Source organism: Salmo salar, chromosome ssa02 (genome assembly GCF_905237065.1).
Source record: "Salmo salar chromosome ssa02, Ssal_v3.1, whole genome shotgun sequence".
NCBI classification, from domain to species: domain Eukaryota; kingdom Metazoa; phylum Chordata; class Actinopteri; order Salmoniformes; family Salmonidae; genus Salmo; species Salmo salar.
In genome coordinates this window covers 45,355,274-45,499,452 of record NC_059443.1, presented here as the reverse complement: position 1 = coordinate 45,499,452, position 144,179 = coordinate 45,355,274, and the positions used below count along the sequence as shown (strand labels likewise).

At 42.9% G+C, this 144,179-nt stretch overlaps 6 protein-coding genes across 14 annotated transcripts; 2 read left to right on the top strand and 4 right to left on the bottom strand.

The window, feature by feature from the left end:
* Nucleotides 1-7,973: 7,973 nt before the first annotated feature.
* On the bottom strand, nucleotides 7,974-24,425 carry LOC106584034 (failed axon connections homolog). Its single transcript, XM_014168837.2, has 6 exons — nucleotides 23,926-24,425; nucleotides 20,321-20,456; nucleotides 19,893-20,089; nucleotides 14,679-14,896; nucleotides 9,841-9,957; nucleotides 7,974-9,373 (listed from the first exon to the last, which is right to left on the bottom strand). Exons 1-6 carry the CDS (start codon nucleotides 24,180-24,182, stop codon nucleotides 9,015-9,017), a joined length of 1,284 nt encoding a protein of 427 aa, XP_014024312.2. The 5' UTR covers nucleotides 24,183-24,425; the 3' UTR covers nucleotides 7,974-9,014.
* Nucleotides 24,426-25,107: 682 nt separating this feature from the next.
* coq3 (coenzyme Q3 methyltransferase) lies at nucleotides 25,108-45,183 on the bottom strand. 2 transcript variants are annotated; one of them, XM_014168814.2, is made up of 6 exons: nucleotides 44,914-45,183; nucleotides 32,894-33,031; nucleotides 30,618-30,717; nucleotides 27,824-28,075; nucleotides 26,918-27,074; nucleotides 25,108-26,596 (listed from the first exon to the last, which is right to left on the bottom strand). In XM_014168814.2, exons 1-6 carry the CDS (start codon nucleotides 45,081-45,083, stop codon nucleotides 26,400-26,402), a joined length of 1,014 nt encoding a protein of 337 aa, XP_014024289.2. In that variant the 5' UTR covers nucleotides 45,084-45,183; the 3' UTR covers nucleotides 25,108-26,399. The 2 variants fall into 2 exon arrangements, with proteins under 2 accessions (XP_014024289.2, XP_014024297.2); XM_014168822.2 differs by lacking the exon at nucleotides 44,914-45,183 and adding an exon at nucleotides 33,609-34,026.
* A 6,284-nt stretch (nucleotides 45,184-51,467) lies between these two features.
* Nucleotides 51,468-59,691, bottom strand: LOC106584003 (arginine/serine-rich protein PNISR-like). 5 transcript variants are annotated; one of them, XM_045704832.1, is made up of 12 exons: nucleotides 59,588-59,691; nucleotides 58,630-58,751; nucleotides 58,279-58,461; nucleotides 57,717-57,964; nucleotides 57,422-57,608; nucleotides 56,986-57,245; nucleotides 56,666-56,806; nucleotides 55,072-55,171; nucleotides 54,366-54,419; nucleotides 53,666-53,851; nucleotides 52,292-53,579; nucleotides 51,468-51,809 (listed from the first exon to the last, which is right to left on the bottom strand). In XM_045704832.1, the coding sequence occupies exons 2-12, from the start codon at nucleotides 58,715-58,717 to the stop codon at nucleotides 51,779-51,781; spliced, it is 2,766 nt and encodes a 921-aa protein (XP_045560788.1). In that variant the 5' UTR covers nucleotides 58,718-58,751; nucleotides 59,588-59,691; the 3' UTR covers nucleotides 51,468-51,778. The 5 variants fall into 5 exon arrangements, with proteins under 5 accessions (XP_045560788.1, XP_045560793.1, XP_045560786.1 ...); XM_045704837.1 differs by having other exon boundaries at nucleotides 59,593-59,684; XM_045704830.1 differs by having other exon boundaries at nucleotides 59,333-59,640.
* A 6,514-nt stretch (nucleotides 59,692-66,205) lies between these two features.
* On the bottom strand, nucleotides 66,206-117,488 carry LOC106583983 (ubiquitin carboxyl-terminal hydrolase 45-like). 3 transcript variants are annotated; one of them, XM_014168723.2, is made up of 18 exons: nucleotides 117,227-117,488; nucleotides 115,552-115,660; nucleotides 115,093-115,262; nucleotides 114,794-114,894; nucleotides 114,289-114,389; nucleotides 91,209-91,360; nucleotides 89,698-89,793; nucleotides 89,262-89,392; nucleotides 79,042-79,129; nucleotides 76,150-76,231; nucleotides 75,821-75,912; nucleotides 75,348-75,404; nucleotides 75,086-75,211; nucleotides 74,369-75,002; nucleotides 68,917-69,014; nucleotides 68,643-68,729; nucleotides 68,273-68,420; nucleotides 66,206-67,066 (listed from the first exon to the last, which is right to left on the bottom strand). In XM_014168723.2, the coding sequence occupies exons 2-18, from the start codon at nucleotides 115,652-115,654 to the stop codon at nucleotides 66,936-66,938; spliced, it is 2,397 nt and encodes a 798-aa protein (XP_014024198.1). In that variant the 5' UTR covers nucleotides 115,655-115,660; nucleotides 117,227-117,488; the 3' UTR covers nucleotides 66,206-66,935. The 3 variants fall into 3 exon arrangements, 2 of the variants coding, with proteins under 2 accessions (XP_014024198.1, XP_014024201.1); XM_014168726.2 differs by lacking the exon at nucleotides 117,227-117,488 and adding an exon at nucleotides 116,207-116,259; XR_006761222.1 differs by lacking the exons at nucleotides 66,206-67,066; nucleotides 68,273-68,420; nucleotides 68,643-68,729; ... (3 more) ...; nucleotides 75,348-75,404; nucleotides 75,821-75,912 and adding an exon at nucleotides 77,518-78,863 and having other exon boundaries at nucleotides 76,190-76,231.
* Nucleotides 117,489-119,088: 1,600 nt separating this feature from the next.
* tstd3 (thiosulfate sulfurtransferase like domain containing 3) lies at nucleotides 119,089-122,395 on the top strand. The gene is given in 4 exon segments (NM_001141111.1): nucleotides 119,089-119,325; nucleotides 119,520-119,705; nucleotides 121,147-121,306; nucleotides 121,914-122,395. Coding segments are annotated over 4 exon segments (531 nt in total). The 5' UTR covers nucleotides 119,089-119,198; the 3' UTR covers nucleotides 121,972-122,395.
* A 6,994-nt stretch (nucleotides 122,396-129,389) lies between these two features.
* On the top strand, nucleotides 129,390-137,492 carry LOC106583978 (glial fibrillary acidic protein). Of its 2 annotated transcripts, none has more exons than XM_014168712.1 (11): nucleotides 129,390-129,706; nucleotides 132,828-132,987; nucleotides 133,444-133,593; nucleotides 133,823-133,942; nucleotides 134,041-134,136; nucleotides 135,262-135,396; nucleotides 135,492-135,602; nucleotides 135,778-135,888; nucleotides 136,096-136,220; nucleotides 136,374-136,994; nucleotides 137,163-137,492. In XM_014168712.1, the coding sequence occupies exons 1-11, from the start codon at nucleotides 129,486-129,488 to the stop codon at nucleotides 137,164-137,166; spliced, it is 1,854 nt and encodes a 617-aa protein (XP_014024187.1). In that variant the 5' UTR covers nucleotides 129,390-129,485; the 3' UTR covers nucleotides 137,167-137,492. The 2 variants fall into 2 exon arrangements, with proteins under 2 accessions (XP_014024187.1, XP_014024183.1); XM_014168708.1 differs by having other exon boundaries at nucleotides 137,158-137,492.
* The last annotated feature ends 6,687 nt before the right edge of the window (nucleotides 137,493-144,179 follow it).

Genomic DNA, 144,179 nt, shown 5'->3' with positions numbered 1-144,179 from the left:
GGAGGAGAGAAAGAGAGAGTGAGACAGATGGCCTAGCGTAGATAGTGCTAGAGACTGGGAACTGGGAGAGTACTCTGAAGGACGGGCATCGGCATTGTTCTGGCCGTGAGGGCCACTCTGTCAGGACACGTACCATTGGTCCCCAAAGAGCCCAGGTCTTATGGTGTCAGTGTCCCCATCCCCGACCCATTGTCATTCCCTCATTTTTTAATTTCTAAAACGCAATCGAGTGTGACACAAACTGTTTACCTAGCGTGTCTGCCACCACAAACAGGAAGGAAAAAACAAAAACACCCGCCAGGATCTCGGCACAAAAATAATCCCCCACAAAGCCAGAAGGTTTAAAGAGGCTTTGCCAATATCCCTCTGCTCTTCAGAAAAAAAGAGAGAAAAAACATGAGAAAAAAGCTGTTAAATTTGCCCCGCAGTCTCGTTTGGGATTGCTAATTATTGTTGTTAGAGCCCAACAATTGGGGTATTAGGGCATAAGCAGCAGAAGATAACATCATGGGGAAGGGAAGGATGGATGGAGGGAAGAAGAGAAGGGGAGTGCAGCGTGGGGAGAGAGATAATGGGCCAACAGAAGGGAAGCCATGATAGGGCCTGGTCCATAGTGGTGTCTCTGCCTGTGCTCTGCGCTGGGGTATAAAGGCCTGAACTCTCTTTCTTTCTTTTTCTTTCTCTCTCTCCTTTCCTCTTTCTCTCGCTCGCTCACTTTCTCTCTGCCCTCTTTTTCTTTCTCCCAGAGGAGAAGTTAACATTAGAGTCACTAACCTCAAAGTATATTAGTGGTTGTAACATCCCCACAGACCAAGTGACATAGAGAAACAACGAGATCCGCTGATAGATAGAGCCACGTATGAAAGACTCATAGAGCGGCAAAATGCTCTTAAGGTTTACCATGACAGTCTGTAAATAAAAACCTGTGGGCTTACTCAAAACATTACATACACTATGCTGTATGAAGACCCTCTATGGTACTCCATATAGCTCATAGAATATGTACAAATGTCACATTTAGTCATGAGCACAAATGGCAAAAGCGAAACCAGACACATAGTAATCTGAAATACAACCAAAACAAACAGCAAATATGCATCCAACACATTTGTGTAGTCATTGTGTGCTATGATGTAGTCATTGTGTGCTATGAAAATGGGACCAAATACTTTAATATACATACGTGAATTTGTCCCATTACTTTTGGTCCCCTAAAAGTGGGAGACTATGTACAAAAAGTGCTGTAATTTCTAAATGGGTTCACCTAATATGGATGAAAATACCCTAAAATTTAAGCTGACTGTCGGAACTTTAAATTCATAGTCATTGTTTGATTTCAAATCCAAACTTTTTGAGTATAGAATAATTACGGAGGGTACTGTTTATTAACACACACACATGCAGTACCAGTCAGAAGTTTGGACACACCTACTCATTGAACGGTTTTTCTTTATTTTTTACTATTTTCTACACTGTAGAATTATAGTGAAAACATTAAAACTTTGAAATAACACATATGGAATCATGTAGTAACCAAAAAAGTGTTAAACAAATAAAAATATATTTCATATTTGAGATTCTTCAAAATAGCCACCCTTTGCCTTGATGACAGCTTTCCTTCTTAATGTGTTTGAGCCGATCGGTTGTGTTGTGACAAGGCAGGGTTGGTATACAGAAGATAGCCCTATTTGGTAAAATACCAAGTCCATATTATGGAAAGAACAGCTCAAATAAGCAAAGATGAACGACAGTCCATCATTACTTTAAGACATGAAGGTCAGTCAAAAGGGAAAATTTCAAGAACTTTGAAAGTTTCTTCAAGTGCAGTTGCAAAAACCATCAAGCGCTATGATAAAACTGGCTCTCATGAGGACCGCCACAGGAAAGGAAGACCCAAAGTTTTCTCTGCTGCAGAGGATAAGTGCATTACAGTTACAAGCCTCAGAAATTGCAGCCCAAATACATGCTTCACAGAGTTCAATTAAAAGACACATCAACTGTTCAGAGGAGACTATGTGAATCAGGCCTTCATAGTCGAATTGCTGCAAAGAAACCACTACTAAAGGACACCAATAACAAGAAGAGACTTGCTTGGGCCCAGAAACACAAGCAATGGACAGTAGACCGGTGGAAATCTGTCCTTTGGTCTGATGAGTCCAAATAGGAGATTTTTGGTTCCAATTTTTGTTTTGTGAGATTGAAAATAGGTGAATGGATGATCTCTGCATGTGTGATTGCCACCGTGAAGCATGGAGGAGGAGGTGTGATGGTATGGTGGTGGTTTGCTGCTGACACTGTCAGTGATTTATTTAGAATTCAAGGCACACTCTGCTTAGTGGGACTATAATTTGTTTTTCAACAGGTCAATGACCCAACACACCTCCAGACTGTGTAAGGGCTTTTGACCAAGGAGAGTGATGGAGTGCTGCATCAGATGACCTGGCCTCCACAATCACCCGATATCAACCCAATTGAGATGGTTTGGGATGAATTGGACTGTAGAGTGAAGGAAAAGCAGCCAACAACTGCTCAGCGTATGTGGTAACTCCTTCAAGACTGTTGGAAAAGCATTCCAGGTGAAGCTGGTTGATAGAATGCCAAGAGTGTGCAAAGATGTCATCAAAGCAAAGGGTGGCTATTTGAAGAATCTCAAATCTAAAATATATATTTTTTAACACTTTTTAGGTTACTACATGATTCCAAATGTGTTATTTCATATTTTTGATGTCTTCACTATTATTCTACAATGTAGAAAATAGTAAAAAATAAAGATAAACCTTTGAAAGATTAGGTGTGTCTAAACTTCTGACTGGTACTGTACAGTCGTGGCTAAAAGTTTTGAGAATGACACAAATATTAATTTCCACAAAGATTGCTGCTTCAGTATCTTTAGATATTTTTGTCAGATGTTACTATGGAATACTGAAGTAGAATTACAAGCATTTCATAAGTATCAAAGGCTTTTATTGACAATTACATGAAGTTGATGCAAAGAGTCAATATTTGCAGTGTTGACCCTTCTTTTTCAAGACCTCTGCAATCCGCCCTGGCATGCTGTCAATTAACTTCTGGGCCACATCCTGACTGATGGCAGCCCATTCTTGCATAATCAATGCTTGGAGTTTGTCAGAATTTGTGGGGTTTTGTTTGTCCACCCGCCTCTTGAGGATTGACCACAAATTCTCAATGGGATTAAGGTCTGGGGAGTTTCCTGGCCATGGACACAAAATATCAATGTTTTGTTCCCCGAGCCACTTAGTTATCACTTTTGCCTTATGGCAAGGTGCTCCATCATGTTGGAAAAGGCATTGTTCGTCACCAAACTGTTCCTGGATGGTTGGGAGAAGTTACTCTCGGAGGATGTATTGGTACCATTCTTTATTCATGGCTGTGTTCTTAGGCAAAATTGTGAGTGAGCCCACTCCCTTGGCTGAGAAGCAACCCCACACATGAATGGTCTCAGGATGCTTTACTGTTGGCATGACACAGGGCTGATGGTAGCGCTCACCTTGTCTTCTCCGGACAAGCTTTTTTCCGGATGCCCCAAACAATCGGAAAGGGGATTCATCAGAGAAAATGACTTTACCCCAGTCCTCAGCAGTCCAATCCCTGTACCTTTTGCAGAATATCAGTCTGTCCCTGATGTTTTTCCTGGAGAGAAGTGGCTTCTTTGCTGCCCTTCTTGACAGCAGGCCATCCTCCAAAAGTCTTTGCCTCACTGTGCGTGCAGATGCACTCACACCTGCCTGCTGCCATTCCTGAGCAAGCTCTGTACTGGTGGTGCCCCGATCCCGCAGCTGAATGAACTTTAGGAGATGGTCCTGGCCTGACAGAGGGATCTCCAGCCTTGTCCTCGTCAACACTCACACCTGTGTTAATGAGAGAATCACTGACATGATGTCAGCTGGTCCTTTTGTGGCAGGGCTGAAATGCAGTGGACCTTGTGAAAATTAATATTTGTGTCATTCTCAAAACTTTTGGCCATGACTGTACATGCACGCACACACGCACCCACGCACGCATACCTATCACACACACACCTATCCTGTGAACGAGTGGGGCGGCGAAAGTCATCTGGAAGCCTCCACATGCCAATGAATAAATAAAGCTGTAATTAGTAAAGAAAACAGCGCCACCTGTTGGTGTCAAGTCCCCCTGAACCCAGGCATTGTGGGGAACACCTGAGCCTGTGGGGGCTGTGGCGGGCGGCTGGTTGTGGGTATACAGTGTTGGTTGTGGAGGTACTGTGGCGTGTCCCGGGGTCCATCGGGGCCCACTGGGACCCACCTGGCAGAGGAGGGCTGATTCTGGAGGATGACCAGCTGGCCCGGAGGCCACAGTGGCCCTTGTCCCCCAGGGCCCCAGACAGACAGTGGAAGGCAGATGGACGGGTCACTGCCACTGCCAGAGGGCCAAGGGAAGGGCCAGCCAAAACCATCAAAACACACACATTCACACTCACAGTGGAACAGATCAATATGCTTGAATATGTTGATATACAGTGAATTTAGCCATGGTTAATGAAATGTACAGACAGAACTTTAACTTAAAAATTATCATAAAAACTCATAACATATGTATCATATATTAGGACTTGAATTCACCCACTTTACGATTCAAGCACAAATTGTGCAACTCACTCCTACAACCACTTTTTGAAACATACACATTTTTTTCTCTGAAATACTAACATACCACTAACTTCTCATACCTCTTATAAGTCATGTGTATGGGCCTACACTTAAATATACTGAGCTAACAATCCCTGATTCATTCTGTAGTTCTGAACGCACAGTCATGGGACACCCAACTATATAATATATATATATATTGTAAATATGATAGTTGGAGTTAATCTGTTAAAGTTTGTTAGTGTAACTCTATGAGAGTGTAGAGTGTGTGGGTTGGTTTGAGAGAGCGTACAGTACTGTACTGTACGGTGGCTGTAATGATGGTGTCTGGGGTTGAGGACGCCACCAGCTCCCCTCAGTCAGTCCAGAGCCACAGATGCTCCAGTGTTTGTGTGTGTTGACTCAGTGTAATTTGTTTGCTCTAATTTGTTTTGGTGTGCCAAGGGAGTTCCCTTTTTAATTTTCCTCTCTGTGTTTATCCCTCTTTGTGGAGCACTGATCTGTTAAGCGTGAGAGAGAGCGAGGGAGAGGGCTACGGAGAGAGAGAGAGAGAGAGAGAGAGAGAGAGAGAGTGAGAAAAATAAAGAGAGGGGGCACAGAAAGAGAGGCAGTGAGAGAGGTGGGGTGTTTCAGAAAAGGAAAATTAAATAAGGAGCTGTGCAGATTGTTTTAAGCTCTGTGTGCCCCTTCGGGCCCAAAGGCCTCGCTCGCAGCCTACACCTGCTCCATCCCTGGGGATCCTGGTTCCTGATCCGTGGCCCTCTCTCTACCCTCTCCCCCAGCCCAGCACCACCACACAGCCCCCCTCTCTCCGAGCCCCAGCTTTCTCTCCTCCACCTCTCCCCTCCTTGCCTCCAGCGCCTGGCAGAGCCTTAATCAGCCCGCCTCCGCGGCTGGATGCCTGCCACTCGTTAGCCTGATTGAAAACACTGTGGCTCACATGCTAAACACACACAGACCCAAACACACACATTAAATTCAGAGTAATAATAATAATATAGGGTACTAATATGTAGAATGCTAATATATGTACACAAGCAAATCATTTTAGAGGTGAAAATAGTGAAATTAAATCTAAAGACTGAATGCGCAAATTTTGTACATTTACGGTAAAAAATAGCAACGCTCAGACACACAGTAACAACTCATACAAAGATCTTTTTTTAAATTGTCACAGCTATTGTTTAATGAAATCATTGAGAGTAATCATTGTCATACCTACGGGTTATCATAATTGGACATCCATGTCAGTATGTTACAGTGGATTCATGAGTTTATCACACTTACGTACATTTCCACGCAATGTAATGTTTCCACTAGCAGGAAATACATCGTTCTAATATAGCTTGACAAAGCAGTCGCACTGGCATGAGTTATTCATATGTAGAATGGTAAAAACACATCCCAATAATATAACACAGGTTGTCGTTTTTTGGGGGGATGAATCGGGTTCTGGAGACAGCTCTGCCCCATACGATAGCACCGCCTCTGCTGTTCTCTCATTGCGGGTCTGGTCTACCCATGCTTCTAAAACATTTTTTTCTCAACAATAAGACAACGCAATTCAATCAAACTCCCTCAAAAATATTTTCTCAATTAGACACAAAAAAGTCTAATTAAAAGACACTTGAGAAAAGGTTTAAACAGATCCATGTCTTGGTCCACATTGTTTTGCAATTTTATGTTTCAACATTGGGAGGTAGGGTGAGCATAATCCTAGCAGATAGACAAAAGACCAAATAAAACAGTAAAATGTCAATGTGCCTTTGCAAACAACTATTTACTTTGACATTGCAACTATGCAAATAAATATGATCTTCTCTCAGGCTCATCGTGATACACACCTATCAATATTCCAACCTAAATGCCGAGCTACAACACAGACATCCAGTGACCGGTGTCATTGATGTACAGTTGAAGTCGGAAGTTTACATACACCTTAGCCAAATACATTTCAACTCAGTTTTTCGCAATTCCTGACATTTAATCCAAGTAAAAATTCCCTGTCTTAGGATCACCACATTATTTTAAGAATTTGAAATGTCAGAATAATAGTACAGAGAATGATTTATTTCAGCGTTTATTTCTTTCATCATATTCCCAGTGGGTCAGAAGTTTACATACACTCAATTAGTATTTAGTAGCATTGCCTTTAAATTGTTTAACTTGGGTCAAACGTTTCGGGTAGCCTTCCACAAGCTTCCCACAATAAGTTGGGTGAATTTTGGCCCATTCCCCCTGACAGAGCTGGTGTAACTGAGTCAGGTTTGTAGGCCTCCTTGCTCGCACACACTTTTTCAGTTCTGCCCACAAATCTTCTATAGGATTGAGGTCAGGGCTTTTTGATGGCCACTCCAATACCTTGACTTTGTCGTCCTTAAGCCATTTTGCCACAACTTTGGAAGTATGTTTGGGGTCATCGTCCATTTGGAAGACCCATTTGCGACCAAGCTTTAACTTCCTGACTGATGTCTTGAGATGTTGCTTGCAAGCCTCCCCTTTTTTCCTCCAAACATAATGATGGTCATTATGGCCAAATAGTTATATTTTTGTTTCATCAGACCAGAGGACATTTCTCCAAAAAGTACAATCTTTGTCCCCATGTGCAGTGGCAAACCGTAGTCTGGCTTTTTTATGGCGGTTTTGGAGCAGTGGCTTCTTCCTTGCTGAGCGGCATTTCAGGTTATGTCGATATAGGACTCATTTTACTGTGGATATAGATACTTTTGTACCGGTTTCCTCCAGCATCTTCACAAGGTCCTTTGCTGTTGTTCCAGGATTGATTTGCACTTTTCGCACCAAAGTACGTTAATCTCTAGGAGACAGAACACGTCTCCTTCCTGAGTGCCATGACAGCTGCGTGGTCCCATGGTGTTTATACTCGCATACTATTGTTTGTACAGATGAACGTGGTACCTTCAGGCATTTGGAAATTGCTCCCAAGGATGAACCAGACTTGTGGAGGAGTAAAAGAAAATGTCAGAGGGTTTGACTGATTTCTTTTGATTTTCCCATGATGTCAAACAAAGAGGCAGTGAGTTTGAAGGTAGGCCTTGAAATACATCCACAAGTACAACTCCAATTGACTCAAATGATGTCAATTAGCCTATCAGAAGCTTCTAAAGCCATGACATCATTTTCTGGAATTTTCCAAGCTGTTTAAAGGCACAGTCAACTTAGTGTATGTAAACTTCTGACCCACTGGAATTGTGATACAGTGAATTATAAGTGAAATAATCTGTCTGTAAACAATTGTTGGAAAAATTACTTGTGTTATGCACAAAGTAGAAGTCCCAACGGACTTGCCAAAACTATAGTTTGTTAACAAGACATTTGAGGAGTGGTTGAAAAACGAGTTTTAATGACTCCAACCCAAGTGCATGTAAACTTATGACTTCAACTGTATAAAACAAAAGGAGTATCACATTTTGACTGCACTGGCCCTTTAACATTCCAAGTGGCAAAAACTGCAGGACTCAAGACCATAGAGCTAAATAGACAGCAGGATGAATGTATAGATAGAGCACCCTCTAGTGGTGAGATACAAGCGTCGGCTCTACAACCAGCCTGTACTGGTAAGTGTACTTGGACAAGAGTGTTACATCTCCAGTTCATTTTGCGTATCCCAATCTCCTTTACTAGAGTGAAGTTAGACACAGAGTTGATGGAAAGGCCAGTGATTATGGCTGATGCTCAGCAGCAAGCCACAAACCATAGAACTACTAGTAGGATAGCCCACCGTTAGTAAGACACAGACTAGAGCAGCCACCATAGAAAGCAGACCCTTATATTATATATCACTCTTCACAATATGTGTCCAAGTCTTAGCAAAGAACTGACCTCAGTTCTCTAAAAATCCAGTGTTTTCATGTTTCTGCTACCATCATTATCATCGTCTCTCTTTCACTAGCTACATTTCTAAGAAACAGCCATGTCTGCATTCCATGGACAGAGACACCACTAACTGGTTCCACCAACAATCTTTCACATTAGTCTGTACCCTGGAGACAACTGACACAAATAAGGCAATGTCTGATTGTGCCATATTGGCAATGTCACAATCACTAGGGTTGAGGAAATCATATTGTAACACGTGTAACATGGGGTTCGATTTATACGCTCTGCATACAAAATACCCAGTTTGTCGGCGTGCACTGATATTACATTGTTAGGATATAGTTTTCAGTCATCATGGAATATAACTGTACCTCCATGTGTGAGCACAGATCTCTGAAAGAGAGGGAGAGGCAGAAGAGAGAACTGTGCCTCTGTGTTCCGCAGCTCTATGATGCCAGTCCAGATAGCAACGCCCTGATTAGTTTGAAGTTCCGGCCGTCTGACCGCCTCAGCCAAAACCACCCCACCTCCCTGGATGAGTGTGGGTCAAGGGTTGGGAGGTTTGGGACTGGGGTTGGAAGGGGCAGGATTAGGAGGGTCAGGACTAGGAGGGACACACTTGAGCTGCGGCTCATTGTCCGAGTCCGTGCCCACGTCCGAGTCGAACAGCGAGTGGTCCGTATCGGGGGAGTGAGTGTGTGAGTGTGTGTGTTTGTCAGAGGCGTCACGCTCCTCCGTGGTGTCTGTCCGGGAGAACAGGCCAAAGTCCATCAGGCCTGTAGGAGAGCCCTCGCTGCTGTCAGTGTCTGCTCCATCATAGTACAGGTCCTCTATGTCCACAAACCACTCAGGCCAGAACTTTCTCCGCATGCGCTCACAGAACATGGCCAAGTTGATGAGCTCGCCTAAAACACAGTGGACAAGGGATAGAGGAAGTACACGTTCCAACATCAGTACTCAAGGAAAATGTACATCAGTGTCAGAGTATCCTTTGATTTCCTATTCAAACTTTGATTGTCAGATTTTGTACAGTTCGAAAATGAAAAGAGACTGGTCTTTGATCTCTGATCAAACATTCTCTAAAGCGTGACTAGCAAACGTGCGACAACACTGCACATTACAGTCTTTCACTGTCACCTAGTGGAAGAAGTAGGCAAGTACACTTGGATAATAAAAAAAGGAGGACATTGCGTCCTATTCTACGCCTGCCTTCAAATCTATAGAATAATACATTAGGTACAGAATGTGTTATACAATCTCGATAACAACATAACAATAACACAATACGCACTTTCAAAATCAATCAATTATGATGCTTTGGTATTGTGAGTATGAATAAAACATTTCACAGAGGCTGAGAGATTGAACTGACCTTTGATGAGCTGTTCAGGTCGTGTGCCGGGTAGTGTCCACATGGCCTGGGCCAGGTGACCAAACACAGCAGCGTCTACTGTCGACATCTTAGGCCCCATGAAGTACTTCTTATCTCCTGCAGGACAGATGAACAGCTGGGGTCAGTAATATATATCAACCAACCATCAGCAAATTATAAGAGAACACAATAAGAAAAGACTGCTGAGTGCCTCAGACTCTTCATGGAGCAGCCTGTAAATTACAAACAAAACAGCGAAAGCAACTTTCTGTTGAAGTGGGATCGCGCATTTTGCAACTCATGATTACGTCTTCTGTCGTCGCGGGAAAAACGCAGCGTTTAAAGCATTTGTAAACAACTGGTTGCAGATCAGAGCCAACCTGGATACTAAGGAGATCCAGAGGGAAATCGACTAGTATCAACAGCTTTATGCTATGGAGGAACAACATACTCCATCGTGGAAAGATCCGGCTGACTCACAAAATATTCTAACCCGACAAAAAAAGAAAGTCAGATGAATCTACAGACACGGACGATTCGCTTACCGTTTAAGTAGAGGATAATGCTCTTGCTGGAATCCATGCAACACTTGAAAAGTTGTGTGAGGAGATAGCAGGGCTGCGTGGGAGTTTGGAGTGAAATTCTCACGCTTCAAGGAGAGAACAAGGCACTCGCAGCCAAAGTAACTATCGATTCCAACATGGATTGTCTACTCAGGGAAAACAGGGTGGTGAGGGAGTCGCTACTAGACATACAAAGCCGCAGCATGAGTGAAAATGTCATCTTTTCTGGGATTCCTGAGGACGCACCCAATAATCCAGAGTGCGCGATCAGAGAATTCAAGCAATCCGCCTTGAAAAACTTCCTCTCTTGAGACTGTAAACAAGGTGGCTTTCCACCGAGTGCACAGACTTGGAGCAACAAGACCAAGAGTCCCCCAACCTATCATCGCAAAATTTGAACACTACCAGCAAAAGGAGCTGATCAAAAGCAGGGAAAGGGAGCTTAAAGGGACCAAATTCTGTCTCAATGACCAATTTCCCCGGGAGATAAACGTCCGAAGAGGCTGTATCATGTACAGAGCAGAGGCGGGAGATGGGTAAGCGTGCCTTTCTCATTGGGGACAGACACTTTATAGATGGACAGCTCTTCCCGAGATGGCTCCATAACAACCATGGCTGTACTAAATTCCATGGGGACGTCAGGTTACGAAAAAAAAAGTATGAGAACTGTAAAAATATCTGAAAACTATGAAGTTAATATGAACACACACACTCAATTACACATACGGATTTATACATACACACGCACACACACTTGATCTCTCTTTCTACCTCACTCTCTCCCTCTCTATTGTCGAGAACTTTTCCATAATTGAATGTGTTTTTTGGTTTATCTATCTTTTATACGTCTTTGTCTACATGTTTATCTATGTTTACAACAAGCAAGGGGAAGGTATCAGAACAGGGACATTGGGGAATAATAACAACATATTGTATGGGATACATTTGTACTGTAGTGAAGCCGTCTCTAGAGTAATGCAAGGTGCCTTTCATGATCATGTGAAACGTCAAGTGCTATGGAAATGCTGGGATCTTTTTCTATGAAAAATCTGTTAAAGGTAATTACGACGCAACTATGATGGTGATACGATATGGATTACAGTTATCATCCTGAATATTAAGGCTATACTCACTTCATATTACACACAGACACTCAACCATGCAAATTGGCTGGGTTATTATTTATTTAGACATCACACTTGATAGTCGTACTCTTATCCAGACATCATACACACTCTCACTAAATCACATCCAATATCATACACATCAACCTACTCAGATTTACTACACACAATATTTTTACAAAATAATAAAACAAATATTGCTAGAACCTGTTTCTTGAATTGTAAATATCAGACATTTGAAAGCTCTAGTTTTGACCGTCATAATACCTCTTACAGCAGTAACTTTACAAGCACTAATTATGGTTCATTTAGACTGAGAATAGTATCTAGTTATGATAAGGGATGAAATAAGTATAGCCAGTTAGAATTGTAATGGTTCAGCAAATTATTTAAAAAAAGATCAGTCTTTACGTGGCTAAAATAAAATAAATATAACATATACTGTTTACAGGAAACTCATTCTACATCCAAGTTTTATATTAACCTCTACAGGATTGGTTTTGCCCCCACGGGACGGTTGAGCTAACGTGGGCTAATGTGATTAGCATGAGGTTGTAAGTAACAAGAACATTTCCCAGGACGTAAACATATCAGAACAGAAACAGAAAGCATAAATTCTTGTTAATCTAACTGCACTGTCCAATTTACAGTAGCTATTACAGTGAAATGATACCATGCTATTGTTTGAGGAGAGTGCACAGTTATGAACTTAAATGTATTAATAAACCAATTAGGCACATTTGGGCAGTCTTGATACAACATTTTGGACAGAAATGCAATGGTTCATTGAGTCTGTCTAACTTTGCACATACACTGGTGCCAATCTAGTGGCCATAATCTAAATTGCACCTAGATTCCTTAGTCATATATTGGCCTTTCTCTTACATTTCAAAAGTGATGGAACAAAAAACAAAACAAAAAAAACGTAATTTTTTCTTTGTATTATCTTTTACCAGATCTAATGTGTCATATTCTCCTATATGAATTTCACATTTCCACAAACTTAACTGTTCCTTTCAAATGGTATCAAGAATATGCATATCCTTGCTTCAGTTCCTGAGCTACAGGCAGTTAGATTTGGATATGTCATTTTAGGCAAAATTGGGGGAAAAAGGGTCCGGTCTTTGCAATATCTCATTGAAGATCTAGATAACTTTTCTGGACTCTCTGGACTAAAACCTAATTATGAGTGTACAATATTACATATTAGATCTTTAAAAAAAATACAATTTTTACATTACCCTGCAGTTTACCTATAAAATGGGCTGACGGTGAAGAAGACATACTTGGTATTCATTTCACAAAATATATCAAATGAGCTCTCTATAATGAATTTCAATAGAAAACTTGTAAAAATAGACAAGATCCTGCAACTATTTATGTGAAAATTAACTCCTTAGTCATATCTCAGTTTACTCACTTACTTATGGCGCTGCCTACTCCTGATGATTCATTTTTCAAACCATATGAGCAAAAAATATTTCACTTTATCTGAGACGTTAAACCAGACAAGATAAAGCGTGCCTCTCTCTATAATGAATAGGGTGGGTTGAGATTATGAAATATAAAAGCACTAAACCTCTCTAAAAGCTTCACTTATTCAAATGCTTTACTTGACCCCTAAATAGTTCTCCAGTAGATTACGAAGAAAAGCTCATCCATTGTTTAAAAATGGCCTTTGTTTTTTGCATTGTTGTTTTCTTTTCTCTTTTGATCATTTTGTTGGTTGTTGGTGCATGGGGGGGGGTCTTATATTCAAAGCATTATAAAGTAAATTCAGATTGCACATATTACACTATAGTTTACGACCTTGCAAAGATTTTATGCTAAAATCAAGACATTCTCTGCTCTTTTCCCGACTAAAATACATTTGAAACACATATTGTAGTTGGCAGCACAGTGCATATACAGTGTCTCACCACTAGAGAGTGGAAGAGGGTAAAATGGAGCTCTGCATAAAGGACATACCCCACAACAAAGTCAATCTTACAGTGAACTTCAACTGACCCCATGTTATAATTGATAATGGATGATTAGGAAGCCTTCCTTTCCCATTGTTCCTCATATCTCCATCAGTAGCCAATTCCTCAACACTGACAATACTGGGAGAGCGTTGAGAAATTGGCTACGTCATCAGTTCTTCAAACCAAACCAAATTTTATTTGTCACGTGCGCCGAATACAACAGGTGTAGACCTTAGTGAAATGCTTACTTACAGGCTCTAAAATAGTGCGAAAAAAAGGTGTGTGTGTGTGTGTGTGTGTGTGTAGGTAAGTAAAGAAATAAAACAACAGTAAAAAGACATTTGAAAATAAGAGTAGCAAGGCTATATACAGACACCGGTTAGTCAGGCTTATTGGGGTAGTATGTACATGTAGATATGGTTAAAGTGACTATGCATATATGATGAACAGAGAGTAGCAGTAGCGTAAAAGGAGGGGTTGGCGGGAGGTGGGATACAATGCAGATAGCCCAGTTAGCCAATGTGCGGGAGCACTGGTTGGTCGGGCCAATTGAGGTAGTATGTACATGGATGTATGGTTAAAGTGACTATGCATATATGATAAACAGAGAGTAGCAGCGTAAAAGAGGGGTGGGGTGGGTCACACAATGTAAATAGTCCGGTTAACCATTGGTTACCTGTTCAGAAGTCTTACGGCTTGTGGGTAAAAACTGTTGAGAAGCCTTTTTGTCCTAGACTTGGTACTCCGGTACCGCTTGCCATGCGGTAGTAGAGAGAACAGTCTATGACTGGGGTGGCTGGGGTCTTTGACAATATTTAGGGCCTTCCTCTGACACCGCCTGGTGTAGAGGTCCTGGATGGCAGGCAGCTTTGCCCCAGTGATGTATTGGGCCGTACACACTACCCTCTGAAGTGCCCCTAGTCTCTCCCTGAATCCCAAATCAACCCCTAGTCCCTACCACCTGGGTTTTTGTGTAGATCTGAGAGGATCGCTGTAAGCAATATGGTTGTTGCTCCATTTTGCCCTCTGATGGGCCAGGTAGAATTTTCGCTAGATTGCTTACACCTGTCTGATCCTCTCATATCTACACAAGTGCCTAGGCCTAAGGGTAGTGCCTATAGGTTGATTTGGGATTAACCCTCTGTCTACTCCTATCCTCCCATCCACCTGTACCCCTCCATACATACCGAGCAGTTCGGCCAGTGTGTGCATGTCCTTCTCCATCAGCTTGTAAACCTCCTCCTTGGAGAAGCGTCCGATGCCATGGCCGTACATCTCCCTTTGCACCATGCTGCTGTTCAGGTGGCCGAGGATCCACTTTAGCATGTCACTGAGAGGACCAGTGACGGACAGCATCTTCTGGGTCTCCTCCAGGTTGTCTACCCACTGGCAATAGGCTATTGTCCTGTTTAGAAACACATATATACATACAGTCTTATATAGAAACACACAGACAGGTTGTCGACTGGCAGTAAGCTATCGTCTTGTATAGTTACACAAGCATAATACAGGTTATTAACCCAGTGGTAGTATAGTATAATCATATGGAAACACATACACTGTGTGTACAAAACATTAGGATCACCTGCTCTTTCCATGACGGACTGACCAGGTGAATCCAGGCTGCCTAATATACACTGTGTTGTAGGCCTCTAGCAGCCCAGTAGGCAGTAAAACAGGGTGGCAGGGAGACAGGCAGCCGAGAGAAAGTACAGAATAACGGTCTCAATAACTGCTTTAATATGCAGATAGATTGTAGCTTCCATCAATGTAATTGTCTGCATCATTTCCAATCTATCTATATCTATACACATATACATACATGGCCAAAGGTTTTGAGAATGACACATATTCATTTTCACAGTCTGCTGCTTCAGTGTCTTTAGATATTTTTGTCAGATGTTACTATGGAATACTGAGGTATAATTACAAGCATTTCATAAGTATCAAAAGGCTTTTATTGACAATTACATGAAGTTGATGCAAAGAGTCAATATTTGCAGTGTTGACCCTTCTTTTTCAAGACCTCTGCAATCCGCCCTGGCATGCTGTCAATTAACTTCTGGGCCACATCCTGACTGATGGCAGCCCATTCTTGCATAATCAATGCTTGGGGTTTGTCAGAATTTGTGGGTTTTTGTTTGTCCACCCGCCTCTTGAGGATTGACCACAACTTCTCAATGGAATTAAGGTCTGGGGAGTTTCCTGGCCATGGACACAAAATATCAATGTTTTGTTCCCCGAGACACTTAGTTATCACTTTTGCCTTATGGCAAGGTGCTCCATCATGCTGGAAAAGGCATTGTTCGTCACCAAACTGTTCCTGGATGGTTGGGAGAAGTTGCTCTCGGAGGATGTGTTGGTACCATTCTTCATTCATGGCTGTGTTCTTAGGCAAAATTGTGAGTGAGCCCACTCCCTTGGCTGAGAAGCAACTCCACACATGAATGGTCTCAGGATGCTTTACTGTTGGCATGACACAGGACTGATGGTAGCGCTCACCATGTCTTCTCCGGATAAGCTTATTTCCCGGATGCCCCAAACAATCGGAAAGGGGATTCATCAGAGAAATTGACTTTACCCCAGTCCTCAGCAGTCCAATCCCTGTACCTTTTGCAGAATATCTGTCCCTGATAGTCTGTCCCTGATGTTTTTCCTGGAGAGAAGTGGCTTCTTTGCTGCCCTTCTTGACACCAGGCCATCCTCCAAAAGTCTTCGCCTCACTGTGCGTGCAGATGCACTCACACCTGCCGGCTGCCATTCCTGAGCAAGCTCTGTACTGGTGGTGCCCCGAACCCGCAGCTGAATCAACTTTAGGAGACGGTCCTGGCGCTTGCTGGACTTTCTTGGGCGCCCTGAAGCCTTCTTCACAACAATTGAACCGCTCTCCTTGAAGTTCTTGATGATCCGATAAATGGCTGATTCAGGTGCAATCTTACTGGCAGCAATATCCTTGCCTGTGAAGCCCTTTTTGTGCAAAGCAATGATGACAGCACGTGTTTCCTTGCAGGTAACCATGGATGACAGAGGAAGAACAATGATTCCAAGCACCACTCTCCTTTTGAAGCCTCCAGTCTGTTATTCGAACTCAATCAGCATGACAGAGGGATCTCCAGCCTTGTCCTCGTCAACACTCACACCTGTGTTAACGAGAGAATCACTGACATGATGTCAGCTGGTCCTTTTGTGGCAGGGCTGAAATGCAGTGGAAATGTTTTTGGGGGATTCAGTTCATTTGCATGGCAAAGCGGGACTTTGCAATTAATCTTTCACCTTCAATTATCAGGACAAAAGTAATTCATGTATTGTGATAATTAACAGTCAGCTCTCTAGACAAAAAAAAGATTGAGCTGTCTAGCAAAGGATCTCAGGGAAAATTTGCTTCAGGGGCTAAACCAGACAAACCTGAGATCAAATCATAAATATTTCAATGATTTCAGTATCATTAAACAGTGCTCTTACTTGTAACAACTCGAGCTCTACACAATAGGAATGGAAGACAAATGACAATCTTTACTAAACCAGACACTGAACTTAATATACAGTGCACGTACATTGTGAACAAATAGCACAATCTCACAGACCAGGGCCCAGATTCACAAAACAATTTTTACGCAAAAGCTTCTTAAGAAAAATAAGAAGTTCATAAGATAATTCGTAAGTGAAATTCCTCAACAATATCTTTAGATTTCATGATTTTCTTACGAACTTCTGAAATATCTTCTGAGAATCTTCTTAAGATGTCTGTTGCTAAGCAACCGATTTAGCTAGCTATCTAGCTAGTAATGGCAATCATATTAACATATTTCCTACAGAGATTGCTGTTCTAAGATGTTCTTGGGTTTAAAATATGTGAGTGAATTAAACATGTTCAGTTGCTTTCATGAGCTTATTCTCTCACTGCCCTGAATTTAAGACAAGGGTCTAGCTATCTTGGAATTAAGAACAAATCCCAAAATCCTATTTTCAATAATCTCATTTCATCTTAACTTTTTGCTAAAGGAGAAACATAAGAAATAGCGCAATACATTTCCAATAACCTTTGAGGAATATCAACTTTGCTTAACTTTCTTCATAAGTCTATAGTTAAGAAGGTTTTGTGAATCTGGACCCTGAGGCATATCTCTGTCACAGAGCAGCCTTCCCCTTCGTGTTGTCATAGCAACATCAATCATGCTAATTTACAGGCCTGAAGGCTGTATATGATCTCATCATGCTGCTAACCATGCTGCTAACCTCAGCTGGCCAAACAGAGCAACAAGCAGCCCCATAGTCCTGCACAGCCATTAATAATGTAATCAATAGTCAACACAGCCTGCGAGAGGGAGGGGGAAAGAGGAGAGAGACTAGAGAAGGAGGTGATAAGGGAAAAAGAAGACAGGAGAAAAACAAAACAGAGAAAAGGGAGTGGAAATGAGAGTTATATGAATGACAATTACTCTACAGCTGCAGGGCAATATTATAGAACCCCAGCCCCCCTCCAATTCATGGCTCTGGTTCTGAATGAGATTCACAAGATCTGATGCACAGAAACATGTTACTGACTGATTTCTCACCCTGTAAATATTGTTGAAAAGAGCTTGATGAGCAAGTATGCACTCCCTCCTCTATTCTTTGACAGACATGCTCAGAAACAAATGCTTTTAGATGTCTCATTCATCAGACTACCTCTCCCTGGGCCCCAACCAGGAAAGGCTCAGCTTGCGTCCAAAATGGCACCCTATTCCTTACAAAGTAGTGCACTATATCAGGAATAGGGTGCCATTTGGAATGCAGTATCAGTGACTTCCCAGCAGAAGCCTCACCAGTACAGATGCCCAGCAGTGACTCACCAATAATGTAGAGTCCCACCCTTCTATTTACTGTAAGTAAATCAGTAATGTAGCTGTGTGGATGACCACTTGGGAATACTATAGTGAGTGCGCTTAGCCAGTCCCAATTCATTCCCAACCCTCCCCTTGGCCCTAACCCTTCAATCTTTGCAGATCTGTAAGGTGGAAGCAATATGGTGAAAACTTTAACACTACACTGCTTATACACTTCATGCCTAAAGGAAGGGGGACACCTGCTCGTCGAACATCTCATTCCAAAATCATTGGCATTAATGTGGAGTTGTTCTCCCCTTTGCTGCTATAAAAGCCTTCACTCTTCTAGAAAGGTTTTCCACTAATGTTGGAACATTGCCGCGGGGACTTGCTTCCATTCAGTCACAAGAGCATTAGTGAGGTTGGCGATTATGCCTGGGTCGCAGTCAGCTTTCCAATTCATCCCAAAGTTGTTCAATGCGGTTGAGGTCAGGGCTCTGTGCAGGCTAGTCAAGTTCTTCCACACCGATCTCAGCAAACCATTTTTGTATGGACCTCGCTTTGTGCACAGGGGTATTGTCATGCTGAAACAGGAAAGGGCCTTCCCCAAACTATTGCCACAAAGTTGGAAGCACAAAATCGTCTAAATTGTCATTGTATGCTGCAGCGTTAACATTTTGCGTCACGAACTAAGGGGCATAGCCCGAACTATGAAAAACAGCTCCAGACCATTATTCCTCCTCCACCAAACTTTATAGTTAGCACTATGCATTGGGGCAGGTAGTGTTCTTCTGGTATCTGCCAAACCCAGATTCGTCCGTCGGACTGCCAGATGGTGAAGGGTGATTCATCACTCCAGAGAACGCTTTTCCACTGCTCCAGAGTCCAATGGCGGCAAGCTTTACACCACACCAGCCGACGCTTGGCATTGCGCATGGTGTTCTTAGGCTTGTGTGCGTGCGGCTGCTCGGCCATGGAATACCTTTTCATGAAGCATCTGACGAACGGTTCTTGTGCTGACGTTGCTTTCAGAGGCAGTTTGGAACTCGGTAGTGAGTGTTGCAACTGAGGAAAGATGATTTTTACGCGCTACTCGCTTCAGGACTTGGCGGCCCCGTTCTGTGAGCTTGTGTGGCCTACCGCATCACGGCTGAGCCGTTGTTGTTTCTAGTCGTTTCCACTTCACAATAACAGCACTTACAGTTGACTGGGGCAGCTCTAGCAGGGCAGAAATTTGACGAACTGACTTGTTGGAAAGGTGGCATCCTAAGACGGTGCCATGTTGAAATTCACTGAGCTCTTCAGTGAGGCCATTCTATTGACAATATTTGACTATGGAGATTGCATGGCAGTGTACTCGATTTTATACACCTGTCAGCAACGGGTGTGGCTGAAATAGCTGAATCCACTAATTTGAAGGGGTGTCCACATACATTTGTATATATTGTGTACCTATCTAAACTCTTCAGACATGCTAAAATCAAGGGTTAAGGGCCAAGGGGGAGGGTAGGGAGCAATTTGGGAATGGCTGTGACATATACGGAGTCACCAATGTAGCTGTGGAGGACCCGTGTGTATATTAATTGACTGAGTCACCAGTAGAGGTGCTCCTCCACCATCTTGGTGACAGCCCGGGACACGGCTCTTTCCTGGGGACTGAGGTTCTTGTTGAGGTTGACGCCCAGCTTCTCTTCCAGGAAGTCAATGATGAACTCTGACCCCGACACCTGCTGCCGGTTATACTCAATCCATGGCATCTTGCCCTGCGGAGAGAGCTTCCCATCAAAGTAGTTCTGCAAGGGGGAGAACAGAATGGGGTTAAGCACTGGGAAATTGACACACTCTAGTTGTATCCGAATATGTAGGACTGGTTTACCAGACTCAGATTAATCCCTGGACATAAAAAACATGCATAAGGAGAATTTCCATTTAAAGTGATTTTAAATCCAGGAATGTAGGCTTAATCTGTGTGCAGGAAACCAGTACTTTTCAAGTTGTACTTTATCATACACAGACTATTATACCTGGTAGGGCAAGTCCACCATGCGTAGGTAGGTCTCCATCTTGAGGCAGAATGGTGAGAGGCTGGGGACCTCCGTGTTTGGCCTGGAGAATTGGTGGAGGATGATGGCATCTTTAGAGTCCAACTCCTGCTCCTTCCTGGAAAACACCCGGGGAGAAAAAAGGCCAGCTGAAAAGGTGTACTATACTGAGGCAACAGCAAACTACACAGGTGGGAGCCCCATGAGATAAAATACATGAAAACAATTGTTACCTCTGTGGCAGCCACTTTAAAAGTGATCAACGTTTCTGTGACAACAGTACAGCTATTCCCAGGTCAGTTTGTGGTTGTGAGAACAATATCATAACTCGACTCTAATTGGGGAGGAGAGAGTAAGATTGGTTGCAGCGCTGTTTCTGGCTCTTAGTAATCTGACTGGGAGGATAGGGTCTCACCTGGTGCATATTATAGCATGGTGACATAGCAGCGAGAGGAACTATTCTTCAATTCCCTGAGCTCTGTGTTACAGAGGGCATTTCCATACAAGGGCCGATGAGCACCAACGTGAAGTTCATAGAAGCATATCAAATTGTGTGTCAAACGAAAGCGAAGAGTCTATATATTTTTTTTAATTAAGGCATCTATACATTCAGTTACCAAAAACCCACATATCTTTAAGATGTTTCCTAATTTCTCTTCATCACGAGGGAAGATAATGACATTTCACAGAAGTAACAAGTAAAGGTAGACCTACCAAGTAGTTAGTGTTTTTGAAGTTGGTCTATGAATTAAGTAATTAAAACACGTCATTCTGTTACCAAATCGGTAACGGAATTACTGCAATTGAATTGGCTAAAATGGGAAATCATACTAGTCACATCACACTTGGGTCACCTGCTACTGTCCTCCCTTCCACTTGCATACTGTTATGTTCAGCTCATAACTGTGTTTTTCCCTTTCCATCCACTGTTGGTCAAATCAGAGAGGAAGAGGCAAAGCGAGAGGGTTTACTCCTGTCAAAATCTGTCCATGACAAGCAGACCGATAAGCAGACTGCCTGCCTTCCCGCCTTTGGGACAACAACTCCCATAGTTAGGGCGGAGACAAGACCATCTTGCCATTATATGCAGTATCTCAGGTCAAAGCAAGACTGTGAAAACAGTCTGGACAACCCCTCCCTTTCTATCTGCTGCTCTCTCTCTCCAGTTAATGTCACGTCGCCCGGCTCTTACTGAAACCTACCCTCTTTCCATTTACTGTAATAAGCATCCTCACCCACTGAGCACCGACCGACACCGGACATCCATGGACATTGAAAAGTAGTTGGAATTTGGTCAGTCCATCCTGGCCAGACCAAATCTGAACTAATCAAAGATGTTTATGTTTCACAAGTTTGGACAGCACAGTACAGTAGAGCACAGTACAGGTGGTTTACTGTACCATACAGTAGAGTACTGTGCTGAACTCTACTGTAATGTGCTCTACTGTGATGTCCAAACTTGTGAAACATTGACGTCTATGATCGTTTCAGATTTGGTCTGTTCCGGACCAACCAAATGTGGTCTTGTTTGGGGGGGTGGAGCTCAATACAATAATACCCACTGTGTAGAATAATACCCAAATATGCAAAAGAGGGATATTGCATATTTCTACATTTGTTCACCTATTCAGGATACACCACCATGAAAATAATGATATTCATATCCATAATTATCAATTTTTGTATAGTACAGATCATGGACCCATGATGTAATTTAGTTACCGTAATTATATTACCAGTTGTAAATCCACTTCACCTACTGTAGTTAAATAACAAACAAAACACTTCTAACTCAAGATGTCATGTCATAGCTGACACCCCATTCTTTCTGCAGATAAATATCTGCTCGCATTAAAAACCGATGGTGATTTTTCTGTTACAAAACTTTGCATCTGCACAGTTCTTCCAGTAAATGTGAGTTTGTGAAATCTTCTGTGTAAATTGTTCAAAGTAGTCCTTGTGCATAGAGTTGTATGGTTTGTTAAACTTTAAAATCAAATGTTTTTGGTTGGCATAAATTGTGAAAAATGTTGAAAAATCTAAGTCAAAGTGTAATTCTGTTACTGTTGAATTGCCCTAGAACAACCTGTCCCCTCACTATATTTAAGTCACCAGTCTAAAACACTCATGCACACAAGAATACACAGATACAATACACAATTTTAAGATAATGAGAGATATTGAGAGGGTAAACTCATCATCATATTACTGACTGCGTGGTACTCAATGGGCCTACAGCAGAAGAAACTCTACGATTTGTCTGAACTTATTTCAATCCTCTACTACCCTTGAAATCAAGGCCTAGGAGGTTAATCATGCTTGTGAAAATCTGATAAGAGTCCTCACATTTCTACCCCACAGTTTTTAAACGGTGGGTGCGGGTGAATGACACTGACATATCTTTTGGCTTTAATAATTAAACAGCCTACAGTACAGGGGCGTGCTGCCTTGCAATTACTCTAGTTCTTACCTAAATTCATTTGATGAATTATAGCCACATATCATGTCCAAGAGAGCAGGAATGGACTCCATCCAAAGTCAATTACACCACCAGGCATTTTGTAACACCTTGAAATTAAAATGAATTTCTGGAAATAAATGACATGTGTATATAAATGATAGCTTACTTTGGCTAATAAAAATGTATAGGCTAGGTTTTCGATACAATAGTCTTGAGCAGGACAGTCTACGACAGAATAAACAACTCGCATTCCCACAAAATGTCGCTGTCCACACAACCGTGGTGCGAAACCATCGAAACAGTCCATTTTTCAATGGTGCGGAAATTCTGGACTGTGTAAAAGAAACACTAGTGTACTTAGGCCTAGATACAGGGAGTTCCTTTGAGAAGAAGCACTCAAAGGGGTGGCATAGAATAACACACATGCTGCAGATTTACTGTCAAAATGTAGTTTTCTATGGTGGAAGCATGACAGTAGTAGGCGTATGCGACGTGATTCGACAATGTTTCCAAATGAGGAAATGCCAAGCTAGTCCTTTTAGAGTGTGTGACAGATTATATGGAGCCACCGTTACAGAATGTACCATAGGCCTAAATGCTTGACTGACGACTGCGTGGGGACAGTAGCGCCATTCATTCCGTTAACAATAGGCATGGATTAATCTTCCCTCTGAAAGATGAAACCAGACGCATTTCATTCAACAGTAGGCTACAAACGTCCGCTTTCACTAAGCATTCTGACACCACTGCTGCAGCGCTAGAGAAATTCATATTTACGCTCAAGACATGGCACAAGACCTGACGCGTGATTTTCCACTTTCCAATATTTTTTCCCCGTCACCTGTCCTTGATTCCTTGGGAACGATATCATCAAACAGCTGTACCATCTAGCCCACAGTGCAGGAACAGATGAATATATGAACAAACGACAACAATATTCTGTTTTTCAGAGATCTGTCAAGAGCAGCTGTTCAGAGGTGACAGCAAGTGCACACACCCAGCCCATCCCCGAGGGTATGAATGGCTTTATCATTTTAGATTAGGCCTAAGCATCACACAAATGCACACATTTGATCATGTGAACCAATACCGTTGCAGAGTGTGTATTTGCCATTGTATAGCCTACCTGATGGCGAGCAGCTCGTGTAATAGGTAGGCAGCAGCGGCGAGGAGGGCACCACCGGTGATATAGATGGTCTTCTTCCACCAGGAATCCGACCCCAATCCCGACATGATCCCACCGTAGTCCCGTAAAGGGATTGCGACGATATAGCCATAAAGAGAGTGAGGCTCGTCGGAACCACATATCCCCAAGGGCACGCTTTGATTCCGCCCGAGTTCAACCACACACGGTCGGGACGAGGCGAAACCAGAACCCCACATACTCGATCAATCGCCGCGTGGCGCCTGCGTCCTCCCGCAAACCACTATCGGCTTCATTTGTATGTCACAACAGTCCTATGCTGCATGGCGATATGCTATTTAATCTGCCAAACATTAGAAATGGACATCTTCCGACCTGAGCTCGGCATCCTCCGCCAGCCCTCGGAGCCTTTGTCTGTTCCAATGTAAACCAGTGGCAGACGGGGAACGCTCCCCTCACATCTGAGCCTCAGCGACAAACAAAACCACCACACAATATAGGGCAATAGGCCAGGCCTTATATCATGATTATAAAGACATCTGCAAATTACACATTTTATTTAGGTACATTGATTTCTAAATGCCAATTAAATGGATTAAGCAATTGTGTTGTTTTCTTGGAGCAATGTTATATGGGCAATTTCACTATTCATTTTCACTGGTATCCCTCAGTCTTGAGCTAGTGCCAACCAACGATGTATATAAACCCTGGATTGCTAATGCTATGTATTGGCCATTGACAGGCTTTGAAGCAGTCCTCCATAGGAATGAATGGAATTCTACAGTATTGTTAAGAACAAAATTACATGTATTTAAGTATTTTGTTGTTGTAGTGGGGACAGTAACAGTCATCTCTAAAAAAATTATACTTGGAAGATTTATTTTTAAATATTTGTTTTATTTTTATGTTCAGCCCACATAATACAATTTAAAAGTATGCATTAAGGTGTCTGTAATAGAATACATGTGGCAAAAACGAATGTAGTCATTAATAAATGCATTTCTATGGCTTCCAAAATATACATCAGTCAGTGTATATATAAATAATTGGTGCCAACCCAGTGCCGCCTGCATCCGTGCGCTCTGCTTTTCCCGAAAGGTTCGGTTTGAAATCAGCATCGCACTTCATAAATGCTTTTCAAACCGATTCATAGTAGTTCTGAAATCGTATTCAATGATCAGTTTATTATAGCTTCCTGCAGATTCACTTTTTCTTTCAATATATATATATATACACACACACAATAAGGCTTATACATCCAAAATCCTTACTGCACAGCCATTCTGCAAGAAGAGTGCGCACTCCAGCGGCTTCGTGGGCGAGCGCTCATGTCACTGGAGGTAGACTAGAGTGTACTGGACAAATTGTATACATGTTCATCCTGTTCAACCCTGGTCTGCTTAATTTATGGCAGAGCAATCTTATGCTGCTTAAGTATGTGACTGAAAACCATCCCTGGACTGTTCTATAGCCTACATCGACCCATAATCAATAGTTTGGGCATACAATGGACAGCTTTTAAATGCAATTTGTTAGAAGCCAGTGGGGCATGTGACTAGAATAACATGTGTCATGAGGAAAAACATATTTTTTTTTGCATTCCAGCACATAGTCCTGGGGTTGTCTACATATAAGGGCAAATGGAAAAATACAAATGAAAAAATATGACAGAAACACACAACTGTGACTGTACTTCTTGAAACATCCGGCCAATGATTGTGTCTGTTTTGAAGAATAGTTTGAGGCTTGTTTGGGTCTTATGTAATAGTTCAGCAAGAAGCCAATTATAATCTCAAAGTCACCATGGCTACAGAGTAGAGAGAGAAGCAGCCTGATCTCCCTCTCCCATATTTCAGGGATTAGCAGGAAATATGTGGACAGAAAATCTAAAGAACTTTCTAATATAAAAAGCCCTCTGAGATCCTGAATTTCAGCACAGGACTTACAACGAACACCACATCACTGATATGGACTATATTTTCACAATGTTGAAATGACACTAGAGAGGAATAATCATCAGATCAGAGAATCTTAAAAGGAAACTATTTCATTTCCTAATGGAGGATATTAATAAGCATGTAAAGGCAAACAATATCCACACGATGGATTTTGATGAACAGACACATTGTGACTACTTGAAGAACATCTCACTCAATAGTAAATCAGAGACCTGAGATGTCAACCATGGTGATGAACACTTCTACCATAACATATGACATGGCAATGACAAGCCTCGAAAGCTTAAACAGTTCCCACAATTCAGAGGGACTCATTATGCTTGAACTCAGAACAATCATGGCCTGGCTGAAAGAAAACAATGTACTTGTATCAAGCACTGAACTATAACTTTCAATAGCTTTGTTTGTTTTTTTTAGGTCCATTGCCTTTCCTTTCAGAGATCAGAGGATCTGTGCTGCAGCTGACCACTTACGGCCACTCTCTCTTCCATGGTCAAGTCAGTTGTACCAGCGTCTGGCCTTAGCTTGGGCAACTATCACGGTGGGGTCGTCGGGGTCGTCCTCGTCGGGGTCCGGTTCCTCCTCGAGTTTGACCGCGTGCAGGGCGTAGTTGATGCTGGTGCTCTCTGTCCAGCTCCAGGCCCGTGACAAAGGGTTATACAGCATCCCTCGGATAGACTCCACATGGAAACCATCTGGGACGGAGTAGAGAGAGAGGAATAGGTCAGACAGAAAAAGAACGGGTGAGAAAGAGAGGATGATAAATAAGAGAATGGGACAATTGAAAAGACAGAAAGCGAGAGAATGGATTAGAGAACGAGAGCGAGAGACAGGGTCACACACACAACCTCCTATTGGAAAGTGAGAACGAAAGAATGAGCCAAACAAAGACACCAGTATGCCTTAAAAAAGAAGCACCAGCACAATAGTGAAAGACCAACGGGACAGTAGAAAGAGCTAAGAGGAGAGTGAGGAAGAGGAGTAGCAGCATGTGAAGGAAGAGCAGGCAGACTCACTGGACTCTAGCAGGCGCTCCAGCTCCACGGGGCTGACAAACTTATCCCAGTCATGGCTTCCGCTGGGCACGATGCGTAGCGCCTCTGCTGCCACGATGGCCAGGGCGTACGACAGCTTGGTCTTGTTGATGGTGGTGATGAAGAGGGAGCCTCCTGGCTGCACACAGTAGGGAGACCGTTACAACCCAGGGTTGTGTTCATTAGGCACCAAACCAAGAGAGACTACCTGGACTGGTACCTGGTCCAATAAGAAATGCTAATTTTCCTTTTCCATTGCAAAAATGTTTGTTGTTGTTGTTGTACACTAATGAATGTGACCCAACAGATGTGTGTTGCTTCGGATGGCTCTATTAATGTCAATTGAGTGGCAGCGACACAAGTTTGACAGATAAGAATTCAATAGAAGAAAAAAAAAACTACTGAAAGATCAGGTAAAGGGGACAGGCTTTGAATGCTTCATCTAACACAGAGACCGCACACACACACACACACACACACACACACACACACACAACTGTTACAAGGAGAGATGAGAGCTGGTTTACATCTCAACCAATGAAGCTATTTTAAACATGACATTGTATAGAGCAAATTATATTTTTGATGGTCAGTATTAAAATAGTGGGTGAAAGATTTGGGCCAGACAGAGTGAGAATCTGGATGCAATGGTATTAGAGGAGATTAGGAAGATTTGGGCTCGCTCAACTAATTTGTCCTACAACACACTGACCCAGGAGATTGAAGGCATCTGGCCCTCGGACCGATATAGAGGTCAACCTAAAAGATAGTACAAATCACTCACACACCACAGATAACTCAATGAAGTGACTGTTCTCTCAGAGACAACAGTCACACGGCCACATCACACGCGAGTGTGTCAAATGTGAGACGAGTCACATGACCCACCTTGAGCACCTGGTTGCAGCAGAGTGCGAAGGTTTCCAGGTCAGCCAGATGTTCCACCACCTCAGAGGCCACCACCGCATCAAACTGCCCCGCTCCCTTCCCCCCCTTTTCAGAGAGCTCCTCCAGAGTGTTGGCACGGTAACGCACATTGCCACGCAGGTCTGGATCATGCCACGCATGTACCTCCGCTGTCCCAATACTGTCTGCCACCGGGTCAATGCCTAGCACATCTGCCCCCAGTCTACCCAAGGGCTGGGAGGTTAGGAGAGAGAGAGGGAGGGTAGAGGAAGTGAGTTTATACATACAGTGCCTTCAGAAAGTTCACACACCAACTTTTTACACATTTTGTTATGTTACAAAGTGGGATTAAAATGGATTTAATTGTCAAATTGTGTCAAAGATCCCTACACACACACACATTACCCCTTTATGTCAAAGTGGAATAAAAATTATACTTTTCATAAACATTTTTAAATTGTAACACAGTAATATATCTTGATTAAATAAGTATTACACCCCCCTCAGTCAATAAATGTTAGAATCACCTTTGGCAGCGATTAGAGCTGTGAGTGTTTTTGTGTAAGTCTTTAGGAGATTTGCACACCGGGATTGGGCAAATATTTGCCAATTTTTAGAATGATTCAAGCTCTGTCAAGTTGGTTGTTGATTATTGCTAGACAGCGAGTTTCATGTCTTGCCTTTGATTTTCAAGCTGATTTAAGTCAAAACTGTAACTAGGCCACTGAGGAAAATTCAATGTCATCTTGGTAAGCAACTCCAGTGTATATTTTGCCTTGTGTTTTAGCTTATTGTCCTGCTGAAAGGTACATGCGTCTCCCAGTGTCTGGTGGAAAGCAGACTGAACCAGGATTTTTCTCTACGATTTTGCCTGTGCTTAGCTCTATTCCATTTATTTTCATCCTAAATAACTCCCTAGTCTTTACCGATGACAAGCATACCCATAACATGATGCAGCCACCACCATGCTTGAACATATGAAGAGTGGTACTCAGTGATGCGTTTGCCCCAAACATAATACTTTGTATTCTGGACAAAAAGTAAATTTCTTTGCCACTTCTGCTACTCTTCTTCCTCACCCTCTTTTTTTGCAGTATTTTAGTGCCTTATTCCAAACAAGATGCAATATTTTTATTCTGTACAGGCTTCCTTCTTTTCACTCCATCATTGAGGTTAGTAGTGTGGAGTAACTACAATGTTGTTGATCCATCCTCAGTTTTCACCTATCACAGCCATTAAAATCATTGGCCTCATGGTGAAATCCCTGAGCAGTTTTCTTCCTCTCTGGCAACTGAGTCAGGAAGGACACCTGTATCTTTGTAGTGACTGGGTGTATTGATACACCATCCAAAGTGTAATTAATCACTTCACCATGCTCAAAGGGATATTCAGTGTCTGCTTTTTTTATTTTATTTACACCCATCTACCAATGGGTGCCCTTCTTTGCAAGTTATTGATTATCCTCCCTGGTCTCTGTGGTTGAATCTGTGCTTGAAATTCACGTCTCGACTGAGGGACCTTACATATAATTGTGTGTGTGTGGGGTACAGAGGATGGGGTAGTCAATCAAAAATCATGTTAAACACTATTATTGCACACGGAGTCTGAGAATTATTATGTGACTTGTTATGCACATTTTTACTCCTGTACTTATTTAGTTGCCATAAAAGACATTTCAACTTTTAATACATTTGTAAAAAATGAAAACGAAATGTAATGATGGGGTATTGTGTGTAGATCAGTGACAGTCTCAATTGAATCCAATTTTAAATTCATGCTGTAACACAAAACATTTTTGAAAAAGTCAAGGGGTGTGAATACTTTCTGAAAGCACTAATTGGATTCTAATGGACTCCAGAATAAAAGGATGAATACTTGGCCCTTAATGAACACTGTCAGGTCTATAGAGCGACGTGAGAATGAAGCCACGGCAGAGAGAGCGAAAGTGAGTTTATACATATGGATTCTAGAATAGAATTACGAATGCCTGACCCTTGAAAGAACACTAACAGTCTATTTGGTGAGTGAAGTGCTGGAAGGAAGGTAGAGGGGGAGGGAGAGGTGGCCGGTGGGGATTGGGAGGAATTTCGATATAGAGAATTTGAGGAGAGTTGATGAAAGACCCTGAGACGCAGCGCCCCCTTCTGTCTAAATGTGTGTATGGCGTTGGCACGCGTGTTTACAGCGCAGTGATGCCTGCTCACCCGCAGCCAAACTCCATCCTTCCACAGCTGATCTCTTCTGAAGGGAATTTCCCTAACGACACGATTCTCTGAGACAGACTCATACAGTCTAAAGTCTAACAGACTGTGTTTGTGTGTGTGTGTGTCTGTCTCTGTCTGTATGTGTATGTGATAGAGAGCGATATCAGACCTGAAGTTGTCTCCTCAAATCAAACCAAACTGCTGGTATGTGTTCACTTCAAATAAGAGCAAGGAAACAAATGCAATCCTTTGTAGACGTGAAGTTATCAAAAAACTAACAAACAACTGTCCTTTCCACCAAACCCTGACCAGTCAAATTGAAAAGAAATATGAATGTAGTTGACATTTAAACATATTATTAGCAACTGGTAGAGCAAGGAAAAGGCTTGCATCACAAGCAGAATTGTACTGTACAGGCTACATTCAAAGTGAAGCTAAATCTGATTTGATAGCTTGCAATTCAAACAATTGGAATTTCCAAGCAGGCGTATAGGGATAGGAGTCTGTCCATAGCAGGATCAGACTGCATATCTATCTCATTCACACACACACACAAAAGACACACATTTTACCTCTGTGAGCAGCCCCCCGCCACAGCCTACGTCCAGTATTCTGAGCCCTGCCAGGGGTTTCCCCGGCTGCCGCCCGCCATGTACGTTCAACAGATTATCCCTGAAATAGAGGTCAGAGGTCACGCAATGAAAAGACTCTTTCCACCCCATCCCCAGAGCCATACAGTACATTCAGAAAGTATTCAGACCCCTCGACTTTTTCCACATTTTGTTACGTTAGTTTTATTCTGAACTTGATTAAATTGTTACTCATCAATCTACACACAATACCCCATAATGGCAAAGCAAAAACAGGTTCAGACATTTTTGCAAATGTATTAAAAATTTAAAACAGATCACATTTACATAAGTATTCAGACCCTTTACTCAGTACTTTGCTGAAGCACCTTTGGCAGCGATTACAGCCTCAAGTCTTCTTGGGTATGGTGCTACGAGCTTGGCAGATCTGTATTTGGGGAGTTTCTCCAATTCTTCTCTGCAGATCCTCTCAAGCTCTGTCAGGTTGGATAGGTAGCGTCGCTGCATAGTTATTTTCAGGTCTCTCCAGAGATGTTAGATCGGGTTAAAGTCCAAGCTCTTGTGGGCCACTCAAGGACATTCAGAGACTTGTCCCAAAGCCACTCCTGCGTTGTCTTGGCTGTGTGCTTAGGGTCTTTGTCCTGTTGGAAGGTGAACCTTCGTCCCAGTCTGAGGTCCTGAGCAGGGTTTCATCAAGGATCTCTGTACATCTTTCCCTCGATCCTGACTAGGCTCCCAGTCCCTGCCGCTGAAAAACATCCTCACAGCATGATGCTGCCACCATGCTTCACTGTAGGGACAATGCCAGGTTCCCTCCAGACCTGACCCTTGGCATTCAGACCAAAGAGTTCAAATCTTGGTTTTACTGAGTGGCTTCCGTCTGGCCACTCTACCATAAAGGCCTGATTTGGTGGAGTGCTGCAGAGATGGTTGTACTTCCTGAAGGTTCTCCCATCTCCAGAGGAACTTTGGTCACAGAAGGCCAGCATCCCAGAGTCGCCTCTTCGCTGTTGAGACTCGTGTTTTGCGGGTACTATTTAATGAAGCTGCCAGTTGAGGACTTGTTAGACATCTGTTTTTCAAACTAGACACTAATGTACTTGTCCTCTGGCTCAGTTGTGCACCGGGGCCTCCCACTCCTCTTTCTATTCTGGTTTGAGCCAGTTTGCTCTGTTCTGTGAAGGGAGTAGTACACAGCATTGTGCGAGATCTTAAATAAAAAGTTATGATGCTAACTGTGGCTGCATTGCATGGGCTTTCTAATCCTACAGTTACAAATAACATCTTCCATTGATTACCGTAATTTCCGGACTATTAAGCGCACCCGAATATAAGCGGCACCCACTGAATATAAAAAAATATATTATTTTGAACATAAATAAGCCGCACATGTCTATAAGCTGCCTACCGGTACATTAAAACAAATGAACTTTACACAGGCTTTAACGAAACACGGCTTGTAACAAAATAAAAAATTAGCAGTAAGCTTTAGTTGTCTTTTTGCACTGAGTCAATTCCTCACGCTGCTGTTTCCAACGTCTTATCGACTCATTAAGACCAAGCTCCCTTGCAGCAGCTCCATTTCCTTTTCCAACAGCCAGATCAATCGCCTTCAACTTGAAAGCTGCATCATATGCATTTCTCCGTGTCTTTGCCATGATGAGGGTGACAAAATGACTACAGTAACCAGAATGATGGGAAGTTTGAGAGCGCTCGATTTAATCTAAACAGTAAACAAAAAAGTTGTTTGACCTTAACCCGTTTGGCAATTTCATTATCTAATGAAAGCTTCATGCCGACAAAAAACTGAGCACGTCACAGAATGTGTTTTTTTTTATTTATTTTTTTTTAAATGTGAAAGCGGGAAAAATCCATATATTAGCCGCGTCATTGTTTAAGCCGCGAGGTTCAACGCGTGGGAAAAAAGTTGCGGCTTATAGTCCGGAATTTACGGTAGTATCTAACTTTTGCCACACACAGAGCGAGGCTCTATGACTGTAGCTAATTGCCGCTTTGAATGATTTAGAATTGGCCAACAACAAGCTACACGCGCCACTCTCCACTCTCGTGAAAAGAAAGAGCATTAGCATAATGTAACAAATTGCTGTCTCTCGCCCTCTACTACAGCAGTCGTGTTCAGATCTATATGGGCTCTTCCGGACAAGTCAGTTCAAATTACACATACCATAGACCTGTGACAATATCAGCATCTTTAATATGCAATGGGGTGAATAAACTACAGGCATACACACACGCACCGTATGAAAGGCACCCTGAGGTCGTTCATTGAGTGGAGGACTGCGAAGTCTCCCTGCTCGTTCCACCACTTGTCGGCGAGAAGCTGGAACCTCTTCACCTCATTTGGGTCCACAGTGGTCTTGGAGGCGGAGCGAATCCTACAGATGCAAAACAGTTGTCATCAGCTACTCAAATACTGACATGTATTAGACATTGGGGACGTCCCAGGTCGTCTCTATTGCAATCACACAGCGTAGAGCTCACAATGGCTGGGTCATATATTCGTTTGTGCACACACCGGACGCAACGGCAGGATAAATTGACTAAGGGCAAACTATTTTTTTTTGGGGGGGGGGGCTCATGCATTGGAATTATATTGAATTCTGCTTATATTACGCTATACTACATTAAACATCAAGTTAAAATGCTGAGAGACCATTGAGTGCTTTTGAAGTGACAGGTTGTTGCGAAATCTGTAGCCCATCTCCTCTGCACTGTAACAGCACAATAGACAGTGCCATACACACTTAAACAAGGCTATTTTGACCATGAATATAGGCTACAAGATAGAGTAATTCACCCATTACAAACAGCCCGTGTGAATGTCTTACCAAAATAATGCAAATTAAATGCTGAGAGAAGTGACAGGTAGGTGTGAAATCTCCGCTGCGCCCTACACCACTGGCTATACAACCAAGATTCTGATTAAAACCAACCAGCCAGATTGTTTGTTACCTTTTCAGAAGTTGCAGCCTCTGTGATGCTCTGTGGAACTTCTTGAGTAATCGATCATTCCATTCTCCCCAAAATCTTTCCCCTCAAAATGCCAGTTGGATTAGTAGAACTTTCCTAGTGAGCAGCATGCTTCTTCTGCGCTGACTGAACACATTTGTGAAAGTGGAATCAGCTGTGGACACTCCACTCATGAGCCCTATGATCTAATTTGGAATGTTGTGTGACGTGTATGCGGCGTTGTGGGTTTATGGTGCTAAACAACCTTGCCAAGTTCCTTGTCTTTTCGTAGAGTATATTCCATCATAGACATAAAAAGTCCACTGCCTTCTGTGAAGGGAGTAGTACACAGCGTTGTACGAGATCTTCAGTTTCTTGGCAATTTCTCGCATGGAATAGCCTTCCTTTCTCAGAACAAGAATAGACACGAGTTTCAGAAGAAGTTCTTTGTTTCTGGCCATTTTGAGCCTGTAATCGAACCCACAAATACTGATGCTCCAGATACTCTACTAGTCTAAAGGCCAGATTTATTGCTTCTTTAAATCAGCACAACAGTTTTCAGCTGTGCTAACATCATTGCAAAAGGGTTTTCTAATGATCAATTAGCCTTTTAAAATTATAAACTTGGATTAGCTAACACAACGTGCCATTGGAACGCAGGAGTGATGGTTGCTGATAATGGGCCTCTGTACGCAATGTAGATATTCCATAAAAAAATCTGCCGTTTCCAGCTACAATAGTCATTTACAACATTAACATTGTCTACACTGTATTTCTGATCAATTTCCTGTTATTTTAAAATGGACAAAAAAGTGTTTTTCTTTCAAAAACAAGGACATTTCTAAGTGACCCCAAACATTTTAACGTTAGTGTATGTATGGTCATATTTTGTTTATTTTACTTCCCAGGTATTTGCATTTAATGAATGTATATAATTACTGCTGCTAAGGGAGCTGTGACGTCAATGGAGTGACTTAGTGAGAACTTTGACATTTCTTCTTCATTCTTGGAGAATGACTAGTTCTGAAAACTAACGTTTCTCCGTCTCATCATTTTACCCTATTAATTCAGGTATGTAATGTGCAAAAGTGCAATACGACTCAAAATATTGAGGTAACATGGTTAATTACATAGTCTGTGAGTTTGAAGGCAATTGAAGGGAGTTTTAACCGAGTGAAAAACTGGTTGGTATTTTCCCCATTGTAAGTTAATGGAGTTAGGCTAGGTTGCTAATGGTTTACATGAACGAGAAGGGATTAACATGGCGTCCAAACTTTATGTACTTTTCCCCCAAGTTTTAGATCCAATTTGTTTTATTTTCTATGAACAAAGGCTCAGTTTACTTTAGGTAATATATACATATGGGATGTCATGATAAAATGTGTTAATATTTGTACGAAAGTAGTGTTTAACAGTTCACTAGGTTGATGCAAACCAAATTTAGCTTGGCTAAACGCTAGTTAGCTCTAGCCTAGTTGGTTTTAGTCAATGTCAGCTTACATGTTAGTGGTTAATAATGTAATGGTTGTTTGCATTGTTTCCCGTAGACATCCAGTAATTTAGAGTTTTTCGAAATTGACACTGATAGTACAGTGAGTTATATATAATATTAATGTGTAGATGTATGGTGACTCCACGTTTAGATGAACGGACCAACGGGACTGCCATGGGCAAGTCCATTGACGGGTACCAGGAATGGTGGAAGGACAATCTGAAGGTAATTATCTTTGAACACAACACAGCAGTGTCCAGGCCTCCAGAGTATTCACCCTATCGCCTGCTGTATGGAGGGGAGCCACAGCAGTTTGACGTAAACTATGCAATTGTATATAACATTGCATATGCTGTAGTATAAAAAAAGGTGTGATTGACTTAGTGTTTTTCGATTGCTGTTTTTGTATGACGTACTTTGAGGCCTTCGAAGACCACCTTCAGCACGGTCTGGAAGTTTTTGATGTGGAGGTTTTTGGCCAGGTAAAAATGATTGTCCGCTGTTCATTTATTTTCTGGCCTTCCAAGAGATAAGAGATGTATTTGTAATAATATGAAATATAAATTGCATTTATTTATATTATCAATCAAGGTGAGACTGAACATGGACAGGGCGCATGAGAAAAAGGAGAGCCACCGGAGAAAAATCATGGGGACCAAGTGCCTCGACATCCGGGCAAATGACTTGGCTTGGAAGAAGGACAAAAGGAAGGCTAGATCTGGGAAAGCTTGGTGCTCCTAGCTGGGGTCACCGTCCGTTAAGGTGAATTTAAAAATCTCTGATGATAACTATTTGCATTTGCCGCCTCTGGATGCCTCGCCTCGCCATGCTGTCAGCAGTACCAACACTGGCCCAGGGGTTAATCCAAATAGTCAATCTCAAGGCTAACCACTGGGTCACGTTAAATAACGCCCACTTCCAGTGTACGAAAGACTATCGAGAGTAAATATTAGTTCATCATAGGAGAGCTGTAGCGCCGCTCAACGGTGATGTGTAGCCGAGCATGCTGGGCGATCTCTGAGGAGAAAGAAAGAAGTAACTAGAGAAAGTGTGCGTCCTTCAGAAATGTGAGTTCTATTTCTTATCATTCATGTGTTGTGGACGCACTCCTTTGTTATGCTAATTACCGTTTATACCTCGAGCTAGCAACTGTAAGCTTGCTAACCTTGTTGTTTCTGCCATCTCATTTCAGACATTTAACGTTAGCATTTCAGTGTCTAGTCTTATATGCCCTGTGGCTATATGGATGTATACTGAGTGGGTATTTTGTTAGCAATGAGCCTTGTGGATGGATTATACATTCAAGTTCATGCAGTTGTGTGAGGATGATGGTGCTGCTCACTACTGCTGTGTAACTGCACTCCTCTGATCTTTCATTGGTAAAGTCTCAGCCATGTTGTTAGGTTGTATTCCCCTGTGCAGCAGATAAGCTATAAATAATATGGCTACAATTGGTTAATGTGATTGGAGGTTGTATTAAGCCTATACCTGCCATTTACTATTGCATTTAATTTCCCCTCTTTTCAGAACCACACAAACTTGTAGTTAACTTAATTGTCAAGCCATACACTGTGCCATTACTGCTCTGTGAATCAGCGTCATTAAACAACCTGAACTGGAATCCTACCGGTCTGTCATCTGTGCCTTTACAAGCACCTGGGAGATGAACACATCATGCTAAGTAAAACCTAACCCTAAAGAATATACAGTCCACCAAGTCCTCAACTACATCCAGGTAGGTACTGTTAAAGTGTATGACTCCAGTGGTCATGACACCACCCTCTTTCTCTTACAGCTCATCTCTCAATCTTTTCCAGGGACCATCCCTTACCTCCCTCATCAACCCCACCGACATAAAGAATTAGACATGCATCCTTTCTTTTCGGTCTGCCATTAACATTATTGCATGTCTAATCAAACATTTAAATTAAATCATTCAATAACTGTATTTTTTACATACCTGATCATCCTTTAATCTGTGTGTTTGCTTGTTTACGTCTGTCTCCTACCCTGTTCCCTTTACTCTGCTCCTGTTCTCCAGGAGCTAGGGGTTTGATAAGATAATTATCTAATAAAGGTAAATGAATCAATAAACCATGATGAATTATTAGTCATACAGCATGGTTAATGAATAATCAATGTAGGGATGGATTGGTCTGATTAGTTCCGGAAAGTCCAGGAACCACTGGAGAGGGAAAGAAATGTGTGTATGCAATTAGTATAGCTACAGAAGCAGATGGTCAAGGGAGTAAAACTTCAGAGAGTTCCTAACCTTGAAGGAAAGGAACAGGCTGAGCCAGAAGGTGATAAACAGCGTGAGAAGTTTATGGGGGTTGCAGGTCACCAACAGATTGTGTGTAAATGCATGTGCGTAAGTAAGCAAGAACTATATAATGACTTTTGTTATCCTGACGGCAGAACGTTCTCATGAATACAGCTACAGAAACCTTTTGCAGAAAGCTGAGTCCTTGCCTAATTATTATAACCCATTGTCTTACAAACCTTGGGCATTAGTCAAGGTGAATTGATTATTATTATCATCAAGATATTAAATTCCTTTAACAGGGTTCTGCCTAACACCCAGACGTGGATCCACCTGATGTCCTCCATTACCAACCACCCTCCAACTTTTCATTACATCATCTACTGTTATTGTCATGTTGTCATTATCTGCTAAGAAATAGCAAGAAAACTATCATACTGGGCACATCATGTGATTAGCAGATTAGCTAAAAACACTAGCATTGCAAACACTCAGAACAAAGAGGGCAGCAGCGCCTGGACTTTATTGTAAATTGTAACGTATCCCTTGCTGGTATTTGTTAGTTCAACATTGTTGTATTATAAGACATACAATAGATATATTCAACCACAAGGGTGTACTAATGAGCTATGAGTTTTTTTTAAATCATAAGAGGACGAATATTATTTCAGTGTAGATAAGGGGAGGCCTGTTTAAAATGAAAACATGTCAGCCAGACAAGCCAGTGTATGAATCAAATGTATGCATATGAATGGAACGGACATTAGCTGACTTTGTGATCTGTAAGGTAAGTAACATTGATGTGTGGGGAGGGGGTATTGAAATATTTTTTTCCCCTGATGCCTGTTTATTCATAAAAAGCATAAGATGGTAAATAACAATCGCAATTGTTAGCCTTTGCAAATTAATAGGAATACATTTAGCCTAATTGGTAGCAAATATGACGTGGAGGAAAGTAAGGACCCTAATCAGGCTTTTGTTTGTCAAATCCAGGTTAAATAAAGGTCTTCATGTGTATCAAATATGGAGGCGATTGTGGGCTAAATCAATGACAAACAGCTGAAATGTTCAGACTTCATGATCTGTGATCAGAACAGGCTGGGGTGTTTTCGGTTCCGTTTAGTTTAAGGATATGCATAACAAAGCAACTGAAATGAATAGCCTGATTCAATGGGATTCTCCTGAATAATAAAATGGTTTTATCTGTTAACCTGTTATGGCTAGGGGGCAGTATTTTCAAGGCCGGATAAAAAAACGTACCCGATTTAATCTGATTATTACTCCTGCCCAGAAACTAGAATATGCATATAATTATTAGCTTTGGATAGAAAACACTCCAAAGTTTCTAAAACTGTTTGAATGGTGTCTGTGAGTATAACAGAACTCATTTGGCAGGCCAAAACCTGAGAAGATTCTGTACAGGAAGTACCCTGTCTGACCATTTCTTGGCCTTCTTGATTATCTCTATCCAATACAGGGGATCTCTGCTGTTACGTGACACTTCCTACGGCTCCCATGGGCTCTCAGAAGGCGGCAAAAAGCTGAATCGTGGCTTTGCAGGCTCTGGCTGTAAAACAGTAGCACGTTTGGATAGTGGCCGGTCAGAGTACTATGAGACAGGCTCGTGCACGAGTCGACTCCATGTTTTTATTCTTTCGTCTTTGAACGAAAACCACCACTCCCGGTCGGAATATTATCGCTTTTTTACGAGAAAAATGGCATATAAATTGATTTTAAACAGCGGTTGACATGCTTCGAAGTACGGTAATGGAATATTTAGAATTTTTTTGTCACGAAATGCGTCGTGCACGTGACCCTTCGTCACCCTTGGATAGTGTCTTGAACGCACAAACAAAACGCCGCTATTTGGATATAACTATGGATTATTTTGAACCAAACCAACATTTGTTATTGAAGTAGAAGTCCTGGGAGTGCATTCTGACGAAGAACACCAAAGGTAATCAAACTTTTCTAATAGTAAATCGGAGTTTGGTCAGGGCTAAACTTGGTGGGTGTCAAAATAGCTAGCTGTGATGGCTGGGCTATCTACTCAGAATATTGCAAAATGTGCTTTCACCGAAAGGCTATTTTAAAATCGGACACCTCGATTGCACAAAGGAGTTCTGTATCTATAATTCTTAAAATAATTATGTTTTTTGTGAACGTTTATCGTGAGTAATTTAGTAAATTCACCGGAAGTGTTCGGTGGAAATGCTAGTTCTGAACGTCACATGCTAATGTAAAAAGCTGGTTTTTGATATAAATATTAACTTGATTGAACAAAACATGCATGTATTGTATAACATAATGTCCTAGGCGTGTCATCTGATGAAGATCATCAAAGGTTAGTGCTGCATTTAGCTGTGGTTTTGTTTTTTGTGACATTATCCTGTTGGGGATAGGGGGCAGTATTTACACGGCCGGATAAAAAACGTACCCGATTTAATCTGGTTACTACTCCTGCCCAGTAACTAGAATATGCATATAATTATTGGCTTTGGATAGAAAACACCCTAAAGTTTCTAAAACTGTTTGAATGGTGTCTGTGAGTATAACAGAACTCATATGGCAGGCAAAAACCTGAGAAGATTCTGAACAGGAAGTGGCCTGTCAAGTTCTTGTTCATCTTGGCTCTTTTTATTGAAGACTGAGGATCTTTGCTGTAACGTGACACTTCCTACGGCTCCCATAGGCTCTCAGCACCCAGGGAAAAGCTGAATGATATCGAGGCAGCCCCAGGCTGAAACACATTAGCGCATTTGGATAGTGGCCTGTCAGAGGACCATTAGACTGGGGCTCGGGCACGAGATGTTTTAATTTTCCCTCTCTTTGAACGAAAACCACCACTCCCGGTCAGAATATTATCGCTTTTGTACGAGAAAAATGGCATAACAATTTATTTTAAACAGCGGTTGACATGCTTCGAAGTACGGTAATGGAATATTTAGATTTTTTTTGTCACGAAATGCGTCGTGCTCGTCACCCTTCTTTACCATTCGGATAGTGTCTTGAACGCACGAACAAAACAGAGGATATTTGAACATAACTATGGATTATTTGGGACCAAACCAACATTTGTTAAGTCCTGGGAGTGCATTCTGACGAAGAACAGCAAAGGTAATAACATTTTTCTTATAGTAAATCTGACTTTGGTGAGTGCTAAACTTGCTGGGTGTCTAAATAGCTAGCCCTGTGATGCCGGGCTATCTACTGAGAATATTGCAAAATGTGCTTTCACCGAAAAGCTATTTTAAAATCGGACATAGCGAGTGCATAGAGGAGTTCTGTATCTATAATTCTTAAAATAATTGTTATGCTTTTTGTGAACGTTTATCGTGAGTAATTTAGTAAATTCACCGGAAGTGTTCGGTGGGAATGCTAGTCACATGCTAATGTAAAAAGCTGGTTTTTGATATAAATATGAACTTGATTGAACAAAACATGCATGTATTGTATAACATAATGTCCTAGGGGTGTCATCTGATGAAGATCATCAAAGGTTAGTGCTGCATTTAGCTGTGGTTTGGGTTTATGTGACATTATATGCTAGCTTGAAAAATGGGTGTCTGATTATTTCTGGCTGGGTACTCTGCTGACATAATGTAATGTTTTGCTTTCGTTGTAAAGCCTTTTTGAAATCAGACAGTGTGGTTAGATTAACGAGAGTTTTGTCTTTAAAATGGTGTAAAATAGTCATATGTTTGAAAAATTGAAGTTTTTGTATTTTTGAGGAATTTGTCATTCGCGCCACGCTTATCATTGGATATTGGAGCAGGTGTTCCGCTAGTGGAACGTCTAGATGTAAGAGGTTAAGCTGTTTGGTCTATGCATAGACCCATATCGATTCTAACTTTTTTGGTATTTGCGGTAGGCATAGCTCAAAATTGCAGAGCATTTAATAAACCAACATTTTCCTGTGATGTTGAGGCTGAGCAAGACCTATAGGCTAGTGGACTGCGGAAATAATCGTGAAGTTATTGTTATAGCCTAGACCACTTTATATAATCTGGACCGTTGCTTTTCCTATGGCTAAGAAAACATGGGTAGCATATGCTTTTTGCCCGTCTCTATAACAAGGGTTAGGCCTATATCCTCACATACCCCCTCAATTTCAACCCTGCTTTTAACCATAAGACATCTCCACAGAAATGTATAGCCTAAGGCTTGCATGGTGACAGTGATTGTGTCTGTTAATCCGGTCAACTGGGAAGTGGAGGGAAATAACGAGGTCAAATCATGACATCAGTGATTTTCAGGTCAGAGAAAGATGCCAGAGTTTCTGAATGGGAATTCCGAGTTGGATGACCGTTCAAAACCAAAAAAACCCAGTCTGAGCTCGTCAGTCCCCCCCCAGAGTTCCCAGTTGTCTTGAACGCGCTGAAGTCGGAAGTCAGAGATTGCCGACTTCCGAGTTGTTTTGATTGCGCCACTAGAGGTCGACTGATTATGATTATTCAACGCCGATACCGATTATTGGCGGACCAAAAAAAGCCGATACCGATTAATCTGACGATTTATTTTTTATTTTATTTATTTGTAATAATGACAATTACAACAATACTGAATGAACACTTATTTTAACTTAATATAATACATCAATAAAATCAATTTAGCCTCAAATAAATAATGAAACATGTTCAATTTGGTTTAAATAATGCAAAACAATGTGTTGGAGAAGAAAGTAAAAGTGCAATATGTGCCATGTAAAAAAGCTAAGGTTTAAGTTGCTTGCTCAGAACATGAGAACATATGAAAGCTGGTAGTTCCTTTTAACATGAGTCTTCAATATTCCCAGGTAAGTTTTAGGTTGTAGTTATTATAGGAATTATAGGTCTATTTCTCTCTACACGATTTGTATTTCATATACCTTTGACTATTGGATGTTCTTATAGGCACTTTAGTATTGCCAGTGTAACAGTATAGCTTCCGTCCCTCTCCTCGCTCCTACCTGGGCTCGAACCAGGAACACATCGACAACAGCCACCCTAGAAGCAGCGTTACCCATGTAGAGCAAGGGGAACAACTATTCCAAGTCTCAGAGTGAGTGACGTTTGAAACGCTATTAGCGCGCACCCGCTAACTAGCTAGCCATTTCACATCGGTTACACCAGCCTCATCTTGGGAGTTGACAGTCTTGAAGTGGTGGGTATAATTTGTGGAACGTTCCAACAGGAATCTGTTCCAAAAAACGTAAAGTAAATGGTTGCCAACCAACAACGCATACAAAGTAGCAACGCATACAAATCTAGCTAACTAGCTGCCGAATAGGCATCAACTCACCACGTAGCTTATTCTTAATGTTTGTCCATAGGCAACCAGAGTGAGGACAGACATTTTTCGGAATAAACGTGATGAGTGAAAAACGCAATGAAATAGACCACTCACTACCCGGTATCTTATTCTGCAGCTATACAACTTTGTATGCGTTGTTTTTTGGCAACCTTGTTATTTACTAAGTTTTTGGAATAGATTCCTGTTGGAACGTTCCACAAATTATACCCACCCGGCTTGAAGTCATAAACAGCTTGAAACACAGCGAAGAGCTGCTGGCAAAACGCACAAAAGTGCTGTCTGAATGAATGTTTACGAGCCTGCTGGTGCCTACCATCGCTCAGTCAGACTGCTCTTTCAAATCATAGACTTAATTATAACATAATAAACACACAGAAATACGAGCCTTAGGTCATTTATATAGTCGAATCCGGAAACTATCATCACGAAAACAAAACGTTTTTTTCTTTCAGTGAAATACGGATTATCTAACGGGTGGCATCCCTAAATCTAAATATTCCTGTTACATTGCACAACCTTCAATGTTATGTCATAATTACGTAAAATTCTGGCAAATTAGTTCGCAACGAGCCAGGCGGCCCAAACTGTTGCATATACCCTGACTCTGCGTGCAATGAACGCTAGAGATGTGACACAATTTCAAGTTAGCAGGCAATATTAACTAAATATGCAGGTTTAAAAATATATACTTGTTTACTGATTTTAAAGAAAGGCATTGATGTTTATGGTTAGGTACATTGGTGCAACGACAGTGCTTTTTTCGCAAATGCGCTTGTTAAATCAACACCCATTTGTCGAAGAAGGCTGTGATTCAATGATAAATTAACAGGCACCGCATCGATTATATGCAACGCAGGACACGTTAGATAAACTAATAATATCATCAACCATGTGTAGTTAACATATTCACAAGTTAAGATTGATCGTTTTTTATAAGATAAGTTTAATGCTAGCTAGCAACTTACCTTGGCTTCTTGCTGCCCTCGCGTAACAGCTAGTCAGCCTGCCATGCAGGCTCCTGATGGAGTGCAATGTAAGGCAGGTGGTTAGAGCGTTGGACTAGTAACCGGAAGGTTGCAAAAACGAATCCCCCCTGAACAAGGCAGTTAACCCCCGTTCCTAGGCCGTCATTGAAAATAAGAATGTGTTCTTAATCTGACTTGCCTAGTTAAATAAAAGTGTAAAAAAAAAATTGCCCAAAAATACCGATTGTTATGAAAACTTGAAATCGGACCCAATTAAATCAGCCATTCCGATTAATCGGTCGACCTCTACTAGAGACCTAGGCTACCTTTCGTTTCTGAATAGGGATACCTCCAACAAAGAAGCCCTTGTGTCTGTATTGACGTGAGAAATAGGTATATCTACACAGTAATGGTGGCTGGCTGCGATATCAACTAGCCTAATAAGTTTTGGATTGAGGTGATAGCCTTATTTTCGCTAAATCGACAAATGAAATATATTAGATTACTCTGACGATGAAAAATATTTTTTTGCAAAATCATATAGGCGTTTGTAAACCATTCATGGTGAGCTCTTTAATAATAAACTAAATAGACACTTTAAGACACGACACGTAACACATGTAGACCTTTAGGGCTTTCATGGAAAGATCATTCATAATGAAAACGTACATGCAAACTGACACCATTACGTGACGTGAATACTACGTCTACATGACGTGTACATGTCACGTGATGTGAACGCGTCGGCTGTTTAACGCCTTAGAAACAACTTGTCTCCATTGACAGTCCATGTTAATTCATGGCAGTATTTTATGGCACTAGGAAGACGTGCTTAATTCTGGCATGAATCACCCCCCATAGAAACCCTACACACACACACACACACACACACACACACACACACATTAGGGACATAAAACTAGAATGAGGGGGCACATGCATGGCACACACAGAAGCTCAACTAAACAGTCCATACAACACTGGAGAACATTTGGAATAATCAGATTTGCTAATGAGTACAATTATGAATACAACCCTGGGGTGAAATAATTAGTGCACACAATAGCAAAAGGTGTCCTAGTTTCTATTCACGTAGGTCCCTCCCCGTTTGCTTTCTAGTCTAGTGATGAAAATCCATGCAGCGCCCTTCTGAGATGCTCAGCACGGCTGAAGAAAAGACTACCTGGAACGAAACCATTTCCCGTCAGAATGGAGTTAGTTAGAGAAACGGAGTCCATGTGCAATCGCTAAGACCCTCATACCACATCTGCAAACTAAAATGTAATTGTACCATACCTCACAACCGCGAAACCAATTTGAGAGCGACGCTCCAGAAACTGCGTGTGATGTTTACATACTGAAGAAGTCCAGCTGACTGCAGTCCGAGTTGAAGTGCCATTCACTACACTTGTTAAACAGCGGGTACAAAACCCTAAGATGAACCGTCCAAACTTCTTTGAATACATGTTGTCTGTTTTTTTACATGTACATTTCTGTTCGGTATCGACAGGTCAATGTGACCGTGGTGTGCTCATTCTGTTACTGTTCGAGTGGAACCACTGCTGTGCACAGACAGTTCCTACTGGCTACTGGTTCCGGGCACAATCTACTCCAGTCCCAAATGATTATAGTGTATAAAAGGTCAATTAAGCCAACACTATGAGTTCAGTAATATATCAATGATTAAATACAACTGTAACGTAGCCTATTGTAAAGTAAGGTAGGGGGTGATACATTTTGATGATTGGTGTTGTGTTGAACATATACACAATATATACAAAAGTATGTGGACACCCCTTCAAATGAGTGGATTCAGCTATTTCAGGCACAGTGTATAAAATCGAGCACACAGCCATGCAATCTCATTTCCAACAAGTAGGTTCATCAAATGTCTGCCCTGCTAGAGCTGCTCTGGTCAACTGTAAGTGCTGTTATTATCAACTACTGATGGGTCGTTCGCGAAGGTGAACGTTGGGATATCAGAAGAGACGAATCTATTTATAAACATTTTAAAAAATTAAGATCTGAATAATCAAAAGATTTAAATGAATATAAGTAACTAATTCAAAGAACAACAAAAAAAGTATAATATAGGCCTAAATGCTCAAGCGCACACACATTCGTTCTGACTGTCTGCTCAGACGAACAGCCTCACCTGTTGTTCCTGTCAATCAGACACGCACTGTCAACCAATGAACCAAAGATGCGTGGGGGGGGCCGAGCCAACTCACTCACAGTCACACACTTAGCAGCCGAGGAGAGAGAGGAAGGACAGCTGTGAAAACAACAGCTGGAAAATGAGTCGGAAGCACAGTAGCATTTGGATGCATTTTAATAATGTAGAGTACAGTGTAAAATTAGCCAAAACAAAATCTCATATAAAGGTTGTTCTACGCACAACCTACACCAGCATATGTGATCTGTGTACCCAACTGTGAAGCTAGCTGTAGCGAAGTTTCCAGAAACTAGTGGGCCTGCTAGTGATAGTGGTGGAGCCAGCACCGCCACACGTGGAGATGTATCCACTCAGTCAAGTAGGCCTACTCCACGACCCACAGCAACGCAGTCTTCTATAGACCAGTTTATGCCAAAGTCTATGTCTGTAGCAAAACAAGGCCAAAATGATATTGCATTGGCTAAAAGGATTGTCACCGATTTCCAGCCATTTTCGATCGTGGAGGACAGAGGTTTTAGAAATTATAACAATAGTCTAAATTCAATGTACACAATTCCAAGCAGGAAACCATTTCAAAACCATTTATTCCACAACTGTACGAGAGCACACTGGCTTCAGTGCGGGAAAGTGTCCAAAAAGCTACTGCAGTTTGCCTTACCACTGAATGCTGTACATCAAGGGTAACAGCTTCTTACATGTCGGTTATATGTCACTTCATTGAAGATTTTTCAATGTCTAGCTGTCTTCTGGACTGCTTTGAGTTCAGCGACAGACACACCTCAGAGAACTTGGCAGAGGTACTGTTGAGAATGGCCAGAGAATGGCAAGTAGATGGAAAAGTGGTCTGTTGTGTTAGCGACAATGCAGCTAACATGGGGTGTGCAGAGTCCTGGAACCCTTTGAGCAGGTCACTGTGGAGATCAGTGGAGAGAGGTACAGGAGGCAGTTATTACTTCATCATTATTTAATCCAGTATTATATATGTATATGAGCAGTAGATGAGAATGTAGTATCAGTAGACAAAACATGAACCTGAACTAATAAGTTACTGTTCTCTCTTTTCAGCTATGTGACAGCCTCAAAAATGATACTCCTGTGTAAGGGTCTGCAGCGAATCACAGCCAGCCGCCAGAGAGAAGCAAATGTAACCACAGGACATGTGACAGAGTTGATGGACACCCTATGTTCATCAATGGACAGAAAGTTCCACAGAATGGAATATAATCACGTGCTATCAGAAACCGCTGCACTTGACCACACATTTAAGAAGTTAGCCTTCAGTGATGCCAGAGCGATTGAGGAGGCTCTTCAAAGAATAACCTCAGCAGCAGGGAGGGACAGCCCCAGCAGTCAGCTGGCTCAGTCACCAGGGCAACAGGAAGAAGAGGGATCAGATGGAGCAGAAGCACCAGCAGTAGTGCCACAAACGTCTGCTGTTTGGATGCTGTTTGACGAGAGAGCAACTGGGGATGCAGCACGAAGGAATCCCTCAACAGATGCCATAATGGAGGTCTGATTCTATTTGGAGGAGCCCCTCCAAATAGATCTGCAGATCCTCTGAGCTGGTGGAAGAACAAGGCCTCTGTCTACCCACAGCTTACTAAAGTCATGACAGAGAGACTCTGCATAGTGGCCATATGCTGTGTGCTGCTGGTTATAACATGGCAATAAATAAGAGAGAGAAAAGAGGGACCAGTTTAATGTTTTAAGTGGGATGCTGCAGTTGTGCACATTGTTATTTATTTTTATTTGATATGGTGCAATATTCTATTATTATGTTGTTCAGATTGTATTCGTTTTGAATTGTTACATTTATATGCACTTTGTTTATATACATTAAAAAGTTATACTTTAAATGCACATGTGTAATAGCATCCTTCTTTTTTACATTTATTTCAATTTGGCGATGCTGCAGTTTTTCAAATTGTTATTTATTTTTCTTTGATATGGTGCAATATTCTATTATGCTGTTCAGATTGTATTTGTTTTGAACGGTTAGATTTATATGCACTTTGTTTATATACAGTCGTGTCCAAAAGTTTTGAGAATGACACAAATATTAATTTCCACAATGTTTGCTGCTTCAGTGTCTTTAGATATTTTTGTCAGATGTTACTATGGAATACTGAAGTATAATTACAAGTGTCAAAGGCTTTTATTGACAAATACATTAAATTGATGCAAAGAGTCAATATTTGCAGTGTTGACCCTTCTTTTTCAAGACTTCTGCAATCCGCCCTGGCATGCTGTCAATTAACATCCTGACTGATGGCAGCCCATTCTTGCATAATCAATGCTTGGAGTTTGTCAGAATTTGTGGGTTTTTGTTTGTCCACCCGCCTCTTGAGGATTGACCACAAGTTCTCAATGGGATTAAGGTCTGGGGAGTTTCCTGGCCATGGACCCAAAATATCAATGTTTTGTTCCCCGAGCCACTTAGTTATAATTTTTGCCTTATGGCAAGGTGCTCCATCATGTTGGAAAAGGCATTGTTCGTCATCAAACTGTTCCTGGATGGTTGGGAGAAGTTGCTCTCGGAGGATGTGTTGGTACCATTCTTTATTCATGGCTGTGTTCTTAGGCAAAATTGTGAGTGAGCCCACTCCCTTGGCTGAGAAGCAACCCCACACATGAATGGTCTCAGGATGCTTTACTGTTGGCATGACACAGGACTGATGGTAGCGCTCACCATGTCTTCTCTGGACAAGCTTTTTTCCGGATGCCCCAAACAATCGGAAAGGGGATTCATCGGAGAAAATGACTTTGCCCCAGTCCTCAGCAGTCCAAACCCTGTACCTTTTGCAGAATATCAGTCTGTCCCTGATGTTTTTCCTGGAGAGAAGTGGCTTCTTTGCTGCCCTTCTTGACAGCAGGCCATCCTCCAAAAGTATTCGCCTCACTGTGCGTGCAGATGCACTCACCTGCCTGCTGCCATTCCTGAGCAAGCTCTGTACTGGTGGTGCCCCGATCCCACAGCTGAATCAACTTTTTGAGACGGTCCTGGCGCTTGATGGACTTTCTTGGGCGCCCTGAAGCCTTCTTCACAACAATTGAACCGCTCTCCTTTAAGTTCTTGGTGATCCGATAAATGGTTGATTTAGGTGCAATCTTACTGGCAGCAATATCCTTGCCTGTGAAGCCCTTTTTGTGCAAAGCAATGATGACGGCACGTGTTTCCTTAAAAGTAACCATGGTTGACAGAGGAAGAACAATGATTCCAAGCACCACCCTCCTTTTGAAGTTTCCAGTCTGTTATTCGAACTCAATCAGCATGACAGAGTGATCTCCAGCCTTGTCCTCGTCAACACTCACACCTGTGTTAATGAGAGAATCACTGACATGGTGTCAGCTGGTCCTTTTGTGGCAGGGCTGAAATGCAGTTGTAACGGCGGTCGTAGGAGAGAGAGGACCAAGGCACAGCGGGTTGCATGTTCATCATTATATTTTATTAATTAAATGTGAATGCAAAGCACAACAGACCGACAGTTTCACAGGCTAATACTCACAGCAGTGCGAAATACAACTACCCACAATTAACAACCCCAAACACATACCTATATTTGGACTCTCAATCAGAGGAAAATAGAAACACCTGCCTCCAATTGAGAGTCCACACCCAAACCTAAACATAGAAAAACTAAACTAGACAGAATGTAGAAAATACAACCTAGAACATACCCAACACCCAGAACTAACAAATCACACACCCTAAACACAACCAACCACCCCGAACCAACCAAAACAAATATCCTCTGCCACGTCCTGACCAAACTACAATACAAATAATACCTAAACTGGTCAGGACGTGACAGCAGTGGAAATGTTTTTGGGGGATTCAGTTCATTTGCATGGCAAAGAGGGACTTAGCAATTCATCTGATCACTCTTCATAACATTCTGGAGTACATGCAAATTGCCATCATACAAACTGAGGCAGCAGACTTTGTGAAAATTAATATTTGTGCCATTCTCAAAACTTTTGGCCACGACTGTACATTAAAAAGTTATACTTTAAATGCAGATGTTTAATAGAATTACTTTTCATTAAAAAAAACAATACTTTTTTTATACATTGTGGTTAAGGTAGAGTATGATTTCATTTAATAATTTAATTAGAATTGTTTTAACACCAATCATAGTCAAACTATCGCAAACTGTTCGACTTGAAAAAATACAAAACATATTTTTTTTAAAGAGCCGTTTGGGAGCCAAAAGATCCGGCTCTTTTTGGTGAGCTGAGCCGAACGAGCCGGCTCACTGAAAAGAGACGGAATGCCCATCACTATAACAACGGCTCCCCAGCAAAGCGGGTCCGCCGAGTGCAGAAAGCCACCGCTCATCTGCGTGTGAGCAGTGTGGGTGCAATGATTGAATCATTTGTGTACATTTATTTTGCAACCCTCAGGCAGTGTGGTCAGCAGATCACCATGCACAATGCCAAGCTTCGGCTGGATTTTCCAACGTCTAATGGAAAGCCTTTGCATATCGCAGCAAAGGGGGGACCAACTCCATATTAATGCCCATGATTTTGGAATGAGATGTTCAACGAGCAGGTGTAGTGTATAACACTAAATCAAACACCTGCAGATGGCTATAGTTGTTTCATCTTGTTTCAGCTGAATGGATAAAGATTCATGTATGAACTGGTCGGTCCACATGTATAGCCGGCTGCATACGTTCCCTTTGGACGGTAAGATTAAACGACTCAATATCCCCATCTGTCGGCCTTCGGGCTAATATACCAGTCTTGTGTACTGCATTATTCTATCTTTCATACATAACATAAAACTGAAATTGTGCCAGTAATATGTACTTAACAAAAATATAAACGCAACATGCAATAATTTCAACTATTTTATTGAGTTACAGATCATATAAGGAAATCAGTCAATTGAAATAAATTAGGCCCTAATCTAAACTTCACATGACTGGGCAGGGGCGCAGCCATGTGTGGACCTGGGAGGGCATAGGCAAAAGGGCTTTATTACAGACAGAAATACTCCCGTTTCATCAGCTGTCTCACAGGTGAAGAAACCAGATGTGGAGGTTTGTGTGGTTACACGTGGTCTGCAGTTGTGAGGCCGGTTGGTTGTACGGCCGAATTTTCTAAAACGGCTTTGGAGGTGGCTTATGGTAGAAAAAATAACATTACATTCTCTGGCAACAGCTCTGGCGGACATTCCTGCAGTCAGCATGTTAATCGCACACTCCCTCAAAATGTAGACATCTGTGACAGAACTGCACATTTAAGAGTGGCCTTTCACAGTGCCCAGCACAAGGTGCACCTGTGTAATGATCATTTTGTTTAATCAGCTTCTAGATATGACACACCTGTCAGGTGGATGAATTATCTTGGCCAAGGAGAAATGCTCACTAACAAGGATGTAAACAAATTTGTGGACAAGATGAGAGAAATACACTTATTTCAACTCATGAAACATGGGACCAACACTTTATATGTTGCATTTTTATTTTGTTCAGTATATATAAAATATGGTGTGTAGTGTTCATATAGCTAAACTAACAAAATGTTCCTGTTTGCCTTTAGAATTTCTAAAAGACCATTCAAAAGGATCAATATGAATTAAATACAATTAAATGGCATGTTATCAATTGCACTCAATCCAAATTACTGCAGGTTTAATGACCCCCCAAATAAAGAAAATACTCAGAACAAGGGATCATTTCAGTTTTATTCAACAATTTACATTAATACGTTTATCCTGTTAAGCTTTTTAAAATGACACATCTTTCCAAGATTCTACTGACTACAAAGCCTCCGAGCTTTGCATGATAGAAGGCAAAAACCTAGCATTCAAAATGTCCTGTTTGCCGACTTGTCCTTAAAAATAACATATTTACAAAGATAGAAGGTTGGGAGGGGGAGTGGAGAGTTCACCTACACCATTGCCTCTATAATGAGACAAGCCTGTTAAACTCATGGAATTTAAAAGTAAAGTGCACAGATCAGGGAGCCCTGTGCTCCTCAACGCCTACGCCTGGCGGGAGACGTGGACCTGAAACAGATGCAAAGGGGAACATTAATGGTGCTGCACCACTCACACACACACTCATGCAAAATGACACACATGCAAAAGAAACAGTCACACGCTCACTGGGGCCCTGTTAATCATCAGCTCATCATGAGGACAATATATTGCATTGATTTCTGAATGAACTTGGTCACTCTCCTTTGGGAAGAACAGTTACTGCGTTCACACAAGGCACTAAAATAGATAGATATGCTGCACATGCCCAACAGGGGGCACTATGGAGACAGTGAGGAACAGAAACACGGCTACAAATGGTTCCTTTTTTTTTTAAACATATCACAAAAAGATTAATTATTTCTCTTTGTAAGGTAGACTTGAGCCCTGACAGAGAACAAGGAAAGTTGTGCAAAAAAAAAATACTACTGGGCAGTCCGCCTCCAACATGACACGCACACAACAGAAACATGATACAACAGAAAAAGAAATGGTAAAAAATGGAATACTACCTTGATCGTGACTTAGACTTGTTTTTGCGGCTTGCCTTCTTACCAGACTTGTGAGATTTTTCCGTTGATCTTGAGCGACTACGTTTGGATTTCTTAGACTTCTTTTCCTTGCTAAGCTCGGGGGTTTGGGACCTGCTCGACTCCGAGTCGGAGTACCTCTTGCTAGATTTGGCGGAGCCCTTCTTGCTAGCCTTGCTCTCCTGACGGGAGTGCTTGTCACCCTGAGGGTCTGTGTGATCGCTGCTCTCTTTCCTTTTCTTGGATTTTCCGTTGCTCTCCTCCGCCACCGCAGAGCTCACCTCCCTATCCCTCTCTTTCTCCTTGCCCCTCTCCTTTTCCTTCCCCTTCTCCCTTTCCCGCTCTTTCTCTTTGGCTTTCTGCCTCTCCTTCTTCCTATCTGACTCTTTCTCCTTCTCCTTCTTCTTCTCTTTCTCCTTCTTGTCATGGCTGCCGCTACGGTCTTTCTTCCTGTCCCTGTCCTTGCTGGAGGCTTTCTGCTTGTGCTTGCTGCTGCGGCTGTCCCTGCGCTCCCTGCTCCTCTTCCTGTCTCTGTCCCTCTCCTTGTCCCTGCTCTTGCTGCGGCTGTGACTGTCCCTGCGCTCCCTGCTCCTCTTCCTGTCTCTGTCCCTCTCCTTGTCCCTGCTCTTGCTGCGGCTGTGACTGTCCCTGCGCTCCCTGCTCCTCTTCCTGTCTCTGTCCCTCTCCTTGTCCCTGCTCTTGCTGCGGCTGGCCCTGTCCTTGGACCTGCTCTTGCCTCCCCTGCTGACCCTTCGCTCTCGAGAGTGGCTGTGGTTCCGGTGGCGGGCAGAGCGCTCTGCGCTGTGGTTCCGACTGCTTTTCCTCCTCTCCCGGGCCTTGTCGCCGCTGCGCTCCCCGTGACGTCTGTGGGAGCCGCGACTGTGGCTGCGCCGGCCGCCAACGCGGGCCCTGTGCGAGGAGGAGCGGCTGCGCCTCCTCTTCCTCCGGGGAGAGGAAGAGCGCGAAGAGGAGCGTGAGGAGGCTGAGGATGATGAGGAGAAGGAAGACGATTGGCTGCTGGCACTGCTGGAGCTGGAGCTGCTGCTGCGTCCGTTGCTGGGGGAACCGCTGGTGCCCCGCACTATGCCACGCTCCTTACCCCGACCCACCTGCCTGACCTCGTTGCTAACCTCAGGCTCACTGCGGGACTTGCGTCTCTCTGCTGTGGGTTCCGCCTCCCTCTCTCTCACTTCCTGTTTGTGGAGGCTCTCTAACTGACCCTCGTCATAATCCACCCTCTCTCTGCTCACTCTGTCCAATGCCATCTCTTCTGGAAGACAGACAGAAAACAAAACATATGTTAAACTCAAAGACAACGTCACCACTGCTTATTGATATTGCCTTTAGTTCCCTCACCACGTGCGTGTTGCGCCTCCTGCGCTTGTCTCTCCTGCAGCTCCCTCTCCTTACGTCGGAAGGCGTCTATCTTCTCCCGGATACGGTGGTGCAGCTCCTCCTCGTCCGTGTCGGAGGACTCGGATGCCTGGGCGCTGTGCTCCTCCTCGTCCTCACTCAAGTCCGAGCCATAGTCGCCAAGTCCACCTGCCACAACAGAGCCCCCAGCTTTTTGAGCAAGACCGTAGCAACTAGCCATACACCCAACCAAGCTTCCCATCAAAGACGAGTCTACTGTGTCTGTTTTCAACTGAACTCCACACTAGAAACCCACTGACACCCCACTTACTGTGAGATGGCATGCTCTTTAGTGTTCTGATAAGAAAATACTTTGTAAATCTAAGGCTAAGACACTCAAACTGTGCTGTGAAGGATTGCAAAATTTCAGAAACATTCCCCAAATTCCCAGTTTTATCAGAAATCCCGGGAGAATTCCAGGTTGGAGGATTCCCTTCCAACCGGAATAAAAAAATAACTAAATATTTTTGGTAATGTTTGGGGAATTTTGCAACCCTAGCTGTGAGGTGGACCCTTCCCTTCGGCTGCCTCAGTCACTCTTCTTGAGCTACTAAAGCAGTGAGGGGACAGGGGTTAGAGCTCTGATTCTTACCCAGCACCCCCCCCCAACCCTCCCACCTGGAAGAAAAGAAGGGGAACTCACCAATGCCGATCAGAGAAGTCAGTGCACTTGACTGTGCCAGCTGTTTGGCAGGCGCTTTGATTCACATCAACAACAGGAACAACATGTTAAAACACATAGAGCCACCATAGAGACAGCCACCATAGAGAAGTCTCTAGAGAAGGGGGCACAGATAATGCACTATTCACAAGAGCGGTCTTTGGCAAAAATAAATAAAAATAAAAAATAAAAAAATGACAAAACGGAGAGAAGAGAAGGGGTTAACAAACAACGTCTGTCACACACATTCAAAGTCAAGACAGTTGGAATAGGGGAGAAGAACCACTCTGTACTAATGCACTAGTGTCAGATAAACGGGGACTAGTCACTTGAATCTGATTTATAGGTGAGCGTTTGTTATAAAGTTCAGAAACAGTCATTCAGGAGGACCTTCAGGAGCAAGAACCAGGGAAAACAGTTTAGGTTACTGTTGTTTTGTTTTAAATACACCAGCTGCTCGGCTGTCTTTACCAGGGACATTTTCTTTTTCTTCCGTTGCATTAGCAGAGAATGGTTGAAGATGCATATGATCACATTTTGAAAATACTCCAAGTTTGCCACTCAATTACCCTGACTTACGGAGATGAATTGAGTGACGTTTTCAGACTATATAAAACAGGCTTAAACATGATGTCTTTGTGACAGGCACAGATGATGCGTGGGCTCGAGGAGACGGGGGTAAGCAGACCTTTGGTGGCTTTCCGGTGCGTCTCTTTCGCCACAGTTTGGATCTCCTCGTTGGTGACCTCCAGCAGGATCTCCGTCAGCAGAGTTTTAGTCACAATCATCTTTGGAGAAAAATTGAGAAAAGTCTGACATGAGTTAATGATAATCATTTGTTTGTTAAGAGGGCAATTTTTTGCAATCTTGGATAGGATAGAGAGATATATATATATATATATAGAAATTAGTGAACAGAGACCACTAATTTCAGAGCCACCATTTGAGCACCAGGGCTCTATAACATAACACAAAAAAAATGTATAACAAAAGACATCCTAATAGGGCTGGACGATGTGGCCGAAAAATTACATATAGATGTTTTCAAACTTATAGGCGATTCATGATATATACAAATTGTTGTTTTTTGTTCATATTTTCTCCAAATAAGCTTTGTTGTACAATTAAAAGGTCCAATACATTGATCTAATGAATTCAGGGCTTGTGAAATTATACCTAGGCTACATGTAAGCCGTCAACAACCCACTAATAATTTTAATATTTTATCAAGAGTTTAACCTGCTTTTTTGCAATAATAACTGATCTGGAGTTCAAGTCTGACTATTAAAATGTCCTTTTTGTTACAAATTTAACCAGAACCATGCATAATGCACTTCTTGTAGCAGGCATATTAGAAAACTAACGCAGGTCACAAACAATATCTCAAGCACAAGCCCACGTGCTAGTGATTAGCTAGCTAATCTTTATATTTCGAGTTAACTTGGATCTATTTGCTAGCTAACAAGTCAGAACAGTTGAATTGCTATGAACACACTTCTGTCCATCTCCAACTGTTTGAACAGCGTGTTAACATGTCCATTTTGTTCAGAATGGCATACCTTATTTCTCAGAATGAGAACAAATTGCCAATTCCTAATATAACGAGTGTTTTATGCTTATTGCAAATGTATAAAACACAGACTAGACAGCTAGTATAACGGTCTTTGGCTGAAATGCTGCTAGTGGTACCGCAATGCCACGCCTACAAACTGAGCATTCATTTCCCTGAATTTTCCGGTTTTTATTACAGTAAAATGTATAAATGTATTTCGGTGTCCATATGACCGATTCTGTTAGACCAAACCTCAAATACAAATAGTAAGTTGAAACTGCTTGTCAGATAGGAAGTGATCTCTCATCTTTGTTGTTGTGAGTGGCTAGGGAGGGGCTTGGTGTGTGTGTGTAAACACAGAGGAAGATGCGACGCGAGAGGTTTCGCTCTCGCCAAAATCAATCCAAATTTAGCCCAATGCGTTTCTATGGACATAAGCTTGGTCGCCTGCCTTCCCGCCTTTGGGACGATTCCCATTGTTAGGGAGGAGACATGAGCATCTCCTCATTATATACAGATCTCTGGTATAAATGGGAAGGTGCACACAGCACAGGAGCAAAAGAGATGAAACCAAAAAAAAGATATGAGCCTACAAGCCAACAAACGCTCATTAAAAAAAAGTTGATTCTTGCGATACAGGCATTTAGAATCTCGTGCAAGAATTCGATATATCGCCCAGCCCTACACCCACCCCAACGTGTCAGAATGGTAGCTGTAAGCAAACACTGACCAGCTGGAACTCTCTCTCCTCCTCAGTCATCTCTGGTTCGCTCTGGTCCTCCAGGGGAGGTGACGGGCTCCTGCTGGCCAGCTCCTGCTTCCTGGTCAGGACCCGGTCCTCATCTTCATCACCCTCTTCATCATCACTGTCCTGTTACAGGGGCGGGAAAGGGGTGGTAGGTCAGATATACAAAGATACGACAACAGGACCTCGTGAAAGCTCACAGTTTTACAGGAATATAATGAAATTATTTTGGGGATTTTTCAACCCATTGTTAATAAGGTTAATGGGATTCATGACGCCATGGAAACAAAGTGATTGATGCTTACAAATTTACTCTTGCGGGGTAAACGAGGCCCATCGCCTCCCTCGTCCACAGCGTCGCTCTCTTTGTCTTCATCTTTAGCCATTTCGGCACGCTGTTTCTCCATGCGCTCCTTCTCCAGCTTCTTCTGTTTCTCCCTGTCCATCTTCTCCAGGCCCTCTCGGATCCAGGCCGGCAGGGTGCGCCTCTTCACAGCATCTGAGAGGAGAGCCAGGTCATTGGATGCTGTGTGTGTGTGTCTGTTTTCCTGTGTGCCTGGGAAAGCTAATTGAGAAAAGTAGAGATCAACACAGACACAAAACATGGTGAGATACAACATTTTGGATGTTGTGGGTATTTTATGGCAAGAGAGTTGAAGCAAGCCTCTGCCTCTCTGACAGCAGTAAGTGTCCAGGGATGAAATCCTGAACACCACCCATTTAATGAGGATGTTTTTGTACCAAAGTGTTGGTGAAGATGCTCACCGAGGGCGGCAGCAGGAGCATCTTGTTTGGGGATCTGGATGGGGGATCTCTGGCGGTCCCTAAAGCCAGGGGGCCTGTCCCGTCTGTTCTGTGGGGGACCCTGCTGCCAGTATGGAGGGTGGAACCCTGTGGGTGTGGGGCCGTAGGTAGCAACCGCCCCGTGCTACAGAGAGAGAAAATGAGAAATGAGGACCATCCAAACTAGTTGAATGACAGAGAGACCCTATACAACAGCAGCCATGGAACTCTAATGTAACTGTGTGGCGTGTACCTGATAATCAAACTGGTTTATGGCCATTGGGTTCATGGCGTAGTTGTCGGGCTGACCCCCGAAGCCGTGGCTGTTCTGGGGGTAGACCCTGTGGTGGCCTTCAGAGAACTCCAGACTGTCCTGGCTGTTGCTGTCCTCAGAGGGAGCCACCACATCCATAGGTCCAGTCCCCATAGGTCCTGTTCCTGGGGGGATCCACACCTGGTCTATGGGAGGAGGAGGAGGAGGCTGACCGTGCATCCCCCATTCTGTAAACAATATGTACATTGTTATTGTTTATTAGGATCTCTTTAAGCCCACCAAAAGGCTTGTCTTACTAGAGACCATTCAAAAATCAAAAACGTACAGTTGCAGTCATGCCATTCTAAAATTAAACTACTGGACTGCAGTTCATTGGGGCACAGCTATGTTATTGTGGTGGATGTGAAATTCTCCCATAACATGTTCGTTGGAGTACATCGGTGACATCACACCATCCCTGAGATGTAAAGACAAATTATGTACAGACTGAGTATAGCAAGCATATATTCTCCATCCCCAGAAAATTACGCTAAGAGTTTACCAGGTTGCCACATTCGGCCAAAATTGGCGTCGCCCTGGAAGGAGCCATGGTTATTGGGCATCACAGGATCCATGCCAGGGATGTCCTGTCCATTAGGATGAATGTTCTGCTGGTCTACTGTAGGGCCTGTAGACTCTTTCTGAGCAATCCAGGCCTGGGCCAGTGCTGCCCAGTCCACTTGGCCTGCACCACACAGAGAGACAAGAGAAGCGTTGCTTGGGGTGTCATTTTGTAAAATTGTAAATAATGCAATGATTGAGCTGTCATTCTGCATGGTCAAAGCAATGTTACACCAATCCAATCTTGGATCTTTTCAACTTGTACAGTGCTCCATGCATACAGGTCACCCACTTGGATCTTGCTGGTGCTGGAAGGACTGCATCCACTGCTGCTGGTTCATAGGCCATTGCGGCCAGGGCTGTCCACCCTGGTCCCACATTTCTCACCCTGTAGTTCCTACGCCAGTAGCCTGCCTATGTGAGACAGAAGCATGATATGACATTACTGTAATTGAATAGTGATATTCTTAATGTGAACCGTCCATGCGAACTGTACTTATGATGAATGGCCGGGGTAGGACGTCATTGTAAAATAAGAATTTGTTCTTAACTGACTTGCCTACTTAAATAAAAGGTTCAATAAATACAAATAAATGTTTTAGCAAGCTAGTTTTGTAGCCTCGGTTATGTAAAGTTGGCTACATTGGGCGTTTCACCCAAATGGCTTCGGATCAAACAAGTAGCGTTAGTTTGATATCGATGCAGATGCTTTTTATTGACAGAAGCCAACGAATAGAAAAAGGCAAAGCTAAATTGCTAACCTTGATAGCTAATTGAGATCTGCGTAATTGTGGCTAGCTAGTTAGCTAGCTAACGTTCATGCCCCTAAGTTAACTCAGCTGGCTATGGATGTTTGCTGGGTGGCGCTAGCTAGCGAACGTTTGCACTTCACGCTACAAGTGGATTTCATTTACATTGCATGCACTTAATTTGTGATATCTAGGTAGGTAAACATGCTCGTGTTATATAATTTTATGTAAACTATTGTGCATTACTTGTCTGTTTCTTCAGTCAATGTTTTCCAAATTCCCCGGGCTCGGTGCGAAATGCAACTGGCTAACGTTAGCCAGCTAACAGTTAGCTATCGTCAGCTTGCTTGTTTTCAAGATTTGGGCTGGAAAGTTAGAAAATAGCTAGCTATAGTTTGGAATAATGCTTCAAAGACCAGTAGCTAACATCATCTACTGTAACATCTGCATCAGGAGAATGCACACAAACTAAACATCATAACACGCTTGAGCGTTTCCCACCTCACCGACTTGGTTCTTCTTCACCCCCGAGCACTCAAAATGGCTACGACCTGGAAGTAGTCTGGCTGGTAGCCACAGAGGCAACCTCGCCACAACCATTGGGGTCAAAAGTAGGCCTACTGATTGTAAATCATGGCCAAAGATCATGAGAAAGTGACAAAACAATCAACTTCACAATTATGCGGAAATGATATAATGTCATTCTCCTCTTACATATTACAGGCTATTTCCAAATAACAATTTGTCCCAAATTTGATTTAGTAGAGTAATTGTAAATATTTTAAAGTTCATGTTTTCATAGGTAGGCTAAATCTAACTACTTTAAATATGTTTTTTAAGGGTAGCGTTAGTGTAGCTTAATTTCTTCTAGTGTGAAGTAATTGGTAGCTTGGTAAACTATATTTTCAGAGTAGCTTCCCCAACACTGGAAGACATATTCCCATGAAATGAACATTGAGAGCTATGGATTTGAATAGGTCAATAAAGAGGAGATGGTGGTGGAACCGTATCGTGAGTTTCTCACACCACACACACACACACACACACACACACACACACACACACACACACACACACACACACACACACACACACACACACACACACACACACACACACCTATGGCCTGATTAAGACATATTCACTTGAAATGAACACTGGAGAAAATAAGTCATGGCGTAGATTACATTTTACATTACATTTAAGTCATTTAGCAGACGCTCTTATCCAGAGCGACTTACAAAATGGTGCATTCACCTTATGATATCCAGTGGAACAACCACTTTACAATAGTGCATCTAAATCTTTTAAGGGGGGTTAGAAGGGGGGGGGTTAGAAGGATTACTTTATCCTATCCTAGGTATTCCTTAAAGAGGTGGGGTTTCAGGTGTCTCCGGAAGGTGGTGATTGACTCCGCTGTCCTGGCGTCGTGAGGGAGCTTGTTCCACCATTGGGGTGCCAGAGCAGCGAACAGTTTTGACTGGGCTGAGCGGGAACTGTGCTTCCTCAGAGGTAGGGGGCCAGCAGGCCAGTGGTGGATGAACGCAGTGCCCTTGTTTGGGTGTAGGGCCTGATCAGAGCCTGAAGGTATGGAGGTGCCGTTCCCTTCACAGCTCCGTAGGCAATCACCATGGTCTTGTAGCGGATGCGAGCTTCAATTGGAAGCCAGTGGAGAGAGCGGAGGAGCGGGGTGACGTGAGAGAACTTGGGAAGGTTGAACACCAGACGGGCTGCGGCGTTCTGGATGAGTTGTAGGGGTTTAATGGCACAGGCAGGGAGGCCAGCCAACAGCGAGTTGCAGTAATCCAGACGGGGAGATGACAAGTGCCTGGATTAGGACCTGCGCCGCTTCCTGTGTGAGGCAGGGTCGTACTCTGCGAATGTTGTAGAGCATGAACCTACAGGATCGGGTCACCGCCTTGATGTTAGTGGAGAACGACAGGGTGTTGTCCAGGATCACGCCAAGGTTCTTAGCACTCTGGGAGGAGGACACAAGGATGTTGTCAACCGTGATGGCGAGATCATGGAACGGGCAGTCCTTCCCCGGGAGGAAGAGCAGCTCCGTCTTGCCGAGGTTCAGCTTGAGCTGGTGATCCGTCATCCACACTGATATGTCTGACAGACATGCAGAGATGCGATTCGCCGCCTGGTTATCAGAAGGGGGAAAGGAGAAGATTAATTGTGTGTCGTCTGCATAGCAATGATAGGAGAGACCATGTGAGGATATGACAGAGCCAAGTGACTTGGTGTATAGCGAGAATAGGAGAGGGCCTAGAACAGAGCCCTGGGGGACACCAGTGGTGAGAGCGCATGGTGCGGAGACAGATTCTCGCCACGCCACCTGGTAGGAGCGACCTGTCAGGTAGGACGCAATCCAAGCGTGGGCCGCGCCGGAGATGCCCAACTCGGAGAGGGTGGAGAGGAGGATCTGATGGTTCACAGTATCAAAGGCAGCAGATAGGTCTAGAATGATGAGAGCAGAGGAGAGAGAGTTAGCTTTAGCAGTGCGGAGAGCCTCCGTGACACAGAGAAGAGCAGTCTCAGTTGAATGCCCAGTCTTGAAACCTGACTGATTAGGATCAAGAAGGTCATTCTGAGAGAGATAGCAGGAGAGCTGGCCAAGGACGGCACGTAGATAAAAGAGGAACGGAGAATAGGTACAAGAAGACAGAGCTGTGGGAAAGAGTGAGCATCTTAGAAGAGGAGAGAAAGTGTTTACACGCACCTCTTTTCTACCTATACTCCACTTCTCTTTGTTTGCATTCTTATTAATCTTTGTATTCTCTGTATTCCTCTTTGTCTCATATTGGTTTCATGCGTGTTCTCTCCCCAACAGTTGAAGAGTAGTGAACAGTCCATGATGATGCTGACTCTGCCAGGGTGCTCAACAACCTAAACTCCACTGGTACAGCATAGCCTACCCTCGTCATCTCAAGACCACAGTGGCTGTTCTATATTCTCTAGTCCTGGACTAAAAAGCGTGCATGACTAAGAATCTCTGGGTGCGTCCAAAATGACACCCTATTCCCTAAATAGTGGGAATATGTCTACACACCTCACAAGCTACAGACAATACTCACTCACTCACACACAGATGCACTGCCACACTGACAAGTGTGATTCTCATCTGAGTTCACTCCAGCCAGGAGAACATGGGCGTGGATTTTTTTGCTCAGATGTTCAGCAGTATCTGACCCCAAACAGGTGACGATTTGATACTGAATTTCTATGTGAAATATATGTTCAAGGCCCTGCTATAGTGTCCTGTACAGGGATTGCACTTGTATATCGAGCTGCCATACACTACAGAAGATAGGCTCTGACAAGGCTAATGCATGAATCCTGTGATGGCCCTGTATCTACAAATCTTGCTGTGAGTGTAAAATGTGTTGCATATATCACCAAAGTTACAATCCATAAACAGCTGCCCTACTACATGGAATTCTATTGCTAAGCTTCTAACATTCTAATGTCAATGGCACAATATGGGCAATTTTTAAACAATGGTTGTAGCGGGGGCTTTCAAAGTTGGTTAAATTATATATCATTTGAAAGGTAATTTCATGACCTTTCAGAACCACTTGAAACTCATTTTGAAATGAACCAGGAATTCTTGTTTAAAGCAATTTATAGAGGTAATTCTGATATGTACCCTAGACTCAAGGTCAAAGTTCTGTTGACCTGAACATTCTGAAAATGTGTCTGATAGATAGCTGGGAATCTAAGCTTTCCAATGATATCTGATGAAGGGGTATACGTGAGCAATAACTTGTATACTACCATTGTTTGTCATAGCCAAATATTAGTAGAAAAACATTTAAGATTTTACCCTATCAGATTTGCCACCAATGCTACTTATAGGACACATCACTGCACTCTATACTCCTCTGTAAACTGGTAATCTCTGTATACCCATCGCAAGACCCACTGGTTGATGCTCATTTATGAAACCCTCTTAGGCCTCACTCCCCCCTATCTGAGATACCTACTGCAGCCCTCATCCTCCACATACAACACCTGTTCTGCCAGTCACATTCTGTTAAATGTCCCCAAAGCACACACATCCCTGGGTCGCTCATCTTTTCAGTTCGCTGCAGCTAGCGACTGGAACGAGCTGCAAAAAATACTCAAACTGGACAGTTTTATCTCAAACTCTTCATTCAAAGACTCAATCATGGACACTTTTGCTGACAGTTGAGGCTGCTTCGCGTGATATATTGTTGTCTCTACCTTCTTGCCTTTGTGCTGTTGTCTGTGCCCAATAATGTTTGTACCATGTTTTGTGCTGCTACCATGTTTTTCTGCTGCAATGTTGTGTTTCTACCATGCTGTTGTCATGGGGTGTCGCTACCATGCTGTGTTGTCATGTGTTGCTGCCATGCTATGTTGTTGTTTTAGGTCTCTCTTTATGTAGTGTTGTGGTGTCTCTCCTGTCGTGCTGTGTGTTATGTCCTATTATTTTTAATCCCAGCCCCCGTCCCCGCAGGAGGCCTTTTTTTAGGCCATCATTGTAAATAATAATTTGTTCTTAACTGACTTGCCTAGTTAAATGAAGGTTAAATAAAATAAAATTAATTGTCTCATCGTTTTAAAGAATGACATGAAAATATTATTTTTCACGTTTCTTTCATTTCATTCTTTCATTCATTTAGACTTGTACACAGTGAATTGTCTTAAAGTGGAGAGATGAAAGAAAAGATGGAGAGATGAAAGAAAGCGTGATAACACACAGAAAGCTCCCATTGCTGCACTGCTATCACACATTTCCAGCTCATTGGACATAGACCTTCAAGAAAATCACTATGAGACATTGTCACCTCAAGTGAGCCTGACGGTCCAAATTTGGGGGTCTGGCTCATGGACTAAAACAAATTTTACTTGAAACATCTAAACATTACATTAGAACATTTGATATATTGTTAAACGATGTAATGTAATCTATTTTCAGGGGGAATGGTTTTGATAACATATTTCATCAGTTATTTGTAAGATAAACATTATGCATTGCTTGGCAAGAACATTAAAGGAATACAAAATAACTTAATTTATCAATAATTATTGCATTCACATTTTTTGGGACCTGAACTTATTTAGCAAGATTTAGCAAGCAGCTGAGAACAAGGGGGTATAGAAATACGAATACAAAGAAATCTGTATCGTAATTATAGATGGACATACATTTAGAATTGAACCTCCCCATTCAGTTCCCTTTTTCGGTAGTGCACCCAAATAGAGACCATGACCAGAGGGGAAAGAGAGAGTGAGAAAGAGCCCAGTGAGCACCGACGGACACAGGATGTCAATTGAGGCTATTGGCATGATCTTTATCAATGAGAGTCAATGCCATTGGAAAGTATTTTTTTGTTTTTTCCTCCAGGTTAGATGGAAGTCATATTATACAATCTGTGTCTACCCTCTTTCCGTAGGCCTAAGCTCTTGGTTGCATTCGAGACAAGGTCATTTTTATTGATCTCAGTCAAGATCTGTAGCCTGTCATTTCTGTCATTTTTGTGGTTGGCTATTAAAAAGATGGATGTTTTCCTACTGCACGAGGCCCTGTTCAGTTCCAATGGCGAACAGCTGTCTGTAACCAGTGCATGCAGCCATCTGGTGGACTGTCTGGGACAGAGCACATCGGCTCTATCCGAAAATCCCCCATCTTCAATTGATTGAATTCCGTCCAGTATTGTGATTCTGTCTAAAACCTCTGAAATAAACATTTGAAACACAAGATGGCAACAAGTCAAGACAAAAATGCTATAGACTAAACTAAACACCCATGTACTGTAGGCTGCCTAACACAGATGCTGACAGAGAACATGGTAGTCAGAAACAAACTCTTGGTACCATGTGACCAGTGTCCTGAAGGCAATACGCTTCCAAGCTTGAAGGGGACACGCTTCTATTTCCGCCTTCCATGGCAGTGACTAAATGCTAAGCTGAGCCTGAGCACTGTCCCTTTGTATTGTACTGTTGTAAGAGATGAACACTGCAGCGGTCCCTTGTCACTGGTTTCCATGACCACCGTGACAGAGGAAAGAGGACCAGGCCCTTTCATTAACTGAGATTAAAATCATATCTAATCCTTCAAGAGAATGTCCCCAAGCAAGGGACCCTGCTTTTAAAAATAGACCAAATACATTTAACCAAAAAAAAGTGCTGTGTTGTTGGTGGGTGGCTTGACACTCTGCTTTAATGTTTTAACAGCGTGATTGGGATGTCACAGTGTGCGGGACCAGGAGGTTGGACGATGGGATGCTTTTAGACATTGCCCTTTTCCTGATTCCACACCCACCTCCTCTTCACCAGCTCGCGACATGTTTCTCAAACAGCACTGCTTTGCACCCGTCATGGCACATCGCCACCACCGACAGAGTGAATATGGCACCATGGGATTCACTGTGACAGCCCCTGACTAATGGCCAGCACCGTCTTCACACAGTAAAGAGGGATGACACAAATTCCAGTGCAAAAACAACAGCCGTACTCGTTCACTATCAAGTACTTTCCGTTGGGGGGGAAAAAGAGAGGATTCAAACATCCACCCAAAATAAGAACATGCAAGCTGAGCCTTGTTGGCTTCCCATTTCATAAAATAGATTTATTCTCTTCGATATATATGATTTCACATAAACCAATGGTGTTCCGAGTTCCTTACTGAAATCGATTGACATTTTCAGAAGGAAAAGAAAGCCTGAAGAAAAGCCCTGTAGCACCATATCCATACATTGTTTAGTATTGTGGTAATACACCAAATGATCACGCCTTTGCATTATCATTTCACACAAGCTGTCTGTAAGCAAATATGTGTTCACCGTAATTATTTCTTAACATGCAGAAGCATAATAATCCTAGAGTGTAGGCACTGAGTAGTTATTTGTTTTGAGAAAAAAAAAAAAATTCAACTGTATCTTTACTTACAGTAATCCCTCACTTGACCAGAATAATTTGGCAATTTCCCAACAATCGACAGATAAAATATCTCCATTTCATTCCCCACAAAAAATATTTGCAGAACAATAATCATAAATGGTGAGACACATTTGAATCCCAAGATTCATCAACACATTCACTGCCTTTAGTTTACCTACAGCAGAAAATATGGGATAAAAAGACAAATGAAATGAAAACAATTGTTTATTGTCCGGAGAGCTGGCAATCATACATGTAGCAATGTCCCTTTGTTAAACATCACAATGTGTCTGTATTTGTGTGGTTAGAGATTGTTTGTGCACCAGTGTGCATATTTAATAGAACTAGGATTTGAAAAAAACTGTGCCGACCAACACAGTAATGTATTGTCTGAAACACACTCGGATGGCCTGCCCCATTATGGACCTCTCCTTTCAGGAATAGTTTGAGATCACATTATTTTGGTACTTAAGTCTTTTGTATATGTTCTCCATAATTTTATATCATTTCTCTTACCAAAAATTCTTTGGCAATCACCATTTAATGATAGTCACACATTCGCAAGATCTACAAAAAATACAATTCGTATTCACCACAGCAGGCTGTAAAATATAAATAACATAGCATTTGTTTTGTACATTTAATTAAACATACTATTCTGCCACTCTCTCACTCACTCTCTTTCAGCAACTGTATGGGGACGTTCAGTAAGTGGACCAGTGTGGTGACCCTTCAATGCTGAGCAGTCCAGTATACATCAAGGTAGCTTTATGTCCCTGATGGCCTACCGATCCCATCATGTAGTGCATGCCTCGTTTCATGCTCTTGGGAGTCAAAGTTTAGAGAGAGGTATACCCAAAGCAGGTCTCTCTCTCTTTTTCCCTCTTCCTCTGTCTCCTGAGACCAATGATTGTTGGGCAGCTCCGTGCTCTGGCAGTCACAGCATCTCCTCGTAGAACAGCAGGTAGGCTTGAGAGTTGAGGACCCTGGATTCTGGTACCGCATGGACATTGGTGTCACTTACATAAACCCACTGACCCTGTGTGGCACTGCCTGCTTCCCTTGGACCTGAAACACAGTAAAGACATGTTCATAGCAACACCGGTATGTAGGTAAGACAAATTAGACCAAGCCTGTTTCATAATTCTAACAAATCAAATGTTATTAGTCACATGCGCCGAATACAACAGGTGAAATGCTTACAGTGAAATGCTGACTTACAAGCCCCTAAACTCTTAGTGTTTGCACTAAGTCTATTTTAAACTTAAAATGGGCGGACATTACAGGTTTTTAACCTGATCTACAGGATCCTGGAGCATTTTTCAATATCGGAGGAGATCGGAGCAAACCGTAGGTAAAACTTAACGCCACAGCCGTAAAAGTGTATCGCATACCCAATTTGCGGTTGAAGGCTCTCAAGGGCACTTACGGTGTCCGGATAATTTGAAAATATAGTCGGCCGTAAATCAGTCATTATCGCCAAGTGTGAGTTCTCTAATTGTACCACCGTGGAGGCCACCAGGTGTACACTACGATTTGGGTTGACTGAATTGTTAAACATGAGAGGTTCTCTGATGGTTAGTGCCCGCAGACCGGGCAAAAGTCGTGTAGTGTATTTCAGCCTTTACCTGACGGAAGGTTACAGCAGGGTGAGGAAAACATGTATTGAAGAGAAAGAGAAAAGCAGTGAGAAGAAAATAAGAGGGGAAAAAAAGATGAGCGTTGTAAGAAGGGATGTGTTGACATGAGGAGATGGATGGTGGATGACAGCGGCGTTGCCATTTGATGGAGACAGACTCTAACAGTGAGTACCGAGGTCCCTTTGACCTCTCTGCGGTGGCTCACCAATGCTGCCAAGACAATGTCACCTCAAGTTCTATACTAGTTAATTACCAGCGAGGACAACTGCTCACACAGACCACTGTCACAAAGACATTTTGATTATAGTTGAGTGTCGCTGAATGGCAGGCGCTTTCCTTGAGTATGGAAAGGAGAAAATACATCTATATAACGCTGGACATCTATATACACACTACAGTGCTTTTTCTCTCATAAATGCCGCCTTCAAGGTTACGCGGAGTGAGGCCTTCACACAAATACAGTGCGTTTGTATGTATAAGCGACACATACTTTTTACAATCATACAATTCCATGCTTTGGTCGATATATATATATATTTTTTTATGTTAACGTATTGACATAAGACTCTTAAGGCAAAATTGGTAAAGGAATAGAGTGTATTTTATGGACAGACAGAAAGAGACTGTTTTTTACCTGCCATGTTTCTGCGGTGTGGCTGCTCGGTTCTCCTCTGGGGCCAGCGGACCTTTACGCATGCTGTGTAGTGGCCCCCGCGCATCGACCCGCTGTGTTCCACGATGCCATACAGGCTGTAGAGCACACGCTCCCCCGCCACCAGGTTCTGCCCAAATAGAAACACACACATGAATGCACTCAGGATGAGACATTGAGCAGTGCCAAGAGCTCAGACAGAAACAGGAGCATGTAAGCTATTGGTAGCATTTCAACCATTCATAACAAGCACAAATACTTAGAATTTGAGCAACAAGTGTTCAAGGACACATTAATTTCAGGTTTTTAGTAAAGATAATGTCCCTCTTTTCACGTGAAGAATAGTGAGTACCTTGCATGATGCCGAGCAGAACGGAGCCAGGTCCAGGATGAGAGGGAAGTTGACGTGACGGTTGACTTTTCGTAGGTTCATCCCTGCCTTCACACACACACAATCAAAATCGCAATCAACACCAATGTTCTCAACACACAATAAGACACAGTAATAGCCTACACCATGATCACAACAATTTAGATAAACAGGAGAACACAACGTAATTCACATGAACATGATATATCATGTACTATAACGTAAAGATGTGTACAATAATGCATAATATGCTAACCTGATGGAAGCGTTTGAGGTGCAGAGTGACCACCGGGGGCAGCGAAGAGATCAGCATCTGTTTGCGAGCGCTGGTGTACACCTTGTCAGACTTCTTTTCTGTAAGCAGCGGTGCAAAATGTACACAGTTTTCATACTTCGGTAAAACTACCTTAATAAGAAATGACTCGAGTAAAAGTCATACAGTAAAATACTACTTGAGCAAAAGTCTAAAAAATATTTGGTTTTAAATACACTTAAGCTTAAAAAGTAAATGTAATTGCTAAAATAAAAAAGTATAAATCATTTAAACATTCTTTAAAGTAACCATTTCCCAGTCCTGCTAACCATTTGAAATGTAAAGAGTACTTTTGGGTGTTATTGAAAATCAATGGAGTAAAAAGTACATTATTTTCCTTAGGCATTTAGTGGAGTAAAAGTTAGATATTTGCACGGCCGGATAAAAAACATACCCGATTTAATCTGGTTACTACTCCTGCCCAGTAACTAGAATATGCATATAATTAGATTTGGATAGAAAACACTCTAAAGTTTCTAAAACTGTTTGAATGGTGTCTGTGAGTATAACAGAACTCATATGGCAGTCAAAACCCTGAGACAAACCCTAACAGGAAGTGGAAATCTAATGTGTGGAATCACTTCAAACCTTTGCCATTGAAACACACAGGGACTTATTAATCATTTAGCACTTCCTAAGGCTTCCACTAGATGTCAACAGTCTTTACAAAGTGGTTTGAGTCTTCTATGGTAGAAACGGACCCAAAGAGAGGCTTGGGAAGTTGGTCACAGGGGGAGGGCCATTACTACTATGACGCGGGCGCCCATGGGAACCCTTTTGTTCCGAAACGTTTAGTAAGACAATGCAATCGTCAACCTTGAATATTATTGAAGCTCTGGTTGAAAAAGGCCCTAAAGATTTATGTTATCCTCTATGGGCTAGGTGGGACGCTAGCGTCCCCCCCGTGGTGCACTCCATCAACAGCAGGTGCATTTCAAGAGCGGCAAATTTGAATCCAAATAAATGTCAAAATTCAAATTTTTCAAACATACAACTATTTTACACCCTTTGAAAGATAAACATCTCCTTAATCTAACCACGTTTTACGATTTCAAAAAGGTTTTACGGCGAAAGCATAAATTTAGAGTATGTTAGGACAGTACATTTACAAGAGTTGTGTGTAATGTTTTGTCAATTCAAAGACAGGGTCACCAAAACCATAAAACCAGCTAAAATGATGCACTAACCTTTTACAATCTCCATCAGATGACACTCCTAGGACATTATGTTAGACAATGCATGCATTTTTAGTTCTATCAAGTTCATATTTATGTCCAAAAACAGCGTTTTACTATGGCATTGATGTTGAGGAAATCGTTTCCCTCCAATAACCGGCAGTCAAGTCAACACCACAAATTAAATAATTAAAATTAGAAAACATTGGTAAAATATTATATTGTCATTTAAAGAATTATAGATTTACATCTCTTGAACGCAATCAACTTGCCAGATTTAAAAATAACCTTACTGGGAAATCACACTTTGCAATAATCTGAGCACTGCGCCCAGAAAAATACGCGTTGCGATACAGACTAGACGTCATGTTGGGGAGATCTAAAATCGAAAATACTATGTAAATAATCCATTACCTTTGATTCTCTTCATCAGATGTCACTTCCAGGTATCACAGGTCCATAACGAATGTAGTTTTGTTCAAAAAAGCTCATCATTTATGTCCAAAAATCTCCGTCTTGTTAGCACATGATCTAAGCCAGCCGGACTTCTCGTCATGAACGAGGGGAAAAAATATATTTACGTTCGTTCAAACATGTCAAACGTTGTATAGCATAAATCATTAGGGCCTTTTTAACCAGAACATGGATAATATTCAAGGTGGACGAATGCATACTCTTTTATAACGTATTGGAACGAGGGTACCCAACATGAACTCGCGCGCCAGGTGTCTAATGGGCCATCATCGTTCCATGGCTCTTGTTCGGTCAGATCTCCCTCCAGAAGACTCAAAACACTTTGTAAAGGCTGGTGACATCTAGTGGAAGCAATAGGAAGTGCCAAAATATTCCTCAGCCCCTGTGTTTTTCAATGGGATAGGTTTAAAGGTAATACAACACATCAGGTATCCACTTCCTGTCAGAAAATGTCTCAGGGTTTTGCCTGCCAAATGAGTTCTGTTATACTCACAGACACCATTCAAACAGTTTTAGAAACTTTAGAGTGTTTTCTATCCATATATAATAAGTATATGCATATTCTAGTTACTGGGTAGGATTAGTAACCAGATTAAATCGGGTAAAAAAAAATTATCCAGCCGTGCAAATACTGCCCCCTAGCCCTAACAGGTTATACAACGTTTGACATGTTTGAACGAACGTAAATATATTTGTTTTGCACATTCGTGACGTCAAGTCCCGCGCGCTTCAGTACATTACGAGTAGCCTTCGGAACGCGCTAACAAGAAGGAACTATTGGGACATAAATTATTAACTTTTTCGAACAAAACTACATTTGTTGTGGACCTGGGATTCCTGGAAGTGCCTTCTGATGAAGATAATCAAAGGTAAGGGAATATTAACAATAGTATTTTGGATTTTAGATGGTTCCAAGATGGCGCTAACATGTATCGCCTAGCCTATTTTTCTGAGCATACCACGTCGTTTATTGCAAAGTGTGATTTCCCAGTGAAGTTATTTTTAAATCTGGCAATGCGGTTGCATTCACGAGATGTTAATCTATAATTCTTTGAATGACAATATTACATTTTAACAATGTTTTCGATTAGTAATTTTGTAAATTGTAGCGCTGATTCACCGGAAGCATTTGAGGGAAAATATTTTCTGAACGTCACGCGCCGATGTAAAATGCTGTTTTTATACACTGCTCAAAAAAATAAAGGGAACACTTAAACAACACAATGTAACTCCAAGTCAATCACACTTCTGTGAAATCAAACTGTCCACTTAGGAAGCAACACTGATTGACAATAAATTTCACATGCTGTTGTGCAAATGGAATAGACAACAGGTGGAAATTATAGGCAATTAGCAAGACACCCCCAATAAAGGAGTGGTTCTGCAGGTGGTGACCACAGACCACTTCTCAGTTCCTATGCTTCCTGGCTGATGTTTTGGTCACTTTTGAATGCTGGCGGTGCTTTCACTCTAGTGGTAGCATGAGACGGAGTCTACAACCCACACAAGTGGCTCAGGTAGTGCAGCTCATCCAGGATGGCACATCAATGCGAGCTGTGGCAAGGTTTGCTGTGTCTGTCAGCGTAGTGTCCAGAGCATGGAGGCACTACCAGGAGACAGGCCAGTACATCAGGAGACGTGGAGGAGACCATAGGAGGGCAACAACCCAGCAGCAGGACCGCTACCTCCGCCTTTGTGCAAGGAGGAGCAGGAGGAACACTGCCAGAGCCCTGCAAAATGACCTCCAGCAGGCCAGAAATGTGCATGTGTCTGCTCAAACGGTCAGAAACAGACTCCATGAGGGTGGTATGAGGGCCCGACGTCCCCAGGTGGGGGTTGTGCTTACAGCCCAACACCGTGCAGGACGTTTGGCATTTGCCAGAGAACACCAAGATTGGCAAATTCGCCACTGGCGCCCCATGCTCTTTACAGATGAAAGCAGGTTCACACTGAGCACATGTGACAGACGTGACAGAGTCTGGAGACGCCATGGAGAACGTTCTGCTGCCTGCAACATCCTCCAGCATGACCGGTTTGGCAGTGGGTCAGTCATGGTGTGGAGTGGCATTTCTTTGGGGGGCCGCACAGCCCTTCATGTGCTCGCCAGAGGTAGCCTGACTGCCATTAGGTACCGAGATGAGATCCTCAGACACCTTGTGAGACCATAGGCTGGTGCGGTTGGCCCTGGGTTCCTCCTAATGCAAGACAATGCTAGACCTCATGTGGCTGGAGTGTGTCAGCAGTTCCTGCAAGAGGAAGGCATTGATGCTATGGACTGGCCCGCCCGTTCCCCAGACCTGAATCCAATTGAGCACATCTGGGACATCATGTCTCGCTCCATCCACCAACGCCACGTTGCACCACAGACTGTCCAGGAGTTGGCGGATGCTTTAGTCCAGGTCTGGGAGGAGATCCCTCAGGAGACCATACGCCACCTCATCAGGAGCATGCCCAGGCGTTGTAGGGAGGTCATACAGGCACGTGGAGGCCACACACACTACTGAGCCTCATTTTGACTTGTTTTAAGGACATTACATCAAAGTTGGATCAGCCTGTAGTGTGGTTTTCCACTTTAATTTTGAGTGTGACTCCAAATCCAGACCTCCATGGGTTGATAAATTGGATTTCCATTGATTATTTTTGTGTGATTTTGTTGTCAGCACATTCAACTATGTAAAGAAAAAAGTATTTAATAAGATTATTTCATTCATTCAGATCTAGGATGTGTTATTTTAGTGTTCCCTTTATTTTTTTGAGCAGTGTATATAAATATGAACTTTATCGAACAAAAAATGCATGTATTGTGTAACATGATGTCCTAGGAGTGTCATCTGATGAAGATTGTCAAAGGTTAGTGCTGCATTTAGCTGTGTTTTGGGTATTTGTGATGCATCTAGTTGCTTTGAAAATGGCAGTGTGATTTTTTTTGGCAGGGTACTCTCCTAACATAATCTAATGTTTTGCTTTTGCTGTAAAGCCTTTTTGAAATCGGACAACGTGGTTCGATTCAGGAGAGGTGTATCTATAAAATGGTGTAAAATAGTCATATGTTTGACAAATTGAAGTTATAGCATTTATGAGGTTTTTTTATTTCGCGCGACGCGATTCCACTGGCTGTTGACTAGGGTGGCAAGCGTCCCACGTTCCCAGACAGGTTAAATAGTTAAGTAAAGTTCAGATTCCCTAAAAAAACGACTTAAGTAGTGCTTTAAAGTACTTGTACTTAAGTACTTTACACCACTGTCTGTAAGCACATACAGACACCACAATGTCACTTTGTGAATGGGAATTTTTCAAATACATGATTGCTCTGCCTGATACAAGTCAGCGTAGCCTAAATGTCTGCATTTGAATATCTGTGTAAATGCATGACATGGATAGGTGCCGAATAGCCATGCATTTCCATAACACCTACTGCTGTCACTATCAGGTCAGAATCTCAACAAATTGTCTTTAACAACAGTGGTTCTCCAGAGCTCCCGAGTGGCACAGCGCACTGCATCTCAATGCAAGAGGCGTCACTACAGTCCCTTGTTCAAATCCAGGCTGTATCACATCCGGCCGTGATTGGGAGTCCCATAGGGCGGCGCACAATTGGCCCAGAGTCGTCCGGGTTTGGCCGGGGTAGACCGTCATTGTAAATAAGAATTTGTTCTTAAATGACTTGCCTTGTTAAATAAAAAAATACATTATATCTTTCAAACCTGCACAAGTTCTCTATCAAACGGTGTATGTGTTTTACTAACCCACTGAGGTGCTCTTCCGCAGTTGTTTCTGCCGGCGGTCTGTGCAGCTCTCGCACAACAGCTTGTTGTTGCCCATCAGAAGCTCCACCGAGGTGAACTGGTGAAGGCAGGACTGAACGGAGCACTCCTTGGAGCAGGGCGTGTAGCTGTGGGACAGTGCCTTGAATGCCCCCTGGTGGTGGGAGTGAGGAGACTGTTGAGGATGTTGAGGCTGGGGCTCCCCCTGGTCCTCAGGACAGTGTGTGGAGGGTGAGTCCCCTGAATCAGGGCCCAGGTTCATCTTATGCACTGCACTGACCAGCTGCTCCCCAGCACCACCCTGCTGGGTCCTGGGGGAGAGGGCAGGCGGGGTGGGAGACTGGGTAGGGGTGGACCCTCTGCCACCATGGCTGTGGCCCGAGGGGTGCCAGGGGGTCCACTCGCTCTCCGAGGCCTCGCTGTCGGCGTCGTTGCTGCTGCCCTGAGGTCCCGAGTCTTTATCACTGCCGTCCGATAGGCTGCTGGTGGCGGCCATTTTGGAACCTCCTGCGGCACGGGCCATTACGGAGGGGGACTCCTCCTCGGGGTGGTCCGAGGGGCTGTCTGCCCCCTTCTCCTCCACAGAGCCAGGGGACTTCTGGCCCTGCTGCTGCTTCTGAGGGAGGTAGACACACACAGTCAGCAAAACACACCCACCCACTGACTCAAACTACACTTACACAAAGAACACACACACACCTGTCCGCTAAGTTTCCTGCTGTTCTTATCGAGCACTGCGGAAAGCATCTCGCCACCGGGGGAGACGTGAGCTTCTTGCTCCCGACTGCTCTTCCCAGTCCTGCCCGGGTTGGACGGCTTGGACATCTGAACAGCACCAGGACATGACACAAAGATAGAGATGAAACCAACATACTGTACACTTATCACATATGACCAACATGGCAGAAGCAGTATTCTGGACTGGAACACTATTGCAAAACTAATGCAAAGATATGCTCACCCGCTCCTCAATGATGGGCAGAGAGATGTCAATGAAGGCTTCCTTCACTGTGGAGATCTGAGGGAGACAGAGGACAGGCACCCATGTCACTCACAATCAAAGTATGTCCTGGCTTTCAGCTGAGAACAACTACAGTCTTACTGAAATGTGAACGCTGCTCATTGAGAAGTGGTTTAAAATGCTTTAACTGTGTATGACACACACAAAACAAATGGCTCAGCACTTGCAACACCAGGATTGTGGGTTCGATTCCCAGGGTCAGCCGTACATAAAATATATTTTGCATGATTGTAAGTCGCTTTGGATAAAAGCATCTGCTAAATGGCGTATATTATTATTATTATAACTATAGTTCTATGATTAATCACCATTAAGTATTAAGGAATACAGCCAAACTGTTCAGTGGTTGACCACACACACACACCTAGATTCCAGTAACCATAACCATAAGGGACAGGCAATGAATCACTTACATGCTCACACTCCTCACACATGATGGTGTTGGTCAACTCCCCCACAAAGATGCGATCCACAAAGTTCATCTTCACACCCTCCTTCCCGTATGCTGAGATAAGAGGAAATAAAGGTTAAGCAAATAAAAACAGCAAAGTTCAGCTACAACCATTCAGAATAAAATGTACTTTAATCAATGCCTATGTTTTATCATGAAACATGCTTTGTGGTTCCTTTGGTTGAGGAACTCTTCCATAGTAAGTAAGCCATTGAACAGTACATAAAGCTGCCACGAGATGGTGCTACTGATTTAGGTCAAAACTACTGAGGGTCAGAATGGAACAGGAACCTTTGACTTGGCGTTTGGTCTCATCATCTGCAGTCTTCTCTGTGGGGTTGTTGAAGGATTTCAGAATGCCCGCTTTGATCCGCTGGGAATGTCAAACACTACATTGATCTCATATAAATGCCAACTTAAGTAGATAGAAAAATGAAGGACTACAAAATGGAGGTTTTATACAACAAAGGGGGATTTATATAAGAGCTACCATGGGAAGCCAAGGAATTGAAATCACTACAAAAATGATAGTGCGTTTGTAAATACACATTAGTAAATACACATTAGTAAACAAATACACACTTCTTCCAGAGCTCTCTGTATGTGTGTGTGCACCATGTGTGCATGTACTGCGTGTGTACACAGCGGCCGTGTGTGTACTTTGTATGTGTGTGTATGTGTACTTCACCTGTGTGTGTTTGTGTGTGTACACAGCGGCCGTGTGTGTACTTCGTGTGTGTGTGTGTGTGTGTACACTGCGCATGTGTGGAGTGTGTCAGCCAGCCGTCTCTGACAGTCTCGGTGGCGGGGCCGTGGGCAGTGATTGAAGGTGACATGGTCAGCGAGTGTGTCGGCTAGTAGAAGTAGAGGCACCAAACACAGCAAAGCACCAATCAATAGATAATTGGCCGTGGTCTGTGTCTGTGGACCCGACTAGTCGCCCCTATTGTCCCCGGACCCACGCACTGGACTGGCTATTTAGGTCAAAAACCTGGTTAATTCCAGCTCTGCAGCCCCCCTGCACCCCTCCTATACTCCTCTCCCTAGTCAGTCAGACCCGGCTGAGCCCCACACTAATTAATCACCAGCAGGATCCCCCCCCACCACTGAACCCCCCTACCCAAAGTAACAGTGTGTAGGCTCAGGGTAAGGGAAGGGGGGTGAGAAAGGAAAGGTTGGAGGGGTGTAAACTAAATTAAGATGGGCCAAGAAGGACAGGCCATGCCCTGAGAGGGAGCATTACCTAACGTCTCAGCTAATTGGTGATAATTGACTGTGTGCAATTAGCATATTTAGACTAAATGGCCAATCAACACAAATACTTGGGCCTCCTATGTTGGTGTTGACAGGCTATGGGAGAAATGGCCAGTTACTCAGAGAGTGTGTGTGTGTTTTATTGCACGTTTGTTTGGGCTGATTCCGTGCAGTTGAGGACATTTGAGTTGGCGCAAGCTAAACACGATGAGTGTACCTACAATTCCTTTCTGAGTAAATAAAACGTGTACGTGTCAAGATGATGTTTATACAATATTTGTTGGGTTGCGTATGCTGTGCAGGTCAATTTATGGCAGATGAGTGGCAAGCCTGATCAGAAGCAACTGCTGCACATTGGCTGTTCTTTACAAATGCTGTTTTGAATTAAAATAAAATGTTACCTACACACTGAAGGCTGTAAAGCCGAAACGTCTGTGCACGCTGTCCCCGATGCAGTGAAACGTCTGTGCACGCTGTCCCCGATGCAGTGAAACGTCTGTGCACGCTGTCCCCGATGCAGTGAAACGTCTGTGCACGCTGTCCCCGATGCAGTGAAACGTCTGTGCACGCTGTCCCCGATGCAGTGAAACGTCTGTGCACGCTGTCCCCGATGCAGTGAAACGTTTGTGTATGCTATCCCTGATGCAGTGAAATGTCTGTGTATGCTATCCCTGATGCAGTGAAAATAATTGAAGAAATCGAATGAAGCAAGCTCCACGCGAACATCTTTTTGAGTACGAACCCATTACACCTTCTTGCAGGTAAATGTATTGTAAATTCTTCAGACAGTAGATGTAAAATGCATAAGCGTACGTTGGAGTGTATGTTTTAAAAAAAAAACATTTTTTATTATTTCACCTTTATTTAACCAGGTAGGCCAGTTGAGAACAAGTTATCATTTACAACTGCGACCTGGCCAAGACAAAGCAAAGCAGTGCGACAAAAACAACACAACACATGGGATAAACAAATGTATAATGAACAAACCTATAATGTATAATGAATGTATGAATAGGGCCAGCTCCCCCCTTCACCCCTCCCTCCCAGACTCCCTGATTTGAGCGGGGGAGGGGGGGTGACCCTCCAGCACAATGGGGCGACCCACAGCTGCGCGTTTCCCAGATCACACAATGACGCCCGTCGTGCCACTTGCAAGTCCAGTAAGTGGCACAACTGTCAGTGTTCACAAGTTTAAAAAGAACCAGGGGGGAGTCCCAGCCTGTACCCTTGTCCCCCTGTCCCAGGCCCCGGGCTGACCACTCCACACCCGCTACTCTCCTCTCTTTTTGGGGCTGGCTGAGCCGCTGGTGGGGCCGAGGGGCCAACTGACTCAGCCCTGGGCCGGGCCCACAGTGATGGTGGGCTCCCCCTAATTGCTGAACGAGGGGGGGAGACAGTCTGCACTTGCCAGAAAATATGGTACCATAAGGTTAAAAGACAATGGCTGGCCGAGGAGCAAAGGCAAAGACCAGACCCTGCACACTGTCATCCACAAGCACACAGGTGAATGTCTTCCATGGCTTTCAGCCTGCTCTCCGTTGGCGATTGAAGTGTGCTTCTCAATTGCAATCAAAACATTGCCTGTTCTTTTGCGTACTCCTACTAGCTTGGACACCACCCTACATGTAGCTTGGCTGCTGGTATCATAGACACCGTTCACATAGAGTAAGGGCTTTATGTCACCATGCTCATACTTCACGAGACACAGGGTGTGTTTGAGAGCATACATTCTGCTCAGTCACTTGACTGATCTACAACAAAGAAGAAAAAAAAGGCATCCTAAATAACTACTCATTACGATTTGTAGATCGGTCAGTCTGCTCAGTCAGTGTGGATCTCAAACACGGCCACTGGCACAGAGAGGGAGCCATGGTACTAGGCTGAGTGGAAGAAGGATGTGGTCTTTGTAATGTGGGTCTATAGTCTCACCTTAGTCTCCTCTACTCTTATGGAGTCCAGTAGGTAATGGAGCAGCTCCTGGCTGTCCTGCTGCTGGTAGCCCTTAAAGCGTGGAGCCCTGGTGAGACAGAGAACACAGCTTAGTCAGAACACATACACTCACACAGAAACCATGTCAAATGCATACACACTTATGTAAACAGAATTCTGTATTTTATTGCTTTTTTTATATATATAGATTTTTTTTTACAGAGATTGACAGATCTTGAGAGGGGGAGACAGTTGAGAGGGATGAAAGTTGGAGGTGGACGGCAGACCGAAACCTGTCTCCAGGGCCAGTACATGTGGTCTGAAGCGGGCAGCTCTATCGCTAAGCTAGACCAGTCACATGTATGTTGTTGATAATGGATAATAGTTTATAAAATGAGAGAATCTAGGACAGGCAAACACAAATCAATTGGTACACCAACACCCACCCACCCACACAAGCATGCACAAAGCAATCAACCACATGCATAAAGCAATTGGCTGTATCAATAGTGCATACAGAGACATTGAGAGTGGAGAATGGCCATTTTTTTTCCTCAAGGACTTTTCGTTGGTTCATCCATTCAATTTCCTCTCCTCTCTGCAGCTATCTGGTGTTTAAAGGCAGCCATTGTTTCATTCCCATAGCTTTCATTAAACCAGTTAGGGTCACACACACACATATACATGCATACCCAGACAATGACCTTCTGCCTTCGTGTGTTAAGCAAGATTCCAAGTAAAGAATATAACAATGACATACAGTGGGGAGAACAAGTATTTGATACACTGCCGATTTTGCAGGTTTTCCTACTCACAAAGCATGTAGAGGTCTGTAATTTTTACAAAAATCCAGAAAATCACATTGTATGATTTTTAAGTAATTAATTTGCATTTTATTGCATGACATAAGTATTTGATCACCTACCAACCAGTAAGAATTCCTGCTCTCACAGACCTGTTAGTTTTTCTTTAAGAAGCCCTCCTGTTCTCCACTCATTACCTGTATTAACTGCACCTGTTTGAACTCGTTACCTGTATAAAAAGACACCTGTCCACACACTCAATCAAACAGACTCCAACCTCTCCACAATGGCCAAGACCAGAGAGCTGTGTAAGGACATCAGGGATAAAATTATAGACCTGCACAAGGCTGGGATGGGCTACAGGACAATAGGCAAGCAGTTTGGTGAGAAGGCAACAACTGTTGGCGCAATTATTAGAAAATGGAAGAAGTTCAAGATGACGGTCAATCACCCTCGGTCTGGGGCTCCATGCAAGATCTCACCTCGTGTGGCATCAATGATCATGAGGAAGGTGAGGGATCAGCCCAGAACTACACGGCAGGACCTGGTCAATGACCTGAAGAGAGCTGGGACCACAGTCTCAAAGAAAACCATTAGTAACACACTACGCCGTCATGGATTAAAATCCTGCAGCGCACGCAAGGTCCCCCTGCTCAAGCCAGCGCATGTCCAGGCCCGTCTGAAGTTTGCCAATGACCATCTGGATGATCCAGAGGAGGAATGGGAGAAGGTCATGTGGTCTGATGAGACAAAAATAGAGCTTTTTGGTCTAAACTCCATTCGCCGTGTTTGGAGGAAGAAGAAGGATGAGTACAACCCCAAGAACACCATCCCAACCGTGAAGCATGGAGGTGGAAACATCATTCTTTGGGGATGCTTTTCTGCAAAGGGGACAGGACGACTGCACCGTATTGAGGGGAGGATGGATGGGGCCATGTATCGCGAGATCTTGGCCAACAACCTCCTTCCCTCAGTAAGAGCATTGAAGATGGGTCGTGGCTGGGTCTTCCAGCATGACAACGACCCGAAACACACAGCCAGGGCAACTAAGGAGTGGCTCCGTAAGAAGCATCTCAAGGTCCTGGAGTGGCCTAGCCAGTCTCCAGACCTGAACCCAATAGAAAATCTTTGGAGGGAGCTGAAAGTCCGTATTGCCCAGCGACAGCCCCGAACCCTGAAGGATCTGGAAAAGGTCTGTATGGAGGAGTGGGCCAAAATCCCTGCTGCAGTGTGGGCAAACCTGGTCAAGAACTACAGGAAACGTATGATCTCTGTAATTGCAAACAAAGGTTTCTGTACCAAATATTAAGTTCTGCTTTTCTGATGTATCAAATACTTATGTCATGCAATAAAATGCAAATTAATTACTTAAAAATCATACAATGTGATTTTCTGGATTTCAGATTCTGTCTCTCACAGTTGAAGTGTACCTATGATAAAAATTACAGACCTCTAAATGCTTTATAAGTAGGAAAACCTGCAAAATCGGCAGTGTATCAAATACTTGTTCTCCCCACTGTACATTCATTATTTGATGGTTTACATGAAAATGTATTTTCGTGGCTAATTGTAAGACCTGTGCAAGTATTTGCAAATAAAATTTGATATTGCAGGTGAAAATGGCTTTTGGGCTTACCAACAGCCTACTGTGCAAGCCAATTCAGAATTTCTTCAATAGAAAGCACTTTACTGTCGAGAGTACACATCTCTCATCATCATCATTCCCCAACAGTACATGTAGTTGAGGGTGAAAACGTATAGCGATGTGACAGTGGACATCCTGCATGTTCACGCCCCAGCACTCGTAGAGGGGGCTCTCCTTGAGCCTGTCCCTGGCCACAACAGGACAGATGTAGGGACAGATGCTAGGGCCAGATGGGCATCCAGGGCCAGAGCCACCACCACAACCTGTTGGGCAGCGCCAGCCACACAGCCATAGAACTGGTTGGCATGACAGGCTGGCAGGACAACATGCAGCTGACCCGAGAGAACCACTGACCACTCCTGACCCAACGCTATCAGAGTACACAGGGTGATAGAGGGCGGAAAGTACATTCATTGCCTCTGATACCAGTCTAGCATCTGACCATCTACAGTGGCTTGTGAAAGTATTCACCCCCCCTTGGCATTTTTTTCAATTTCTTTGCCTTACAACCTGGAAATTAAATGTAATTTTGGGAGAGGTTTGTATCATTTGATTTATACAACATGTCTACCACCATGAAGATGCGAAATGTTTTTTATTGTGAAACAAACAAAACTTGAGCGTGCATAACTATTCACCCCCCCCAAAGTCAATACTTTGTAGAGACACCTTTTGCAGCAATTACAGCTGCAAGTCTCTTGGGGTTTGTCTCTATAAGCTTGGCACATCTAGCCACTGGCATTTTTGCCCATTCTTCAAGGCAAAACTGCCCCAGCTCCTTCAAGTTGGATGGGTTCCGCTGGTGTACAGCAATGTTTAAGTCATACCACAGATTCTCAATTGGATTGAGGTCTGGGCTTTCACTAGGCCATTCCAAGACATTTAAATATTTCCCCTTAAACCACTTGAGTGTTTCTTTAGCAGTATGCTTAGGGTCATTGTCCTGCTGGAAGGTGAACCTCCGTCCCAGTCTCAAATCTCTGGAAGACTGAAACAGGTTTCCTCAAGAATTTCCTTGTATTTAGCGCCATCCATCACCTTCAATTCTGACCAGTTTCCCAGTCCCTGCCGATGAAAAACATGGATGGTGTTCTCGGGGTGATGAGAGGTGTTGGGTTTGCGCCAGACATAGCGTTTTCCTTGAAGGCCAAAAAGCTCAATTTTAGTCTCATCTGACCAGAGTACCTTCCTCCATATGTTTGGGGAGTATTCCACATGCCTTTTGGCGACCACCAAACGTGTTTGCTCATTTTTTTCTTTAAGCATTGGCTTTTTTCTGTCCACTCTTCCGTAAAGCTCTGTGGAGTGTACGGCTTAAATTGGTCCTATGGACAGATACTCCAATCTCCGCTGTGGAGCTTTGCAGCTCCTTCAGGGTTATCGTTGGTCTCTTTGTTGCCTCTCTGATTAATGCCCTCCTTGCCTGGTCTGTGAGTTTTGGTGGGCGGCCCTCTCTTGGCAGGTCTGTTGTGGTGCCATATTCTTTCCATTTTTTAATAATGGATTTAAATGGTGCTCCGTGGGATGTTCAATGTTTCAAATATGTTTTATAACCCAACAACCGATCTGTACTTCTCCACAACTTTGTCCCTGACCTGTTTGGAGAGCTCCTTGGTCTTCATGGTGCCGCTTGCTTGGTGGTGTTGCAGACTCTGGGGCCTTTCAGAACAGGTGTATATATACTGAGATCATGTGACAGATCATGTGACACTTAGGTTGCACACAGGTGGACTTTATTTAACGAATTATGTGACTAATGAAGGTAATTGGTTGCACCATATCTTATTTAGGGGCTTCCTAGCAAAGGGGTGAATACATATGCATGCAACACTTTTTCTTTTATTTTTTAAACAAGATATTTTTTTCATTTCACTTCACCAATTTGGACTATTTTGTGTATGTCCATTACATGAAATCCAACTAAAAATACATTTAAATTACAGGTTGTAAGGCAACAAAATAGGAAAAAGGCAAAGTGAAATCCTTGTTATACAGTGCCTTGCAAAAGTATTCATTCCCATTAATACTTTTGCAAGGCACTGTATAACAATGATCACTGTCTTGATCACTGGAATACTGGTACTTGTTCGAAGGGCGTTAGCCTACATGTTTGTATGTCCTATTTTATAACGCCCCTGAGCAGCTCTCCACAGAGAAATGTGTCCTCCTAAAAGGCATTGTAGGGGCTTCATTGTCCCAGGTTTGGCATCCTGATCCGATGTCATATCCTCTCTACATACAGGGCAATGACCCATCCAGATTGGCCTGCAATGCAAATGAAACCAAACGATTTACCCCTTTGAACTGGTGAACCATTCTTCCTGGCGTGCTCCCAAACCCAATCAGAACAGAGGTATTCCTTCTCTAACTGGCAGCAGAGTGGATGGGCCTAAAGTCTGGATCATCTCTACCATGTGCTGATGGATGTGGACGTCTAGCCCCAGAATCGGTGACTGGAGCTAAGGGAGAGATGAATGGCCACCTGCCACCAACACAGGTCATGAGTAGGAGGTCTAGAGGACCAACTCAGCCCCCCTTCTCTACCTCTGTCCCTTTTCCCTCTCTCTGCCACACGCAAGAGGGGCAGAGGGGGGAATCACATATGTCCCTCATTTCATTCCTTTTAAAGATGCCAAAACATATAATGGAATATATTCCTTCAAATGTGTACAAAATGAGTGTTGGGTTTTAAAGCATGTTTTCTTATCATATGACCAACTTGTCTTAATACTTGAGCTGTTAGCGTGCCACCTCTTTAGTATCCTGTGTAAAGGAAGTGTAAGAAAGAAATTGAACTCAAATGGGAATTACAATGGGGAATTTGGCTTTCTATCAAGCAAATCGCATCTTGTATGCATGCCAAACGCACTCATCCCCAACTCTGCTTATCTAACAGCTCAAACACAAAACGGGTCGGACTGGTGCAGTATCTGGTCGGCACACAGTGATAATCGGGATTAAAAGACAGACAGAGGCACGCAGCAATCTTGGGGTATTTTTTCCGGGAAAGGAGCACGGAGCAGCAGCGGGTGAGAGGCAGACGAGCAGCTCCAATGGGATCATTGGGAACGGGGCAGTCTAGAAGCTCATCCCAGTGGAAGAGAGGCAGAAGGGCCCTGTAGCGCTGCTCCCAATCTGGCCCTGACCAATGCAGACAGCTGCGGTGCTAATACAATTAACAGCGGATGAGTTAGTACCAGACGCAAGGCAATCCCGGCACGTTGCACCACCTCGACAGGCAGAGGGGCGCCTACACACTGCCACACACACATTCAAACACCTTCAATACAACAAACTCAGCAAAAAAAAGAAACGTCCCTTTTTCAGGACCCTGTCTTTCAAAGATAATTCTAAAAATCCAAATAACTTCACAGATCTTCATTGTAAAGGGTTTAAACACTGTTTCACATGCTTGTTAAATGAACCATAAACAATTAATGAACATGCACCTGTGGAACGGTCGTTAAGATACTAACAGTTTACAGACGGTAGACAATTAAGGTCACAGTTAATTTAAAACTTTGGACACTAAAGAGGCGTTTCTACTGACTCTGAAAAACACCAAAAGAAAGATGCCCAGGGTCCCTGATCATCTGCGTGAAAGTGCCTTAGGCATGCTGCAAGGAGGCATGAGGACTGCAGATGTGGCCAGGGCAGAAAATTGCAACGTCCGTACTGTGAGACGCCTAAGACAGCGCTACAGGGAGACAGAATGGACAGCTGATCGTCCTCGTTGTGGCAGACCACGTGTAACAACACCTGCACAGGATTGGTACATATGATCATGGCAAAAAATGCCCGAGTTACACCAGGAACGCACAACCCCTCCATCAGTGCTCAGACTTTCTGCATAAGGCAGGTCCTCACCAGACATCACAGGCAACAACGTTGCCTATGGGCACAAACCCACCGTCACTGGACCAGACAGGAATGGCAAAAAGTGCTCTTCACTGACGAGTCGCGGTTTTGTCTCACCAGGGGTGATGGTCGGATTCGCCTTTATCGTCGAAGGAATGAACGTTACACCGGAGCGGGATCAATTTGGAGGTGGAGGGTCCGTCATGGTCTGGGGCGGTGTGTCACAGCATCATCGGACTGAGCTTGTTATCATTGCAGGCAATCTCAACGCTCTGCGTTAAAGGAAAGACATCCTCCTCCCTCATGTGGTACCCTTCCTGCAGGCTCATCCTGACATGACCCTTCAGCATGACAATGCCACCAGAGGCATCCCACTCCTCTTTCCATTCTGGTTAGAGCCAGTTTGCACTGTTCTGTGAAGGGAGTAGTACACAGCGTTTTACAAGATCTTCAGTTTCTTGGCAATTTCTCACATGGAATAGCCTTCATTACTCAGAACAAGAATAGGCTGACAAGTTTCAGAAGAAAGGTCTTTGTTTCTGGCCATTTTGAGCCTGTAATCGAATCCACAAATGCTGATGCTCCAGATACTCAACCAGTCTAAAGAAGGCCAGTTTTATTGCTTCGTTAATCAGGACAACAGTTTTCAGCTGTGCTAACATTATTGCAAAAAGGTTTTCAAATGATCAATTAGCCTTTTAAAATTATAAACTTGGATTAGCTAACACAACGTGCCACTGGAACACAGGAGTGATGGTTGCTGATAATGGGCCTCTGTACGCCTATGTAGATATTCCATAAAAAAATCTGCCGTTTCCAGCTACAATAGTCATTTACAACATTAACAATGTCTACACTGTATTTCTGATCAATTTAATGTTATTTTAAAAAAATGTAAAAAAATATGCTTTTCTTTCAAAAACAAGGACATTTCTAAGTGACCCCAAACTTTTGAACGGTAGTGTACATTGAGTCGCTTTCACGTTGGCACACATGTTCACATAATAAAAGCCACTTATCTATCCAGCACAAGCATGTAAAAAACACTCATCTATTATGCATGTAAAAAAAAAACACATCTTAAACATAAAAATCAACACTTATCTGACATATATAACGTGGCTCATATGTAATCACATTCAGTGTCCACTGCGCCACAAGCAATCATTTCTAAAAAAGACATTCCTTTTAATAAGTGTAGGTCTATTTCTTAGCGACGTCACGCTCTTCTGCCATACTCACATTATTGAATGCGGCTTTTTATCCACCTCCCTACATGTACGAGTGCATTGAATCTTTTCTTTCATTCACATAGACTACTCCTCACAAGGACAGACAAAAGTGTGATATGTAACATCAGAAATCGAATGAATGCCTTGTATAGGCAGCTGCAGCTCTGTGGACATTATTTATCAGGCATTGTGAGACCAGCTGAATGTGACCTTCCTTGCGAGAATGCCTGTTCTTCAATGCTTCAGCGGCAGGAGATCGTCCATGCATGTACAGACCTGTGTGGCCATGTGCCTTTGTGTGGCTGCCTGCTAGAGATGTGGCCCATTGTTGTACCCTGCTATTTTCCTAATGCGTTGGACTTACACACAGGTTGGTAGAAATAGCCTACAAGTCATGAAAGAAGGCCAGCTAGTGTGTATGTGCGTGTTTGCAGAGTGCATTTGTGCACGTGTGTGTGTTCGTATTGTGTATGTATAATTTTATAACTGAATGCTAGTGTAAGGAAAATGGAGGGTAAAAGTGTTCCTGCGTAAGTATACGCAAGATTCTCTCGATGAAGCTTTAAATGACAGCCCAAAGTCATATGACAATTTGCATCAGAATAAATTGTAGCGCTTTTTCCTCTCATGCACCATACACAGATCCCCCACCACAGCAGCATAGACCCAGTGGCGGGTCTGGGTACAAGCTGAGTCTCTCACTGGCACCAGAAACAGTGTGTGGTGTTGACCCTCCAAACCACTGGGCCTGGCGCTGGTCCGAGCCTAACCCGTCCAGCTGGCACAGGCTTGGCTTTGGGTATAGCGGGGCAGCCAGAAGGGCAGGCCAGGCATGGAGTGACTCAGCTGGTCAAGGGTGAACACAACACAACACACTAGGCTCAATCTGCCTTAAATACCAAAGGAAAAACACACACCGTGGGGTCCTACCCAAGTAGCCAGTTTAACAAAACAGTGTGTTAAGCACTAGGGTGCACATTCCCAGGTCAGGGCCGTCAACACGCCACTGAGCTAGGAGACCTCGGGTAATAAAGACGAGGATTGGACATGCACACAGCCTAGTGTGTACATGGCTTTAGTCATCCCGAAGGTCAACACGCTGCAGGAGAAATATCATGAACAGCATCAGGAGAATGTCCCTGTATAGAGGAGCGACTCTTGACCCTGCCCCACTGACATGCAGTTACAGAATGAGGAGAGAGACGTAGAGTTTGTTTGTGAAGGACGGGAGAGCGATGGCAAGTCATAGGTGTGCGTAGAAACATGGAATGAAGTGTGTTGCATGTGCATTTGTATGTGTCGAGTCAATGTGTGCATGGAAGAAGGGTTTGAATAAAAGGCATGCGTCGGTGTCATGTGCATGTGAGCGTGAGGAAGGGCATGAAATGAGGTCTACTGGGTGAATGTGTATTGGTGCATGTGCATGCGTGTTGTGCCTATGTATATGCCCGGCTGAGTGCATGTGTGCTGCAGGGTGAGGTGGTACCAGGTGAGGGGTGGCATTGCTCTCACACTCACACACACCTGGGCAGATGAAAGGCCGGGTACTTGGACACACCAGAGGCACCCAGCCGGCCGACAGTCTCCTCGCTCCAGCCACCCGAACGTTCCCCATCCCACCCAGACACAGCCAACTGTACAGAGCCCGGTCCTACCTAACCCAACAGGCTCCACACACCACAGCCAGCCTGGGCCAAACCAGCCGTTCAGCATGTTCCAACAACAAGAGCCAACCAACCATTCACCACACGTTTAAAGAGAGACCTAACCAACCGTTCAGCATGTTCAAAGGGGACCGTGTTCATAAGGGTTCACCATGAAACTGGGAGGGCTGCCCGGGCCAGCCACTCAGCCGGTTTACCATGCTCAGGTTCAAACACCAACACAGGTGGTGCGGTGTGTTAAAGAGAACAAGGACATGCCATGCTGTTTTGATTGCAGCTGGAAGCAGAGTGCATCAGAGCCATTTTGTGCAGTGAGGTCTATTGTTCGTTTCCGTGTGGAGTGGGTTGGTGTTAATGGGTTTAGTGTTGAGCAACGTTGGGAAGCAGGGTGGACTGAAAGACTGGATGGACCAGGTGCTGGTAGGGTCCAGCAGGTTGAGACAACCTCTTCTCTGAAGTGGTCGCCATGGCAGCTTTGACAACAGGGCAGGTAAAAGCTGTGGCCCCTGCCTGTATTCTGTGGTTGACTGTTGCCACGGCAATGGAGAAGTGCCAGACCAGTTGGGGTACGCTGACCTCGATCCTTGGGAGCAGGGCAGCTTGTCTGCATATGAGGCTGTGTCCAACATTGATGCACCACTGCCGCTGCAACCACAGTGCAACGTTTCTGCGCAGCCGTGATTCCATCACTCAAATAAGGAAGAATTGATGGCAACGAAAACTATTGATATCTCTCGGTGATCAAGTTTGTCATTAGTACACAATGAAAGAATATAATTATGAAAGCTTTAGCCGACCTATTACAGGTCTGTAGTGCCTCCTCTGGCACCCTACAGGGCAGCCCTCATATGTTCTTTTAATAAAATATATTTTAGCATGGACCAGCACAGGAAGCAGGTTAAGTCCACACCCATGGCTATACAATAGCCTATACTGGGTTCCGGCACCATCAACACCAATGCTGCGAGATGGTCAAAATATAAAATAAAGACAAATGCAGAACAATGTAGACTCTTACTTCTGGCAGAGCTGGTTGAAAAGTATCTTGGGGTTGACAGGGCCCTTCCCAGACTCCTTCATGCTGTGTAGGAAGAGGAACATGGCCGAGGTCAGGGGCTCTGGGCTGGGCAGAGTCACCGTCAACGCCCCCTGAAGGACAACCCCAGGAAAGGAGAGAGCGAGGGAGAAAACATATGAGTGTTATACAAGGCATGTATTTCATACATTGTTGCACTACCATGGAAAGGCTGAAGGGGTTTGACTGCATTTTACAGATGACTGGAGACGTGGGGGGTGGGCTACAACATGACTTAATGGTTATTTACAATAGCCTGTACGCTAATAATAAAAAGAACCACCCATATAGACAGTAATAAGTGGCTTCCTATGCCATGTACAGTATAAGACTATAGTGGTGGACTGGACCATACAAACCGGATGAGTGTGGAACGTACCACGTTTGACTCGGCAGGGGGGCAGATCTTCAGCTTGTGTCCCTTCTCCTTCACATCCTGTATCAGGTCGTTCAGCATGTGAGTCTGGGACAGATTCTGATGGACAAAAATCAGCTATTACTAACAATTTACCATTAATTTAGTCATCATCGTTTTCCCCTGTATGGACAGGACAGAATCATTTCTTATCAGTTAGAAGAATCCTGAATGAACATCTTCCTGCACTTCTTCCTTTTCATCATCCCTTCACAAAAAATGATAAAAACGGAAAAATATTACAAATGCAAAAAAAAAATAGAAAAAAAGGAAAGTCTACAAAAAAATCTCTTAATTCTGAGAAACTGGCAGGTGTAAGCCTAAAGACCATTATGCTAAAAAAGCCCTTTCCAAAGAAACGATGAGCTGTGACAAAACACAGAAAGGATTGCCCAGAGCCACCATTGTCCCATCATATTACTGCAGCATCTCTTTCTTCCCTTTCAAGCGACAGTTGTTTTGTCACATCCTGGCAATGAAGACAGTTGCTATGGAAAAGACACAATGACTTCAGCAGTGTGAGCTTTCTCTCTGACAATTATGTTGTTTCACCAGCAAAATTGCAATTTTGAAGGAGACAATGAGAATAGAAAGAGACAGAAAAAAAACGTGTAAAGAAAGAATGTTCAGTCTGGTTTCAATCACAAGTTAGCTCCAGAAGGTGATTAACAAAATGGCAGAAAACGGGAAGGGAATGTAAGTTTAAAATCCCCAAGACCAGACAGCCAATACGCACTGCAACATAGAGAATGTGTTCCATACCAGTCCTATTCTCCTGTGGATAGATGAGTCACACATATGCATTTAAAATACCCTTGTACTATATATGCATAACTTGTCCTTGCCTATACAGCTGTATTGTAAAGACATTAAAAAAAAATGACCGATGGCATTATGGCAGAACCTGTTTATATGTGTTGCCTGGTATGTTATGGTATTTTACTGTAGGGAGGAGCAGCACTTGACATGGCAGTTGGTAGTTTGACCAGCCGCCATGTTTACAGTACACCATTCCCTAGACCAGGGGTTCCCACGCCACATCTATTTCTATGGGCACAAGCCCTGTTTATGACACAGACTGTTCACACCCCTCTTGTTGGGGGAGAGAAAATGTTGCAGGGTTAAAGCTTATTTCCAGCAATTCTACACATTTTGTTATGGGGTGCAGAGAACATTTTGCAGTTCTAAAGCAAATTTTCTTGCAATTCTATACATTTTGCCATGTCTAATGTTTATTCATGTGATATTTGAGTGACTCAAACATTAGAAAAAAATCCAAGGCTAACAAACCTAGCAAGAAAATGTTAGCTGACATGGGCTAGTTGATCTGGATAGTTCTGTAAGGTATGCAATGACTTTCATTACACCAGTGGTAAAGACTCTTCGACATGACCTTATCCCTATGGTTGCATTTCATAAGCAGCCTCACCAGTGACAAGTTTACAGTATACAAACCAATCTCATAATGACCGCACCTGCATAACTGCGTTAAAGAAGCAGGTGTTTCCTAGGTTGTTGATGCCTTTGACCGGGACCAGTGTGCTGTTGTTGACCGGACTCTTCCCTCTGGACTGGTCTGCATAGTCGCTGGGCTCCTCTCTAAGCTTGATCATTTTCGATGTTGTTCCTGCAAGGCACAAAAAAGGAAGAGTTGTTCAACTCCAATATGCAAGGTTTTTGTCATCTTAAACTCTAGACTAGAATCGAGTACTCATGCCTAACTCAAGGTTTGTATTCGATTACTAATGAGTACTTGACATTTTCAAATGCAACTATTAAGCAGGTGAAATGTACAGTGCATTCGGAAAGTATTCAGACTCCTTGACTTTTTCAATCTACACACAAACCCCATAATGACAAAGTAAAAAGGCTTTTAAAAAGAAATTGAGCAAATATCACATTTACATAAGTATTCAGACCCTTTACTCAGTACATTGTCGAAGCACCTTTGGCAGCGATTACAGCCTCGAGTCCTCTAGAGTATGACGCTACAAGCTTGGGGCACATGTATTTGGTGAGTTTTTCCCATTCTCATCTGCAGATATTCTCAAGCTATGTCAGGCTATTTTCAGGTCTCTCCAGAGATGTTCAAATCGGGTTAAAGTCCTGGCACTGGCTGGGCCGCTCAAGGACATTCAGAGACTTGGCCCGAAGCCACTCCTGCGTTGTCTTGGCTGTGTGTTTAGTGTCGTCGTCCTATTGGAAAGTGAACATTCGTCCCAGTCGGATGTCCTGAGAGCTCTGGAGCAGGTTTTCATCAAGCATCTATGTACTTTGCTACGTTCGTCTTTCCCTCGATCCTGACTAGTCTCCCAGTCCCTGCCGCTGAAAAACATCCCGACAGCATGATGCTGCCACCACCATGCTTCACCGTAGGGATGGTGCCAGGTTTCCTCCAGATGTGACATTTAGCATTCAAGCAAACGAGTTCAATCTTGGTTTCATCAGACCAGAAAATCCTTTCACCTTTAGGTGCCTTTTGGCAAACCCCAAGTGTGCTATATTTGTATGTATTATGGATCCCCATTAGCTTCTGCCAAGGCCATATCTACAATGCAAAATCCATGTATACGTGTGTGTATAGTGTATAGTGCGTATGTTATCATGCGTTTGTATGCATGTGTCTGTGCTTGTGTTACTTCACAGTCCCTGCTGTTACTTAAGTTGTATTCTTACCTGCTTTTTAAATATGATTCTACTGCTTGCATCAGTTACTTGATGTTGAATAGAGTTCCATGCAGTCATGGCTCTATGTAGTACTATGTAGTACTGTACACCTACCATAGTCTGTTCTGGACTTGGGGACTGTGAAGAGACCTTTGGTGGCATGTCTTGTGGGGTATGCATGGGTGTCTGAGCTGTGTGCTAGTATTTTAAACAGACAGCTCGGTACCTTCAGCTTGTCAACACCTCTTACAAAAACAAGTAATGAGGAAGTAAATCTGTCTTCCACCTTGAGCCATGAGAGATTGACATACATGTCATTAATGTTAGCTCTCCGTGTACTTTTAAGGGCCAGCCGTGCTGCCCTGTTCTGAGCCAACTGCAATTTTCCCAAGTCCCTCTTTGTGGCACCTGACCATACGACTGAACAGTTGTCCAGATGCGACAAAACCAGGGCCTGTAGGACCTGCCTTGTTGATAGTGTTGTTAAGAAGGCAGAGCAATGCTTTATTATGGACAGACTTCTCCCCATCCTAGTTACTGTTGTATCAATATGTTTTGACCATGACAGTTTACAATCAAGGGTAACTCCCAGCAGTTTAGTCACCTCAACTTGCTCAACTTTCACATTATTCATTACGAGATGTAGTTGAGGTTTAGGGTTTATTGAATGATTTGTCCCAAATACAATGCTTTTAGTTTTGGAAATATTTAGGACTAACTTATTTCTTGCTACCCATTCAGAAACTAACTGCAGAGCTTTGTTAAGTGTTTCAGTCATTTTTCAGTTGCTGTAGCAGCTGACATGTATAGTGTTGAGTCATCCGCATACATAGACACACTGGCCTTACTCAAAGCCAGTGGCATGTCATTGGTAAAGATTGCTTTTTTCAATGGGCCTAAAGAGCTACTCTGGGCAATTCCTGCTTCTACCTGGATAATGTTTGAGAGGCTTCCATTAAAAAACACCCTCTGTGTTCTGTTAGACAAGTAACTTAATCCACAAAATAGCAGGGGGTGTAAAGCCATAACACATATGTTTTTCCAGAAGCAGACTATGATCGATAATGTCAAAAGCTGCACTGAAGTCTAAAAAGACAGCCCCCACAATAATTTTATACATTTTCACTCAGCCAATCATCAGTCATTTGCATAAGTGCCATGCTTGTTGTGTGTCCTTCCCTACATGCATGCTGAAAGTTTACTAAAGGGTTGGTAACATACTGATAGGTCGGCTATTTGAGCCAGTAAAGGGGGCTTTACTATTCTTGGATAGCGGAATGACTGTAGCTTCCCTCCAGGCCTTGAGGGCACACACCTTCTAGTAGGCTTAAATTGAAGATGTGGCAAATAGAAGTGGCAATATCATCCACTATTATCCTCAGTAATTTTCATTCCAGATTGTCAGACCCGAGTGGCTTGTTATTGTTGATAGACAATACTTTTTTCACCTCCTGCACACTGACTTTACTGAATTCAAAAGTTAAACTCTTGTTTTCATAATTTGGTCAGATATACTTGGATGTGTAGTGTCAGCGTTTGTTGCTGGCATGTCATCCCTAAGTTTATCTTGCCAATGAAAAAGTAATGAAAAGTAGTTGGCAATATCAGTGGGCTTTGTGATGAATGAGCCATCTGATTCAATGAATGATGGAGCCGAGTTGGCTTTTTTCCCCAAAATTTAATTTAAGGTGCTCCAAAGCTTTTTACTATCATTCATCTTTGTTTCATAGTATAGTTTCATTTTATTTTGCTTAATCACATGATTTCTTAATAGGCCAAATCAGTTGGGCTGCCAGACTTAATTGCCATACCTTTTGCTTCATCCCGCTCAACCATACAATTTTTCAATTCCTCATCAATCCAAGGGGTTTTAACAGTTTTAAACAGTCATTTTCTTAATGGGTGCATGCTTATTAGTAGCTGGAATCAGCAATTTCATAAATGTGTCAAGTGTAGCGTCTGGTTGTTCCTCATTACACACCTCAGACCAGCAAATATTCTTTACATCATCAACATATGAGTCACTACAAAAGTTATTGTATGACCTCATACACTATATTAGGCCCAGCCTTTGGAACTTTGGTATTCCTAGATATGGCTATTATATTGTAATCACTACATCCTATGGATTTGGATACTGCTTTAAAGCTCCTTTCTGCAGCGTTAGTAAAGATGTGATCAATACATGTGCTGTTTGTAACTACCCTGGCAGGTTGACTGACAACCTGATCCAGGTTGCAGGCACTGGTTACAGTTTGAAGCTTTTTCTTGAGTGGGCAGCTTGATGAGAGCCAGTATATTTTTAAATCACCCAGAAAATATACTTACATTTACATTACATTTAAGTCATTTAGCAGACGCTCTTATCCAGAGCGACTTACAAAATGGTGCATTCACCTTATGATATCCAGTGGAACAACCACTTTACAATAGTGCATCTAAATCTTTTAAGGGGGGGGGTTAGAAGGATTACTTTATCCTATCCTAGGTATTCCTTAAAGAGGTGGGGTTTCAGGTGTCTCCGGAAGGTGGTGATTGACTCCGCTGTCCTGGCGTCGTGAGGGAGCTTGTTCCACCATTGGGGTGCCAGAGCAGCGAACAGTTTTGACTGGGCTGAGCGGGAACTGTGCTTCCTCAGAGGTAGGGGGGCCAGCAGGCCAGTGGTGGATGAACGCAGTGCCCTTGTTTGGGTGTAGGGCCTGATCAGAGCCTGAAGGTATGGAGGTGCAGTTCCCTTCACAGCTCCGTAGGCAATCACCATGGTCTTGTAGCGGATGCGAGCTTCAACTGGAAGCCAGTGGAGAGAGCGGAGGAGCGGGGTGACGTGAGAGAACTTGGGAAGGTTGAACACCAGACGGGCTGCGGCGTTCTGGATGAGTTGTAGGGGTTTAATGGCACAGGCAGGGAGCCCAGCCAACAGCGAGTTGCAGTAATCCAGACGGGAGATGACAAGTGCCTGGATTAGGACCTGCGCCGCTTCCTGTGTGAGGCAGGGTCGTACTCTGCGAATGAATACTTCTCGGTTGATATCACATACATTATCAAGCATTTCACACATATTATCCAGATACTGACTGTTAGCACTTGGTGGTCTATAGCAGCTTCCCACTAGAATGGGCTTTAGGTGAGGCAAATGAACCTGTAGCCATATTACTTCAACAGTATCGAACATTAGATCTTCTCTAAGCTTTACAGGAATGTGGTTATTTATATAGACCGCAAAAGACCGTTGGCATTTCTGTCTTTTCGGTAAATATTATAAATATTATAACCATGTATTGCTACCAATGTATCATCTCAAAGATGTATTTTTTAATTTATTATTTATTTAACCTTTATTTAACTAGGCAAGCCAGTTAAGAACAAATTCTTATTTACAATGACGGCCTACCAAAAGGCCTCCTGCGGGGACGGGGGCCTGGGATTAAAATAAATACACATCACAACAAGAGAGACAACACAGAGACAGTCAGAGTATGAATGTCATCTGTTACAAGCAAGTTATTGGCTTCATGGACCGGCATCTGTCATAGAACAGTCGGAAGCAGCCTTGTGATGACCTGTACTCGTACTCCTGGGTAGCACAGGGTTTTTGCCTTGAGAACCGAGATGTTTCTCACCATAAAGCTGCCTATGATGACAGCTGGCGATGTTAAATGGGCCGGTCTCTCAGGCAGCCTCACGGTCTGATGAGGGTGGGAGCTCCGAGGATCTGAACCCGAGGTAGAAGCCACAGGAGAGGGAGACAGAGCACAGGACGAAGACGCAGGTACCCCCGGATCCGATCTTGTATGGGAAGCCCCCAAGGAAGAAAGGCGCTGGAACCTCTGGATCCAGGGCGGCAAAGCTGTTTCCAGTCTGTGTCAGGTCCGGGCTCAACATTCCAACGAGACCCCCGTATGCCTCAGGACGTTGTCTTCAACTTCCACGGCGAGTTTTGTCGAGCACAGCTCCGTTCTCCAGGGAAGAGGGAGACCCCTTTGGGGATGGAACCCTGCTGAGCACCGGCCAGTCGACACTGGAGAGCCAACATGTCTGCGGTGACACTTCCATCAAACCAGAGCGGTGTCCGGCTACTGAAGTGGAAGACAAGGAAAAAGTAGGCGGACGTGGATTCCCCAGTAGCTTGTGTAGGTTTGCTACTTGCTTGCTAAGAGAAGCCACTTCGCCACCCTGAAGTACTCCGCAAGCAAACAGTTGCAACATTGAAAGTCAGCACAGTCCACATTGTCCCGGAACAAAGCAAAGTAAACACAGCTCCTGCAGCACTGGCAACGTTCAATACCGGCCTCCATTTGAGGCCGCCGAGCCAGCTAGGCTAGCTGGGCTTCCAAGTATCTCCCCCTCTGCGGAATCTGGAGGGATCCCGGGACAGGCAGCAGCGCTCACAGCAACTAAGCCCAACAGAGCCACAGGATCAAAAATAAAAAGTATATAGAAACACTGTCAGCTCGACAAAAACAATAAACCAAAGTCTAACGTTCAGCTTTTGGCGTTCAACAACAAACATACGTCGTGCTCAGATGACATTAGGGATAATCCACCCCCAGAAATATTAACACATCTTACAGGGACAAGGTATTAAGGTAGAATACTGTAAAAGGCTGTCATGTGCCTTTTACTGAGGGGTGACATCCGTCTGGCCACTCCACCATAAAGGCCTGATTAGTGAAGTGCTGCAGAGATGGTTGTCCTTCTGGAAGGTTTTCCCATCTCTACAGAGGAACTCTGGAGCTCTGTCAGAGTGACCATCGACTTCTTGGTCACCTCCCTGATCAAGGCCCTTCTCCCCCGATTGCTCAGTTTGGGGGGAGGCCAGCTCAAGGAAGAGTCTTTGTGGTTCCAAACTTCTTCCATTTAAGAATGATAGAGGCCACTGTGTTCTCGGGGACCTTCAATGCTGCAGATATTCTTTGGTACCCTTCCCCAGATCTGTGCCTTGATACAATCCTGTCTCGGAGCTCTACGGACAATTCCTTCTACCTCATGGCTTTGTTTTTTTAACGAGAGATTTTATTTATTATAATTTTAGAATAAGGCTGTAACGTAACAAAATGTGGAAAAAGTCAAGGGGTCTGAATGCACTGTATATGCACTGACAAATGTTTTTGCTAAGATGAGCATACTGTTCATTTAGTAAGTGCAGTGAAAATGTGTTACTTTTTTTGCATGTTGTCACCTTGCAAGAGTTTGTCTGTATCGACATAGCTTGGTGCAGCAAATGCATTTTGAAACTTTAAAACTGCATGAGCTATATACGAGTCACGTACGAGCCAAGTTCTCTGAGGTCACCAGAGAAAAAACAACACCTAAAGTGTATCTCAATCTCCTGTGAGACCAGAGCCTAATAGTATTTTCAGGGAGCCAGGGGTTGCATTCAACCCATTACAGTGAGGGAAAAAAGTATTTGATCCCCTGCTGATTTTGTACGTTTGCCCACTGACAAAGAAATGATCAGTCTATAATTTTAATGGTAGGTTTATTTGAACAGTGAGAGACAGAATAACAAAAAAATCCAGAAAAACGCATGACAAAAATGTTATAAATTGATTTGCATTTTAATGAGGGAAATAAGTATTTGACCCCCTCTCAATCAGAAAGATTTCTGGCTCCCAGGTGTCTTTTATACAGGTAACGAGCTGAGATTAGGAGCACACTCTTAAAGGGAGTGCTCCTAATCTCAGCTTGTTACCTGTATAAAAGACACCTGTCCACAGAAGCAATCAATCAAACAGATTTCCAAACTCTCCACCATGGCCAAGACCAAAGAGCTCTCCAAGGATGTCAGGGACAAGATTGTAGACCTACACAAGGCTGGAATGGGCTACAAGACCATCGCCAAGCAGCTTGGTGAGAAGGTGACAACAGTTTGTGCGATTATTCACAAATGGAAGAAACACAAAAGAACTGTCAGTCTCCCTCGGCCTGGGGCTCCATGCAAGATCTCACCTCGTGGAGTTGCAATGATCATGAGAACGGTGAGGAATCAGCCCAGAATTACACGGGAGGATCTTGTCAATGATCTCAAAGCGGCTGGGACCATAGTCACCAAGACAACAATTGGTAACACACTACGCCGTGAAGGACTGAAACCCTGCAGCACCCGCAAGGTCCCCCTGCTCAAGAACGCACATATACATGCCCGTCTGAAGTTTGAATCATTCAGATGTTCATTGGCAGAGGACAACTGGGTGAAAGTGTTGTGGTCAGATAAGACCAAAATGGAGCTCTTTGGCATCAACTCAACTCGCCGTGTTTGGAGGAGGAGGAATGCTGCCTATGACCCCAAGAACACCCTCCCCACCGTCAAACATGGAGGTGGAAACATTATGCTTTGGGGGTGTTTTTCTGCTAAGGGGACAGGACAACTTCACCGCATCAAAGGGACGATGGACGGGGCGGGGCCATGTACCGTTAAATCTTGGGTGAGAACCTCCTTCCCTCAGTTAGGGCATTGAAAATGGGTCGTGGATGGGTATTCCAGCATGACAATGACCCAAAACACACGACCAAAGCAACAAAGGAGTGGCTCAAGAAGAAGCACATTAAGGTCCTGGAGTGGCCTAGCCAGTCTCCAGACCTTAATCCCATAGAAAATCTGTGGAGGGAGCTGAAGGTTCGAGTTGCCAAACGTCAGCCTAGAAACCTTAATGACTTGGAGAAGATCTGCAAAGAGGAGTGGGACAAAATCCCTCCTGAGATGTGTGCAAACCTGGTGGCCAACTACAAGAAACGTCTGACCTCTGTGATTGCCAACAAGGGTTTTGCCACCAAGTACTAAGTCATGTTTTGCAGAGGGGTCAAATAGTTATTTCCCTCATTAAATTGCAAATCATTTTATAACATTTTTGACATGCGTTTTTCTACATTTTTTTGTTGTTATTCTGTCTCTCACTGTTCAAATAATCCTACCATTAAAATTATAGACTGATCATTTCTTTGTCAGTGGGCAAACGTACAAAATCAGCAGGGGATCAAATACTTTTTTCCCCTCACTGTATGTGCTGGGGTGGCTTCTTAGTGGGGGCCAGTCCCGGTCCCAGCAGAACACAGACACACACACACCAGAGCAAACTGCGAGCATGGTCTCCTGCGGCGGAAGTGGGTTAACGTGCGGCTGGCCAGGGCGGCAGCTGTAAAAAGAGCCGGGTCATATGGGAGAGAGGAGCAGATGACAGCTGGAGAAGTTTCCGCTGTTTAGGGAGAGATGGCTCTCTGGGCCAGCTGTTACTCCTCCATGACCGTCCCAACTCGGCAAGAGGGAGGCAGTCATCAGTGCAGAGCAGGCCAGCAGGGACAAGCACTGAGGGATTATAGTTGGGGAGTACTCAGGAGACTGACAGCTCTGTGCACTAATCTAACACAAACCATGGGGTGTGGCTGGCTGAGACAAAACACACAGAAGATACACTACATAACCAAAAGTATGTGGATACCTGCTCGTAGAGCATCTCATTCCAAAATCATGGGAATCAATATGGAGTTGGTCCCCCCTTTGCTGATATAGCAGCCTCCACACTTCTGGGAAGGCTTTTCACCAGATGTTGGAACATGGCTGGGCAGGGACTAGATTCCATTCAGCCAAAAGAGCATTAGTGAGATTGGAAAGTGATGTTGGGGGCTTAGGCCTGGCTTGAAGTCGGCATTCCAATTCAAAAGTGTTCGATGGAGTTGAGGTCAGGGCTCTGTGCAAGCCAGTCAAGTTCTTCCACACCGATCTCGACAAACCATTTCTGTATGGACCTCGCTTTGTGCACGGGGGCATTGTCATGCTGAAACAGGAAAGAGCCTTCCCCAAACTGTTGCCTCAAAGTTGTATGCACAGAATTGTCTATAATGTTATTTTATGCTGTAGCATTTAGATTTCCCTTTAATGGAACTAAGGGGCCTCGCCCGAACCATGAAAATCAGCCACAGACCATTATCCCTTCCACCAAACTTTACAGTTGGCACTATGCATTCGGGCAGGTAGCGTTCTCCTGGCATCCAATGGTGGCAAGCTTTACACCACTCCAGGCGACGCTTCACATTGCGCATGGTGATCTTAAGCATGTGTGCGGCTGCTCGGCCATGGAAACCCATTTCATGAAGCTCCCAATGAACAGTTCTTGTACTGACGTTGCTTTCAGAGGCAGTTAGGAACTCGGGAGTGAGTGTTGCAACCGAGGAGAGACAATTTTTACGCAATATGCTCTTCTGCACTCGGCGATCCCGTTCTGTCAGCTTGTGTGGCCTACCACTTCACGGCTGAGCTGTTGTTTCTCCTAGAAGTTTCCACATCACAATAACAGCACTTACAGTTTACCAGCGCAGAAATTTGACAAACTGACTTGTTGGAAAGGTGGCATCCTATCACGGTGCCACGTTGACAGTCACTGAGCTCTTCAGTAAGGCCTCCCAAGTGGCGCAGCGGTCTAAGGCACTGCATCTCAGTACGAGAGGCGTCACTGTAGTCCCTGGTTCGAATCCAGGAATCCACATCCGGCCGTGATTGGGAGTCCCATAGGGTGGTGCACAAAACCGCGACTTGTCAGCGAAGAGCACTTTTTGCCAGTCCTGTCTGGCCCAGCAACGGTGGGTTTGTGCCCAAAGGCGACGTTGTTGCCGGTGATGTCTGGTGAGGACCTGCCTTACAGCAGGCCTACAAGCCCTCAGTCCAGCCTCTCTCAGCCTATTGCGGACAGTCTGAGCACTGATGGAGGGATTGTGCATTCCTGGTGTAACTCGGCAGTTGCTGTTGCCATCCTGTACCTGTCCCGCAGGTGTGATGTTCAGACGTATCGATCCTGTGCAGGTGTTGTTACACGTGGTCTGACACTGCAAGGACGATCAGCTGTCCATCCTGTCTCCCTGTAGCGCTGTCTTAGGCATCTCACAGCACGGACATTGCAATTTATTGCCCTGGCCACATCTGCAGTCCTCATGCCTCCTTGCAGCATGCCTAAGGCACATTCTCCCAGATGAGCAGGGACCCTGGGCATCTTTCCTTCTGCCTTTTTCAGAGTCAGTAGAAAGGCCTCTTAAGTTTTCATAACTGTGACTTAAATTGCCTGCCTAAGCTGTTAGTGTCTTAATGACCGTTCCACAGGTGCATGTTCATTAATTGCTTATGTTTTTTTAAACCTTTATTTAACTAGGCAAGTCAGTTAAGAACAAAATTCTTATTTTCAATGACGGCCTAGGAACAGTGGGTTAACTGCCTTGTTCAGGGGCAGAAGGAGAGATTTTTTTACCTTGTCAGCTCAGGGTTTCGATCTTGCAACCTTTCGGTTGCTAGTCCAACGCTCTAACCACTAGGCTACCTGCCGCCCACTTCATTGAACAAGCACGGGAAACCGTGTTAAAACCCTTTACAATGAAGATCTGTGAAGTTATTAGGATTTTTACAAATTATCTTTGAAAGACAGGGTCCTGAAAAAGGGAAGTCTCTTTTTTTTTGCTGAGTTTACATGCTAGGACCTAGTACAAACATTACAAGCAATAAAAAAAATGAACAATTCTTCCAGCATCCCATCATTTCCTATTCCGTTGTCATCAGTGTCATTTGTGAAGGGAGAGACAAGTGGTGTTCCGTCACATTAGGCATTAATGAACAAAACAAGTGAGAGGACCCAAGGCTGACGAGATGAAAGAAAGCACCCACTGTGCCCGTTTTCCTTCCCCGCCCCTCCCCCCTCCCCTAAACCATAACTCACACCATTTACACAATTTATCCCTTTTTTTTCATGCTCCGGGAGACAGCAAGCTGCTTAACCGTGAATTAACACACACTTCTCACGAGTACCTTAATCAGTGTTACAAGACTATCAGAGATGGGGAAAAGGTGGGTGCCGTGCTAGCTACCCGATTGCCATTTTGCTTTACTGCCTGTCCGTCTCTCTCTGTTCATTTGTGATTTTCTAAATGGGAAGACATGAGAAATGTGATCATCTTAGGTGCTCAATGTCCGTATGTGACATCTTTATGACTATAATTACGTGACATTGTTAATATTTGGATGACAGGATATGGGTCTACCTGCAGTACCTACAGTACCGATTTCATCATATAAATGGTATCAAACGGAGATTGCCATAGCTGCATGTACCATAAGTAATCCAAACCAGCATGTGCTTGGTTAGAGGAGGTTAAGGTACCTTGAGGACTTCACCCCGACCAGATAAACAGACGGCTCAGTTAGCTGCGGACCACTTGTTGCTGCTATACTCCCCAAGCCAATGAGGCCAGTCCGCTTCTGGCTCTGACCCAGCATTGCAAGGGCAAGGTGAGCGAGACATGGCGACATGACCCTTAACCCAAGGTTATCGTTGTGAAAACAACCGACCCTCCAGCCCACCCTTTCCCTGCTAAAAACAAACACATTGGCCTTGCACATGCTCCCTGAAGAAATCACTCCTTTGTAAAAGGTATTTTAGGCTCAGTACAAGATAAAAAGCTGTATTCATCGAGCAGCCAGTCAGTTCACCACTGGGTTCTGCCCAACTGAGGGAAGAAGGACCTTGACAAGCGTGACCTGGCCGTCTGACGTTCAGACACATAGCAGAGTGGAACCTGAACACTTTTAAACGCACACTCAGCGTAAGTACTGAAAACATGTTGGGTCACTTTTAAAAGATGGAGAACAAGCTATACGATGAAACATTTTGGCGCAGGTACAGCCGACTAGCGCTAGCTACCGCTACCAAGCATAAATGTATTTTACAAATGGATACTTCGAGTCAAATATCAATACTCACTACCATTGAGTATGACCCAGTTTGTAAGCCCACAACAGAGATCAGGACAAGTGTGTAACTATGGCAGGCTGAGGATGTAGACGGTCTCCCCCCCCAACCCTCCCTGCTAGATCTACTCTACCGTCACAGAATCAGTTAGTGATCCTGCTAAAACATCGACTGAGAATGTCAAACATCAAATATTGATGATAATTACTCGGATTTATGGCAGATGGATGTTCTTTGCCTGGCACTGTGATGGTCTCTGTGACCAAGCGGGGCGGGGTTCCGCCTTGGGACCATTGAATGGAGTGTTGGTCCACCCCACCCCAGTCCAGCCAAAAGCATCTGTCCCTCCAGCCGCCACACTGGAAACATCTGGAGGCCTGTCTGTCTGGAACTAAACAGCCATCAGGAGGGGCCCATATGTCCACACTTCACAACACATTGCAAACAAGTGTGGATGGGGTAGTTCCTGGTAGAGTGAGAGAACGAGTCAGAGAAATACGATATGGTTTTTCTGGAATCTGTATGCGATGGGGAAAATGTGACGAGATGGGTATGTAGCTTTGTGAGAATGTACCTGTTTATACAAGTGTGTGTGTGAGCATTCCGACCGGCTCCTTCGTTAAGGAGAGGGAGGAAAACTGGGCGGAATGGGAATGCCTATGGACACACTTCATCTAGGACCGCCACTCAAGGTAAACAATGTTCAGGGAGCCATCTGCCCGGGTGCGAGGGGGGGGGGTGCAACGAGCAGAAGCATATGGAAAAGCAGATTTTTCCTCCCCCTGCAGCAGTCGGGAAGGCAAATGTCAGCATGCGCTGCGTCCATGCTTGACTGTGCCGCGCTCGGCACCACCACCTGGCCCTCCTTGCTCAACCACCGAATATGGGCAGCAGTGACACTGTGGAGCTTGTCCCCAGGGCAGACTAAATGATCACGATGCCTGCCTGCCCCCCTCCTGCTGACTCCCTCCTTGACTCAAAGCTCTTTTTCACACAAGTGAGAAAGATAAAACGGCCATTGTTTGCTTTCTTTATGAAAAAAAAACAAAACTATTTATCTCTAAAAACTTGAATGGAATTGGACCAGAAAGCAGGCAAGCCTGAATGTTGCACTCATATTGATACTGAGGTTTCATTTATATAATCTGAATTTGTGGACACTTGCTACTATCGCAATAATTCAATAGCGCAAATCTAAGCCCATAATTTAATGCACGGAATACATAAAACACAACAGTTGGACACTGTGCGCTGTGCTGTCACTAGCTGCCGAAAAGGCTTCCGACAGGCTCAAACGGCAGTATTGTGGGCGGTCTTAAGGAAATTTGGTTTGGGAAAGCATTTTATCGATACGGTTCGTGGATCGTATGCTAAACTTTTTGCCATGGTGTCTACAAATGACATACAATCAAGTCCATTTCCTATTTTTCGTGGATGTAGACAAGGGGATGGCTTATCCCAAACATTCATTCTCTCTCTAGAGCCGCATTTGTGGCAGAAGGTAATTGCGTCTCCTTTAGCAATTAAATTATCCTCTCATATCTCTAAACACGTATGATATCCTCTTAGATATGATAGATATTGAGAATTCAATCTCATCTTTATTATCCACATTTGAAGATTGACTTATATCCTGACAGCAGCATTAAATGTTGCTCAATGAAGCAGCCAATAAAGTTTCACTTCACTCATTAAATCCTGTTAAAACCCAGTCCACTTATTTGGGCAATAAAGCTGCAATATGTAACTTTTTGGGCGACCCGACCAAATTCACATAGAAATGTGTGTTATAGATCTGTTCTATGTGCGCTATTTCTATGCTTGCCGTTCTTAAGTTTTGTTTTTGCGTCTTTTACTTTCGGTTTTGTACACCACCTTCAAACAACTGAAAATAAAAAATGTTGGTTATGGAAAATATATTTCACAGTGGTTTAGATACACTATACTTCCTTGTTTTGTCACAAACTGAAATTGGGTCAACTATTAGAATTTTAGGAACCAAGAAATGCCAATTTCTGCATATTGCATTTTTAATATACAAAACATCTCTGCATGGTTTTGTGAAGTTTAATTATGAGAACATTTACAAAGAGGTTGAATGAGATCTAAACATTTGGGAGAAGTTGCCTGCTTCCTTACAAACAAGGGTTGCTTCCATAAAGATGAGTGTTGCCACGTATTAATTTCCTAAGCAATGATGATTCCACTCTTTCCATCACTAGGTTATTGGTTAAGGATTGATAAACTTGAACGTAAATACCTTTGGAATGGAAAACATCCAAAGAGCCGGTTTGAGGTACTACAACGACAGAAGGGTAATGGGGGACTTGCATTACCAAATGTTTATATTTATCACCTAGTCCTTCCAGTTACGCCTACTCATGGTTCGATCAGTCTACATCAGTCACTTGGAGAGCTTTTGAGGAGGAACTCGTTTTTCCCATTAGATTACAATACATGTTTTTTTGTCTGGTATAACTATTAAGAAATGCATGTTATACATGGTCCCATTATCTCTAATACTAAATAGAATTTTTGGTGGGTTGAGAAGTGAATAGGTGGTAACTGGAAGAGGCATCTCCATACCCCTCTGTGGCATAACCATGTTGTTACTTCAGGTAATAAAGCATTTGAGTCAAAAGTCTGGTCTGCAATAATCTAGAGGAAATACATGTATTTAACTCAGAGGGTCTCCTTAGTTTTCAGTTTGCCAGGGTCATCATTCTTTCTTCATCTTAGACTAGGGTCAGCACCTATGGGATCCCATGGGGTACGCGTTTGGGAAGGCACCCTGTGATTGGATGAGGTTGTGTCAGTTATTTACTCTCATCTTCAATTACTAAAGCTGAAAGATCTTTCAATTGTTAAAGCGTGGACAAAGGATATGACTATTGATGATGAGGCTATTGATTGGGAAAATGTCTGGGAGAATATATTTCACTCAAAAGAACCCACACCATCAGTTAATTCATTTGAAGGTCATAGATCATACTTGACACCACTTGTAAGATTTCATGCAAAACAGTCTCCAAGCCCAAACTGTGACCTATGTTCCCTCAATAAACTTGACACATATAAACGTATGACATGGGATTGTTCTGATGAGTTCTGGAGGACAGTATTCTCTCTGACACAATTGATAAAACTGTACCCCTTGAATCAATCTCTGTTAATGACAGATCAGGTATGCAGCTGAATGACAAACAGCACAAGGCTTGGCTGACTGGTGCCAAAAACACATGTTCAGCACCGGTTGCCACCACATGACCTTCATATAAGGAAACGGGTGGCTTATTTTCAGGACATTTTTATATTGGGAGTTACATTTTTTTTTATAGTATGCTTTGTTAGGGATTGGGAGGGCTGGGTTAAAAAGGAGTCAAATTATTTTTTATTATATCGCCATTGTGATCTAATAAAAACAATTGCTCACAAAAAAACGTTTGCAAATCCGACAAGACGATAGAGGTTATTCACATGATCAAATGTACCGCCATTCCACCACAAACTATTTTTTTAATTATAAATTGAATTCACAAGACTTACTAGATTGATGTGGTGAATGAAACATATTTGGGATGTTGACATAAAAATATAAAATAAATCACTACAGTCGCTATTGTTCTAGAGCAGAGTATTGTAACTATGGTTGAAAACTTGAATACACCAGCCACAGCATAGGACTAGGCTAAAGAAAAATGGATATCCAAAACGTATCAAAAGACACGCTAAACGCTACTTGGCCTCTCGTTTGACATACTTCCTCAAAAGCCTATGAAGCGGTGTCATCACATTAAAACATTGAAGCAGATACTTGTAAGAGAGCATTTATCAAGAGGCTTGTTTGATTAATTTCACCATTTAGAATGGGACCGTTGTGGAGAGCCAAGGACAGCTCTCGTCATGCAGCAGAGAACAGGCAGTCAAGGGGAAGGCTGGGCAACACCAAATGTCTTATTAATTTGTTGCGACTGCAGGGCATGAAAAGCCTGCTTTCTTGCCATCTGAGGCCAAAAGAGCCCACTGCCATGGGCTCGCAAACACACACGCAAATATACACACTTTCCAAGCAGTTGCTGGCCACATTGCTTGCCTACATTAGTGTGCAGTGGTGGGAAAAAATACAGAAGCACCCTTGATTAGCTTAATAAAGGGACCACCAGGGTAAAAGCTTTTTTCTTATGGATATTACCCACTGACTGACTGTAGACCAACACTATTTCACATGTAGAACAGGAACCCTGGATTTAAACAAGTGTCTTATGGGCTGACCAGGGCCCCCAAAAATAGAAAATCTAGCCAACTGTACAGGGTTATCCAACATGTCACATGGTAAGAGTTGAGTTGTGTCCTTTGAGAGATGCCATGTAAATGGACACCGAATAAATACATTGTTTTCTCAGGGTTGAAGGTCCTAGATGAAAAAGGCTGAACACATAAAACCAAAATGTCAAAAAGACAAAAAGTGTCTAGCTCCATTGCATAAATGGAATGCATTGCACAATAAGGTATTTATTGTCTCTTTTAGGAGGGAAATATTTCTATAGCACAAACGTGTGTATTTGTAAAGAGAGAGAAAAAAAAACTGACTTTTCACCAGGTGCAGCATCCTGTTCCACTGTGGCTAGCATCTTTCTAAATACAAAAAAATACATAACACCAGCAACTAGAAAGGTAAAGTTCTCACTGAAACAACAGTAGAATAACCAATGCATTTTGTATGAATGGCAAGATTGAGGTGGGAGCAGCCATATTAAAGCCCCTATGCAGTCATTTTAATTTTAAATCATCAGTGGGTGTTTGTTTCATTAAAATAATTCAAAATATATCTTTTTTTATTTATTTCCTTGAGCCTCCTTTTGCCATTGAAATGCTCAATCTGATCATGTGGGTGTGTTGATACAAATGTCAATATTTCTACATACACAGCCCTGATTGGCAGATAGGACCAACTAGACTCTAGTCTAGACCCTACCCCCCTTACCCCTTCAAAGTAGGAGGATACATTATGCAAATAAATAAATTGTAACTGGTTATTGGTCAGAATAATACTATCAGATTGTGATGTCATGCGGTGAACCAAAAACTCCATCCCACCTAAACATGCTTAAATTCAAATACAAAAAGCTCTTACACTAGTAAAACGGCATTATCCTCATTTTTTTACAATTTCAGAGTTATTTCAACCTCATAGTTGGGAAATATCATCAAGAAAACTTGAAAATCATGTTGACTGCACTGCCCCTTTAACAAAGTTGACATGGGTTCTCATTTAGTTTTGAAGAATCCCCATTTCTGTTTAGAAATCAGCTTTAGAAATCGAGCTGTGGTTCTTATACTTCATAAAATTCTATTGAGCATTAAATACTCAAATATTGTGGCAATAGAGACGTTATGAGATCGTGTGCTGGTCTTAAAAAATGTAATTAAAAAGTATCAGCTCAAAAAGCACACGCAATCTATTAAACATATAGCCATTGGTTTTGGTATGAGTAGGAGAGGTGGAAGAAAAATATAATAGTATAATAGTAATAAGTAAAGATTCCGTACAATTCTGTGCGTGTCCTTGCTGTTGCAAGTACACTAATATCAAAGAGGGGGGAAAATTACTTACTTGGATGGATGAAAATCAATACCAGAAAATAATGGGCAAAACGCAGCGAGCGCCAAGCTCTGATGCCTATTCAAAGGAAACATTTTAATTTCCTCCACAAAGACACCCCAGCTGTGTTACAAGCCGAAGACTAGCTCCCTGAGGTCAAGTCTCCTTTTAGTGGGACTCTGGTACTTGAGCTGAAGGCCTTGTTGGTGAGAGAGTACGGTTAATAGATTTTCTTTCTTCCCTGAGCTGTTGTTGTACAAAACTATTATGGATTCAGAAAAATTCTTGCTGGGGCTCTTTTGTGCCTGGGGTCTATGGTAAAAAGAGAATGCAACAGACTGCCTAAAAACCTGGCCTTCAAGCAGAAATGCAATTCACCAGCTTCCCATCTGACAGTAGCAGTCCATTTTCACTGCAACAATGGCTGCCCGTTTTCTGTCCCTGTTTAGCCAGCCGGTGTGAAACAATCAGGTGGGAAGCAAGGTGACAGGTAATGTAGAGTTAAAGGGGAAGGGATGTTGGCTGTTGATGCCCAGCAGGGTTCACACTCTGTGACCCCTCAACACTGGACCCCTGCCACCCCCAAAAGGGACTGATCAAAAAACAAAGGATCAGGGACATCGAGATGTAACTGTGCCTCGTGCAAGTGTTATCTATTCCACTGAGTGGATGGGTGACAGGAAGTTGGGTGACAGGAAGTTATCTAGAGAGCACACCATGTTTCATGAAAAGGAATGGCAAACTCTGCCATCACAACCACAGTGAAAGTCATTTATGAGGGAACAAGATGGAATTTCAGTTCTGTGTAGTCCTGTACGCTTTGTCAAGGCTGGAGTGAGAGGAGGAATGGAGAATCTAATTGGATAGTGGTATGTTCAAACCGCAGTGCCCTTGAAGCTGGGGGAATAATACTGGAGGCTACAGCACCATTCTGTGATTTCTAAGACACAGGAAGAGAAAAAGCCCAACACAAACTCATATACCAACAACATGTACCTATTCACACAATCTATACAATTCAAATCAAAATGGATTTGTCACATACGTGTTTAGCAGATGTTATTGCGGGTATAGTGAAATGCTTGTCAATTGAAGGAATGTGTGTGTGTATGTGTGTGTGTGTGTGTGTGTGTCCAGTCATTGAGAGTGTTCGTCCCTGGGAATGCGCTGGAGCTGTTGATCTCCAGCACTTCGGACTCGTTGTTGGACCCTGGCTCCCACAAGCATGCCCCACAGGCCCTTCCCAGAGGTGCTGAGACATGCAGCATGGGACAGGGGGCACAGTGAGCTGAGGGGACTGTGGGGGGAGGGGGGAGCTCAGCTCAGTGGCCGGACCCCACACAGCTGCTCTCGTTCTTCAGGGAACCCAGCCGGGGAGCGTTGCTCAAGCGCCTAATGCCACTAATGAGTGCGGCCATGCGGCAGAGGCGGGGAACTGGAGCGTCACTCCCACAACACTACAGCCTGCCCCACTGACTGTGGTGGACCAGCCTAAGCTTGGGCATGAACACGGGGCAGGCGGGGGGGTCGAGGAGAATGTGGTGGCCTGGTTGAGGGTGGCTCAGCTGGCTGGGGTAAGGTGGAATTGGCTTGGTCTGTACAGTTTGGGAAACGCATGGCTAGGCTACAAAACCAATTTTGTGAAGGGGCAGAATCATGAACCAGTCATGGCGAGTGCAGGAAAGACAGAAATGTTTACTTGAAAATTCCAAGGAAATGAATCCTGTACAAGCCCCTTCACAAAAGCATTTACCAAATTGCTTATTACATCTCACTTCAATAGGAGAAAAAGCTGTACAATGAACCATCTTATCTTTACGAGTTTTCAGTTGTTGTCACCTGTGTGGCCTACCAAACGGCAGCTTTTCATTTCAGTGACGTCAGCAGTTAAGCCATACTGTGGCCCTGACCAACATGAATGGGGATGTCATCACAGCTTTCGTCAACTTAAAACACACCTCAGTGCGTCTTTTAATGCAGAAATGTGCTGTAACAAAGCTTTGAACATTCTTGAACCTGAAGCAAACTACGGCAAATGATTAGTTTACATATTTGCACAGCAATACATGCAACATTCTCAGAGGATTATTGACTGATACAGAACATGATGGTTAACAATTGGGATGTAACGACTCACCAATAAACATTTGAACCGGGTACTGATGCGTAAGATATCAGTGCATCTGTTGCGGTACAAACCGATCCAAATTAAGCATGCATCGGTCAGAAAACCGACTCAAATGTTAATTGCCTTCACTAATGGATGTTTTTTTACTCATATTGTTTATTCCAAAAAGTATTTATTTGTTGCGACTGAACTGTTGCGTCCTCTCCTTCAGTTCAGTAGCCTATCAAACTATTACGCATGTAAGTTCATATGACTTGTCAGATAACAACTGTGCACACTGTGCTGCATTAGTTGAGTGACAACCAATGTAAATTGTTGGGTCATTGTTACCAAATGCACTGCAGACAATTGTGTTTTACCGGAGTTGTGTGGCCTATGGGAGCGGAAGCAGCAACTCAGATCCAGCTGCTGATTGGGGTTTTCAATCATTCAGATTATATTTCGATTGTTCAGGTTCATCATAAGAAATAGTTTTGCATTAAAAGTGTCAGTGTATTTGGTCATTTTTACATGAACAGGGTCATTTCATAAAGGACAGCAATCATTTCGTATTCATTGGTCTGAGCTTAAATTCCAAACGGTCTAAACCAGGGTTCCCCAACTGGCTCCCCAAATTAATATTTCTTTCATTAAAAAAATGATATACATTATTTTAAAATCTCAGACCGGAGAGGAAAAAACTCCCAAATGCAATGTCCCAAGAAGGAAGTTACCCTATCTAAATAATGCAAAAGTTACATTTGAACCTAATTCATGAGGAAAGAGAATGCAGGAGACAGTCAACTAATAAAGCAGGCTGCGGGAACATTTTGTTGTGCTGCTGAAATGTAAAGCTACAACCGCAGTGCAATCAATAGGAGGTGAACAGCGCCTGGTGCTGATAATACAGCTAACTTGTTATGCAAGTGCTGCACAGCAACATATGGAGAAAAAACTACACCATCTTAATTTTAATTTGACTTCACAAACAACAAGAGGGCTTAACTGGAGTCTATTTCTTCCGAGCCTATGCCTATGTAAAATAACTTAACTGGCTGAGGTCGGTTTCACAGCATCTTTCACAATCATTTTTTGTTGTTGTTGTTGCTTAAATAAAACAATTTGAAGAAAAAAAGGTTGTGTGAAAGCCGGGTCCTGTCGTGAGTCTATATTGCGTGAGACTATATTGCGTACATAGAGGAAAATGAGGACTATTACAGGTTTAAGTCGATCCAAACATTGTTAGCACATAAAATGCAAGTTAGTTTATTGTGCTGTATTCCTCTGAGCATGCCACCCAAAACACACAAGGACTCGGTGTTCCTGAGCGCTTCCCTGATTTGGCTCGATGTCTGGAATTCAATCAGCTCAGTTTGAATTGCGGCCTCATCCAGTGAGGGTATCGTTTTCTTAGCAAGGGAGGAAAATTCTCCACCTGGGCGGACTGTGAGAGGATCACGTACAAATGAAATATCTTCGGGCATGCTGTAGTCTTGAAATCTGGTGGAGAAGTTGTCCCTCAGCTGCATGATGAAATCTTCCACCACCTCTGTGACAATGCTGCGGCCTGGTCCCACTGCCTGTCGTTTCTTCAGTGTGCTGAAGTGCAGTAGCCTTCCAGATGACAAGTCCAAATCGAACAACTCAAATTTCTGAGTAAAGGCCTCAAGTTTTTCCACCATGTCCACGACAGCTTCCCTCTTCCTTGTAACTACAGATTTAACCTGTTTAAGTGACAATATATGTCCGCCAAAAAAGCAGTGTGTGTAGCTTACAGTTAAGGCTTCAATGTTTCTGCGTCAGGCCTCTGTCTGGGGCGAGAAGGCCACTTTGAAAGTTCCATGCTTCGATTTATAATGACATCTGAGATTGAATTATTTAATTGCAAATAAGACACACTGGCTTGGCATTGGGAAAATATGGTAAGATGAACGCATCTCTCCGTACATTCTTCCCTGAAACTTCCATTTTCATTATCCACCTTTCTTTTCATACTTTTTGAAAGCGACATTTTCTCTTGCGATCAAGCTAATTGTTCTGAACAAATGTTGACATTAGAAAAAGTAGTGTAGCCTACAGTAGGACACGTAGACCTGTTTTTCCCCAACAATCAACGCACAGAGAAAGACTAAAATAAATGAATAGTGACATGGTGATTTTATGAACGTAATCAGATCTAAATGATTATGTACTAATCAGATGTGTTTAAAATGTTGTTCAATTCGTAGTGTAGGCCAATTAATTGTGCTAATATTATATCCAAATTATGTTCTGGCCCGCAGACTATTAGCTCAGAAAAAAAATTGCCACAAGGCCTAACCTAGTTGACGAACCCTGTCTAAACCATTCACTTTCAAGACAGGGTAAAATCCAAAGCGGCATAATATTAATTGGCTAAATACCATGCTAATTTCTAAATATAAATATTGACATAGTACTAGCTCAAAACATTTTGAATCTGTAAAAATTACAAATTAATCAGTGGGTGATGTGATTTCAGATAAAAAGTGGGGGGGACAAAAAGCATGAATTTCCACCACCCCTAATCTGATAGTGGGGTGGTGGATGCTCAGTCTGGGCTCACACACACACACACACACACACACACACACACACACACACACACACACAGCTTAGAGAAGTAACCTCAGACAGATCCAGATCAGAGAGGCCCAGTTCCTGAGCTCCCTTCAGCAGCAGATATTTAAATAGAAATGTGTTCATGCAATACATTTTAGTGCGATTTGAATCCCCTAATCAAACCGAATCGCACCAAAGCGTTTCAAACTAAAACGTATCGTTCCTGAATCATATCGGAGCCCATGCAGCTAGATGAGTATCGAATCTTCCATGAAAAAAAGAAATGCACATCCTTAGGTAAACATTTTATGGGCCACAGTTTCAAAGAAAAAGGTGTCTGGATTCTGGAATCCAAAAAGCCTTGGCCACCAGGGGGAGTTGGTGTGTTGCACTCAACTCCACACCTTCAGTTGAACATCAATGTTACAGGCACCAATGTAAGTTTATAGAGAAGAGTCTCCACAGAGGGATTCTGCATTCAGTAATAACCTATATCTCTATGTATTAGCACATATTGTAAAAACCAATAGCAATTGCACTCAAAATACATAGAAGTGAAAGGAAGCTGAAATTGCTTCTTGGCAATCTAGGCTCTAGCCTAGAAGATAGAAGAGTTTTTTTGAATAGTGGTTCTCATTTATTCAAATCTTCAGCTTTCATTCAGTCCAGCGCCTTTGTCAAAGCCAAGAAACGTCAATATTTCAATTTGAAAAGAAGTGTGAGTTGTAGCAGCTCCATGTGCGGTGTAGCACTGTTAACCCACCCTTTTTCATTTCAGGTGGTAGCCTGCTGTTCTCTTAGTCTACACATAAATATACCTAAAATGTATCACCTTTCATTGAGTGGCTGGCCTTGTCAGGTGTTGAACGTGTTACCTGAGGCTGCCTTGACAGAGTGCTTTTGTAGGAAGTCCAGGGTCTGGGCCAAAGCCTTCTTATTGCAGTGAGTGGAGAGCTCTTCATTACATTCAAAACACCTGTGAACGAATTGGAGAGAGAGAGAAAGAAAGAGAGAGAAAGAAAGAGAGAGAGAAAGAGAGAGAGAGAGAAAGAGAGAGAGAGAGAAAGAGAGAGAGAAAGAGAGAGAGAGAGAGAGAGAGAGAAAGAGAGAGCGAGAGAGCAGCAAACACAGCCATCAGCTTACTGATATGAAATTGTCATTATTTTAGGTGGTGTGAATAACTACTGCTCACAACATTTACTGGAGATATTCTGAGGCAAAATGTAAATATTCAAATCTTTTCAGTTTAAGACCCTCTGCCTACAGTGAAGACAAAGGGATAGTGCTACATCAGCCTATTTGGAACGGCAGAATGGCTGTAAAAAAAAAATTGTCGTCCTGTTATCATCTGTATTCCATGTGTTGCTGTAGGGTCCTCACCAGGCCTTCCAGGTGCCGAGGCTGACGGTGATGCAGTGGGACTCAGGGTGGAGGGTTTGGTGATGCTTGGTGGAGTGCTGGCTCTCTGACTGGCTACAGCCCTGTGAAAGGGGTAAAGATCACTGGATCACCACTTCTTAGATAGCCATCCATACTCTTTGCCGGTCAGATTGTTACAAATGAAACAAAGAGTGTATAATTTCTGAATCGCATGTCAAGTGCAGCAATTCATACATCAAAATACTGACAGAACCTTCATCCTCCCACCTTAGATAAAATATTTCAAAGTCCAAGCTCACCTGGAAGCCGCACTTGAGGCATATGAGGATGTCGTGGCCACTGGCTGGCTCTCCATCTATCATAGTCCTTTCCCTCAGGCAATCTGAACACATCGACCACATGCTTGAGGTCACCACCTTCTTGACTGAGCTCAGGTCCACCGCCTTGCTGACATGCTGGCAGGTCAGCCCTGAGGAGCAAGAAGTCACATTGATGTTGCTCGCTAACCCAGCATCTACAAATCCCTTAATGACCATGATTTACAATAGATGTAAAAAAATAAAATAAAATAAAACATTGAAAAAAGGGCATAATCTGAACTACACGAGTCCCCTGCCATAGAATGAATCAGACATGATTGGACTATCCATTACTAGAGCAGAACATGCGGAAGGCTTATTGGGTCAATTAAACTTTTTTTTAGGCAGCCTATATAGAAACATGTCTTTTTTTCATCACAACAGGGAGCATGATCTTACCGCTAACTTCGTCCGACGACTCCTCATCTCGAGGCTTCCTTGGCTTGTTAGTCCGCTTAGTCATGCCGACGGCTTTCAAGGAGAAGGGATCCTTTAGCCGCATCTGTAGCTGTAGATTGGAGAGATATAGGAATATCAGTACCACTCTGGTGTTTAAGCAGTGCCCAAAACCAACTGGGCCAAGAGAAAACATTTAAGGCAAATCCAAGAGCTTTGCTGCATGATTTAGTATAGGGCTGGGCAACTCTAACCAACTCAGTGGCTTTTTGATTTGAGTGTCCATCTGAGATTGGAAGGTTGGGATTTCGATCCCTGACCGAGTCATACTAAAGACAGTAAAAATGGGACCCAGTGTGTCTCTGCTTGGCACCCAGCATTAAGGAGATAGATTGGGGGGTAAGGACCTGCAATAGACTAGCATCCCGTCCAGGGGATATACTTCTTCATCAAGCTGCCTCATGCTACAGAAACAGGAGATCTGTTCTTATGAGCCGCTCCAACTCGTGCAAGGTTACATTACATTTAAGTCATTTAGCAGACGCTCTTATCCAGAGCGACTTACAAATTGGTGCATTCACCTTATGATATCCAGTGGAACAACCACTTTACAATAGTGCATCTAAATCTTTTAAGGGGGGGGGGTTAGAAGGATTACTTTATCCTATCCTAGGTATTCCTTAAAGAGGTGGGGTTTCAGGTGTCTCCGGAAGATGGTGATTGACTCCGCTGTCCTGGCGTCGTGAGGGAGCTTGTTCCACCATTGGGGTGCCTGAGCAGCGAACAGTTTTGACTGGGCTGAGCGGGAACTGTGCTTCCTCAGAGGTAGGGGGGCCAGCAGGCCAGAGGTGGATGAACGCAGTGCCCTTGTTTGGGTGTAGGGCCTGATCAGAGCCTGAAGGTATGGAGGTGCCGTTCCCTTCACAGCTCCGTAGGCAATCACCATGGTCTTGTAGCGAGGTTACTTACTTACTTTATTTTACCTTTATTTAACTAGGCAAGTCAGTTAAGAACAAATTCTTATTTTCAATGACGGGCTGCTGTATGTGCAGGCTTTTGTTTCAGCCCAACACAACACCAGATTCAAAGAATCACGTAGTCATGGTCTTGAATGGCCACCACAATTAGAATTAGTTGAATCTAGTGTGGGTAAGAGCTGTAGAGTGGCAAGACTGACGATGCCTGGCCTCCAGACTAAACTAACGTTAGGAGGGCACAGTCACACACACAATAATCTAAACGACAATAGCTGAAATCTGTTTTGTTCTGTGGAGATATCGACAATGGTTCATTCAACTAATTTATAAAGTCATCAACTTCAACATGATGCAAAAGCATGACACAGCTCTATTTTGTATAAGGCCATAGCTACAAAAACAGACAACAATACTTTTAATTGTGTTTTACAAATCTATTTTAACTGGGTTACACTTAATCTAACAATATAAAACCAACTCAAGCCACCGTGACGTTTAGCTAACGCAGTGCATGACAAGTTAACTAACGTTACAGGTAGCTAGCTACTAGTACTGTCAAATGGGTCGCCATAAAGACTAACGTTAGCTAGCGAAGTTAACTTGGGAGTTCGTGGTTTTAAAAGCGTTTTGCTACTAGCTGGCATACCACATTGCCTCTGATGATTTTAAAAAGATGTTGTTGCTAACGCGAAACAACTCACCTATTTATTTTTGCCCTGAAACTGGCGAATGAGCTAGCTAGCTTGCTAATATATCAACACACTGTAGCGTCGTAGCTTATTTCAAACGATTGAGAACTGTATTGTATGTCATACACGACAAGAAACTTGAAAGTCCAGAAAATACTTGTAGCTAGTGTCCAAAACGCAAAATACAGTTTCAGTTATAATCTTGACTTTCTAAAACTATCGGGAACATCGAGAACTACCATCTGAACCCACAAAAAGTCAAATTGATGAACTCAACATGTGACGCAATATGGTGGCTCGTTCAGGTTAAACACAGCTAGCAGGAAAAGCGAAGTTATGATGGTAGTAAAGTATTTATGGAGCTATATTCTGAAGAAAATATGTATGCTTGTGAAAACATACGACAGATATGATTTGAGAAGTGCGTTTTACTGTCTTTGGTGTGATACGTACACTTCGGTGCACTCACAATGTTGCGCATGTCAGTCAGAAGGACGGCACTTGATTGTTTTGCAGTTGAACAGTTTCTGGGATTGAACGATTTTGCATCTGAAGAGGTACATTTAGCTAAACCTAACCCTTTTCCTAACCTTATCCTCATTATCCTAACCTGCCACGTTAATTATCTTAACCGGCTACATTAATTATCGTAACCTGCTACATTAGTTCTCTTAACCTGCTATGTAAACATTAAGGTCAATTTATTTGGTTATTCCGAAATTCATTACAGTTTAAAATGTTCAACAAGTAAAAATTCAGTCCAACATTAATTCAAAATAATCAGCAATTCAAACTATAAGTAATCAATTCAATTAAAGCAAACCAAATGATCATCCAATCAAACAAAAGTAAAGAAGAGAAAAAAAAAATATATATCAATGAATGAAAAAAAGGAATCAGACAAATCTGCCAGTCAATTCAGTCCGTCAGTCAGTCCACAATGTGTCTTTGGGGAGGGGAAGGGTTGAGCTGGCAGTTGCTGGATGAAGGTGGCAATTCTGGTTGGTCAGTGCTGTGTCCAGGGTTGGTGCTGTTGTTGGGCCTGGGACCAGGAAAACCTGGGTTGGTGTTGGGGCCAGGTTAGAAATTGTGGTGGTAACAGTGCTGGAAAACCAGGGGTTGGTGCTGGTGCTGGGACTGTGGGCCTCTGAGAAAACAGGAACCGGCACCGGGAACTGTGGCTGGGCCGAGATCTGTAGAGGGGAGGAAAGACAACCTGAAGAGCAAGCAGACACAAGGGAGCCCTAGACCTGGAGGTCAATTGTGGCACTCCCCTGTGGTCCGCTTGCTCCGGGTGAAGGTCTGGTGTTTGTTCCCTCCGCACTTCGTTGGGTGGTCTGGTGCTGGGACCGGCCAATGGTATCTGGATTGGTGCTGGAACTGGTTCTGCAGAGGGGAAGAAGAACAACCTGAGAAGCAAGCAGGCACACAAGGAGCCCTAGACCTAGGGGTTAGTGATGGCATTCCCCTGTGGTACGCTAACTCCGGGTGACATTAAGCCGTGCTGCACCTGGCTATGGCTGACCTAACCAGTAATGGAGCGCTGATGTTACTCCCATCACTGTTGATCCATCAGCTGATGTTACACCCATGGCTGTTGATCCACCCACTTTTTTGCAACGCCCACATTCAGACACACTCCAAGTATGCAATTACCCATACATTCTCTGCCTGAGTAGGGTATTTTAGTTTTTGAAGGACTGAAGGGTTGGGAAAGTATATATTTTTGTTCCTTTTTTGTTGTTGAAGTGCGTGTGGATTGATGTACATTTTCGCTTCCCGTATGGAGTTGAATTTTCTTTTGTAAATGTTTTACCCCCGTCCAGTTGGTGGCGACAATACACCTTTTGAGTGTTGTTCGTCATAAAACCCAAAGAAGAAGAAAACGACCGTGCTGGAGTAGTAAACACACTTAATAATACGGTAGTGCCGTTTTGAGTTTTGTTTTGAAACCTTTGATTTAGTTACATGTGTAAATATTGACATGGCTCAGAAAGCTTGTTCGAGGCTTGCTGCAGCGATTCCATGGCTTTTAGCAAACCGAAATGTCATTTCAGCCTCAGGAAGAGCACTGTCAAACACATTCGGTACTTACTCCCGATGTGCATCATGTAAGTCTGCTTGGCATGGGTTGAAATGAATAACCAGTCTTAAGGCTGTGTAATCAGCGAAGTTGAAAACGTGAGGCTTAATTGTAAACTTTTGCAGTGAGTCTTTTACACTATAAAACTCATTCAAAATGCTGGTAAACCCATTTTTTATTTTTTGGCTCAATAGTAAACAACCGTTGTTTTATATCTTTCAGATATCTATGCCACCCACAAAGTGTACGTGTTACGTAGTTTCAGCTCATCCCCATTGCCAGAAACTGATGTCTCTTACGAACAATTAAAGAAACTACTCGCTACCCGAACAAGTGTGGTAATAGATGTCCGGGAGCCGTGGGAACTCCGAGAGTACGGAAACATCCCGGGGTCAATCAACGTACCTCGTGAGTTATCCGTTTCATTATGACCTGTCTCATGAGACATAAACCTCTAAAGAACAAATCTGCATATTGTAAAATGTGCTGCAACATGGTACAATATGACGTGTAGTTTGATCTGAAGCCATTCTTGTGATTGTGTTTTTGCTATCCATTGTAAGTAATGTTTGTAGGCCTATGTAGCCAAATTACATATCAAATCAAATGTTATTTGCCACATGCGCCGAATACAACAGGTAGACCTTACAGCGAAAGGCTTACTTACAAGCCATAAACAACAATGCAGTTTTAAGAAAATAACAACAAAAAAGTACGAGTTAAGAATAACAAATAATTAAAGAGCAGCAGTAAATAACAATAGCAGGGGTATATACAGAGGGTATCTGTACAGAGTCAATGTGCTGGGGCACCGGTGTTGAGGTAATTGAGGTAATATGTACATGTAGGTAGAGTTATTAAAGTGGTTATGCATAGATAATAACAGAGACTAGTAGCAGCAGCGTGGGGGGGGGGCAATGCAAATAGTCTGGGGAACCATTTGATTAGCTGTTCAGGAGTCTTATGGCTTGGGGGTAGAAGCTGTTTAGAAGCCTCTTGGACCTAGACTTTGGCACCCCGGTACCGCTTGCCGTGCGGTAGCAGAGAGAACAGTCTATGACTAGGGTGGCTGGAGTCTTTGACCATTTTTAGGGCCTTCCTCTGACACCGCCTGGTATAGAGGTCCTGGATGGCAGGAAGCTTGGACCCGGTGATGTACTGGGCCGTACTCACTACCCTCTCTCGTGCCTTGCGGTCAGAGGCCGAGCAGTTGCCATACCAGTCAGTGATGCAACCCGTCAGGATGCTCTCGATGGTGCAGCTGTAAAACCTTTTGTGGGAAAAAGGCTGGGCCTGGCTCCCAAGTGGATGGGCCTATGTCCTCCCAGGCCCACCCATGGCTGCGCCCCTGCCCAGTCATGTGAAATCCATAGATTAGGGCCAAATGAATGTATTTCAATTGATTGATTTCCTTATATGAATTGTAACACAGTAAAATCATTGAAATTGTTGCATGTTGTGTTTTATATTTTTGTTCAGTGTATATATAAACTAGTGACTCGCTGTGTTATCCTGATGGAGACAGCTTAGCTGTTAAAACGTTGGTTATTAAATTATTGCTTCTGCACTCCTAGTGTGTGCCGCTCTCCTTTTCTTTTACAATATGATTTTCTGGCACAAAAACAAATACATTTCAATGCAAACAAACACTTTATGTTATGACAACTTCTAGTAGCTCTCGTGGACTTCCACCGACCTCTTTGACATTCCTAGGACACTGTTAGGGACATAGGCTACTGATAGAAGATTTGCAGATAGAAATGATAAACATAGGACACAATTGTGTAAACAAAGTCTGCTCTTTATGCCTCAATTCTGTTGTATACTGTTCTTTTCCATTCCATTGCAGTGGGACAGGTGAACATTGCCCTCCAGCTGAACCCTGAGGAGTTCAAGGAGAAGTATGGTGGAGACATGCCCCAGCCGTCAGACCACATTGTCTTTTCCTGCCTGGCTGGGATCAGGAGCCAAAAAGCCCTAGACCAAGCCGTCTCTCTAGGATATAAAGAGTGAGAGACTGCATTATCCACACACTACTAGTAGTACCATACTATACATTGCAGGCCTATATCATATTGACATAAAATGCATAGGCTAGAAATAACTTCTCACTTTAGAGATTTCCTCATGTCATGCTTTTTCATGCAATAGAAAATATAATTCAGCTCGACTTAGTTTTGTTGAAGGCCCATTTAGGGAACTCCGTTTTATTTCACTTCCTTACACAACAGTGCTTTACCCAGCATGCTCAGCACCATGGGAAAGTGCCACATACAGTACCAAAACATCTGATCAAGTACATGGAAATATTTTTTTATTTTTATGCTGTAGTTGTGAAAAACAGGGACTATTTCATGATATCAGTTTTTATTGAACCTTTATTTAACTAGGCAAGTCAGTTAAAAACAAATTCTCATTTACAATGATAGCCTAGGAAAAGTGGGTTAACTGCCTTGTTCAGAGGCAGAACGACAGATTTTTACCTTGTCTGCTCAGGGATTCGATCTAACAGCCTTTCGGTTACTGGCCCAATGCGCTAACCACTAGGCTACCTGCTGCCCAGTTCTTTAAACATTAATCGCTCACTTATTCTCTTCCTTTTCTCTCTCTTTCTAGCGTACAACACTATGCAGGTGGATGGCAAGATTGGGCAAAATGTGAACAGGAAAGCTGATTGTCTGGGAGGCTCAAGAATTGTGACATTCTTGGAAGTCATTTTGCTTAATCATACCAGAAGTTTTAAGGTTTTATTTAATCAATCAAGATTGAGCTATTTTCTGACATTTCAGATTATTATGGGCGGTAATCCATAAATAGCAAATTTTGCTTTATATCATTAAAGAGGGAATGTACACAGCAAATTGACCACTGTTACCTGTTGATTCAAGAGTGAAATTGACTCTGTGGTTTAAAATAAACCCATTGTTGGTGTTAATAACCAGTTTCAAGTGTGATTGTGGAGAGTAAAACATTACCATCAAATTCACGCCCATCATGCTCTACTGCAGAAAAAAAAAGGATTGTTTTAGTGTTTTTGCATGTACATTGATTAATTTCAAAATCGTATGCTACACAAAGATAAATAAACTAATCCAATCAGTTAGTTTGATTTATTGCACCTGTTACTGAAATGGTTGTTCCAGGTTAAATGGTAGTCTCCTTTTATTAATGTTCCTAACCCTAACAGTCATTCTGAATGCAGGTTGCAGGTGAATAAAAATTCCAACTGTTGGATGTCCTAACACTGGCTAGATTTGAATAGGAATTACTCATCACTTTGTAAGCCAGCATAATGAGACTTGCAGTCTTGATGTGGCCTGTAAACCAGGAGGTTCCTAACCCTTCTGTGTTTGAGTAAAACTTGGCCATCAAAGTAAGGCCTTACGATATATGTTATGTATTTTCATAAACAATTCAATTTTAATGTTAATAATCGCCTAACAGTAGGAATTAACTTGGTTAAGTCCACAGGACTGAAAATGAACAAATTCAACAACCATGTCTTGAAAATGAACAAATTCAACAACCACTAACAAATTCTGTCTTGGGTGGTAACTCTACAATTCACTTCAAAATACAAAGCACACTGGAAATTATATATATTGCCATGGGTATTATTAGCAAACCATGCTAATATATCTTCCAAACACCAGCTTTGAGGGCATTATCATTTGTATACAATGGGTTACCAACATTCAAATAATGATTGACATATTTTAATTAAAAACATGATTTTTATTAATTTATTCATACTATTTAATTATTCCATGAGATATAGTCCTGACACAAATCTAGGGTTACTACCCAAGTCGGCTGGTCGTTCGTTTTATCGGTTCGGTTGCCAGAGTATCGACCCAGTCGTTCTTTTGTCTATGGAGGCGACCCAGTCATTCATTCTAAATGTTCCGTTGCCATGATTGCTGAGGGCTTAGTGACTTTCAACGTGGCACCGTCATAGGATGCCACCTTTCCAACAAGTCAGATCGTAAAAGTTCTGCTAGAGCTAGAGCTGCCCCAGTCAACTGTTGTGCTGTTATTGTGAAGTGGAAACGTCTAGGAGCAATAACGGTTCACCCACGAAGTGGTAGGCCATACAAGCTCACAGAACGGGACCGCCGCGTGCTGAAGCACGTAGCGTGTAAAAATCGTCTGTCCTCAGTTGCAACACTCACCACTGAGTTCCAAACGGCCTCTGGAAGGAACGTCAGCACAATAACTGTTCATTGGAGCTTAATGAAAAGGGTTTCCATGGCCAAGCAGCCGGACACAAGCCTAAGATCACCATGCGCAATGCCAAGCGTCGTCTGGAGTGGTGTAAACACGTTCTATGGAGCGATGAATCATGCTTCACCATCTGGCAGTCCGACGGACGAATCTGGGTTTGGCGAATGCCAGGACAACGCTACCTGCTCGAATGCATAGTACCAACTGTAAAGTTTGGTAAAGGAGGAATAATGGTCTGGGGCTGTTTTTCATGGTTTGGGCTAAGCCCCTTAGTTCAAGTCAAGGGAAATCTTAACGCTACACCATACAATGACATTCTAGACGATTCTGTGCAACCAACTTTGTGGCAACAGTTTGGGGAAGGGCCTTTCCTGTTTCAGCATGATAATGCCCCCGTGCACAAAGTGAGGTCCATTCAGAAATAGTTTGTCGAGATCGGTGTGGAAGAACTTGACTGGCCTGCACAGAGCCCTAACCTCAACCCCATCAAACACCTTTGGGATGAATTGGAATGCCAACTGCGAGCCAGGCCTAATCACACAACATCAGTGCCCGACCTCACTAATACTCTTGTGGCTGAATGGAAGCAAGTCCCCGCAGCAATGTTCCAACATCTAGTGGAAAGCCTTTCCAGAAGAGTGGAGGCTGTTATAGCAGCAAAGGGGGGACCAACTCCAAATGGATACCCATAATTTTGGAATGAGACGTTCGACGAGCAGGTGTCCACATACTTTTGGTCATGTAGTGCATTTGCTCTTTCACCAGGCCACTGTTCAGAAGAGAGAGCTGTGAAACGTTAGCCAACCTACGTAATCACTTCAAACTGAAGTTGCAATGACAGCAAACCAGCTCCATTTGTTTTGTTCTATTGACATTTCTTTGTAAATATCCATAAACATTGTGCTGATTCATGATTTTGAATGGCTGAGGAAAGAGGCCAGCCTGTATGTCTCGTCCTTACCCCCGACACATTCAGTACTGTGGTACAGCTGGAGATCGAATTTCAATATTGAAACAGTGTTGCGAATGCTGGAGATATAGACAGCAAGGTTAATACAAATATCTGCTGTTGAAAACCAAATGCTAGTCTAAAAGAAATGGAAGATAATGTCTAGATGCTTTTTACAGTGTAGATCTAGTGTATAAATTGTGTGGCTGGGCTGATGAGACAGTGGATTGCACAGTCAGATGGAACAGAGTAAATAGGCATTTCAACGTCATAGATTTAGCAGCTGGTAACTTGTGGAAAAGACACCGGCTAGAATGCAGTTTTAACTAATCAGAATCGAGGATTAGATCCACACGTTGTATAATAATCAACTCTAAATGAGAATGTTTTTATTGGTGGAGTATGTTGCTGTGAACCTTGTACTGTGTGCAGGGTACCGTAGGTAGCTGATATGGTAATATGGGATATGTTTTGGCTTCAGATTGTATCTGGGCTGCGTTCAGCAGTGCACAACATTGTGACACATTCAGATAGAAATATATTGTGTAGGACAGACACGATTCTCTGTCTGCTTATCCATCAGTCTAACAAACACTATGAACTGAAAAACAATCAGGCCTTAAATGCCTGTACTAAAAATCTCTACCTGGTACAGCCAGAAGAGGATGGGCCCAACCCTCTGAGCTGTATTTTTCTCTAGGTTTCTTCCTAGGTTTTTTTCTGTCCAGGGAGTTTGTCCTGGCCACTGTGATTCGCTTCTGCTTTGCTTGCGCTTTGGGATTTTGGTAGGTAACCGGTAAAGCACTGTGACAACTGCTGTTGTAAAAAGGGCTTTATAAAATAAACTTGATTGACATGCAGAATAAAGAATATCTATTCGTGACATTTCTATCTGCAGCGTTCCACAATGTTTGCCTACTCAACGTGGCCCAGGTCTCCTGTGAAGTAAATATGAGCATTGGTGAATACATGCTGTGTTGAAGGCTAAGTTATTGGATATAATATAGATAGTTAGGTTGTTGCTGCATATACTGATCAAATACACAATACTTTACTTAGCTTCTGTATGAAATGAAATAAACACACATTGATTTACCATGTCTCTTTAAATTGTCGGAAAGGTTTTCTGAGGATCGAGCAGTGGAAACGAGGCAAAATCTATAACAAGGTACAAAGAACGTTATTTACTAGGGAAATACATGTTCTCATGAAATAACAGACACATGATATGCTATATAAGTGAATTAAATTAGGATATTTGTCTGCTATGAAAAAGGTATCGGTAAATTAATCCCTGCCATGTAGAAAGCTGGTGCACTGGGGTGATATACTGTATGTAATAACCACTTGAAATAACCAATACCTCTCCATATGAATTTGCCACATAACCTCCAGAAGGCATTCGCAACTTCCTTTGTCATCAATGATAGATGTGTCAAGTTTGTTTCCAAATTCAGCAGTCCTTGTACACAAGTACATAGCCACAGGCATCTATTCACCTAGTGGTTCTCCACTTCATCTAAATAAAAAACACACCATAAACACAATCCAGGTCCATTAATGAGAGGCAGATCATATAGAATGGCTTCAGAAGCAGCAATGTCTGTGTCTTCTTAATTTTCCTGGCTCAATATTCTCTGTTTAATTACATTGCCATCTTGAACTAATGTATGACCAGGGTTGGGGCCAACGCCATTTCAGGAATTAAATTGTCATTCCAATTACACATTTTTCACATAGACATCCATTGAGGCAAATTGGAATAGGAATTTCAGTTTACTTCCTGAATATAAATGGAATTGACCCGAACCCTGTTCATGAAAGGGTACATAGCCAAAAACAGAAAGTAAGAAATATTTTCGGACAAGTTGATGTCTTCTCTAGGACAATGCAGAGCCATAGTAATTTACAGTGCCTTCAGAAAGTATTCGTACCCCTTGACATATTCAATATTTTGTTGTGTTACAGCCTTAATTAAAACTTTATTAAAAATATTTGTTTTCTCCCCCCCATCTAGACACAATATGCCATAATGATAAAGTGAAAACATATTTTTAGAATTTTAGCATATTTATTGAAAATGAAATACATAAATATCCAATTTACATAAGTATTCACACCCCTGAGTCAATACATCTTAGAATCACCTTTGGCAGCGATTACAGCTGTGAGTCTTTCTGGGTAAGTCTCCAAGAGCTTTGCACACCTGGATTGTACAATATTTGCACATTATTCTTTTTTAAATTCTTCAAGCTCTGTCAACTTGGTTGGTGATCATTGCTAGACAGCCATTTTCAAGTCTAGCCATAGATTTTCAAGCCAATTTAAGTCAACTGTAACTAGGCCTCTCAGGAACATTCAATGTTATCTTGGTCAGCAACTCCATTGTATATTTGGCCTTGTGTTTTAATTTACTGTCTTGCTGAAAGGTGAATTTGTCTTCCACTGTCTTTTGGAACGCAGACTGAACAGCCACCACCATGCTTGACAATATGAAGAGTGGTACTCAGTGATGTGTTGTGTTGGAATTGCCCCAAACATAACACTTTGTATTCAGGACATAAAGTTTTTTCTTTGCCAATTTGTTTTTAGTTTCACTTTAGTGCCTTATTGCAAACGGGATGGATGTTTTATGTTTTGTATTCCGTACAGGCTTCCTTCTTTTCACTCTGTAATTTGGGTTAGTATTGTGGCATAACTACAATGTTGTTGATCCATCCTCAATTTTCTCCTATCACAGCCATTAAACTCTGTTTTATAGTCACCATTGGCCTCATGGTGAAATCCCTGAGCGGTTTCCTTCCTCTCCAGCAACTGAGTTAGGAAGGACGCCTTTATCTTTGTAGTGACTGGGTGTATTGATACCATCCAAAGTGTAATTAATAACGTCACCATGCTCAAAGGGATATTCAATGTCCGCTTTTCTTTGACCCATCTACCAATAGGTGCCCTTTTGAGGCATTGGAAAACCTCCCTGGTTTTTGCGATTGAGTCTGTGTTTGAAATTCACTGCTCCACTGAGGGACCTTACAGATAATTATGCGTGTGGAGTACAGAGATGAGATAGTCACTAAACAGTTATACTAAACACTATTATTTCCCACAGAGTGTGTCCATGATACTTATTATGCTACTTGTTAATGAAATGTATACTCCTGAACTTATTTAGGCTTGCCATAAAAAAGGGGTTGAATACTTATTGACTCAAGACATTTCAGCTTTTCATTTTTAATGAATTTGGAAAATGTTCTAAAAAGATAATTCCACTTTGACATTATCGGGTATTGCGTTTGTAGGCCAGTGACACAAAATCTCAATTTAATCCATTTAAAATTCAGACTGTAATACAACAAAATGTGGAAAAAGTAAAGGGGTGTGAATACTTTCTGAAGGCACTGTATAGCTCTCTATATATGGCTCCGGCACTGTGCACCCTTGTGCAATGGAGCGAGTATGTTATGGATGAGTGATGTCAGAGTTTGATTAGATGTTGAACTGCGCTGGTGGGCATACTTAGCTTCTGTTCTCATCACTGAGATATGCAGAGCAGACTCCTCCACATCCCACACGCCTGCAAGCTCTGAGGTAAATGGAAAGAATCTTACCAATGGAAAATTCAGTGAATCTCTCGTAAAAGTGTTGACACCCTCACACAATGTTACAATGTTGGAGTTTTTCAGATCTGGCAAAAGGCCTATAGGACAAGAGTCCAATGTACTGTATTTGAGGTAACACTTTAATATGTGATTATTCTTGTCAATCAATACCCATTGTTTCGCTGTACTTAAAGCAGCAATCTGCAGTTCAAACAACAACAAAGCCTACACTACGCCACTGTTTTGGTAAACAGCTGAGAGATGGCCCCTTTATTGTGAATAGTTTTACTGCTATATGTACAGTATAACAATGAGTATTCATTACCTACACTGTATGTACAATAATTATCATAGTAATAACACTGTAAAATAAAGTGTCACCATTTTTGACAGTTTTGTGATTTTGGCAGTGGCTCAAGCAAATAATGGGTGGGAACCATAATATCCTGAGTATAGTATGTAGGCCAGGAGAAGGTTTGCTATCTTCTATATACAGTGCTGGCCTAGTGTAGCTCATTCGAGAAGCCTGACTTCAGTGGTGCATAGGTAGTAACAGGGAACACACATATTGATGATGTATGCACAGTATGTACTTACTGTCTATGTTTGTGAGTATGTTTGGGGGGTTTTGTTTGTTAGTGATCAGTTAGGGTTGAGGATCAAGGCAGTATCTTGTCAGCACCGTGTCTACTTGCTGACGCCCTGGCCGGCTGAGTGGCCTTATAGGTGTTGTAGTAGGAGCTACTCCCTGTCCAGACCAGACTATCGTTTACTCCATTCACATCCTTCTGCCACATCAAGCGTGAACTTCAGACCAACCCCCCTGCTTCTTCATTTTCCCTGATTCTCTCTCAAGCAGTTCATTCCATTTTCTATATTTTTCCTGCATATCCTTTATTTAATGTAAAAAAACAGACCAGACTAATAAGTACTCATTTATGTCAAATCTCAGGCCGCCCCTTGTCCTGTCCCTCTGAAGCCAGCCTGACCTCATCGGGTCACCCCCTGGCCCTGTGCTCTGCGTGCAATTAAAGCCCCCTGCCCCATCGGAGCAGATTACATCAGTGACTGCTGTTGGACGCACCTACTGCCTAATGGGCCCTGCTAGCGCTGCCTCTGTTCTATCTGCCTTTCTGTTCCATAGCCCCTATTCAGCTCCTCGCAGGGTGCTGGCAGATGTCTGAATGTCGTGGCAGGTCTGGCCCACTGTGGTGCTGAGGTTAGAGATTCCAGAGGTCTTGGCTCATGAGTTGGGTTGGGCCAGGCCATGCCTTTGGGCTGGGCTAAGCCAGGCCGTGTGGAGTATAAAGAGCCTCAGGCGATGGAGCTAGTGCACAAGAAAAGCAGCAGAGGTCCCATAGGTGAAGACTGACCACCTCCAGAGAACGCAGACAAAGGCAAACCCGAGCAGCCGCCAACATGAGTCGCAGCCCTGAGAGGATTTCGTCCTACCGACGCCACTTTGAGGACAGCAGCAACTTATCCTCCTACCAGGTTAGGGTGTCCAGCCCATCCCCGACCCGGAGAGTTAACCGCCACCAGTCAGCCAGCTACTCGCGCAGTGCCGGAGCCAGCAGTATGCAGGCCCAGACCATGGGGAGAAGGACCGTCTCCACCTCACGCAACGCCCGCATGGCTGGGTAAGATGCTCATTCCACCCTGTACACTTAGTACACTAATAGCCTTTTCACATAACTAAGCCAAACTGAGCTGTACTGAGCTGGCCTGGTTCCGCATCCACCGTAGTTGCTAGGGCAATACCAAAGATCTTTATAACTAACCCAAGATAGACCAGAGCCTGCCGTTTCCAATGGGAGAAAATTAATCATAGTGGGCAGAACAAGCAAGGAGGTGGGCAGAGCGTGAGCTAGCGAGATCCTACTGGCGCATTTTAGCATTTATTTGCATATTTCAGGGAACGCCTACTCTCTGAAGTGCCTATGTGCAATACTGTAATTCAATTGGCCCATGCACTCCTTCTAAACAATGGCATTTTTAGAAACTTGGCCAAAGGATAAAGTCTACAAAACGTGGTCCACTCTGTTTGTTACAGGTTCTAGTTTTGGAAACAGAAAACTGTATTAAGATCAAATGTTTCATTGAGGAGAGAATTTGTGGAATGTCAAAAAAAAGTGGTTAGAGCGTCGGGCCAGTAACCAAAAGGTCAAAACTGTTCGCTGCTCTGGCACCCCAATGGTGGAACAAGCTCCCTCACGACGCCAGGACAGCGGAGTCAATCACCACCTTCCGGAGACACCTGAAACCCCACCTCTTCAAGGAATACCTGGGATAGGATAAAGTAATCCTTCTAACCCCCCCCCTTGAAAGATTTAGATGCACTATTGTAAAGTGGTTGTTCCACTGGATATTATAAGGTGAATGCACCAATTTGTAAGTCGCTCTGGATAAGAGCGTCTGCTAAATGACTTAAATGTAAATGTAATGTAAATGTTGCTGGATCGAATCCTCGAGCTGACAAGGTAAACATCTGTCGTCCGACCCCTGAGCAAGGCAGTTAACCCACTGTTCCCCGGGCGCCAAAGACGTGGATGTCGATTAAGGCAGCCCCCCGCACCTCTCTGACTCAGAGGGGTTAGGTTAAATGCAGAAGACACATTTCAGTTGAAGGCATTCAGTTGTACAACTGACTAGGTATCCCCCTTTCCCTTTCATCACCATATTTGGTAGTGAGTGGAAACACCGACCGGACGCTACACATTTATACATCCAGTGAAATATCTGGTTCATTGTCCCATCTGTGGCTTTACTCAAATGTTCAAGCCCAATAAGGCACAGTATGGTTTGGTTTGGCATAGCAGTGGGTAATAGAGGTTATATAGATACAGTTGATACAATATGTAACATCTTAAAGAGAGAGTGCGAGATTACACACTGCTGATACACCACAAGTATTCTATTCGTGAATTTACAGAAAATGACTTGTGTTACATTACCACCAAAATACAGGCAGTTATTACAGTACAAGATAGACGATAAGTTGCTGTCAACAGTGTATGTACCTCCCCTCCCCTTACTGCTCTGCTGAGGCTATAGGCCAATTTGTCTCCTTACTGGCAGATGACTCAAAGACTTGCCACAATTCTTCCTGACAGACATAACAAATTGAATTTTCCGTCACTCTGTGAAATACATTTTCCTGTCTAATTGCACTAGAGACAAGCCTGGCTTTCAGAGTTGATAGGCTACCTTTATTGAAATCAAGCATTAAAAACACCATCAAGCAAATTAACTCTTAGATAGTGGAACCATAGACAATTTATAATCCACCACCCCCCCCTCTCTTACACAAACCACAGTTGTAATTGTTTCTTATTGTGCAGCATTAGCCTATTTCTAAATGTATTTTTGATGCAATTCGAAGGCATCAATTGATTAAAACAAATAGAGAAACTTTTAGTTGTCAAAAAGTAAGGCCTATGTCAATTTTCCACATAACGATTAGCCTACAGGACTAGCATCTAAATAATTTACAACTCTTTATATTATTGTGAATTTTAGGTTTTAGGGATTAATAAATAAATAAGTAGGTAGGCCTAAACACTGTAAGAGACTAAATTCAATACATTTCAAAAACAGCAAAATAGCTCATATCCATGAGAACAACATTCATTTTATTAAAATTAATTATTTTAATATGTAACAGCTGTAGTCCATAGGTGTGGGATTTATGGGTGCTGCAGCACCCCCTGAAAAATCTGAATTTAAAAAATCTATAAATTATGCTTTGTAAAAAAAAATTTAAAAAAAGGTTGTATAATTAAGAAGAGTATCTTGCAGGATTCAATAGTTGGAAGTGTAAGAGTTGTTGCCCTGTCCCTTTCTCTGCAATTTCCATTCTAATGGAATCCAAAAAGAACAAAACCCTGTCCTCAAACATTTACATCAAAAGGTGCAAAGTTATGGGAAATACACAAACAAATAACATGGAAAACAACCACTTTTTGTGAAGTATTAATTTACCATCCTTACAAACCACTTAATGTCAATGTGCATTACTGTATTGGCTGGTCATCTAGGTTAGGTACCTGTAGACTTTCCATCAACAGGAAGGAAAACAATGCACAATACAGTAATTGAGTACATTGATACATCAAGTGGTTTGTGAGGATGTGGCTCAGTTGGTACAGCATAGGCTTGCAACGCTAGGGTTGTGGGTTTGATTTCCACGGGGGACCAGTACAAAAGAGTATGAATAGGTATGCACTCTCTACTGTAAATTGCTCTGGATAAACGCGACTAGTAAAAGGAATGAATAGACCATTTCAATTTTCACATAGAAATAAGTTGCATTTACAAAGTATTTAAAGAAACTGGAAACCATACTTTATATCAAGCAAGTATTAGGCTATAAGATTAATTGTTGTGTACAGACAATTATCAGTCTCAAGTTACAAATGCTGTTAAACACTCAAATACAAATACATTTAGGTTTTTACTTTATCACAAAAAGTGATTGGGCCTTTACTAGTCCTGTATTAGCGGACGGATATAGACATCTTCAGCCCAGCCAAAACATTTTTTTGCATCTGACATCAGAGTAGGAACAAATGTGGCACCTGGAAATTAATAAGAGATTGTGACAGGCCATCGATCAACCATGTGGCTGTGATATGACATGCAAGTGCCAATAACCTTTAAAACATTTAATGTTGACGTTATGTCTTGATGTTCACAGAATAACAAAGTGATGTCAGTTATAACCAGGTCAAGCGGTGAGTGTTGAACTGTCTGTCGTTTTAGCGGGAATGTGGGAACCATGGCATGTGTGGGCTATGGCAATGGGGCCCCGGTGGACCTGGACGCATCTGCTGCCGAGAACAAAGTATTCCTCAGCACGCGCAGTGGTGAGCGGCAGGAGATGGTCGTATTGAACGACAGACTTGCTGTTTACATTGAGAAGGTAAGCACTCACCACGCTTGCTCACACACAAGGCGCACCGACTAATTGACGCAACATATGGGGATGAACTTGTTGTTTTGTGCCTTTCATATTAGAGATAGCCAACTTTCTAGTAAGCTATAGTCTATGCATAGCTGTTCGTCACATGCATGTGCTATTGTGTGTGGGTTCTGGCCGGAAACATTGCCTCAGTGCCACAGCTAATATTCTTTAACATCTGTGCGATATTCTGCCGCCCTTAAGTAGAGGAACAATGTTTATTTGATGGAATTTGTCTGATTATACTACGCTTGCTTGAGTGTGCCATACAGGCATGCAGTGGAGAAACGCGCCTTCTGGCTGTGGAGAAGGAGTCGCTCATTATTCCCACGTATTTGGGCAGCGAGCATATTCAAGTGAGGGGCCCTGGTGAACTTGATGATAATTCATACCCTGCCATTGTCATTCTCTTAAAAGGTTCGGTCCCTGGAGCAGCAGAACAAGCTGTTGGAGATGGAGATTGACGGCATCCAGAACCGGTTCGTGAAGCCGTCGGGCCTGCGCAAACTCTATGAGGATCAACTGAGAGATCTGAAGAGGATTGCAGATCAGATGAGAATGCAGCGGGTGAGACGGAATGGCTTAATCCACACGTCAACACTGTCCCCGTTTTTCTTGTTTACCTCGCAGAAAACAGAAAACAAACACACAGAGAGAGGAGAGGGAGAAAGAATGAAAGAGAGAGCGAGAATTGGAATGTGTCCAATATGGTGACACGGCTGACACAGCCTATAATTTATCATCGGCTTGTTACCTTTATACCCCAATAAAGGTTCATCTGTGTTTTGGTTTACAGGACCAAGCCTTAGCCGGTAAAGAGGCCATGGCAGGTCAACTGGAGATAACCAAAGTCAAATACGAGGAGGCAGTTGAGCTGAGGAGGCGGGCCGAGATGGAGATAGAAGCATTCCGTCCGGTGAGAGGCTGTTTAATCACTGTATAGTCTTAGCCAAAATTGCCTAATAAACATCAAAGTGCCTTTGACGCCATTGTGTGCCGCTATATGGTTTTCAGGATGTGGACAGAGCCACCTCTCAGCGCATCGCCCTGGAGAAACAGCTCGAGCAGTTGGAGGTGGAGATTGAATTCCTTCAGAGGGTGCACAAAGCGGTAGGTCGCGTTATAACGCGCACTGATTGATTTGGACCGACCTGTACCAACTCTAGCTAATGGGCAAAATGATAAACAGTAAATCAAGGATAGTTGAAATCACAGTGTTACATTTTTGGGGGGTTATGTTCACTCTTAGGAGTTATCTTAACCCTCAAGAGAGTGATATGCTTCCTGTGTTGATAACTGGAGTTCATTGGGATGGAGTACTTTTAACTCCATTAAGAGTAACCAGAGAAAGGGAGTTAAATCTATGGAGTTTTCCACAAATGTGGGAGGGGCCTCATTGTCATATTTCCCAGCATGCTCTGTTGCAGGCAGATTAAAAAAATATTGTTTCAATATGTGTTTTTGCATGTACATTGATTGTTTTTTATCTTATGCTACACAAAGATAATAAACGCACATTTTTTCTAAACAAATCCAATCTGTAAGTAGTTGGATGTATAGCAACTGTTAGTGAGATAGTTGTTATAGTTTACATGGTGTAGGTAGTCTTCATGTAATGTGTTTTCTTTCCTACTCTGACAAGCATTTTAAATGCAAGTTGTGAGTGATGTAAAAGTGCTGGATATATTCCTGCAAATTTGCTTCCAACAGAGATTGGATTTCACATTGCAAACCACCATAATGTGACACATTAAGAAATATTCAATTGATTAAAAACAACACTGAAAAGGGTAAAAATGCCAATTGGAATTAAATTTAAGCAACTCTGAGAGTTGGATATTTACTCCATTTAGTGTCATTTTAAATTAAAAAATGTCAACACCATGACCAGAGTAGTTTTAACAAAAACTGGCGGTGGGACCATATAAACCCCAAAATAGTATTACATTTGACAGCATAGGAGTTTAATTAACTCTTGTGATTTTACTGTGTAGGCCTACATCATATTTTTATTTTTATTTAACGAGGCAAGTCAGTTAAGAACAAATTCTTATTTACAATGACAGCCTAGGAACAGTGGGTTAACTGCCTTGTTCAGGGGAAGAATAACAGATTTTTACCTTGTCAGCTCGGGGATTCGATCTAGCAACCTTTCAGTTACTGGCCCAACGCTCTAACCACTAGGCTACCTGCCGTCCCCTTTAACCATTTAATTGAACCTTTTTTCTTTCTCAGGAAATTGAAGAGCTACTGAAAATGATATATGCTGCCCATTCCTCAGCCCAGAGCGCTTATGACCTCCCCGACATCTCAGGCGCTCTCAAACAAATCCAAGCTCAGTATGACGAAATTGCGGCAAAAAATTTACAGGTAGGCCTATTTATAATTAACTGGAGTGTATACATACATACAGCAGTCCTTCATTTCAAGGTGTGAATGTGTTTCATGGCCCCTATATGTTATAGGAAATGGATTCCTGGTATAAAAGTAAATTTGAAGACCTGAACAACAAGACGACAAAACATGTGGATATAGTTCGAAGTGTCAGGGAGGAAGTTGCTGGCGCCAAGAAGGATGTAAGTTAGGCTATTTGATAAAGATATTCCTACATGGTTGTAAAATGTGACACATGAATTATTATTATCAAGGCTATATCTAAATAAGAGTTGTAGCCTATGGCAATGGAAATTTTCCTCAATCAAAATATGAGTGAAAAATACATTTGTATTCTATTTTTCCTAACCTTTGAAGATCCTAAACAAAGAGCGTGGCCTGGAAGCTCTGAAGACCAAGAATGAGGCTCTGGAGGCACAAATTCGTGAAGCACAGGAAAAGTACAAGAAAGAGCTGGAGGACCTTCAGGTGAGCACGTTAGATCAGAAGGTGGAATGGTCCAGTTATTCATGAACCTTACCTCAGTCCGGTTTACTACAGAACTCAACCATTAAATATCTGAATTGATTGTACACAGTTCAAATCCAAGTAGGGTGCATATGAAAGGTTGGTGTTGAACCTTTCATCTGTAGCCTACTCAGGTGCAAACTCAAGCTGGCTCTTTTGACGTCACAGGCAAGAATTGAGGCCCTGAAGGAGGAGCTGAAATCCACCAAGTCGAAAATCGCTCTGCACCTGCGTGAATACCAGGACCTTCTGAACATGAAGATGGCTCTGGAGATTGAGATCACAACTTACAGGTGAGGTACCACTCGGGTGATGCCAGGTTTAGTGCAATGGATTTAGATAGGATCATACAGAGCATGTAAATAACCTTTAGAAGATCGAATTTGTGGTAATGTCATATATTCTTGATTCTGATCCATTTATACGGCTTTTCTCTGTTTCCATAGGAAGCTGATTGAGGGCGAGGACTTGCGACTCACAACCATGGTTGGGACCATGTCCATAATGAGTAGCAGCTCAAGCTCCATGAGCGCTGGGATGAGTGTGGGCATGGCTGGAGGCATTGGACCTGGAGGCAGTGGTGGAGGAATGGGTGGAGGAATGAGTGGAGCTGGAAGCTTAGGTGGAGGAATGGGTGCTGGAGGGATGGGAGCTGGAGGCATGGGTGCAGGAGGCAGTGGTGGAGCTGGAAGCATGGGTGGAGGAATGGGAGCTGGAGGGATGGGAGCTGGAGGCATGGGTGCAGGAGGCAGTGGTGGAGCTGGAAGCATGGGTGGAGGAATGGGAGCTGGAGGAATTGGAGCCAAAGGCGTGGGTGCTGGAGGCGTGGGTGCTGGAGGCCTAGGAGGTGGAAGCACAGGTGCTGGAGGATTGGGTGGAGGCATGGATGGTGGAGGAATTGGTGCTGTAGCCCATGGTGCTAAAGGCATGGGTGCTGGAGGCAATGGTGGAGGCATGGGCGGAGGCATGGGAAAAGATGCAGGTGATTATGGGTACGGCGCCTCGATGGAGTACTCCCACGAGGAGCAGGCAGTGGAGATGACAGAGAGGAGGACGGTGCTCATCAGGTAAAAGTAACCTGCACTTAAACAATAATGAGAGGTTTATCATTGACCATTGTTAGGACAGAACATTGTTAGGTCAGAATGTTTAACACAATGAAAATTCTCCACATCGTGTCTTTTGTAAAGAAACTTATTCAACCAGGTAATTTTTTTTTATTTCCCTTAGAACAGTTAAATCAGAGGATGAAACACTGGAAAGCGACACAAAGGAGCAAACCTACATAATCTCTGGCGCTGCCGATGACTCGGACGAGGAATAGGCGTACATGACCATGTGACCTCCTCTCACCCCTTTAACCCCTCACGCCCCCGGAGCTTTGCACTGACGGCTCATGTCTGGTCTCTGACCTTTGACCAAGACATGAGACCATGAATGACCCTGCAACCTAGTCAAGCAGTACCCTTCGGCTCTTGTGATGTGCCATTGAACCACACATTCAGAAACTCTGTGTGCCTTACACAGCTACTCAATCAGCAGCAAATAAAGCTCTCAGCATTCAATTCCTGGTGTTTCATTCATTACATTGTCTAGTTTGGTTTAGTTATTAGGCTACATAATGTTTTTGTGCACAATGAATCGTAGAAAATGTTATTCTGAAATGCATTTCCATATAAGCTTTTGTGACATCCCCCTAAGGCACAATGAAAACCACAATCGATATGGTACCATTGAGAGGTTAAATTACACACATTCCATGTTACACAAATACTCACTCGCTCTCCCACTCACATTGAATATATGAGGTGGTCCTTGCTCTGCACACTAGGCCTATAGGTTGTTTGAGAGTGTGGAGAGGCAGGGTGCGATAGAACAAAAAAGAGAGTGAAGGAGAGGTAAAGTGAAGGATGAGTGAAGAGAGTCACCTGAGGGGTCCTTCACCCTGACATCCTCTCGAGGGGCCATCATATAGCTTCGGTCTTGCAGCGAAGTGATGGCACACAGGCGTTCCATGTCCCCATTCCATCCATATCCACACCTTTTCTATTTACAACTGATCGGGAGCGATTGGGTCTCGTCAGCACATGCCAAACACAGTTGGCGTCCCATGATGGAGAGGACCAACAGCACAGAGGACATGAGTCAGATCGGAGCATCTACAGATCATGCAACACCGATCCACTCAAATACAACACAACTGAAATTAGAATACCGGTAGTACTATATCAGAATAGTATCATGATTCTAGTCATATACGCGAATGCACCTGCGGTCTTATGGGCTATTGAATTGTAGCATCAGTGGATCTGGAAGACCTCACTCACCTACTATTAGCTGTGTTCAAGATAAACTGAGAGACCCATTGCTGGTTTTGATACAAGCCTACATTGACAGGGAGTGTTGAGACATTGCCATTCCTTGAAGCCTATAAAATATCAATGTGGGAGCGAAGGAAAATAAACAGTTGTTGCTGTTTGTGGATAGTAAAGAGTATTTTACCATGAATTTAGGTCAAATACAAAAGGTGAATATAAGTAAAATGTTAAGAGGATGATTTTTTTGAGAAGGTGAAAAGGTATGGAGCAGATTTCCAGGCCTATGGGTATAGAAGAGCATGTCTTTTCATATATAGTATTTACCTCTCAATGCACCTCTCTGATTCTGTTTCTCTAAAGAAAAATATACATTAGATAGAAATATACCAATTATCTGAAGAACAAGGCCTGTGGTAGCTGAGGTCAATTGATACTCAGCTTTGTTCTCTCAATGTGATGTGTTTCATGACACCATTTGTGAATGTAGTGACTTGTTATCAGGAACGAAAAGATGTCGCAGTTTTGGATCAATTAGGGGAGGGTCTAATTGTATTTATATTTTTGTAAATATAATTTCACAGTCGGGGGTACGTTACTTAATATGTGGTCAAGCACAAAGAAAAACCTGCTGGGCCTACATTAAAATGCAAATGCATTTGTAAAATACGAACGTAGGCTATAGGTTCCAATCCAGCTCAAATCATTTTAATGCAGCAATTATGCGGATGATTCAGGAGCATCCAAGAGATAGATGTAGGCATATATCGAATTAATCAATAGCCGCCACTGTCCCTGGGTCATCATTTCCACAAGCTCATCCCACCCGAAACACAGGCGCAATTAATAGCCAGTATACAGGACTCTCTCTCGCTCTCTCGTTGTTTCTCGGTAGACGCGCACAGGAGATTATAGTTGAACCTAGAACTGTCAATCCCGCGCTCTAATGAGGTAGAGAGCCAGACAGACGTTCTCTCGACTCTGATTGGCCTTGATTCAGATCATTAGACTACATTTTGTTCGCTCCTTAATGTGCATCCAACCTAAAGGAGACTCGGGTCTTGTAGGACTACTTGTGAAATAGAAAAACGGCGAAAAATAGCCTTCATCAATATGATGGGATGCAGTGTATTATCAATATAATTAAGACATAAGAAAAGAGCCATAGGCCTGCGAGTGACCTCTGCGTCGAGATGCGTTGATGTGGCGCAGGCACAATCGGGAGCTAGCCATGGTTCTGTCAAGCACATTCCATCGTCTGCTGAAAATCGAACATATTAAAACAGGCAGCATATATACTGAACAAAAATATAAACGCGACATGTAAAGTGTTGGTCCCATGATTTATGAGCTGAAATAAAAGATCCCAGACATTTTCCATACACACAAAAAGCTTATTTCTCAAAAATGTTGTGCACAAATATGTTGACATACCTGTTAGTGAGAATTTCTCCTTTGCCAAGATAATCCATCCACCTGATAGGTGTGGCATATCAAGAAGCTGACCATTACACAGGTACACCTTGTGCTGGGGACAATAAAAGGCCACTCTAAAATGTGCAGTTTTGTCACACAACACAATGCCACAGATGCCTCAAGTTTTGAGGGAGCGTGCTTGGCATGCTGACAGCAGGAATGTCCACCAGAGCTGTTGCCAGAGATTTTAATGTTATTTTTTCTACCATATGCCAACGTCGTTTTAGAGAATTTGGCAGTACGTCCAACCTGCCTCACAACCGCAGACCATGTGTACGGCGTCGTGTGAGAGTGCGGTTTGATGATGTCATTGGTGGTGGGGATATAGTTTGGGCAGGAATAAGCTACAGACAACGAACACAATTGCATTTTATTGATGGAAATGTGAATGCACGGAGATACCATGACGAGATCCTGAGGCCCAATGGCGTGCCATTCATCCATCTCCATCACCTCATACGTTTCACCATGATAATGCACTGCCACATGCTGCAAGGATCTGAACACAATTCCTCAAAGCTGAAAATATCCCAGTTCTTCCATGGCCTGCATACTCACCAGGCATGTCACCCATTGAGCATATTTGAGATGCTCTGGATTGACGTTTAAGATGATGATATCGTATGATAGCGTGTTCCAGTACCCGCCAATATCCAGAAACTTCGCACAGCCATTGAAGAGGAATGGGACAACATTCCACAAGCCACAATCAACAGCCTGATCAACTCCATGCGAAGGAGCTGTGTCGTACTGCACGAGGCAAACGGTGGTCACACCAGATACTGACTGGTTTTCTGATCCACGACCCTACCTTTTTTTTTAAAGGTCTCTGTTACCAATAGATGCATATCTGTATTCCCATTCATGTGAAATCCATAGATTAGGGCCTAATGAATTTATTTAAATGAACTGATTTCCTTATATGAACTGAAACTCAGTAAAAATCTTTGAAATTGTTGCATGTTGCCTTTATAGTTTTGTTCAGCATAAATAGCATAAAATAAACATTAGTCCACTAACAACCTGTTATTGTGTAGAATGGCAATGAAAACGTAGACTATTTCTAGTCAATTGAAGTAGCCTATACGTATGCAAATTCCCTGCACTAACTTTGTTATAGGCTTATAAATCATGCTCTTGGAATAAAGTCCCCTGAATTTGACCGGCTTTGAGAAATGTCTGAAAAATAGACAAATAAAAGCAAAGGCACTTTGATATTAATCGAATGTCTCTGAGGTAGAATAAATACTTGAAGTATCCTAAAATTAGGCCTTGTTACATCCTTTATATTGACACATGCATGTTCAACTGAAATATATAATATTCCATGTAGACCTAATCCATTTACTAGAGCAAAGGTAGGCTATATTGACGTTTATCAAAATGTAGCCTAGTTGTTACTCGAGCAAGGAAGAGCGTTCTCATTGTGAATGGAAAAATAAAGATCCCATTTATATTTTTGTAAATACTCATATTTCTCCCCAAATTATGCCTTGACAATAGACTCGATGGATTTTCTATTAATTAATTAATTTAGGCTATACGCTTGACAGGACACAACATAAAAACGGTTTTTATTAGCCCTGTATGATAAATTAAGAAATTAATGTCAGTCAAATCAGTCAAACGTTGGCCTATGGAAACTAAACTAACAATTAGGCCTATGAGAATACAATAATAACATAATATATGTAGGCTACTGAAACGCACGTTCCTTGTTGATTTACAATTCCAAGAATATATCATATTATTTGGACTTCCTCTATACCTTCATTGAGAGCCTTTATTATTTCTTCAATAAGAAAATCCTGAAAATATATACATGGAAACATACTATTTTCCTAATATAATTAGTGGTGTTATTTTTAAATTAGCAGACAGCAGCAACTTTTTTTTTTATTAATGCGCTTTAGTCCTACCTTTGATAAGCAGCCAATGTTAAGACACACGTTACACATCACGCATCCAGCGAAAAATGTGCATGCGCAACATAGGCTATTCCACACAAAACATTCAAAAAATTCCATAACATTTCATAATTATACCCTAAACATAAAGCTATGAGTGTGCCGGAAGGACAAAAGTTTGACTTCTTTGAAACCTGTGAATTTCTGTCACTTTTTGAATATGTTTTAAGTGCCTTAGTCCCAATTAGGGGCGGCTGACACGCCGAACTATTCATCTCCAGCCCTCCCTGAATACGTTTGCCTAGGAATGAACTTCACAAATAGAGCTCGTGCTAAATGCGCTCGACGGCAAAGAAAATCGAATAGAGTGACAGTTTCATTCTGAGGCGGTCGAGTGAGAAAGGGTATGAATTTATAAGGTACACCGAAACAAATTCTCAATTCAAACAACTTTACACCCCATTATCCGGGTCTCCTCAACCGAGACAAGTAAGTTAAAGTCAGGGAAATTTGGTTCAAAACCCGGCGCAAACTTTGTTGAGGACTGAATACTGAAATGGAGCGGCCCTCTAAAAAGGGCGTTTAAAAATGAGAGCACGCATGATCAGCGTCGAATCAGTTGCCACTTATTTCGCCACTCTTTAATAAGATTTTGAATATTAGTCTGGGTTAAAATCCCAATCATGTCATCTGGTGCGACTCCCATACAAGCATAATTAGGCCTACTATTCAAACGAGTCAGTATGTCCCACCCGCATCCCCTATCTGCAAAGCAGCTGGTCCACCATTTGTGAAGCATGCATTTTCCAGGTTTAAGATGGCAAAGCACATTTAAATAAAACCTGTGGGATTTCCTAAAAGTGAAAAACATAATCATGGTAATATTATCATTAAAAGGCATAGGCATGTCTGAGGTGTGAAATTACGAAAAGAAAATACGTTGCCCATTCTTTAAAGCATGCTCTTTATGAAAATGCACTTGTTCCCCCAGTGGACCTGGCTATAGTCCATGCCAGAGGTGTCCTGCCCATAGGGGCCACAGGAGCATGTGCCCCCTCAGATTTGTCCTGTTTAAACATTATAAATAAATAAACATATATATATATATATACAGAACAAGTTAAAAGTTTGGACACAACTTCTCATTCAAGGGTTTTTCTTTATTTTCTTTTGACTATTTTGTACATTGTAAAACAAAAGTAAAGACATCAAAACTATGAAATAACATATATGGAATCATGTAGTAACCAAAAAAGTGTTAAACAAATCAAAATATATTTTAGATTGTGCAAAGTAGCCACCTTTTGCCTTGATGACAGCTTTGCACACTCTTGGCATTCTCTTAAGCAGCTTCGCCTGGAATGCTTTTCCAACAGTCTTGAATGAGTTCCCGCATATGCTGAGCACTTGTTGGCTGCTTTTCTTTCACTCTGCAGTCATACTCATCCCAAACATCTCAATTTGGTTGAGGTCGGGTGATTGTGGAGGCCAGGTCATCTAATGCAAAACTTAATTTTTATTTAACCTTTATTTAACTAGGCAAGTCAGTGAAGAACAAATTCTTATTTACAATGATGGCCTCCATCACTCTCCTTCTTGGTCAAATAGCCCTTACACATCCTGGAGGTGTGTTGGGTCATTGTCCAGTTGAAAAACAAATGATAGTCCCACTAAGCACAAACCAGATAGGATGGCGTATTGCTGCAGAATGCTGTGATAGGCATGATGGTTAAGTGTGCCTTGAATTCTAAATAAATCACTGACAGTGTCACCAGTAAAGCACCCCCACACCATCATACCTCCTCCTCCATGCTTCACAGTGAGAACCACACATGCGGAGATCATCCGTTTACCTACTCTGTGTCTCACAAAGACACGGCAGTTGGAACCAAACATCTCAAATTTGGACTCATCAGACCAGAGGACAGATTTCCACTGGCCTAATGTCCATTGCATGTGTTTCTTGGCCAAAGCAAGTCTCCTCTTATTATTGGTGTCGTTTAGTAGTGGTTTCTTTGCAGCAATTCGACCACGAAGGCCTGATTCATGCTGTCTCCTCTGAACAGTTGATGTTGAGATGTGTCTGTTACTTGAACTCTGTGAAGCATTTATTTGGGCTGGAATTTCTGAGGCTGGTAACTCTAATGAAATTATCCTCTGTAGCAGAGGGAACACTGGGTGTTCCTTTCCTGTGGCAGTGCTCACTAGAGCCAGTTTCATCAGAGTGCTTAATGGTTTTTGTGACTGCACTTGAAGAAACTTTCAAAGTTCTTGAAATGTTCCCCATTGACTGACCTTCATGTCTTAAAATAATGATGGACTGTCATTTCTCTTTGCTTATTTGACCTGTTCTTGCCATAATATGGACTTGGTATTTTACCAAATAGGGCTATCTTCTGTATACCAACCCTACCTTGTCAGAACACAACTGATTGGCTCAAACACATTAAGAAGGAAAGAAATTCCACTGTTTAACTTATAACAAGGCACACATGTTAATTGAAATGCATTCCAGGTGACTTCCTCATGAAGCTGGTTGAGAGAATGCCAAGAG

Bases quoted from the DNA above. Each gene is read 5' to 3' on its own strand.
- LOC106584034 (XM_014168837.2), bottom strand. From the start codon at position 24,182: ATGTGGGGTTCTGGTTTCGCCTCGTCCCGACCGTGTGTGGTTGAACTC. The intron at 20,457-23,925 runs GTAGGCTATACA...GGTGTTTTCCAG, and splicing joins CACGAGCTGCTCGCCATCAG to GAAGGAGCAGGAGTTGGACT. The intron at 14,897-19,892 runs GTGACTCAGTCA...GTTTCTAAACAG, and splicing joins GTGGAGGAGCACCTCTACTG to GACAATAGCCTATTGCCAGT.
- coq3 (XM_014168814.2), bottom strand. From the start codon at position 45,083: ATGTATTCAAAGAAGTTTGGACGGTTCATCTTAGGGTTTTGTACCCGC. The intron at 33,032-44,913 runs GTATGGTACAAT...TTGCATCTGTAG, and splicing joins ATTGGTTTCGCGGTTGTGAG to GATTCGCTCCGCCTCCAAGA. The intron at 28,076-30,617 runs GTAAAATGTGTG...CTAACCTCCCAG, and splicing joins GCGGGGGGCTGCTCACAGAG to CCCTTGGGTAGACTGGGGGC.
- LOC106584003 (XM_045704832.1), bottom strand. From the start codon at position 58,717: ATGTGGGACCAGGGTGGACAGCCCTGGCCGCAATGGCCTATGAACCAG. The intron at 57,246-57,421 runs GTACAAAAACAT...TTTCTCAATTAG, and splicing joins GCATCTTCACCAACACTTTG to CTTTCCCAGGCACACAGGAA. The intron at 54,420-55,071 runs GTCTGCTTACCC...TGTGAATCAAAG, and splicing joins GCACCGGAAAGCCACCAAAG to CGCCTGCCAAACAGCTGGCA.
- LOC106583983 (XM_014168723.2), bottom strand. From the start codon at position 115,654: ATGCGGCTAAAGGATCCCTTCTCCTTGAAAGCCGTCGGCATGACTAAG. The intron at 76,232-79,041 runs GTGAGACTATAG...TGACATTCCCAG, and splicing joins TAAGAGTAGAGGAGACTAAG to CGGATCAAAGCGGGCATTCT. The intron at 67,067-68,272 runs GTAAAAAACAGT...ACTGTGTTTCAG, and splicing joins ACACCGCAGAAACATGGCAG to GTCCAAGGGAAGCAGGCAGT.
- LOC106583978 (XM_014168708.1), top strand. From the start codon at position 129,486: ATGAGTCGCAGCCCTGAGAGGATTTCGTCCTACCGACGCCACTTTGAG. The intron at 133,594-133,822 runs GTGAGACGGAAT...TTTGGTTTACAG, and splicing joins ATCAGATGAGAATGCAGCGG to GACCAAGCCTTAGCCGGTAA. The intron at 135,397-135,491 runs GTAGGCCTATTT...TATATGTTATAG, and splicing joins TTGCGGCAAAAAATTTACAG to GAAATGGATTCCTGGTATAA.